The 144,179-nt window shown below is 49.2% G+C and overlaps 1 protein-coding gene, 1 long non-coding RNA gene and 1 pseudogene across 2 annotated transcripts; 1 reads left to right on the forward strand and 2 right to left on the reverse strand.

The window, feature by feature from the left end:
• Positions 1-9,250: 9,250 nt before the first annotated feature.
• LOC149332856 (uncharacterized) lies at positions 9,251-61,143 on the reverse strand. Its single transcript, XM_089557570.1, has 3 exons — positions 61,129-61,143; positions 59,190-59,393; positions 9,251-9,552 (listed from the first exon to the last, which is right to left on the reverse strand). Exons 1-3 carry the CDS (start codon positions 61,141-61,143, stop codon positions 9,346-9,348), a joined length of 426 nt encoding a protein of 141 aa, XP_089413696.1. The 3' UTR covers positions 9,251-9,345.
• Positions 61,144-97,949: 36,806 nt separating this feature from the next.
• On the reverse strand, positions 97,950-99,672 carry LOC149332857 (uncharacterized; annotated as a pseudogene).
• A 15,881-nt stretch (positions 99,673-115,553) lies between these two features.
• On the forward strand, positions 115,554-117,492 carry LOC149332858 (uncharacterized). The gene is made up of 3 exons (XR_016284908.1): positions 115,554-115,823; positions 116,825-116,918; positions 117,462-117,492. It is a non-coding gene; the product is annotated as an uncharacterized LOC149332858 (long non-coding RNA).
• Positions 117,493-144,179: the final 26,687 nt, after the last annotated feature.

The following is a 144,179-nucleotide window of genomic DNA, read 5'->3' on the forward strand; positions in this document are numbered from 1 at the left end:
GCCGGTGCTAGGGTTGGACGGACGTGGTCACGGCGGACGAAATAAGGGCTGCAGGAGTTCGCATGCTGGCTGACAAACACGGGCTGAGGGTGACGGTCAACCACGATGACAGGAGTAATGTGTCGAAATGTGTTGCGCAAGGAGGTTGATCGAAGCATCACGAATGAAAGGAGGGGACGAGGGCGACAATTCCCTAGGGAGGCGCTGGGGAACGCTGCAGATAAGCTCAGCAGAACAGCAATCCAGGCCAGCCTTCAGTGCTAAGCGCATGCCCAGAAGGACAAGGGGAAAGTTGTGCGACCAGCGTTCCGTTGGGTGATAAGTGGTAAGGCCGACTTTCAGTTGTCGATCAAGAAGTTCCACTAAGCTATTCGCCTGAGTATGGTAGGCGGTCGTATGTATGTTGCGGACGGCCAGTATGTTTGGAAGGGTGTGCGAAAATCTGGCGTCAGGAGGCCGAAATGTATATACGAAGTGGGTTGTGGTGCCCAATATTGCCTTACCAGTTGCGATGGGTAGTCATTGTAGCACACATCTTGGGATGCATTGGACAATATTGCCCCACCAGTAACGGCATAAGGAATATGTATATCCTGGCATATGTTGTTCTACATTGTCCTGCCTGTTGCGATGGGCCGCCAAAATTGCATGCATCCCGGCATACGTTGGTCAGTAATGTCTCTCCAATTTTGCGGCTCGTCGACACTGAACATGCCATTACTTAGCTTTTGCAGCTAATGACGCGCGAGCCATGTATTATAATACTGTACTTCATAAACCGTACAAAGTAGGTTCTGCTTAGGCCGCAGTGCCTATGGAAAGAGGAAAAACCGCTGAAAATGCATCTTTCAGTACTCTCGACATAGCTGTGAGAGCCATGCCCACTGTGAGGTCAGGAACTAAATAGCGCCGAGCGCGTCCGAATTATGTATATGCAATCTGGGCGCTTTATTGTATGTATAATCGGGGACAAAAGTCTGGACCAGGTGTTTCTCGAACGAAGCCGATAGCTCTAATATTGGGCGGCGTCTGGAGACCATACTTGTAGAGATGAAAGAACAAAAATCTGACTTTTACCTTCACAAGTGTGGTCTCCAGCCGCCGGCTAATAGCAGAAGTATCGATGTCGTTTGAGGAACACCTGGTCGAGAGACTTTTGTCCCCAACTGTACTGCGGTCTTTAATTATTCCGTCCTGCCTACAGTATTAGACACTTTCTTGCTTTGGCATTTCTCAACTACAGCTTTCGTCTCTTGAGATAGCTTGCTAGTATCCTGTCAAACCATCCTAGCGCCTATTTCTAGTGCGCACTCCGTAATGACATCTGCGAGATTACTGTTCATTGTCTCAACATGGATCGTCTTACTCATTTAAAGCCGGATATCTGCCCTGCAGCGATATCCCGAATTCCTCAACTTTCCCTCTACCGCAAACTCGTTAATGGCCTTCCGTTTCACTAGTGTTTTCCTTTTTCTCTTCAAGTCTGTGCTGATTCGAGATCTTACCATTCTGTGGTCGTTACAACAAAGCTTTCTGAGGGCCTCCGCATCCTACATAATGTCAGGGTGAGCGGATAGTATCATGTGTATTCGATTTTCATTATCTCCGATGAGACACTTTCAAGTCTACTTCTTCTGTTGTATCCGTAAGAAGGTATTCATGATGTGTAAATAATTCCTCTCTGCAAACTGTTCCAATAACTGCCTCCGGCTGTTTCTGGTAACTGTGCCATAGCCGCCTGCCACCTCGTCTCTGGTCCGCTTTTTGCCTACTTTTGCATCGAAGTCGCCATTAATTGTAATGTGTACACCTCATCTGTCCTAACTTTGGTAAGTTCTATAACATCGCATTTAATACCCGCTCGTTCCTCGAACAGCACTTCCAGGCTACCCTCACTGGATAAGGTTCTAGTGGTAAACGTTGCCAGGTTCAGTTTATAATGGCCGCCTGTCCGCAGCCAGAGATTCTTAGCACCCTCCGCTGCGTCACAAGTCTGACCGCCGTCTGGGTCAGTTACTCCCCAATGGCTGTGGACTGAGGGCCTAGTGTTAATTGGTTTGTTCAAAAAGGTTGTGGCCAAGCACTACACCTGGGTGGCCAAATCTTGCTCTGGTAAAGGAATGCGTTTTCGTTTTTTGTTATTGATCCTAGGCCGCACTGCAGGACTGGTTATGCAATTGCATCGGCACGAGGAGTTGTTTTTTTAAGACCAGGTAGAAAATTGCGTGGCACCTCGATTCGAACCCTAAACCCCTTGCATGCGAGGCTGAGGCTGTATCTCTGCGCCATCGCTGACATCCCTCATTTGAGTGTAATCCTTGAGGTGGTTTTGAGAAAAGGAAAGACGCATAATTCCGTTATTTATTTATTTATTTATTGATACCCTCAGGGTGGGAACATTACAGAGGGGAGTGGATTAATACAACGATATATACGAACACAGCAACAATTTCACAATATAAGTAACAAATACCGTGAATGTGTGGAATATAACTGGAACAGTGTCAAGTGTGCGGGCATACAACAGGATAAATGATTACAACCTAAGAGATAGTTTCTAATTGTAATGTCACATGTCAGTACAGAAAAAACAGCAAAAATACAAATGAAAGAAACTAGGAGAGTGATCTGTTATACAGTACAAAACATGTTAGTAGCTACATATTGTGTATGGCTGACTGAAATAATGAAGGTTGGGTGATCATTGCAACAGAGGAGGGAAGGCGATTCCAGTCTACTGATGTGCGGGGAAGGAATGAATCGGAAAAATGTTTTAGTATTGCATATAAATGTGCCAACTTTGTGAATGTCGTCTAAACGTGATGACACATATAAAGGTGGAATCAATAATTGACCATGCAGAATATTATGGTAAAAGATCTTATGAAACAAAGATAGCCGTGCAAGATTACGCCGGGATGCCAGTGATAAGAGGTTTAGGTTAGATTTCATTGTAGATATGCTGGATGTGCGATTATAGTTAAAACGATGAAGCGAGCTGCATTTTTTTGGATTATTTCGATCTGGTTAATCACGTTTTTAATACCTGGGTCCCATACTGACGATCCATACTCGAGTTGTGAACGAACAAGTGTTTTATAGAACAGAAGCTTAGTATTAGTAGGCGCTGCATGAAAGTTGCGTTTTAAGTACCCTAGCATACGATTAGATTTGTGAATGATGAATTGGACATGAGTTTTCCAGCTGAGGTTAGAAGTGATATGAATGCCCAGATATTTATATGTCGTGACAGATTTAAGAGAAATATTGTTGAGGTGATACGTAGATAAGTCGCAAGTTGTTCGAGATATGCGCATGAATTTACATTTCTTTACGTTAAGCGTCATTTTTCACGTCTCGCACCAAGAGCAAATGTTAATATCAGCTTGAATTGCCTGTATGTCGTCTTCGGTTATTATTTTGCGATAAAGAACACAGTCATCTGCAAATAAGTGAATGGATGAGGTAACGCAGTTAAGTAGATCGTTAATGAAGATTAAGAAAAGCAAAGGCCCGACAACGGTTCCTTGCGGAACGCCGGAAAGAACGGGATGTCGACACGAGTTAACGCTATTGGCAGTTACAAATTGTTCACGGCCGGTTAGAAAACTGTGGATATGGACGCCACTTCTACTCCCTGCACCATTCATGTGTTCACTGACCAGGTGGGCTAGATACACTTGCTACTCAAAGGCCTCGCACATGTACACAGATACACAGCGCTGAAACCAGGGGAGTTCGGTTAAGTGCTTTGGCTTCACAAGTTTCTTCTGTTCTCACATCAAGTCTATGCTTCATAAAACAATACTACTGAATATACATTCAGAGAGTAATGAAACACCTCAGTCGTCATGTGCCTGACATAAGCTTCGTGCGTTTAATAAATTTCGAATTGTGCTGAACGACGGATTCCGGCAGTTTTACTGTTTCGCCTGTGTGAAATGCAATATAGTGGACGAGGCTTCAACTACTGCCACTGTTTCTTAGCGAGATACGGCAACGAAGTGAGCTACGTTGTGCGCTATCAAGACGCGTGTGAACTCGGTCACTTGGTGAACTGTACAGTGCAAATTTAGGGCTCAAATTCGAAGCACAACAATGCAGTTCCTATTAAAAGCAGTTACACTACGTGTTCAGGCTAACCAAGCTCGACGAGCGCTCCTACGCCTAGTAGGCACAGTTGCGGATATCCGCGCATTAGCTGCTCAGTCCTCCCTAGAAAACAACACAGTAAGTATATGAGGGTGGATTCGATAGCGAAACATACGCTTAATGATGTTCTCGCAGGGAGACGACGAACGCGAGTATCCTACCTACGCCAAACGCCTTGCCTATTCCCCGATTGTGTTTTATGTGGACGCCGCAGCATACCCGGACCACGGCAGGTACGCAGTGGCAGTAGTGGACCACCGCTTCTCGACTCTACTCACTGCTTCTGTAGGAGCCGAAACCCCAGAGGCCGCGGAGGGCACCTCCTAGCCATTTCCAATAGGCATTACGAATCCCAAGGCAAAAGGGCTAATGTGATAACAGACCCACAACACGCGTGGAGAAACTTCCTGGTGCCGAGTTCTCCACTACGACAGCCGGCTTATGGCCACTGTATCCCTCACCAAGCGCTACCAAGTCACCTGGACCCCAGGCCACGAAGAACTGGAGGGAAACGAGAGGGCACCTACTCTAGTTCGAGGCATCATCAATCCAGCTGGGCTACAGACCGTGCCCGCTTTTACCCTCCTGCCTTGCAGGTATAACCAAAGCCTCGAGTTTCAGCGTACTCAAAAGAGGCACTTTCCGCCATCACAAAGAAAATTAGGCACGCCAGATGTCGTCTCTTGGCGGCAGATACAAACTAACACATTTCCAAACCTTCATTACATCTTATATAGCCAACATTATGCAGCGATACGTCACCCTGATGCGAAGCCCGCGCTACACTCTTCCACATTTCGTATGGATGTGGGGCCAAACCAAAGAATCTGCAGACGGAAGGTGCATCTTTCGAGCGGTGGGAGGCGCTGCTGACCAGCGATAACCTGGAGGACGAACAGGCCTTCATAGAGCAGGTCCGCAGTGGAGCTCAAGCCAGTGGAGCCATAGAGTTTCGTACTATTACCTAGAGAGAAAGCCGGCAGCCCGTCTATGGGAGTTTGCATAGATGCCCCTCGAGACCACTTCAGCCACCATCGGCGCTCAAAGCATCATGGGGCGGTGAGCTACCGACTGCAGAACTTCAACTTTTGACCAAAAAATAATAGAAAAATAGAGCTGTTCACAACTACGAATGTCGTAACATAAAATATCCTGTCTGTAATTTGCAACAAACGAGCAGAAAGCATGTAAATGCAAAGTTTGCCCAAAATAAGAGATGGCTAGCTTTCCTATTCGCCAAGTAATCAACACTACAAAAACTAATATGTCGTAAATAACAAGCGCATTTTTAACAGTAAATATGTTTTTAAAAAAATGTGGTTGCTTAGATACTGTAAGAGGTTTTTTAATGGCATTTCGGAAAAGTGAAACCTTTTATTGGCGTCGTGTGTCGTTGCGTTTTCACTACTATGGCTTTTGCACACTGCGTTCGCGCGAAAGTCGCCTGCGCACACACGAACAGCGTTTTCGGAATGAAATTGTTAGTAGTGCCACTCCGTGTTTCCGAAAAATTACGACTGTCCCGCGACAAGTAGCTCACCGTCCCATGATGCTTTCAGCGTCCATGGTGGCTGAAGAGCAGCGCCGCCAGCTTTCCCCCTAGGTAATAACTCTATGAGTGGAGCCCTGGAATCAGGGCAACACCCATAAGCTGGCACAACTCTCCCTCTTTTTAATAGAGTTTTCCTCCTTGTCTTCTCCTTTTTGCCCACTGAACTGAGCAGCCGTCATCAAGCAGTGCCAGGCACAGTTGAAAACCAGGCGTAAACGGAAAAGAAGTGCCGCCGCGTGCCTGCACGCGCAAAAGAAGAAAAAAAAACTGTAGTGGCGTGTGTTCAGAAAGGCAAGCCTCCTGCTGTCCAACTCAACGATAAAGAAAACAACCCAGCTGATTCCAGAAATTCGCCGAAAGAAGGAACAAGGGTTCTGTAGAAGCCGGCTCCCGAAGAAAGCAGAGGCAAAGCTACCGGGAGGAGACCTCCGTGTTCCTCTGCGAGGCATGGGTGCCTCTCGCTGTGGCCTGTCACTGTAATTTGACTCACTGTGACTGCGGGGTTCTTTGTGCCGTGTACATAGGGAGGAGGGCCTTATGCTTCTTTGTAGGGCTTGGGTGTCTCTCGTTGTGGTGCGGAGTCTTGCTTGATCGTGACAGTGACTGCAGTTTTTTCTTCGTGCCGTACTCACTGCGCTCTAGCTGCCTGGCTCTAATAGTGACCTTCCCTGTGCTCTGCCTGTGGTTTTCGTTTTTTTCTCTGTTCTCTACTTTTACTCTTTGTCTGTGCCTCTGACTGTTCTGTGACTGCTTTTTCACGTTTTTTTTTTGGTTTTCACTTCCTTGCTTTTCGCTTTAAATTAAGTTTTTTTAGCGTTTAGCTCCTTTTCTTTTTTGTATTGGCTTTAAGCCCGGTAAAGCGTCACTGGCCCGTGCTCTCCTCTCTCTCTCTCATTTATGCCGCCGCGGTGGCTCAGCGGTTATGGTGCTCGGCTGCTGACCCAAAAGACGCGGGTTCGATCCCGGCCGCGGCGGCTAGAATTTCTTTGGAGGAGAAATTCTAGAGGCCCGTGTACTGTGCGATGTCAGTGCACGTTAAAGAACCCCGGGTGGTCGAAATTTCCGGAGCCCTCCACTACGGCGTCTCTCATAGCCTTAGTCGCTTTGGGACCCCATAAACCAAACCAAACCTCTCATTTATGTTTTTGTGTTTTTTTTTCTGTGAGGTCCAATAAAAGGGTAATAGGGCAGCATTGGCTGCACCTGTCAGAGATGTGGATGGCCCTGCCTGAGAAGTGTCCTGAAGCTGGAGTATTGTATTACCATTCATACTAACATTGGTTTGCTCAGAGGATGTCAGTTGGACCGACACCGCAGTGGGGGACGGGGCACGCACACATCAACAGTGGTGTACTGTGTGCCCATTGCCACCGGACGCCGCTGCGCCCCCCCCCCCCCCCCCCTCCCCGTCCGGCCATGGCAAAAACGTAACACCGGGATGTATATTCATTGAACTTTTTTTTCTGCCTCAGTGTAGGATATATTTTCACATACTTTCAGACAGATTGTTTGATTTTATTTTTTTTGCAGATGTGGGATTTCGGCACATTTGCCACAGTTCTTCTTGCCTCTATATGTCTTGCTGCCATGACTGCCATATTGTGTTAGAACAATGTGAGTTATTTCTTCTCCTTGGCGCCTTACAGTGATGCGACAAATGGAGCTCGTTGCATCCTCCGTCATTAGCTTCCGCTCATAAATTACTCCCTTAACGCTGTTCAGGCTTCGGTCAGGTGTTACTGTAATGTCAAGTTAAGCATGTGTCTGTTGTGTGAGTAATGCATCACTCTGTTTCTTCGACTTCACCTGTACAAGCAGATACCCTGAGGAGAGCTTTTTTTTCCTTCATATTCTTCCCCTATACTACTTGCACTTTCACGCCGTTGCAATACTACTTGCACTTTCACGCTGTTGCGTGCCGCGGCCGGTGACCACCATCGTGCCGCGGCCGGTGGCCACCATCGCGTCGCGGCGGTGACCACCATTGACCTTCATTTGACCTTGATTGCATTACATTGGATTAGATTAGATAGATTGGATTGGATTGGATTGTATTGGATTGGAGTGGAGTGGATTTAATTGGATTGGGATGGATTGGATGGGATTGGATTGGTTTGGATTGGACTGCATTGGATTGCATAACCGATGCATCACCACAAGTCTAACCACAAGCACCACCACCAGCTACACTACGAGCTGTACCATGGCGTAGCTACGGATATTGCTTTCGCAATTACCGGGCTTAACCACGCTAAGCCGCACATTTTTTGTATCGCGAACACGATTGCGCTGCCACTGGAGCATGTTGCTCAATAGCGTGCACTATCGGGAACGGGGGGAAATTTTCAGGAGATTTCGGAGTTGAAACTCATTCTTTCAGTGCGGTACCGTTTCCGGTTCCAGCCATTGTGCTGAGGGGGGGGGGGGGGGGCGGGATTCAGAATTCATGCCGCGTGTATGGATTAAGGTTTACTATTCTGTCGCTTGTGCCTCACCCTTATAGAAACAAGAAGGTCCTGGAGCCTCCCTCCAGGTATACAAACGCGGAGCCCGTCGGCCGGGGCTTCACTATGTCCCCTACCGCCAACGTTCATGGTTTCTACCCTTCACCTTATAACCTCTGCCACGGTGCGGATTACTGCTTCGGTATGAGAGCTGAGGGTCCGTGGTGGCGCCAAGCACCATCACCTTGTGATGCAAGGTGCCCCTGTGGGAGTAGCCAGTGGGGGTAGCCATCACTGAATTAAGCTAGCGAGTTGTTCCGGCGCCGTGCGGGGGATTTGATGACGATTTTAATTTTTTGTTGCAGCGGAATTGTGATAAGTGAAGTACGCTCACCTGAAATCCATCATAAATATAAATCAACCCTTAACTCAGGGTGGTGAGCAAATCACCATAGCTGCCTCTTAAGTGAATGCCGCGCAGTCCTCAGAGTCAGGGCAAGAGGAATGCGTCAGTTTCATCCATGCTTCACTAAAGTGAAACTGCACTTCGGGCTAAGCCGAGAACACCGGATGGGGAGAAAGTAGTTGTCCAGTTAGGAAGGTATTACCCCATACCTGCGTCACGTGCCAGCGCGTTGTCGACTGCTTTCTCTGTGAAGTTATGACGTCGCACTTAACGAGACATGTCAATCGTGGGCCATGTGTGAAGTGACAAGTCACGAGACGTTTGGCGCGTTCGACAGCACGTACGCGCGTCTGTGCTTGCGGTCATCCGTGCCAATGTGAGACTACGCTGTTTAAGGCGTGAAATGTCCCGGAAACTATTATCGGTCGAATAAGATTAAGGAAAGCGATGAATCCATCGGTTCATCGACATTTTTTCAGGCAGAGTATTACTGAAGAGGAGAATGATTTAATGGCTGAAATAGAGAGGAAGGTGTCATACAAATATGCATAAAATAAAGAGAAAACCTTTCAAAACTAAAAACTTGGCGAGAAGTAACCACAAAAACTGTAAATTAATCGGCACATAACACGAAAAATTAAAAGCAACAGACATTTAGCTGGTTCATTATTTATTATTTCAGTGATACATGCGGCCTATAGCAATGCTGTAACGGTAGCACAGCTTGCTAACAAAGGCAAGAAAATATTACAGTAAAATCTCTCTGCAAAGCTTGAAGACTAAGTTTCAGTTCAGGAGACTGTGAGGCAGGTCGCGTGTTTGGACGAGTTCGTGTATTCGTCCGTCAGGAAGAGGCCGAGCTTCTTGATCATAGCCGTCCTCGAGTAGTTTCCCTCGAGCAGCGAAGTCGGGCACGCGGCAGCATCGCTATCGAAGTTCACGTGGTCTGCGGCGACGGTGAACACGGTGTCGGTCAGGTTAAACTTGGCGTCGCACAGCTGCGTTGGTGTCAGCGTGCGAGAAAAGGGGTGAGTGGTTCTGCCATAAGCATAAAGAAGGACCCGTAATATTACTAGATCAGGCTAGTTGCAATATAAGCGCACCAAAAACGCGCGCGCACAAACAACTACACAACACTTGCCTTCACAGCATTTATTGCTGGCATATGAAACGGGGCTGGATTGAAGCTTCCAAGAACTGATCGATTTGCTTTCATAAATGGCTCAAGTAAGGCACTGCACGGACAGAACGCTGATTTTTAAGCCGCTGGCAACAACTTAGCGACACACTCAGCGGCAAGTAATGCTCTCGCATTTACAAACAATACAAATTGCTCAGTAGCTGCAGAAGTTCTTTTCGCGTACAGCCGGATTTCATTCACTCCTGCTTTCATTAAGAAACACACACGGTACCATAAAGGTGGTATCTGGAACGGTTGCGTGAGCACACAGCGGAGAAACCACTGCCAGAAGTGTGCGCACTTTAAGGGCATAAATACATGCTGAAGGTAAAAATATTCAATGAAAATTCGTATTGCTCCTACCTTTCCTAAAATATGGCTCATCATAATTAAACCTGAAAAGAATAGCGTCCACTTTGACTCGATACTGAAATTAGAGTTGAAAACTAATACTCCGTTGGCTGCGATCGGCCATATGACGCAACACAGGGCGCAGCAGCTTCGGCGCAGCGAGATCTGCTGAGCTGGTTAGGTGCATATGTAGCATAGAGGGGAGGTAGACGAAAGGCTCTTTTCCCGAGAATTTATCCCGAGAAATGCTCAGCGACAAGCCTTGGGAAAAAAAGGGCCCGCAAAGCACTCTAGCGCCAAAGGCAGACTTCGGTCTCTCTACGACTGCTTATCCGTGCAGGCGGGAAGCTGAGGAAAGCCGAAAGTTGGGCAAGTTGGATGACGTTCATGATGTAACAATAGCGCACAAGGAACACAAGGGACGGAAAGGAAACGATGCAGACATGGGAACGTGGGGTTGATGAAAGATCATTTGCGAGAATTCTAACTGAAAAGAGACTAGGCCTCGGGTCTATTGTGCCCATAGTCAAATCCATTATACCCGCCGCTCTGGCGGCCACTCCAAGCCGCTCCCGATGCTGCCAGGAACGTCTTAATTGTGCAACTGCTTGTGATACTATTCAAAAAGCGACCCTTAAGGTATTTAGAAAGACAGAATATGTGTTAGAGTTCACCGCAAAGTTATATTAGAGGGCAGCGCTTTGGCGCCCGTTTCTGCGTTTCGCGGCGTCGCCGTCCCCGTTGTCCGTTGTAACTAGCAGTGACACCATTTTAAGCTAAGCCGGAGCTCGGAAAGCACAGGGTGAAATTGATAAATTAGTTTTTGAGGAAAGGAAACGCGCGGTTTCTGTCTCTCAAGGCCGCGAAACCAATGGAGCGGGAGCTTGGGAAGCAGAGGGTGAAGTTGATAAATTGGTTTTTGAGGAAAGGAAATGGGCAGTATCTGTCCCAACATCTCGGTGGGCACCTGAACCAGAGGGAAGGCGCATAACAGGCGCATAATTGCCGTCTTGGAACAGTGGACACCTCAATCGTGCTTAAAGCTACTGGCGGTAGTGAAAGATGAGCGTTGCATGCGTTGGCACTGATAACGTTGTGCCAGAAACGCGGCGCTGAAGCCATAGACCGTCGGCGTTCGTTGTGTCCATTGGCACTGGCATTGACAACAGTTTACGCTCCGATCATTTTAAGGAAAGGAAGTGCGCATAACTGGCTCTCTGGGTCAGTGGACGCGTGAAACGCGCTATTAGGTCCGTGAGATTAAGACAGAGGGGTGTGGGTGCAAGCGTGAGCGCTGACACGGTGAGCGAATTCTCGCCATCAGCCATTACCTGCCACCTTCCAGAGTGCGAGGGTGGGTGGAGACTTTAATGTAGATATAAAGAAAAACAGGAACTTCTCAACACTTATGCGGGAGAACGTCCCGTTCCTCTCGCTCGTAACCTCGTAACGCCTCCCACAGGGTTCGAGGGTGGGTGGAAACTTTAATGTAGATATAAAGGCAGACAGGAATTTCTCAACACTTATGCGGGAAAACGTCCCGTTCCTCTCGCTCGTAACCTCGTAACGCCTCCCACAGACTTGGTCCTATCCAGGGACAATTTTCCCCTGTTGTCCGGACTCACCCAGCCCAGCCCAACAAAAAAAAACAAGCCTGGACAGTGTTGTTGAAAAAGTCTTAGACACCTCTTCCTCTTCACACAGGCACATGACATCCGTGACAGCACATCCCAGTCTACAACAAGCCCTGGCAAAATCTCAGGAGGAGGCATCAGCGGCTAAAACAGAAGCTACAGCAGCCCGAGCCGATGCCGCCGCCCTTCGACAAAATATCGGCAAGCTGGAAGCCCAGATAAGGGCTCTTGCCGCTGGTTCTACCATTTCATTTGTCTCCACTCCTACCACATCACAAACTCCGCCTCCCAGCCCGCCTACCGCCCATACCTCGTCCACACACCCCGAACCTATTTCCTCTCCTGATTTGCTAGCAGCGGAGGCTGGCACTGATCCCTTTACAAATTCACTTCCGTGCACAACGCCCCCTCCCTCCGCATCTATCTCACTAAACAACATACCTACCCTCCTTGAAACATTTGCAGATCGCATTGAGGCCAAATTGCAGGATGCTATAAGTCGCATCAACGAGGAATGCACACCTCTCAAAGACGCAGTAATCCGCAAAACACAAGACAACGCTATTCTTAACCACCGATTCGACATGCTAACGCAAGGATTCTCTGATCGCTGTAACAATCTTGAGTCCCGGCTCCCAAAGCGTGACCCCACACCAAGCAGACGCAAGAGGCCCAAGGCACCGTAGGAACAAGCCAACTCTATCCCTGCCATAGTTCAGGGTTCCCAACCCCCCGTTACCTCCTCTATGGATTGTCATGATGGCAGTTCCAATCCGTAATCTTACGCTCTGGCAGTGGAACTGCCAGGGATTTGGTAAGAAACATCACGTGATCCCCCAAATGCTGCCTTGCGCTACAGGACCCGACATCCTTGCCCTGCAGGAACCTTAAACCCAATCACTCTACCCGGCTATGCCCCTGTTCTGATCACATCCCCCCCACACCCCCTCGGGTAGCATTTCTGGTTCGTTGTTCAATATCCACCATCTCCTATTGCATAGTGATTGAAGACATTGATCACCTAATTGAGCTTGTGCTGCGACACGCTCGAGCGAACAGTATCTTCATCCTAAACCTACATAGCCACCCTAAGAGCCTTCAAGGTAACATCGAACGCCTGTTTACCCTTGCGAAGCGTATAGCCAACAAGTGCCCCTTACTCGTCGTGGGAGACTTTAACGCCCGACATACAGCCTGGGGTTACCCACACGACACACCGAAAGGACGTCGGGTATGGTTAGCCGCGCAACAGGCTGGTCTCTCCCTGCTCACAGACCCTACTTTTCCTACACGCACGGGAAACAGTCTCTGTAAAGACACCACGCCAGACCTCACGTTCGCACATCGCCTCCCTCACGCCACATGGTGCAACAGACAAGAGAATCTAGGTAGCGACCATTTCATCATCGAGATTCTCTTACACATTCAACTACACCGCACGCCTCCAAGAGGCTCCACTCTCACCAAGTGGGACTCTTTCCGCTCATGCAGAACAGCGCGCACCTTCGCCCCCATCACGGACATCATCGAATAGACCGAGCAGCTAAAAAGCGATGTCCGATCCGTAACTCGTACTATACCCGAAGTCTGCCCAAGTGACATAATTGACTCCCTCCTCCTACATTTATGGGAGGCCAAAACAGGCCTAGAGCGACGCTGTGAAAGGCTGCGATGGAACCGGACACTTAAGCGTCGCCTAGCCCGCCTTAACAAAGAGATAGAAACACACGCAGCGAATATTTCACGCCAAAACTGGGAATCGATCTGCAACAAGCTTGATGGCAATGTGAGTCTGTCTCAGACCTGGAACCTCTTTAGGCACTTAATAGACTCCACTCAGTCTAAGACTACCCAGAGACACGCCCTCACCAAGCTCATGCATACTTCCGATATACCTCCACCAGACCTCCTCCAAGAACTTCGAAATTAATACATCACCACATACCCTCCTGCAAACCACCCTGATTATGGAGGCCCCACTAACGACCAGCTTGACCAACCCATTACAGAAGCAGAGGTCCAGGCTGAACTCCAGACACTTAACCAATCCACAGCCCCCACCCAGACGGGGTACATAACAAGGCTTTCAGGAATCTCGACGCACAATCCATTGCTGCACTTACAGAACACTTCAATGAGTGCTGGCAACTGGGCACCCTCCCACCACAATGGAAACAGGCGAAAGTCATCTTCATGCCCAAACATGGCAAACCTCTGCTCACTTCTTACCTCAGACCCATCACCCTCACATCTTCTGTTGGCAAACTCATGAAGCATGTACTCCAGAGCAGGCTTTGCCATTACCTAGAAAGCAACAATCTCATGCCCACTAGCATGTTTGCAATTCGACCAGAGCTTTCCGCAATGGACGTTTTCTTGCAGCTAAAACATCACATTTTCGACTCACCGACCTCCGACACTAAAACTATCTTAGGGATCTCACTAAGGCTTTTGATAATGTTACACACACAGCTATTCTAGAAAACCTTACGGCCCTGGTAGTCGGCGCCAGGATGTGCAACTACATTCGTGACTTCCTCAGCCAGCGCACAGCCACGCTTATCTTCGGCGACCAGAGCCTACCAGGGATCACGCTGGGAGCACGAGGTACGCCCCAGGGAGCCGTCCTCTCCCCTATTTTATTCAGCATAGCACTTCTTCACCTACCTCAACAGCTAGCTCAAATTCCCGACATCCATTTCAGCCTCTACGCTGACGACATCACTTTCTGGGCAAACCATGGCAGTGATGCCTAAATAGAAGAACACCTACAATTGGCACTAACCACCAGCGACGCATATGTACGGGAGAGTGGCCTGACCTGCTCCCCTTCAAAATCGGAGCTCTTTGTCTACCGGCCCAAACAACATGACTCAGTCAGTGCACCCATCTCCCTCACCCTAGGTACCCATCCCATCCCACTAGTGCACAAAATCCTCGTGCTAGGCCTAGTTCTGCAATCCCACGGTGCGCACGGAGAAGTATAAAGACACTTCAAGCACACGCTCAACACACCACTCGACTGATTCCCCACATAGCGAACCGCAGGGCTGGCCTACGCGAGCGAAACACGACTCGCCTCACCCAGGCTTACATCATAAGCCGCACCACATATGCCCTTCCAGGCCTACCTCTCAAACAGAAGGAGAGAGACCGGGTAAATGCGCTCCTACGTAGTTACACGAGAACAGCTCTACGTCTTCCCCCCGGCACATCCAACGACCGACACCTCAAACTCGGTGTACACAACACCTTTGAGGAGCTCAAAGAAGCTACCTTTACGGCACAAATATCCCGTTTATAAAACTCAGAGGCTGGTCGTACTTCATTGTCCCAGTTGAGCCTGACCACATTTACAGAGCCTACCGAGGGGGTCCCCCTTTCTGCTGCCCTCTGCTATAATCTCAACGTAACCCCCATCCCCAAGAATATGCACCCTGAGCGAGACAGGGAACGCAGAGTAGCAAGGGCTCGGACCCTCCACAAACAGTATAGCGAGGACCATGGGGTGGTCTATGTGGACGCAGTGGAATATACGACAGGCTCCCGTATGGCCCTGGAGGTAGCCGACAATAATGCAAAGCTTCTAACCTCCAGCTCAATCACTACCAATTTGACCGCAGAGGCAGAAGAGGCAGCCATCGCGCTTGCTCTCATTTCTACAATCTTTCACAGAAATTATCTCCGATTCCAAATCTGCCATTTTAAAATCTGCCAAGGGCTTTATATCCAGCACCGCTGCTCGTTTACTACGTTTCTGGCAGCCACGGCGCTTCATAACCCTCATCTGGACGCCAGCACATGCTGGACTCCCTGGCAACGAGGAGGCTCGTTTCCTAACCAGAGGTCTCACATTCCGGACAGGAGTCGAGCCCCCCCACCCCCTACGAGCCTCGGAGCGCCTGCTCTCCTTCCGTGACGTTCTCTCGTACTACCGAGACAAACGAAGGGAATACGCACCCCCAGCTCCATCCCCCACCATAGCGCAGGCTGCACATTTGCGACAACTACAAGCCCGGACTGCTCCATACCCAATACTGCTGCATGCCCCATACCCAGACCAATTCCTGTCATCATGCAAACTTTGCGGCAAACCAGGAAACTTCTTAATCACCCTCCTCACATTCCCCACTTTCCCTCATCCCCCCTCACCAACCGCGGCGGAGTCTTACTGGGAGTCTCTTCTGACCAGCTCGTCCGCTCAAGACCACGCCGGATCATCTCCAGCGCTCACAGAAGGATTGCGCTCCAGGGGCTATCCTTCGCGTTGTAAGGGTGCCTCCTCCTCACATTGAGGAGGCATATAAGTGCCATTTAGGGGGCTTCGCCCCCACGATTTACATCACTGGCAATAAACGTTTCCACCACCACCACCACAGCTGGCAACGTCCACGTAATACACAGGTTGTTGGTTGCCATAGTATTCCTAGTGTCTATAGCCTAGTACGCATACCCAGTACGCATAGTCATAGTGCAGGTATGTCTGGCTAATACTGGGGTATAGCTGCCGATGGGAAGATCCAACTTCACGTAACCTGATTTAGGCCCCCGGTCACCAGGGGCTCCAACGAAACGAACTGGCCGATTAGGCTGCCCGCGCAATCACTCCGCGCGCGATCTCCCTGTCCTTAGAAGCCTACTCCCAATCAGAAAATATGGCCCTTACATTCAAACGCATCACCGATTACTACAAAGAGGAGCACCGGCGCTACCCGACCCCTTGTAAGTGACTGGATCGCGCTGACGAGCGCCTCCTCATCAAAATTCTCGCTACCACTGTACTGTGCCCAGCGGTGCTTAAACTTTCAACCCATCCTTTGATGGCGCGTGCCAGTTCTATGGGGAGGTGGCTGACACCTTCTATCTCACTCATCTATCTCCCACAACCCCAACCCCACAAGAGAGGACTGGGAGGCTGCCCTGCTTGTCTGTCAAGACCTGAAGACCCAAAAGGCCTTGGTTGAACAGACGCGGGCGGCGCTGCTTGCCACTGGGTCCCCGGAATAGGGGCTCCACCTTGTTTTGTGAGGGGAATGGGCCAATAGGGCTCTACTCCAATATCTCTCTCTAAAAAAATTAATAGAAAAATATTTTTCACCACCACCATCCCACAGCTGTGACAACCTCGCGAAATACTTGCGCACACCTCGTTGTTGAGAACCAGGCATTGGTGCAGCAAGTCAAGCGTATATCCATCTATTTCTCCGACCACAAAGCTTCCTTCATTACAATCAAGAATTGTTACTGCAGTGTTTCCAGAAGAAGGAATGTGTGAGAAATAACAATTTCTCTGTAATTGAACACACATGTCTTGCTCGAATTCTTTGCCTCAAGCTATCGAAACGCTGAAGCCGCTCATGAGCTGCACTCAAATTTCGCACCAGAAGTAACGTAATCGTCTGCAATTTACTTTTTTTTACACATTTTTCTTTTTCAAGGAACACTACACTAAGTTCTTGATGGTCATGAAGGAACATTTGTGGTTGGAGAAATAGATGGGTATATGCTGCACTTGCTGCACCAATGCCTGGTTCTCGAAGACGAGCCCTATGCAGCTACTTCAGAGCTTGTAGCAGCCGTGGGAGGCGTTACGAGCGAGAGGAATGGGATGCTCTCCCGCATAAGTGGTAAGAATTTCCTGTTTGTCTTTATCTTGACGACTCTAAAAGGGCGGCCGTATAAGTACGGGCGAAATTTGGTCACTGCCCACACAATTGCCAGGCATTCCTTTTCAGTGGTGGAATAGTTTGCCTCCGAGCGTGACAAGGTGCGGCTTGCGTAGGCGATTACGCGTTCGATACCATCTTGCCACTGCACAAGGACCGCACCGAGGCCGATGTTGCTGGCGTCTGTGTGCAGTTCAGTGTCGGCTGACTCGTCGAAGTGGCCAAGGATGGGCGTACTTTGGAGACGAGTGCGGAGGTCTTCGAAGGCCTGTTGTTGCTCCTGGCCCCAGAAGAACGGTTCGGCATCTTTCGAGAGGCGGATGAGGGGCTCAGCAATCTGGGAGAAGTGCCGCACAAAACGCCGATAATAGGCGCAGATGCCCAGAAAGCGGCGCACACTTCGCTTATCGGTTGGCATGGGAAAAGCAGCGACGGCGGCTGTCTTATCGGGATCAGGGCTTACTCCCTTAGCGCTCACGATGTGGCCCAGAAACTTCAACTCCTGGAAAGCGAAGTGACACTTTTCGGGCTTGAGGGAAAGACCGGCCGAACGAATTGCGGCGAACACGGCACGCAGGCGCCTCACGTGCTCTTCGAACGTAGCGGAGAAGATGACAACGTCATCCAGGTAGACGAGGCAGGACTGGCATTTTAGGTCGGCAAGCACGGTGTCCATCATCCGCTGGAAGGTGGCAGGAGCCGAGCACAGTCCGAAAGGGAGCACCCGGAATTCGTACAGACTATCCGGTGTAATAAAGGCGGTCTTTTCCCGGTCGCGCTCATCCACCTCGATCTGCCAATAGCCACTACGTTAATCTAGTGACGAGAAATACGTGGCGTGGCGTAGCCGGTCCAGGGACTCATCAATCCGCGGCAGAGGATAAACGTCCTTTGGTAACTTTATTTAGACGCCTGTAATCAACACAGAACCGTAGGGTTGCATCATTCTTCGCCACAAGAACAACAGGCGATGCCCACGGGCTCGTCGACGGCTGTATCACGTCGTCCTGGAGCATTTCTTGAACTTGTCGGCGAATAGCGTCACGTTCCTTCGAAGAGACCCGATAAGGCGGCTGGTATAACGGTCGCTAGTTTGCGTCAACAATAATGCGATGCTTTGTGAGCGGAGTCTGCCTAACTTTAGAGGTCGATGCAAAACAGTCGCGGAAAGATTCGATAATGCTCTCCAGGCAGCGTTTCTGATGAGACGGGAGGTTCGGGTTCACGTCGGTCTTGATGGGAGTGGTCGGTGCCTCCACTGACGCCGGGATTTCGGACAACGCGTGCTGTCCTGCGAATTCACAAAGTTCTTCGAAATACGCAATAGCTGTTTTGCCAGGCAAACACTGAGGCGCAGAACCAAAATTGGTCGCCAGAAGTTCGGTTCGCCCACTGTTCAATTCAATAATTCCGCGAGCTACACAGACTTGCCGACCAAGGAGCAGTGAGATGTTGGTTTCAGCGATGCCACGAGTGCTGGGGCTGTTATCGCACTCTACGGTAACAAACATGCTGGCTCTTGACGGGATTACTACCTGGTCGTCACAGACGCACAGCGTAGCCCTGCGTGGCTCAGTATCGTCGTCGACAGGGCCTTGGGTGGAAAACGACACGATTAGCTCCTGCAGATTGATAACGGCACCGTACTCCCGAAGAAAATCCAAACCGAGTATGAGGTCCTTGGAGCACTCGGGTAACACAGCAAAGCAACCAGGGAAAGTAACTCCGCGGATCTGGATTCGTGAAGTGCAGACACCGATCGGAGTTACGACGTGGCCACCAGCTGTCCGGATCTGCGGCCCAGACCAAGGGGTCAGAACCTTCCTCAGGGCCATGGCTAACCGACTGCTCATTACAGGAAAATCGGCGCCGGTATCCACTAGGGCGGTAACGTCGTGGTTGTCGGCGGATACCGGAATTTCGGCAGAAACCAGTCGGTCGCAGCGCGTCGTTGAGGTCTTCGGGTCAGGTCGTCGTTGGTCGGAGCGTCGCGGCGAATCTTCGAATTGAGGCTCTTGATACGGTTCAGTAGCGGCGGCCCTACCCCCGGAGGACGCCGTCTTCAGTTTTCCCGATGTGGGGACGCACCTCTACCTCTGAACTGGCCAGAGGACGACGGGCTGCCGGGCGAAGAGAACCGCCTTGGGGATGGCGATCGGGACTGACGCCGCTGCGGGGTCGAGGACTGCACGTTATCAGCCAGGTACAGCTCGATATCCCGTGGTCTTTCACCGTAGCTCGGTCGAGGTGCGTCAGGTGAAAACCCCCTTAAACCCATTCTCCGGTAGGGGCAGTGACGGAGGATGTGGCCGGGCTCCCCGCAGTGGTAACAGAGCGGCCGATTGTTTGGCGTTCGCCACACGTGGGCTTTGCTCATGGGGGGGCCTGTACTCCGGCGGCACAAATGGTCCTGCTGCGCTCGGGTACTGCAGAGATGGCACTGGCATGGGAACGACGGGGGAAAAGGCTTGCCTCGCTGGCCCAGGAATTCGTAGTGCCTCGCTGTACGTCATAACAGAGGGCGCCGGGTGTGGAGCTGGGGGCGGCTGCACAGCTCGTCGGATTTCGTCACGGACCATGTCGGATACGGCAGCGACATTGGCCTGTGGAGCTTCAAAACGAAGTTTCGCCAATTCCTCGCGCACAACGCTTCTTACAAGCTCCCGAAGCTCCTCGGAGGGCAGCGACGTAGGCGTGTACTGGGAAGCGGCTGCTACGGTAGCCTCACGTCCGTAGTGCGCGCCCCGTTCCTGCAGAGAGCGCTCGATACTCGTTGCCTCCCTTGTGAAGTCGGCCACTGTTCTTGGCGGGTCACGGACCAGTCCGGCAAATAGCTGTTCTTTTACGCCGCGCATTCAGTGGCGCACCTTCTTCGCCTCTGGCATAGCAGGGTCGGCGCGATTGAACAGTCGCGTCATGTCCTCGATGAACATCGCGACGCTCTCGTTGGAGTGCTGGGACCTCGAGTGCAGAGCGATTTCAGCCTTTTCTTTTCTTTCGCTCGTAGTAAACGTCGCTAGGAGTTCTCGGCGAAAAGCCTCCCAGGTGGTAAAGGAACCTTCGTGGTTCTCGAACCATGTTTTGGCCGAGTCCTGCAGCGCAAAGTATACGTTGCGCAACTTGCGCTCGCCGTCCCATTCGTTGAAGCCCGCCACTCGGTCAAAACTGGCCAACCAGTCTTCTACGTCCTCGAACCTGTCCCCGTGGAACGGTGGCGGCGACCGAGGTGTGTGAAGGACGAATGGCGGGGCATTTCCGGAACGCTTTGTTGTCTGGCTAGCCACGGTTGATCTCATGGCTCTTACCGCTCTTACCGGCGCTGTCAGTTGGCCGAACTCTGGTTGTAGGCCTTGCAGGCGGCGGCTCGCTTTGTGGACGGGTGTTGTGTCCACGCGTGGAGAACAGGTGTCGAGAGAGTCCTCGCAGTCAGAGTACATGGGACGCTACCCAGCTGCTCCACCATATATGTCACCGACAAACGGTTCAAGAAACAGACCAGGTTCTAAGTCGACGAGGTGGGCGTGCCAGCCAGCAGGCAGCTCGAGCGAGGAAGAAGACGTTCTTCGAGCACCTCGAGTGCCCAAGGCTTGGCAAATCCAAGCTTAAACAGTTCGGCCGCGGTTCGGCGCCACTGAATGGTTCGTACGGTGGCAATATCTACAGCAATGTCCCCACCCACCCTGCCACCCTGGAAGGTGGCAGTTAATGGTTGATCGCGAGAGTTCTCTCACCGTTGTCAGCGCTAAAGCATTCAGCGCACATCTCTCCCATCACCCCTAGTAACTACAAGTGCGATTCAGGCGTCCACTGACCCAGGGAGCAAGTTATGCGCACTTCATTTTCTTAGAATCATCGGAGTGTAAAACGTTGTCAACGCCAAAGCCAATGAACGCCGACGACCTATGGCTTCAGTGGCGCGTTTCTGGAACAATGTTGTCAATGCCTGCAGCCCACATATCTCTCTCGCATCACCTCACGTATCTATAAGCGCGATTCAGGTGTTCACAGACCCAGGGAGCCACTTATGCGCACTTCATTTCCTTAAACTGGCACAACGTTGTCATTGCCAACGCATGCAGCGCATATCTGTCACTACCGCCACGTAGCTTAAAGCTCGACTGAGGTGTCCACTGTTACCAAGACGGCAGTTATGCGCCTTCCCTCTGCTTTCCATGATTCCGCTATATTGGTTTCGCAGCTGAAAGCATGGCTAGTGTGCCCACTGCTGGTTACAACGGCGATGGCGACGCCGCGAAACGAAGAAACGGGCGCCAGAGAGCTGCGCTCTAAAAGCATTCATAGCGTTTTCTTCGCTTGCTCGCCTGCAAATCTCAAAGACCTCGGTTCGATTTCAGATCGCTCTGCGTTCTCATCGTTTTTGCGTTTCTCGGCATGGCCGTCGCCATTGTCCATCGTGACCTGATTCGCAGCCGGGGCTGCACGCTGCTTTAAAGCGCAGCTCTTTGGCGCCCGTGCCCGCGTTTCGCGGCGTCGCCGTTGTTCCTCGTAACCAGCAGTGGACAGCTTAACCACGCTTTGACGTCGAAACTAATATAGCGGGAGCATGGAAAGCAGAGGGAAGGCGCATAACTGCCCTCTTGGAACAGGGGGCACCTCAGTCGTGCTTTAAGCTACGTGGCGGTAGTGACAGATGTGCTCTGTATGCGTTGGCATTGACAATTTTGCGCCAGAAACGCGGCGCTGAAGCCATAGGTCGTCAGCGTTTATTGGCGTTGGCGTTAACAACGTTTTACACTCCGACCATTCTAAGGAAAGGTTTGTTTGGTTTGGTTTATGGGTTTTAACGTCCCAAAGCGACTAAAACTATGAGAGACGCCGTAGTGGAGGGCTCCGGAAATTTCGACCACCTGGGGTTCTTTAACGAAAGCAAGTGCGCATAACTTGCTCCCTGGGTCAGTGGACGCCTGAATCGCGCTTATAGGTACGTGGGGTAATGAGAGAGAGAGATGTGGGCTGCATGCGTTAATGCTGATACCTGTGAGCGAAATCTCGTGATCAACCATTAACTGCCACCTGCTAGGGTGGCGGGGTGGGCGGGGACTTTATTGTAGGTATAAAGACGATCGGGAATTTCTTACCACATGCGGCAGAGCATTCCGTTCCCTTCGTTCGTAATGCCTGCCACGGCTGTGACAACCTCGCGAAATGCATAGACCTCGTCTTTGAGAACCAGGCATTGGTGCAGCATGTGAATGGAGAGTTTTGAAGGGGGAATATGTGCGAAATTAATAAGTTACCTATAAGTGTACATGCACTGGAGCAAAATGGTGGTTTGAGCTAGTTGGTACATCTTTAAAATTTCACCAGCGCTGCGACTAGGAACAAGAACAGAGAAGGAAGACAAGGAGAAGCGCTACTAACAACTGAAAGTTTATTTGAAAAAACACAGATTATATGCACACAACGGACGACCCAAAGAAATTTACTTTTGAATTACCGGAAGAAAATCAGCTACAATTCTTGGATATTAGATTGGAGAAAAAGGTGAATCATGTTTGTTGGTCCTTCCTACAGCGGTCGGAAAAGCCTTTGCTAAATTATCAGCCTGGGCATTCGAAAATAGTTAAATGCGGCGTAGCAGTGTCTTGTTTAGGATCTGCACTTACTAAATCATGTATTCATACTTTAGGCAGCTGTTTCGATAAGCAGGTTAAAAGGCTAAGGTCAGCGGGCTTCCCCAAAGATGTGATAGCGCTTGCTAGCAACAAGATCCTGAAGAAGATGAAGTCGTTTGGTAGACATCAAGCACAGGAAAATTCCGGTAATGATAGAACGAAGTATGCGGTAATACCCTACATTCATCTGTTATCCCATAGGCTTAAGCAGGTTGGCACTAGATATGGGGTTAAAGTGCTCTTTTCGGTCCCTAATAAACTAGGCAAGGTTTGTGCTATTGTTGACAAAAGAGCCCGGGAACATAAGCAAATAAGAGGCAAAAGAAAAAATGCATGCCAGGTGAATCATGAATCACCCTTTGTGCCATGTGCAGAGGGAGTGGTATATGACATACCTTTTAAATGCGGCAAGAATTACATTGGGCAAACCGGGAAATGCATAAATACACGCTTACGTCAGCATAAAACCTCTTTGAATGGTGCTCCTTCATCAAATCTGTCCCTTCATTTCAGAGATTGGCATCTGAACAAACCCGATGTGTCTAATAAAAAAGTATGCTTTCCACTGCTTAACAGGGCAAAGATTAAATTCAGACATCCAGATCAGCTGACTAGAGAGTTGTGTGAAGCCTATCACATTCACAAGAACAGCGACACGTGCGTTAGCACACCATCTGTAAACTTACATGAATGTGAAATTTTGTATCTAGATTCTTAACTTTCTTTTGCGTGCTTTTTGCGGAAAGCGCAGGCGCTTTGGGTTGTCAGTTGTGTGCATATAATCTGTGTTTTTTCAAATAAACTTTCAGTTGTTAGTAGCGCTTGTCCTTGTCTTCCTTCTCTGTTCTTGTTCCTAGTCGCAGCGCTGGTGAAATTTTAAAGTGTACATGCATGTCTTGGTCGGATTCTTTCGATCAACCCATCAAAGAGCTACAACAGCTGACGAGCTGTGCTTTAATTTCAATTTTGGGAGTAACGTAATCGTCGGCAATGTTTTCTACATTCGCTATCCCAGAACGTCTTTAAATTGCGCTTCTATTGTTGCCCACGCCACTACCTTATCATATACCACTAAGCTTTCGGCTACAAAAATGTGAAATGGTTACATTAGCTGTGTCGTTATACTTTGATTTGTGGCGATGCTGCACATTTTACAGACCGAAGTGATGAAGGAAAGTATGCAGCGACATTAAAATAGGCGTAGCAATCGAAATAAATACTACTGCCTGATATATTTCAGCAGAGGTGTAAAGGTGAAGTTGCGCTGCATGGTAGCCGAATGTTTGGCTCTTGTGATACCCAAAATAATTTTGGTCTGTAAATGGAATATATTTTCAGTGCAAAATGAGGAAGAGGAGATAAAAAAAGGTGCTCTTTCTAGAAGAACGGGCTAAATTATGAGCGATTGACATGTTGCGAAGAAATATATTGGCTGAATTTATAATCGGAGCCTCAGAAATTTTTTGAAAAGATTTACTTTCCACAAATTAAAGCACTGATTACAATTTTCTCTATACGCATTAAAATATTAAGTTCTTTTTAAACAGCTTCACTGCTTAAAAATTTCCTTACCGCCCAGAAAACTTCCAGCCATGTACGCGTTCACTGCATGAGGCTAGCACACAATCACTTAAGCGACTCTCAATATCCTCGTCCTGCGCACTCCCTAAGGAAAGTGGGTCAGTGCGCCCACAGCGCTTCGCATGAGACGTAGTGAAACATCACTGCCGACGCAAGTACCAACAAATAAGGGACTTTCCTTAAAGAAATCGACGTTTACGGAGAACCTAAAACGTAAACGTTATATATACCCCTGCACGCATGCAATGGCCTCGCATCGACAGGAGAGTGCAAAGTGCTGAAACTTTGACACCCACCTTCTGCCGGTATGTCTGACTGTTGTCGAACGTCAGCGTTGTTGCGAGACCGCCGCTCCTGTACGCCACCAAAGCTTGAGCTTCCTTGTCCAAACTAACATTGTAGGCGTCCTTTTTAGGATATGTGGTGCAAGCCTTTAGTTTGAAATGAAAATTTCGCAATTAAAAAACTAAATTTTGAAGAGACACTGTAATATCAAAAGCTGAGAGGAAAAAGAGTACATGCTGAATAAACATTCCAGCTATCGCGGATGATGGAAGCTAGTAGGCGGCGAGCTGAGGCAGCGGGTGGCCGCCGTTCCACCCACCAATCCTGCAATTTCTCATCTAGCTTCATACGTGAGCTGCAGCGAGATAAAACACAAGTATTCTTGGCGCACTTAAGAAAGTTATTTTGTAATAAACTTTAAGTGATTATCTTTGTTACAAAACCAGGAGCCTGTGCAGACCTCAGAAATATACATGTTTTGTAACCAAACCTACTACACTAGGCTAGCAGAAGCGCATTTCGCGGTGCGGTGCATCCAAAAGTCCACTACTGCGCATGTGTCGTTACCATAGCAACCAGTTGCGCCGCAGAAACAGGAAGAAGAACTGCGGCCGTGCTCAAAATGGAATCAGTTACTATGGCAACCAGTTGCGCCGGAGCCGCAGGAAGAAGAGCGGCCATACTCAAAATGGAAGCGGTAGAGTCAGGAGAAAATTAAGCCTCGCGGTACAGAATTCGTTCCGTATAAGCGGCGTACTTCGCGGTGCCTGGAAAAGGCCATTTCTACGCATGCGTCATTACCATGGAAACCATTTGCAACAGAGCCACAGGAAGAAGAAGAAGAGCGGCCGAGCTCGAATTGGAAGCAGTAGAGGTAGGAGAAAATTCCGACTTCCAATCCAAAAGTCGTTGCAACCAGTTGCTCCGGAGCCGCAAGAAGAAGCAGATCAAGAAGAAGAGCAGCCGTGCGCAAATTAGAACCTGTACAGGCAACAGAGAATTCAGTCTTCCGATCCAAAATTCGTTGCAACCAGCTGCTCCGAAGCCACAGGAAGAAGCAGATTAAGAAGATCAGCCGTGCGCAAATTGGAACCAGTACAGGAAGGAGAAAATTCAGCCTTCCGATCCAAAAGTCGTTGCAACCAGCTGCTCCGGAGCCACAGGAAGAAGCAGATCAAGAAGAAGAGCAGCCGTGTGCAAAATAGAACCAGTACAGGCAGGAGAAAATTCAGTCTTCCGATCCAAACGTTGTTGCAACCAGCTGCTCCGCAGCCACAGGAAGAAGCAGATCAAGAAGAGCAGCCGTGCGCAAAATAAAACCAGTACAGGCAGGAGAAAATTCAGTCTTCCGATCCAAAAGTCGTTGTAACCAACTGCTCCGGAGCCACAGGAAGAAGCACATCAAGAAGAAGAGCAGCCGTGCGCAAAATAGAACCAGTACAGGCAGGATAAAATTCAGTCTTCCGATCCAAAATTCGTTGCGTGGTATAAAGAGCGCATTTCGCGGTGCTTGCAAAAGGCCACTACAACGCTTGCGCCGTTACCATGGCAACCAGTTGCGCCGGAGCCACAGGTTTGCGCTGCGATTTCGCTATGTATATCCTGGCGTAACAGAGCAACGCCATGAGCAATTTTTCGACTCAATTATTACAGTGTGAGAAATACAAAAGTGAAATACATCACATTAGCCGTGTTTCTGGGTTCACTAGCAGTTCGTAACTTATGTATAAAGCGCAAAGAGGCAAACACAATTATTCAGTCATAAATACTCTCGCAATCATTTTTCTCTTTGGCTCGTAACAAGGAATTGCGCATGTATCACAAAGGTCATAGATTCGTTTAGATGTAGTCGTGTTCAGTTCAGTTCAGTTCAGTTCAGTTTTATTCCTGAAAGGCTCCCTTTTCAGGGGGTGTTACATAAGGGGTGGGAATACACTTGAAAATGTGAAAAACAGCAATGATTATTTAACATTAAAGATGATCTGTTACACGGGCTTGAAAAACAGATGGCGAAGCGATGGCGACGACGTCATAGGGAAGGCCGTTCCAGCCTGAAGCTGTTCGAGAAAAAAGCGAAGCAGAAAGAGTAGTAATGCGCGATGGTGGGCGTGCAACTTGCAATGGGTGACTGGCGCGGTGAGATATGCGTGCTGCGGCTGTGATGTACGGTGCTTGATTCTGAGAAGAGTAAAAAAACTTGTGAAAAAAAGCGAGGCTAGCGATGCGGCGACGAAATGAAAGGAGCGGCAATCCGGATTTCACTTTCACAGTTGAAACACTGGTGTCGTACGAGTATTAGGAATGAATGAACCGGACGGCACGAATTTGAACAGATTCCAAGGCAGTGATTAGATATGCTTGATGTCGGTTCCAGATGGCAGATGCATAATCTAATTTCGGACTTACCAATGATTTGTATGCGAGCAGCTTTACCTCAGGCGGGGCCGGACGGAGGTGACGCTTAAGGAAACCTTGTGTTTTATTTGATGCTGAAATGATGTTACTAATATGAGCGCGCCATGAGAGATCAGGAGAGGCGGTGGTTCCCAGATATTTGTACGATTCTGTTAGCTCAATCGGTGTATTAGAAACAGAGTAATGAAAGCGATAAGGGTTACGACGACGTGAAAAAGATATGAGTTCGGATTTAGTAGGATTAAGGGACAGCAACCAATTATTGCACCAGTTTAATACACTGTTGAGATCTGCCTGAAGAGTGTGTTGATCATCATGATTGTTAATGGTACGTTAAATGACAGAATCATCCGCGAACATTCTAATGATGGAGGAAACATGCATGGGAAAGTCGTTAATATATATTAATAGAAGGGGGCCAAGGACAGATCCTTGTGGGGCACCGGATATTACTGGGACGGACTTAGACAGGTGGCCGTTAACATTGACTGCGAACGATTAGTTAGAAATTCTTCAATCCATTTTAAAATATTAGCGTGTAGGTTGAGCTGCGAATGTTCTAGTAATAGTCGGCGTTGAGGGACCCTGTAAAAGGCTTTCGCAGAATCTAGAAAAATGCCATCGGTCTGCACGTTACGGTGGAGATTAGCATATAAGTCATGAAGGAAGAGTTAAGCAAACAAGTGAAGGGGTATGAGGGGCTCGTTATAAATATGAAACAAGCCAACAGCCACAGAAACCAAGGGGCACAGGGGATATTTAATTTATTTACTTATTTTGTGGTGTTGATCAATTTAGAATATTACTGAATATGCTATCGCTTAAAGCTAACTGATGAGAAAAGCAGAAGAAAAAACAACCACTGCCGCCGGTGGGATCCGAACCCACGACCTCAGACCTCGGAGGTCGTGGGTTCGGATCCCACCGGCGGCAGTGGTTGTTTTTTCTTCTGCTTTTCTCATCAGTTAGCTTTAAGCGATAGCATATTCAGTAATATTCTAAATTGATCAACACCACAAAATGAATAAATAAATTAAAAATCCCCTGTGCCCCTTGGTTTCTGTGGCTGTTGGCTTGTTTCATGAAGGAAGAGTGTTAGTTGGGTTTCGCGTGAGAGGCCCTACCGAAATGCGTGTTGTGAAGGATGGAAAAATTCGTTTGCTTCTAGAAAATTGATGCTTTGTGGGTATATGATGTGCTCCATTATTTTACACGGTACGTTAGTTAAGGAAATGGGGCCGTAATTCAAAGGTGAGTCTCTGTTGCCAGATTTCTAGACTGGAGCTACCTTGCCCATGTTTCCAGTCAGCTGGAATGATTCTTGAAGACAGTGACTGTGAAAAAAAGGAGACATAAATAGGCTGCACAAATAGTGTTCACATTCTTCAAAAGTTTTGAATTGATTAGGTCCGTACTAGCTGCAGAGGAAAATTTCATACTATGAATTATGTATCAGATGCCTTCTTCGCTGAAGGTGATAGCCGGCATGAAGGATTTCAAGTTAAAGGATGATAATTGTGCAGGCGCGTCAAACTCGGTGGTGAAAACAGATGCGAATGCACAGTTGAAAACATCTGCACAGTCGTTATCAGCAACAGGTTCATGCAAGCCATTAGTTAACGTAATATGGGAATGGTGCGTAGGATTTAAGACCTGCCAAAATTGCTTTTGGATGCTTATTAGTAGGTTTGGTACTTTGTGGTGATGAAATGAGTGCTTGGCATTAAGAACGGAAAGTAAGTAAACTTTTTCTATTTCGCAATATTTTCCCATGCGGCAGGCGTGGCAATGCGTTTGGCGGAGCGCAAAAATCGTTACGTTTTGTTTTCTAGGCGTTTTAAAGGCCGAGTAAGCCAGGGTTTATTGCGGTTAGTGCCAAAAGTAATCATCGGGACAAACGTATCAGTGAGATTGTTCAATTTGTTCTTGAAGATTCTCTGTTCTTGAACAGAGACTCGAATCGACTTAATTTGAAAAAATGTGCCTCGGCCTCAAGTAGACGCTAGAGGGTTGGAATAAGTTAACCTGAGTGCAGGAGGTTTTTTTGATCGGCGAAACCCCTTTTTAAACTGCATTTATTCGCCGCCACGCCTGAGAATAGGATTATGTGCGAGAATTAGCAGGAACTAGCTTGCTTTTTTTGAAACGTTGGCCAGTGCATGTTTCCTATTTCTGAAATGCGCGAACCGCATTGCTCTTAGCACTGCCACTCGGCTGAGCGCGGGGTGCGATTGTCTTCATTCGCTAGTACGATAAACACGTAAAAGCACACTTGTCGGCTCAGGGTGACTTGTTGGGCCAGCCGCCTAAGAAATACTGCCCTTAATCAACGGCTGAGCATTAACATGAACGTAAGACGACCGGAAGTTGCAAGTGCTCGTGCGCTCTCGGAGGCTTGCTATGGCACAAAAAGTAAACCGGTTCCAGCTGCGCTATCACGCATCAATATATTTCTGGCTCATTCCATGCCGAAAGTGGTTGATTTTACGCTCGACCCTCCTCAATTTTGTTTGCATATAATTTACGGCTATTCATCGCTATGTGAAACGTTGCCGCGCGAATGATAGTGCTTCGAGTGGGCAAAGCTTGCCACTTCAGTTTCCTCAGAACGAGGGCCACTTGCCGTGAGGCGCCCTATGTCACAATTAAGCAGGGTGATTTGGTCAAGGATCACGTAGCTTCCATTCAAGTCCCACAGCAGCCTCTGGAACTTACTCTCCGTTTTCTCACAGGCACCACATTGTGAACAAACTAACAGGGCGGCGGTGGGTATCACAGCGCGTTTTAGATGCATCTTTAATGCGAAGGGGCTCAATGCGCCAGGCTAATTTAAAGAGAAAGGGTATCGGCTAGTGTTGTACGTTTTATCAATTAGCATTTTATTCTCTTTGAAAATGGGTACGCAACTAAAAGCTAGAAAAGCTTTGCAGGGTCCCGACCCATTGTTAGTTAGCAAAACGGTAAGAAAATAACCAGATGCACGAAAGTTCGAAAAAATTGAGAAGTGTTAAAGCGTATTGAGTAAAACCAAAGTAAAGAAACTCTAACACACAAAACACGGCAATAAAATCATTTAACAACAACAGCGGCAGTGGTGCCGCCGCCATGGCACAGTGATTATGGTGCTCGGCTGTTGACCCGAAAGGCACTGGTTCGATCCCTGTGAAGGCGGCCGAATTTCGAAGGAGACGAAATTCTAGAGGCTGGTGTACTCTACAATGTCAGTGCACGTTCAATAACCCCAGGTGGTGGAAATTTCTCGAGCCCTCCGCTACGCACCCCTCATAGCCTAAGTCGCTTTGGGACGTTAAGCCCCCTGGAATGAAGAAGATGATTCAGCACCGCCACCAACGACGACGAAGCGCTAGCGCCGCCCGTAGCAGCAGGCTCGTGCTGGAGAACTGCCGCTTGTGTGCCGGTCCCTCGGCTCGCTCGTTCCTAGACTTCTTGCGCCAGGGTCTTCGTCGCCGGCGCTTGAAGGTGCCAATAAACCGCTCTACATTTGGTGGAGGTTGCTGCGGTCACCTTTCCCCATCACCGTGGACCTTCGCAGTCGCACCATCCTGATGTCCAAGGCCGGTCAGCAGCCCCCCAGTCAACAGCCAGCCCGTCATCTGCTCCGGTGCCGTTCGGCAGCGGAACCCCGCTGTTTTCAGCGGCCACAGCGATCAAGATGTGGAAGATTGGCTGGAGTCGTATGAACGGGTGAGTCGCCATAACAACTGGGACGACCGCGTCAAACTCACAAATGTGATATTCTACCTGAGCGACGACGCAAACCTGTGGTTCCGGAACCACAAGGCCGACATTCCCACCTGGGCCGTTCTAAAGACCACACTCGCGGAGGTTTTCGGTCGTCCCGCCGTGCGGAAACTGCGCGCTGAGCAAAGCCTGCGTGTCCGAGCTCTGCACACCAATGAGACTTTCACGAGCTACATTGAGGATGTAGTTGACCTTTGCAAGCGTGTTGACCCGGCTATGACCGAGGCTCACAAGATCAAGCACATCCTGAAAGGCATCGACGACGACGCCTTTCAGATGCTGTTGGCGAAGAGCCCCACCACCGTTGCCTCGGTGTACACCCTGTGCCAAGGTTTCGACGAGTTGCGCAAACAACGCCTTTGCGCTCGTCGCTCTCCCCCACCTGCCGACTCCATCTGAGGCCTGGGCATCAACAATGAATTGACTTCGTGCGGGACGAGGTCGCCAGGCAACTCTCGCTCCTATCGCACCAACACCCGTCACCTCCCGTCCTCAGTCCTGAGATCCGGCACGCCATCACGCAGGAGGTCGCCGATGCACTTCCTTGTCTTCGGCAACCTGCACCCTTGGCTCTCCAGGCCGGTCTTTTCCCAATCCAGCCCACTCCTGTTGCCGCCCCGTTGAGCTACGATCCTGCAGTAACCGTGCCCCCTGCGCCCGCACCCGTGCCTCTCACATATACCGACGTTGTCCGAAGACCACCGCCGCCGCAGGCCTATGCATACGCTCCTCCTGCGGTGTCTGCGCCTGCTGCTCCCCGGCACCGTTTCGCGCCCGTTGCCTACAATCCTTGGCGCACAACTGAAAACAAACCTATCTGCTACGCCTGCGGTCGTCCCGGCCACGTCGCGCGACTCTGTCGACGTACTCTGCCTGCGGCTTTGCACCCCATGCCGGATTACCCCGCTACGGATCGCTCCTTTCGCCCACCTTTCGAACCACCCCATCGGGGCACTTCACCTGATCGCGCGCCTGGTCGCCAGCCCTACGTTTCCCACCGATCGCCAGCCCCTCGCCGCCGCTCCTTGTCGCCCATGAGGCGTCGCACCGTCACCGCCGATTCGGAAAACTAGCAGCCGCAGTTCCTGGGGCACGAACTGCGCTCTCATCGCCCTGTTCAAGTCCTCGCCTTTCACTGCCAAACCTTCTTGACGTGTTTGTGGATGGCGTCCCGACACTTGCGCTTGTGGACACTGGGGCCACCGTTTCTGTGATTAACGAAAACTTCTGCCGTTCGCTTCGAAAAGTTACGACCCCATCTTCTGGACCCTCCCTCCGTACACCTAGCGCCGAGCCCGTTCATCCTTCTGCAGCTTGCACAGCCCGCGTCGTCATCGCCGATGTTTTATATGTTGTCGAATTTTAGTCCTCCGTGCAAGCTCCCATGACGTAATCCTTGGCTAGGACTTTCTGTCCCGCCATAGAGCCGTCATTCACTGTGCCCGTGCGCATGTCGTCTTTTCTCCGCACTGTGATGCACTCTTCGACGAACCTCCGATTCGCTGTGATGATAAGCTTGTTGTTGCCGAGGACACCGATATTCCCCCTGAGAGTGCTGTGCTCGTCCCTGTGTGCGCCGCCTGTTTCTGACGCCACCGTTCTCTTCACGCCTTCCCCCCTCCTTGCCTCTCGCCGACGTCTCTCTCTTCCCTTCGCCGTCATCGACATTCACCACGGTGCTGCCGCAATCCTAGTCTCCAACACCTCATTCTCTGCGTTTCCCCTGCTTCGTGGCGAGTGCCTTGGTCATTTTGAAACCGCTGACTTCATCTCTTCCTTGGACACCGACGCGCCCTCCTCCAGTCTCGACCTCGCTGCCCTCACCCCACGTGCCGCTCCTCCCGATCACCCACTACCTTCGGACATTTTCGACCGGTCTATTGATCCCGCCCTCGACACAGCTCAACACGCGCAGCTTCTTGTCCTGCTCAATCAGTTTCGCTCGTCGTTTGACCACCAGTCCTCTTCTTTGGGTCGTGCGACCACTGTCGAGCACCACATTGAAACCGGTACACATCCTCCTCTCCGCCAGCGCCCCTACCGTATGTCACTTCCCGAGCGCCGCCTCTTCGCTGAGCAAGTGGACGACATGCTGCAACGCGGCATTATTCAGCCATCTGCCAGTCCTTGGTCATCCCCAGTTGTCCTGGTGAAAAAGAAGTATGGCTCGATACGATTTTGCGTGGACTATCGCCGGCTCAACAAAATTACGCGCAAAGACGTCTACCCGCTACCCCGTATTGACGACGCCCTTGACTGCTTGCAAGGCGCCGAGTTCTTCTCATCTCTGGACCTTCGTTCAGGCTATTGGCAAGTCCTGATGTCTGCGTCCGACCGTCCTAAAACGGCATTCGTTACGCCTGACGGCCTATATGAATTCACCGTAATGCCATTCGGTCTGTGTAACGCTCCCGCCACGTTCGAACGAATGATGGACAAAATCTTGCTGGGCCTCAAGTGGAACATTTGTCTCTGCTATTTAGATGATGTGGTTGTGTTTTCGCCCGATTTTCCGACGCATCTCCAGCGCTTGCGCCCGATATTGAGCTTCCTCACCCGTGCTGGCCTTCAACTAAACCTCAAGAAATGTCACTTTGGCGCCCGGCAACTCACAATACTCGGCCACCTCGTATCCAAAGATGGCGTCCTATCTGATCCTGACAAACTCCGTGCTGTGGCTGACTTTCCTAAACCGACCTCTACGAAACAGGTGCGCCGATTTGTGGGCCTCTGCTCCTATTTTCGGCGCGTTGTCCCTAATTTCGCCTCTATCGTCGCACCCCTTACGAAACTCCTCAATGGTCCCGCCGACCTGTCTACGTGGGACTCTGCCTCCGATGAAGCTTTTGCTGCGCTCCGTCGGCTTCTTACTTCGCCCCCTATTCTTCGGCACTATGACCCCAGTGCTCCTACTGAGGTGCACACCGACGCAAGCGGAATCGGCCTCGGTGCTGTCCTGGCCCAGCGCAAACCCGAATTTTCTGAATACGTTGTTGCTTACGCCAGCCGTGCTCTCACCAAAGCATAGTCGAACTACACCATGACTGAAAAGGAGTGTCTGGCCGTAGTGTGGGCTCTCACGAAATTCCGCCCACACTTATTTGGCCGCCCGTTCACCGTCGTTACTGATCGCCACGCCTTGTGCTAGTTGGCCTCCCTCAAAGATCCCTAAGGACGCCTTGGCCGCTGGGCGCTCCGTCTTCAGGAATTTGATACTACCGTAGTCTTCCGGTCGGGCCGCAAGCACTCCGACGCCGACGCCTTGTCACGCTCGCCACTGCCCTCTCCTCCGCCCTCTTCCCCCTTATCTGATTCCCTACTCGCAGTGCTCACTACTATGGACATGCCCAATCAACAACGCCAGGATCCATGGATTTCGTCCTTGCTCGATGTCCTTCGTGCACACTCTACGTCGCCCTTCCCTCGAGCTCTTCGTCGCCAAGCTTCCCATTTTGCCATCCGGGACGATCTCCTGTACCGCCGCAACTATCGTCCGGATGGCCGAAAGTGGCTCCTCGTGATTCCCCGACACCTTCGGTCTGAGATCTGTGCGCACTACCATGCCGACCCTCAGAGCGCTCACGCTGGATCGCTAAAAACCTACGAGCGACTACGGCAGAGGTACTACTGGCGAGGCATGTACAACTTCGTTCGTCGCTAGGTTCGCTCCTGCACAGCCTGTCAGCAGCGGAAGTCTCCACCTCGACCCTCGACTGCCCCGTTACAGCCATTACCGTGCCCGGCTCGCCCTTTCGATCGTGTGGGCATCGACCTATATGGGCCGCTACCCTTCACGACCGCCGGGAATCAATGGATTATAGTTGCCGTGGACCACCTCACTCGGTATGCTGAGACCGCTGCCCTACCTGCGGCTACTGGTCGCGACGTCGCCCTCTTCCTTCTTCATCACTTCGTCCTGCGTCGCGGCGCTCCGCGGGAACTTCTCAGTGACCGCGGCCGTGTTTTCTTGTCTGAAGTTGTTCGCGAGCTTCTCGATGCGTGCCACTCAGTCCACCGTACCACTACTGCTTACCACCCTCTAACTAACGGCCTCAACGAACGATTCAACCGGACTCTTGGGGACATGATCGCCATGTACATTAGAAGGGATCAAGTCCTTCCGTTCGTGACCTATGCATATAACACCGCATCTCAGGCAACCACCGGCTTTTCCCCCTTCTTTCTTTTATTCGGGCGCGAGCCTTCCTGCCTCCTGGACACCATCCTTCCCTACAACCCGGACAGCTCAGAATATACTTCCCTTTCCGACATTACCCGCCATGCTGAGCAGTGCCGCCAGTTGGCTCGCTCCTTCACCGCCGAACGTCAAGGACTCCGCAAACATGAGTCCGATGAACACACGCTCGCTGCAGACTTCTCCACTGGATCATTGGTCTGGCTCTCCGTTCCGGCTGTGTCCAAATTTTCGGCCAAGGACATTGGTCCCTACCGTATCTTAGAGCGTACGTCACCTGTCAACTATATCATCGAACCGGTCACCCCTTCTTTGCACCATCGCCGCCGTAGTCGCGATGTCGTTCATGTCAGCCGCTTGAAGCCTTATTAAAGCCCTCTCGTCGTCTCCTCGCCTTGAGTCGTCAGGATGGCTCCTTCTTTCCGCCGGGGCAGTTGGAATGAAGATGATAATCCAGCACCGCCACCAACGACGACGAAGCGCTAGCGCCGCCCGTAGCATGCTCGTGCTGGAGAACTGCCGCTTGTGTGCGGGTCCCTCGCCTCGCTCGTTCTTAGACTTCTTGCGCCAGGGTCTTCATGTGCCAATAAACCGCTCTACACCCCATAAACCGAGCCAAACCAACAGCACTGGTCAGTAAGAAGAAGGAAAAAAATATAAGTGGTTATTATTCTTATGAATAAGCATGCTTGAAAAAGCGTTTAGTGAGATAACTTTTTTTATACGAAGGATAAAAAATTTTCTCGCTTTAGTAAGTTTAGCATTGAAGGTGCGTGTAAGGCATTGTTCAGCATAGAAAATTCTAGCGCTGGGTATGAACCATCTTTTTGTATGCCTAGTGTGACTAAACCTCGTATTTACTTGAAGTTTTTAATTTGAACATAGTCACCATCAGCCAGACTTCGCTTACGGCATTGCGAAGGCCACTCCCATGTCTCTCCAATTGACTCTCTCCTTTGTCAGCTGCAGCCACCGCGTTACTGCAAACTTCTTAACTTCTTCTCTAGGAATCCATTCCGTTACTTGTATGGCCCATCGGTTATTTTGCCATTGCCTTATACTCCCTGCCGACACACATCTCTTCTTTTTGATTGCGATTAGTATGACATTAAACCGCGTTTGCTCCCTGAACTACTCTTCCCTGTTTTCGTCTCATAACATTACACCTATCATTTTCCTTACCACACCACGCTGCGTGGTCCTCGATTTCACTTGAACGCTCCTCTACCATCTGTGCTCCTGCCCCAAAGGTGAGTGCCAGAATGATACAGCTGTTGCATGCTGTTCTCTGAAGGGATAACTGCAATTGGTTATCTCAGAGAACCTGCCAAATGCACTACATCCAATTTTTATTCTTCTAGTGATTGCCGTCCCATGATTCTGATCCACTGCCAGCGCCTCGCTACCAATTGTTAAACGATGTTGCCTTGCTAAACTGTTGAACGGTACTTTATTTTTCTGAATTTTCTGCCTATAATCCCACCATCGATGCCAGATTTAACGGATGTTTTATCAGACAGCATCAACCTATAATTCTACAAACAAAACAGAGGAGGAGTAGCACATTTAGAAGTAAGATGTTTGCTGAGTAAGTTCAACGTACTATGTAACGCACGGCTGGTTGCTGCAGTAAATATAGCTTGAATAAAATTTGTCTCACCATTTGTGCCCCAGACCACGCTAAAGCACTGCATAAGGCATGCACTAAAGCAATGTAATTCACAACATTTACCTAAGTGTGTAGGTTGCGTCACATACGTGCGATGACACCATTGGCAGATGGAGCTTGGATTGGATATATTCAACATGCTCATTCCAGGAAAGGTGGTTCAAAGGTGGTTCATGTACTTCAAGGGTAACGAACGAATCCACCAGTTCAAAGTGTTGGGTGCTCAGAAGTAGATCATCTGCTTTGTCAACTCTTTGCATCGAAGGGTATACAAAATTGATTGTTGTTCTTAGTGTCGATTTTTAAACGATCACCGTGATCCTTAATTAAAAATCAAAATGTCTTATTAGCCTTCACTTTTATATCTTATTTAATCTTGCCTGTGAGAAAGACTGCCGTGTGAACAGCATACACAACTAATGCAGTGTTATCAGTATAGTTCTGCAGCTTTAAAAGAGCAGCCCTAAAATGCTTGCTTGCAGTACAACGGCGACAACTGACTGCCTTGCAGATGTCCAAGTGTTGGTATCTACGAATTGCGCCCTGTTAGAGAAAGTTTAGAGACGCGTGGGCGGCTCCGCGCAAAAAAATTATTTTTTATGATTTGTTAAGGCAGGTAGAGTGATTTATTAGATCAACAGAGTTTAATACATTCATATGCCTAATGACATATGTTTGTCACTTCCCGCATCTGCAATAACTTTTTTTTAGTCAGGAGCTAGAACTCTGCTTTCTAAAACGATGCTGGTTACCCTGATACAAGTTACGGCTGATAAGCAATGATAGCAGTCTAACATTGGTTCCTCAATACCTTTGAAAATTGCTTGAATTATTGGAATAGCCGGCAATCACTTAGTGTAGTTTTATCATCGCTCCTAAATACATGAGCAACGCGGGTAATTTGCAGTTCCTTGAGAAACATATTTGTAGAAATTATTATATGAACGTTGCAGCACCATGAAAGCAATAATCTAATGCAGGTCTGTGTTCTTTATGCACTTTTGGGCGCTTTACCGGCACCTACCAGACCGGCTCTGTGTCGGTCTCTCCTGCGATAGCTTCATCACAGACTGGGTCTTTATTACATTCTGCAACAGCTCTAATGCCCCAGCATTTCCTTCGTTGACTCCCATTGGCATCAACAGCTGCGATAATGTAGTGGCTCAAAACAACTTCAGCTTAAGACATCCGAAGTAACATCGGCAATACTGAGCATGGCGCTGACGTCAGCAGCAAAGCTGCGCATCTCGAGTTTTTTCGTCAGTGGGCGTGGGAGCAGGGGGGGGGGGGGGGGGGGGGCAGTGGAGCCATGCAGGTCGCTGCTCTTTGTTCAGGTTAGACAACTTGCTCGTGATGTTTAAATCTGATGACCAGTGTATAAATGTGCTTTCACGCCCAGAAGCATTGCTCCAGCCCTTCAGTCTTTTGCTGATATGTGGCAAAATTTAGAGCAATCCCGGTCCGTGGAAAGGAACGCTCTGCGATGTGTTTAGAATGCTACTAGACACTCGTTAAAGGCCAATTCGCTTTGAAGCAGCCCAGGTAGCGATGTCTAACGGCTTATCTGAGTTGAAGCGAGAACAGCAGATGGCAACAGGAGACACTGCTGACATCAAAGAGCGTTTTGTAGCCGTGGAAACTGATATGGTTACTACCAGTGACCGGCTACAAATCTCTAATTGCTACGAGTTACCTAGCTGTGATAGTTCAAAAGTTACTCAACAGAAATTAGTTAACAATTTACTATTTAAGACAAATCACCGGCTTTCCGGTGTCCGCCAACATTGATAACACTATGCAGCAAACGCAATATTTTTACCCCAAATAATCTATTCTAAAAATTTTTTAGTCTTCCCTGAAACACCCGGTATATATATCGACACGTAGTGGTGGCCAATCCGGAAACCATAAAGATAGCGAAAATGGCGTCTAAATAAAACTCTTTATTTGGGCTGACTTGCGCCAACAATCGACTGAATCACTCGGCGGCAGCTAGCAGCAAGCCTGTTGGGCGGTCGTCGAACAGAATTCCCGCCGCTCTCGGCCGTGCGCGATTTAAAGGCGATAGTGAACTTTCGAGATAAAGTGTGCAAAGTTACTACAACATAATGGAACAGCGTAGAATCGGCTCCGCGTGGATGCGATCAATCGAGATAAATGTGGTCGCGCGTTGCATCGCAAACGAAGCGGTAAATCGGCGTAGGGGCGTTATTTCGGCGTAGCCCACATGATGCAGGGCACTCCTCAGTTGTCTACCAGTTAGCCTCGGCCTTGGACAGGGACCGGCTATGTGATTACTTTCTCTGGTCTCTTTCTTTTCTGAACGAGGACGGTGCCTAGGCCCACGCCCTTTGCGTCGGCATGAAATTTACTATCGGAGTCTATCAAAATGCGTGAGGATCGGTGAGGGCTAAGCGACACTGAAGTTTTTTGAAGGCTTCTGCTTGCGGCGCTTCCCATTTAAATAGCACGTCTGCCTTTGCCAGTTGGATCAGACGCTCGGCGATGCGTGAACATTTCTTGACAAATCGTCGGTAATACGCGCAAAGTCGGAGGAATCTGCTCACAGCTTTCTTATAAGCCGCCGTTGGAAACTGCGATGGCAGCTGCTTTCTGCGGGTCTGACCGTACTCCTTCCTTGCTAACGATAGCGATGTCGCCTAGGAACAGCAGCTCTTCATAGGCAAAGTGGCATTTCACTGCTTTCAAGGTGAGGCTGGAGGACTTGTTCGCCTCTGGTACTGTTCGAAGCCTTTTTAGATGGTCTTGAAAGTTCGAGGCGAAGCCAAAGCGTCATCTACATATACTACAGAAATTTGCCATTGGAGGCATAGCAGCACCCTATACATTACTCGCTGGAACGTCGCTGGTGCGGAACAGAGACCGAATGCACAACCTTGACCACGAAGAGGCCATCCGGAGTGAAAAATGCGGTCTCTTCACGATCTTTTTCATCGACCTCAATTTTACACTTGCCGCTCTTGAGGTCCATCGATGAGAAATACTTGGCGTTGCAGAGCTGGTCCAGTGTATCGTCAATGACGGGGAGGAGGCAGGCGTCAGCCTTCGTTATGCCGTTTAAGAGGTGGTTATCGACGCAGTATTGAAGTGTGCCCTCTTTCTTCACTAGAAAAACCGGTGCCGACCAGGGACTCTTCGATAGCTCAAACACATTTTCGCCAAGCATTTCTTCCACTTGGTCCCGGATGGCTTGCCTTTCTCGCATTGGCACACGGTAGGAGCTCTGGCAGAAGGGGCGGGCATGGTTCTCGGTTATAATGCGATGCTTGGTAATTGGCGTTTCTCGGGCCTTCTGCCATTTTGAGAAGCACTCGCTGTAGCTGCGAAGTAGATTGCGGATCTGGTCTTGTCTGTCGCGGGTCAGGCTAGGTTTATGTTGAAAAACGTTCTCGCGATCCCCCTTAGGTGAATCTTCTAAGACTCAATCGGAGAGAGTGAAGTCGTCTGGACCGTCGGATAGTTCGTCGAGGAAAGCAATCGTCGTTCCTTTGTTAACGTGCCGTTATTCGTCGCTGAAGTTCGTCAGCAGTGCTTCAGTTTGTCCATTGCGCAATTTGAGCAATGCCTCTTGCGAAGCCGATCCCTCAGTCTAGAAGCAACGCTGTGTTTTCTTCGATAAGTAGCATGCTCTTCGAATCCCTGGCACTACAGTGACCATGACATTTGATCAAGGTGAGACGCTCACTTGTTCATGCAGGATACTCAGGGCAACATGCTGCTCCATGGTCTTCATAGAAGGTATGGCTTCGTCTGCCGAAAGCGTGATGAGCTTGGAACACAGGTCGATGATCGCCTTATGCTCATTAAGGAAATCAATGCCGAGTATCATGTCGCGGAAAAATTGCTGTAGTACTATGAAGGTCGCACGATATGTATGTCACTTAACGTTCATGCGCGCTGTGCATCGCCCCACTGGCGTTTCCACGCCCACCACACAGCCGACATCTCATACAACCCACTTTCTTCTCCTTTCTTCCTTGGCAACAAGGGCACCCCCAAGGTTCTGTCTGTACCCTCTTCTTTTCAGCATAGCCCTCTTCCCGCTGGCACGTGCTCTGCGCACTACACCAGCTCTGTCTCATGCTTTCTATGCCGATGACACCACCTTCTAGGTGACCACCGGCAATCTTGGCGATATGGAGACCATCCTCCAGGCGGGTGTGGACGTGGTAGTGACTAACGCCCGGGCTATCGAGTTTAGCTGCTCCCCGACCAAACCGGAGTTTTTTTCTCCTTCTGCTCGGGGGGTGGCCTCCTTGTTGCCCTCTCCCCTCACCGTCCACCTGGACGGCACACCCATTCCTCTCGTCTCTACCCTCCGTATCACTGGACAATTTCTTCAGTTCAATAGAAAGCACGTACCCTCATCACTGCACTCACAAACTCGGTGCAACACGCCATCCGCCTCATACACCGCATCGCCAATCGCCACAGCGTCATGCGAGAACATTACCTCCGCCGCCTGGTCCAGGCCCTTGTTCTACGCTGCTTCATTTATTCTCTTGCGTATCTCTTCCATTCTCGCACCGAGGAGGACAAAGTCAACAGCATCGTTCGCCAGGCATATAAGTCGGCCCTATCCCTTCCCACATCTACATCGACGGCTCGGCTACTGTCCATGTACGTCCACAACTCCCTTATGGAGCTGACGGAGGCCCATCGCATGGCCCAGTTCCTCCGTTTCTCCCGCACCCGTCTGGGTCGCGCACTTCCAACTCTTCAGCTCTCCCCTCTTATTCCTCTTACGACCTCACTGCCAATTGCTTCCCACGTCTTCTGCCTCCTAACCGTTCATCCCCTCCGTAAGATATATGCATCCTGAGGGCCACCCCTCCCGCAGGGCAACGCGAGCCTCCGCGTTCTGGCTTGAGTACGGACGGAAACCTACCGTTGCTTACGTGGTTGCCGCCCCGTGCCACCGCTACTAAGCCCACACCCATGCAGTCACTGCGACCCACTCTTACTGCCTCAGTCAAAATTTCGACCTCCGTAGATGCCGAGGAGGCAGCTATTGCACTTGCCACCACGCAAACCTCCGCGGAATACATTTTCAGTGACTCCAAGCGTGCGATCTACAACTACGCGGTTGGACGGGTGGCACCCCCGGCCATTGGCATCTTACTTTCTGGCACCGTCCCCTCCGCCTCATCAAAATCATCTTCGTTCCTGCTCACGCGGCCCATCCTGGCAACAAGGGGGCTAATTTCTTCGCTCGCGAATCGACTGACCAAGCAAGGCTTCCCCCGCCGGAAGCGAGTACACGCGACACGCTCCTCACGTACCTTGGTATTGACTTGCAATACCGCCTCTCTCGGCTCAATTCGAACACTTCGCGCAGATCTCTTTCCCAATGCTATCAACGCTTGTGGCGCCACCTTCAAGCCAACACCTTTCTCACTCCCGCCTGTCTTGGCCACCTCCAGCCTGGAACGTACTTTCGGCCTGCCACTGTGTGGCAGCCAAAGAGCCGACTACGCTCATATCCTATTCTCCTGCCCACCTCACTTGCCCCCTGACCCTTGGCACCTAACCACTCCGCAGCAGTGGGAGGCTGCTTTTTCCAGCACCGAGCCAGGTCTCCAACTTCGGCTGGTGACCTGGGAGAGGACGTCGCGACTAGGCACCGCCTGCACGCTACAACCGGCAGCCTGAAGGCCGCGTGAAGTGCTGCTGCGTAATTTTCCTTGCTTTAGGCCTTCACTTTAAACGTTTATTACCACCACCCTCACTCCTTTCTCCCCGTGTAGGGTAGCAAACCGATTAGTCTTTCGGTTAACCTCCCTGCCTTTCCTCTTCTATCTCCTCCTCCCCCGGCGATGCGAATTTGTGGGCCATCCCAGGCGGTCGAGACTTTTCGCAATTTCACGGTGAATGCTCCATTCTTCATCGAGTGATCGGCGCCGGTGTAGAATAGAGCAGTGACTTTCCTGCCGTCGATAGTCACTTCTAATTCGGATGTCCTGGCTTTTGCGTTGCAAGTCGTCTTCGGCGTCGGGTTACACCATCGTCGCTTCTGAGAATCGTGGGTAGCCCGTGTCGTCGAAGCTTTTCTGGGTGGCAGCGTAGTTTTGAAGGCGGTTCACGTCGTGGTCGAGGTTGTGCGTCGTCGGGGTAGCGGGTGTAACGTCTTCATGCGGCGTAGCGGGCCAAGCGTTTTCATACGTCATGGGTGGTGGAGGATCCTCGTCGTTTCGATAGTGAGCAACCTCACCTCCAAAGGTTGCTTCCTTTAGATTCCGCTGAGGGGGCTGGGGGACCTTCCCCCAAGAACCGTGCGTTGCTGCGGCGCGGTGACTCAAAATGTGGCGTGGACGGTATTGTTAAGCGGGAGCGGCTGGATGACACGTGCTCCTCTCGACGCAGGTACTCGTCGATATCCCGTGTTCTTTGGCCGGGACGGGGTGATGGGACATCAACTGAGAAGCCACGGAAGCACATTCGTCTGTAGGGGCAGTTTCGAAAGATGTGGCCGGGTTTTCTGCATTACAAGCAGATAGGGCGGCGCTGGGGTCCTCCAGAGGATGGCTTCTCTTGGGCGAGCCTGCAACTGAGTTGGGCAGGCGAGAGATTGGGATCATTGGGACGGTCTATACAACTCCTGGCGCTGTGTGGGAGGACACCGTTGGCGGCACAGCGCGGCGTAAGTCATGACCTGGGGTTGGGTGGCCGTCGATGTCGCGTTGCAAAGGGCCTGCTCCAGTTATTTTCGCCCGACATTCATGAGGGTGGCTGCTTGAGGCTGTGGGAAAGTTGGCAGCAGTCGTCGTAGCTCCTCACGTATTTTTTCGCGGAAAACGTCCCGCATGCTGTAGCTGGCAGTGACCGTCGTGTCCGAACAAATTGCACATACAAAAATAGGGTGGCAGTACTGCCGAGCCCGGACGTCGAGGGTCTTGTCGATCGTGGAGGCTTCTATGAATCCCTCGACGGTTCTTGGTGGCTGCCGGTCGAGGTTGGCAAAGAATTATTCTTTAACGCCGCCCATTTATAACCAAACTTTCTTTACCTCGATCATCGCGGCGTCGGAGCGGCGAAAAATGCGCTTCATCTCTTCGACACAACCGAGGTTAGGCTCGTTCGGAAGCTGGATCCTGGACTCGAGGAGACGTTTCGCTATTTCTTTCTTCACGACGCTGGCGAATACTTTCAAAAGTTTCTTCTTGAATAGCTCCCATGTTGTTAGGGACGACTCTTGGTTTTCGTAACACGTACGAGGTGAGCCGTCCAGTGAGAAAAATACGTGTCCGAGTTTTGCCGCATCATTCCAATTGTTTTATGATGCCTCGCGTTCAAATTGGTCCAACCGTTCTTCGGGGTCTTAGGGAGCTACAGAAAGTTAGCTGCTCCTGCATCCGTGGCTGCTGCAGTATGATCGGACCGACACTTTGAAGAGGTTTCGGTGCTCATAGCAGCGCTTTTTTTTCTCTCCGGTGTGGTCCGGCAAGGTCCCGAACTCAGGATGCTCTCCCTCTACCACGACCTCCACCAGAAGTCAAGTAGTTGTGACTGCAATCCAGGAGAGTAGAAAGAAAGGGAAAATGGCGTCTACATACAATGTTTTAGGCTGTCTTGCGCCCACAATAAACCGAATCATTCGGCGATGGCGTAGCAGGAAGCGTGCTCGGCGGTCGTCAAACAGAATTCCCGCCGTTCTCGGCTCTGTGTGACGTATTGCAAGTCATGCACACGCGCCTAGCCGGACAGAAGCCGCCCCCATTTCTGCTATCTAACCGCTTGCCTATATAACCGCTCGCCTTCTTGAATAAAGCGTCATTCATGCACCATCCCATTCCAGCCAAAACGGAATTGGCGCTGTGATAATGCAGGATGGACACCCCTTAGCTTACTCATCTCGCTCGCTGACAGAAGCACAGCAAAGGTACGCGCATATAGAGAAAGAGATGCTAGCAATCGTCCACGGCTGTGAAAAATTCAAGGACTACATTTTCGGGAAGCCAGAAGTCATTGTAGAATCTGATCACAAGCCGCTCGAAATGATTTTCAAGAAGCCATTATGCCAGTACCCTCTCCGCCTGCAGCGTATGCGTCTAAACCTACAAAAATACCATATAAATGTCAAGTACCCTCCGGGAAAACAACTGTTCATCGCTGACGCGTTATCACGTTTTCCTAATGAAGCACAGTTCGTAGAACATTGCGCGCATTTCCACGTTAACACTATCGCTTGTCTTCAAGCTTCAGACAGGCGCCTGGAGCAAGTTCTGCGGGAAACGGAGCGTCACCCAAGCATGGTGAAACTTCGCCAGTATGCAAGCACAGCATGGCCCATTGACAAGGCTGACGTCACTCCCGAGCTACGCAGCTACTGGAGCTTCCGCGTCGAGCTGCATACTGAATCCGGCCTTGTGTTCCGGAGCAATCGCCTTTTCATTCCTGCCAGACTGCGCAGTGAGGTACTGGCTTCTCTTCATGCTGCGCACACAGGAGCAGAAAAAATGAAGGCACGCGCCCGAACCGTTGTCTTCTGGCCAAGTATAAACAGCGATATTGAGGAAGTCGCTCAACGCTGTCAAACATGCCAAAAGTACAAATCAAGAAATGCGCGACTACCGCTGTTAGGTCACGAGATACCAACTCTGCCCTGGGAGTCAGTAGGAGCTGATATTTGTCATCACAACGGTGCCGAGTACTTAGTTGTTGACTTCTACTCTTTCTTTTTTGAAATCAGGCTTGTGCAAGCGCCGTCAGCCAACAAGGTTATTGCAGCATGCAATGACATCTTCGCAACACATGGCTTCCCAAGGCGACTTTGCACAGACAACGGACCACCCTTCAGTAGCCAACAGTTCAAGGATTACGCCGATAAGATTGGCCTGCAACACTTCCGGTCTGGTCCGTACTATCCCCGCTCGAATGGAATGGGAGAAAGAGCAGTACAGGAAGCTAAGAAGCTGTTAAGGCGGTTCCGTTTCGGCAGCACTGAGTTTTGTGCCGCATTGCTTGAGTGTCGAAATTCACCTCGGGACTCTTCTCTGAAGTCCCCTGTGGAGAGGCTCATGGGCCGACAGACAAGAACGCTGCTTCCTGTACCAACCAGCCACCTACAGCCACACACAGTGCCACCCAAGACCGTGCGAAGAAGGCTAGAAGACATCAGGAGCAAGCAAGGCTGCTTCTACAACAGAGCTACACGGCCTCTTCCAGAGCTTCGCAATGGCTCGACCGCAACTATGTACAACGTGCCCTCAAGATCATGGTCCCCTGTCACGGTCGTACAGCGGGCTGATACTCCTCGTGCCTACATCGTCAAAACGGAAGAGGGTCAACAGTTTCAGCGCACAAGAGAACACCTCAATCCGGCTCCTCCTCCCTCGTCTCCAGACCACGAGACTCCCGCGCCGCTGCCAGCTGTGGGAGCCCCAGACACTACAGGGACATCCGAATCTACACAACTTCGCAGGAGTGAACGGAAGCGCCAACCACCACGAAGATACCCGGCGCCTGAGTTCTGAAACTCTGCTTGTTTCGACGATAAAATAAGAAAGAGCGGAGATGTGACGTAGTGCAAGTCATGCACACGCGCCTAGCCGGACAGAAGCCGCCCCCATTTCTGTTATCTAACCGCTTGCCTATATAACCGCTCGCCTTCTTGAATAAAGCGTCATTCATGCACCATGCTTCGTCGTGTCCACACTCTGCTTAATATAAGGCCTACAGAACTTTCGAGATAAAGCATGCAAAGTTACAACATTGTGGAACAACGTAGAACCGGCTCCGCCTGGATGCGATCGATCTATATAAATCTCGTCGGGTGTTGCATTGCAAAGTGATAAAGCAGCGTGCCAGGAGCTTTGAATAAACAAACACTACAAAGATTCCCGGCAATAGGCTATTAAATCTATATATGCGTCATTCAATTAGATTTTACAGTAGCTTTCTTTGCGCCTCTTTGGACTTCTAGTTGGCAAAGAATTCTCCACTCTGGGGTGGAGTATGTGCCTTATATATATTACATATATATTGTAAAGACGAAGACGAAGATTCTATGCAGCGGCGGCAGTTCTATCGCTGCGCGTGCTTTGGGCTCGCTTTGGCTGACCGCAGACTGTCGCCGCCCTGCTTCTTTAATAAGCTCCCAGTGCCTTTAATAAACCCCCGTCTTACATTTGGTGGAGGTGCGGGGTGACGATATCGCCTCTCGAGCTCCGTAACCGCACTCTTCCGGCCGCTGCTATGCCTGTGGACAGCAAAAATTAAGCCGTGCAAGCAGACCCACCGACTGTCAGCTGTGCCGGCTCCCTTCGCCAGCGGGACACGGCTATTTTCAGCGGAACAGAAGAACATGACGTGGAAGATTGGATCGCGTCCTACCAACGTGTGAGCCTCTATAACAAATGGGACGACGAGACTAAGCTCAACAATGTCATTCTTTATCATACCGGTGTCGCCAATTTAGGATACCGCAATCATGAAGGGGACGTTGGAACTTGGTCGGCCTTCAAGACGAAGTTCTCCGAAGTTTTTGGTCGCCCAGCTGTCAGACAACTCCGCGCCGAACAGCGCTTGCGTGAACGGTCGCAGCAGGCTGGCGAAAGCTTCACTAGCTATATAGAAGATGTAATCGCCCTTTGCAGCCGAGTGAACGTCAGCATGCCGGAAGCTGACAAGATAAAGCAGATCCTGAAAGGTATTGATGATGACGCCTTTTAAATGCTGCTAGCCCGGGACTTGCGCAACGTTTCAGAATTCATCATGCTGTGCCAGAGCTTCGAGGAGCTGCGTAAGCAGCGGGTCCTGACTCGTCAGCACTGAGCTCATGTAGAGTCACTTGCTGGACTGACACCCGCAGCTGATAACTCCTCTCTGCTGCATCAAGTCAAAGACTTTGTGCATGAGGAGGTGGCCCGTCAGTTTTCTCTTTTGCCTAGCCCTGAGGGGTCGCCACCATATTTGGCCCCGGCTCTCCAACATGCTATTCGAGAGCAGGTTGCTGAGGCGCTTCCGTCCGCCCATTCACCATCACATGTCGCTGCTCCGCTGACGTATGCTGACGCCGCTCCCAGACCTGTCGCCACCCCTCTGAGTTATGTCAACGCCGTCCCAAGACGTGTCGCCCGTCCACTGACTTACGCCGAAGTCGTTGCTTAAGCTCAGCCGCCTACGTACCCTACATTGTCAGTGCCCGTAGCAGCGCCGGCACCTTATATGCGACCCTTTCCACGAGTCCGAGATCCATGGCGCACGACGGATAACCGGCCTCTTTGCTACACCTGCGGTTTGCCTGGGCACGTAGCCCGCCATTGTCGTCGCCGTCTCCCAGTTTCGGCCCCGCCTTTCGGGTACTAGCCTCCAGCGCGTCAGTACTCCGCGTCTGCTGAGCGCCGTCCGTTTTCCCGTACTTCCCCCCCCCCCCCCCCCCGTTCAGCGTTTACCGACCGCCGTTCCCCTTCACCGCGACGCCGCTCCATTTCTCCGATGCGTCGCCGCCCAATTAATTCTCAAGAGGAAAACTAGATGCCGCAGTTCCTCAGGCAAGAACTGCGTCCCCATCGAACTACCTAAGACCTCAGCTGTCACCCTGCGAACCTTATTGACGGTTCGGTGGAGGGAATTTCTGTCATTGACCTTGTCGACACTGGCGCCGCAATTTACGTAATAGACGCACAACTTTGTCGCCGCTTGAAGAAAGTTAAGACGACAATTGCCGGTCTCTCGCTGCGCACGGCCAGCCCTCAGCCCATCAAGCCGTCAGCAGCTTGCACCGCTCGAGTCTTAATTCAGGACGTCCTATGTACGATCGAATTCGACGTCTTCCCGTTTTGTTCACACGATGTTATTTTGGGCTGGGATTTCCTGTCTCGTCATGCTGCGGTCATAGATTGCGCTCGCGCTGAAGTCTGCCTTGCCCCAATCGCTGCCGGACGCTGCTCTCTCGTTGCCACGTTTTAAAGCCCTCGTCGCCGAAGACATCGACCTGCCTCCGTGCTCTTCCGTCCTTGTGCGCCTCTCTTGTGACCCTCTCCGTAATGACACTGTACTTTTCACGCCCGCTCATACTTTTCTCCCACGGAAGTGTCTTCCCCTGCCTTACACCGTATTGACTATTTCTGCTGGCCTATCCGTACTTTCCGTAGGGAGACACGATCTCGCCAATGCTCTTCACCGCCTGCTTACAGGAGGTATTCCGGGGACTGGAATGGGAACAGTTGGGGATAAGAGTTAATGGAGAATACCTGAGTTATTTGCGATTCGCTGATGACATTGCCTTGCTAAGCCACTCAGGACAAGAACTGCAAAGCATGATCAATCAGTTAGACAGGCAGAGCAGAACGGTGGGGCTAAGAATTAACATGCAGAAAACCAAAGTAATGTTCAACAGCCTAGCAAGGGAACAGCAGTTCGCCATTGGTAGCGAGGTACTGGAAGTAGTAAGAGAATATGTCTACTTAGGGCAGGTAGTGACCGCAGATCCGGATCATGAGAGGGAAATAACTAGAAGAATAAGAATGGGGTGGAGCGCATATGCCAGGTTCTCTCAGATCATGAATGGTAGCTTACCAATATCACTGAAGAGAAAAGTATACAACAGCTGTATCCTACCGGTACTCACCTATGGGGCAGAAACGTGGAGGCTAACAAAGAGGGTTCAGCTTAAGTTAAGAACAACGCAGCGAGCTATGGAAAGGAAAATGATAGGTGTAACGTTAAGAGATCGAAAGCGGGCGGAGTGGGTGAGGGAACAAACGCGGGTTAATGACATCTTAGTTGAAATCAAGAGGAAGAAATGGGCTTGGGCAGGGCATGTAATGCGAAGGCAGGATAACCGCTGGTCCTTAAGGGTAACGGAGTGGATTCCAAGAGAAAGCAAACGTAGCAGGGGACGGCAGAAAGTTAGGTGGGCGGATGAGATTAAGAAGTTTGCGGGGATACAGTGGCGGCAACTGACAAAGGACAGGGTTAATTGGAGAGACATGGGAGAGGCCTTTGCCCTGCAGTGGGTGTAGTCGGGCTGATGATGATGATGATGATGATGATCCGTACTGTGGGTCTGTAACCCGTTCTCCTGCCCTAGTGCTTTGCGCCGTGGCGAATGTGTCAGCAGTGTCCAGCCCATCGCGTCTATTATAACCCGAGAGGAGACTGACGATGCATCGCACATTAATCTCACTGCGCTCTGCCCAACATCTTCTACGCCCACTCCTTCCTCTACAAAACTGTTTCTCCGCTCCATCGACGCAGATCTTCCTCCGCCGCAGCGCACGCAGCTTCTCCACTTGCTCCACCAGTTCAGCGCCTCCTTGGACTGCCATCACAGCTCCCTGGGCCAAACCTCGACTGTCACACATCGCATCGACACAGGTGTCCACGCTCCTCTACGGCAGCGCCCCTATCGTGTGTCGATAAGCGAGCGCCACGTCATTGAAGATCAAGTCGACCAAAGGCTCAAGAGCGGCGTCATCCAGCCCTCAAGCAGTCCTTGGGCTTTGCCAGTTCTGCTTGCCAAAAAGAAAGACGGCTCCATCCGTTTCTGTGTAGACTTCCGCCGCCTTAACAAGATCACGCACAAGGACGTATATCCCCTGCCACGCATCGATGATGCGCTAGACTGCTTGCAAGGTGCCGAAATATTTTCTTCTTTAGATTTACGTTCCGGGTACTGGCAGGTACCCATGGAAGAGGCCGATCGCCCCAAAACAGCCTTTGTAACCCCTGACGGCCTATATGAATTTACTCTGATGCCTTTCGGCCTTTGTAATGCTCCTGCCACCTTTGAGCGGATGATGGATACCATTCTGCATGGGCTGAAGTGGAAGACCTGCCTCTGTTACCTCGACGACATCGTCATGTTTTCGCCTGATTTTGACACTCACCTCTGCCGACTGAAGCACAGTTGACCTGCCTCTCTGACGCTGGCCTTCAACTCAACTTAAAGTAGGGTCATTCTGCCGGCCGCCAACTTACCATTTTAGGCCATGTTGTTGCTCAGGACGGTGTCCGTCCGGACCCGGCTAAACTTCGTGCTTTGGCTGCGTTTCCTCGACCTACTTCTATCAAAGATCTGCGCAGCTTCTTGGGTCTGTGCTCCTACTTCCGTAGTTTTATACGCCACTTTGCCTCAATTGCTGCACCTTTGACACAACTTCTGTCCGGCAGTTCCGATGTTTCTCAGTGGTCCCAATTTTGTGACGACGCCTTCGATTCTTCGCGCCGTATCCTCACCGCACCGCCGATACTGCGCCATTTCGACCCAAACGCACCTACCGAGGTCCATACTAACGCCAGTGGGGTAGGCATCGGCGCCGTACTCGCACAACGCAAATCTGGCTCCATCGAATACGTCGTTGCCTATGCCAGCCGCACGATAACAAAGGCTGAATCTAACTACTCGGTCACTGAAAAAGAGTGTCTGGCGATAGTTTGGGCCCTTAGCAAGTTCCGCCCTTACCTCTACCGCCGCCCGTTTGAAGTCGTGACCGACCACCATGTGCTATACTGGCTTTCCTCTCTGAAAGATCCATCCGGTTGCCTCGCGAGGTGGGTCCCTCGCCTCCAGGAGTACGATATCCGCGTCGTGTATTGTACTGGCCTCAAACATCAAGACGCCGATGCTCTATCCCGCTGCCCACTTCCAGCCAATATTTCCAGCCTTTCCGCCTTCGGCGCCTCCTCACCGATGCTTCACATCAGCACCATGCCTTCCTCGCAGCGTGCCGACCCATGTATCTCTTCTCTTATTGACTTCCTCACCAACCCTACGGCTGCTTCGCCTTCGCGAGCTCTTCTCCGCCATGCTTCGCATTTCTCAATTCGTGATAACCTCCTTTATCGCCGTAACTACACCTCAGACGGCCGCAAGTGGTTGCTAGTTATTCCCCGTCACCTTCGCTCGGAAGTCTGCGGCCATTTTCATGCTGACCCGGAGTGTGGTCATGTCGGAGTATTCAGGACCTACGATGGCATCCGACTACGATATTATTGGCGTGACATGTACCTATACATCCGCAAATATGTGCGGTCATGCCTTGCCTGTCAACGTCGCAAGCAACCTCCTCATCGTTCTGCTGGAGAATTGCAGCCGCTATACCTTGCCCGCCAAGCCCATTTGACCGCGTCGGCATTGCTTATACGGTCCCCTCCCGTACACTTCGGCCGGCAACCGTTGGGCTATCGTAGGGGTTGACCATTTGACAAGGTATGCCGAAACCGCAGCCCTTCCAGCCGCCACAGCCTCAGAGGTGGCCTCGTTTATTTTAAACCGATTCATCCTTCCTCACGGCGCCCCTCGCGAACTGCTGAGCGACAGAGGCCCCATCTTTCTGTAGGATGTTGTGAAAGCACTGCTCACCAAGTGCAATATAATTCATCGAACCACCTCCGCATATCATCCGCAAACCAACGGTCTCACCGAACGCTTTAATCGTACCCTCGGTGACATGTTGTCTATGTATGTCTCTTCAGACCAGTCAAACTGGGATCTTGTCCTTCCGTATGTAACCTACACGTACAATACCGTAACGCAGTCCACTACCGGCTTTTCTTATTTATTTCTCCTTTACGGCCGTCACCCTTCTGCTACCATCGACACCATTCTCCCGTACCAACCCGATGCTTCCGAGTATACACCTCTTTCTGAAGCCGCCCGGCACGCCGAAGACTGTCGCCGCATCGCACGTGCTCTGACGACTGACACCCAGTGCAGAGAGAAATCCCGCCACCTCCGCAGTCAAACAGCACCACACTTTTCATTGTGTGGCTCTGGATTCCGACGAATACTGCGGGATTGTCATCAAAATTACTAAATTTCTTGCCAAGTACCATGGCCCATACCGCGTACTGGAGCGCACATCTCCAGTTAATTACACCTTAGAACCTCTCAACCCATCTTCTGATCGCCATCTATATATATATATATATAGACGACCACCCAGCAAAACTATAGCACCCAGATTATATATATATATATATATATATATATATATATATATACACAGAGAATTCCGTTTTTATGTGCGGGAATTTAAAAAATTCCTGTGAGCAAACTACTGGCCTAATCGGGAGCCAACTTCGCTCACGGGGTAGCATATTATAGTCTACGTTATTTGAGATGTAATTAAACGTCGGTACTTGCCTGCATTTCCTGAAATTAAGAAGAAACTGCTGTCAACTGCGAGGAAAGCTGTCGCAGACGAGAGCTATACGCGAGCCGAACAGCTGGTTTGACAGGGCACGCCATCTGCTATATATATATATATATATATATATATATATATATATATATATATATTCGAAATTGAGAAACGGTTCATTTAGGTAAACATTTATTTATAGTCGACGTATCGGACACAGCCTGTCCTTTTTCAAGAGTTGAAAAAGGAGAGGCTCTGTCCGAAACGTCGACTAGCAATAAATGTTTACCTAAATGAAGCGTTTCTTACTTTCGCATTCGACCTCTAGCAACTAAGTGCGCATACCTATTGCGCTATATATACGTAGCAGCGCGGACGCTATATATACTGTGGGGTTTACTTGGGGAGGTAAATAGGTTCTCCCCGTTTAACCGCGGCTGAAACAGTTCAAAACCGCGCGGACCCCATCACGTGATCGCTTACGCTACCGAGCGCACGCCGACCACTGTGGGCCTTGCTCTCAGGGAACAAAGGAACGACACACTGGCTGGCACAAACAAGACATTTATTGCTATAACAACAATAACGCCAGCTAGCAACAAAATACTCTGAGGAATCGAGGACGTCCGACTCACCAGCACGGTTACGAGCGAATGTTCGCCCATGCTAGGGCAAGGGAAAACTCCGAGGCTGGACGGGACGGACTGGCGGGAACATCTTCCCACCACGAGGTCGCCCACCGACGAAGAGCGGAGTGGCGCGCGACACGTCGTTTTCCCGGTGCCGAGCAAAAAAGGACCGTCTCTTCCTCGCGCGCGCGCAGCAATCACGCCATCCGTGGCGTTCGTGTTGCTGCAATGTCAGCGCCCTCCGCTGTTAGTTAAAGTAACAGAACTAAGGGGTGTGCATTGCGGGGAAGCTAACCACAGGGAACGAGTTGAGGGTGCATTTCGGGAAAGCGAACCACAGGGGACGAGTGGGTCCCCACATCCCCCCAGCCTTAAATAGGCCCACGTGCCTGCAAGGACATGCTGTGGAGCAGTCTCCTGATCTTCATGCACTTGAGGCAGGTCGTGCAGCGGAGGTCACGCCGACAGCGTCCACGCAGATTTCCACGGTATTCTGAAGGCAGCGTGAAGTTCGCCGCTGGGACGACTCGCAAGGCCCGCGGACAACGTGTCTGCAGGCCCGCGAAGAGAAGGCCGGTTTACCACTGCAGGCCAGGATTCTGCAGTAGTCGCGAGGATAACAGCAGCCGCAGGTGACTACTGATTGGTCCTGGCACGGCTGCCCCGGATGGATGCGCCAAACAGGATACAGGCGGCTCCGTCGCAGCAGGCGGCAGCGACACGATGTGCACAGGACAGCAAGTCTAAGTGTCTCCGCTAGATCTGCAAGATTTCCGAAACACACTCCGCATGCCTTTAACGTAGGTCACGGGAGGGGAAACGGAGTCCGAGGGCCTCTTGGCTCAATGCTCAACTCGCTAGCAAAACATGTCGCGCGGCTGTGCAACGCAAAGTTCGATTGAACAAAGCCCTTTCTTGAGTTGAACGAGACTGCTCAGTTCATGCGAGGTTAAAAAATGGACCGGCAGCAAAGTGCGCCCCCTCTCAACACGGCGGCCCGGTGGTCGTGTCTCTTTCGACTTGGTGCAGGCAGCTCTGAAACGCATTAGGCCTCACTGCCATCTTGACAGCGACCCTAAACAAAAGAAAGACCCGAAACGGTTTTCGTGTGTGCATCCGCGAGGAGACATCAGCTTTGTGGGGTGATCCCACCCCGCTCACTGCACGAAGCAGCTTCTGAGCGGTCGGCGCTCACCGTATCGCACGGTGTCGGAGCGCCCGGTGCCGAGCTGCAATAGGAACCACCTCGCAGCGGCAACCGTGGCCCCAGGCCACCCGGCTCCAGGAGCCGCGACTCCCAGAGTCGTAACAGAGACAGCCAGAAAATATATACAGAAAACTTGGACCACCCACGTGGTTTCTGAACCCACGCGCTTCGGGCTCAGCAACTTCACGGGCGCTAGGCCTCACGCTCCCTCGATGCGGACCAAGTGGTTTCGGGAAGAAACTCCAGGAAGAAAAACTTGACAAAAACATACTGATCATGTCGATAAGTTCAAACATGCTGCAGCGCAATACACCTCGCACTCAAACAAGCCAGCCGCAGGTACTAGCGATCAAAATTCACACTAGGCTTAACACTTCTCAAATCCGGACAAAGAGCGTTCCTCGAAACGAACACACAGTCGTCGAATGTTCCGAGAGCAGGACCCACGTTGGGCTGCCAGATGTGGGGTTTACTTGGGGAGATAAATACTTTCTCCCCATTTAACCGCGGCTGACACAGTTCAAAACCGCGCTGACCCCAACCCGTGATCGCGTATGCTACCGAGCACATGCCGACCACGGTGGGCCTTGCTCTGAGGGAACAAAGGAACGACACTGGCTGACACAAACAAGGCATTTATTGCTATAACAACAATAACACCAACAAAATACACTGAGGAATCGAGGACGTCCGACTCGCCAGCACGGTTACGAGCGAAAGTTCGCCCGCGCTAGAGCAAGGGAAATCTCCGAAGCTGGACGGGACGAGCTGGCAGGAACATCTTCCCACCACGAGGTCGCCCACCGACGAAGAGCGGAGCGGCGCGCGAGACGTCCGCGCGCTTTCCCGGTGCCGAGCAAAAGAGGACCGTCTCTTCCTCGCGCGCGCGCAGCAATCACGGCATCCGTGCCGCTCGTGTCGCTGCGATGTCAGCGCCCTCCTCTGTTAGTTAAAGTAACACTACTAAGGGGGGTGCATTGCGGGGAAGCTAACCACAGGGAACGAGTTGAGGGTGCATTGGACAAAAGCGGACCACAGGGGACGAGTGTGTCCCCACAATATATATATACATGTATATCCCTCGACCCTCACGTAAGCAGCTACACGCTTCCACCATCCAGGACGTCTCGTAGTTGTGATGGTTCTGGATGGTGGAGGCGCGTCCGGTGCATTACCGCTGAGCTACGGCGACGGCTGTCAAATCTTCTGCTTTACATCTTCTGCTACATAAATACCCCCGAAAGCAGAAGATTTGACAGCCGTCGCCGTAGCTCAGAGGTAGAGCACCGGACGCGTAATTCGGAGGTCGTGGTTTCGGATCCCTCCGGTGGCATGTGGTTGTTTTTTCTTCGGTTTTTCTAATCAATTAGCTATAAGCGATAACATATTTAGTAATATTCTAAATCGAAGAACAACACAAAATGAATAAATAAAATTAAAAATCTCCTCTGTCAATTGGTTTCTGTGGCTGTTGGCTTCTCTCATATTTGTAACGAGCCCCTCATTCCCCTTCCCTTGTTTGCTTAATTGCTTAGCGAGGGCCTCGGTTCTGGCAGCCTTGACGCCATAGGAAGCATAAGAGAGTTCTCACACAGCTTCCACCCTCGCCGTTCGGTGATGTTCTGCGTCACATCAGCGGTATCTCAGGACGTGCTACGTCCGCCGCTTAAGAACGTGGGTGGCGCTGATGAACACTCTCAAGGTTAGGTTATTTGTAAACATAAATACCCCTCAAAGCCGAAGATTTGACAGCCGTCGCCGTAGCTCAGCGGTAGAGCACCGGACGCGTAATTCGGAGGTTTGGGTTCGGATCCCTCCGGCGGCATGTGGTTGTTTTTCTTCTGCTTGTTTTTCTTCTGCTTTACTAATCAATTAGCTTTAAGCGATAACATATTTAGTAATATTCTAAATCGAAGAACAGCACAAAATGACTAAATAAAATTAAAAATCCCCTCGGTCCCTTAGTTTCTGTGGCTGTTGGCTTCTCTTATATTTGTAACGAGCCCCTCATTCCCCTTCCCTTGTTTGCTTAATATATATATATATACTGTATACATATATATATATATATATATATATATATATATATATATATATATATATATACACACCTCCCCCGTCCAGTAAGCAGCTAAGCGCCTCCACCATCCAGAATTGTTGACCAAACACAAGGCCAAGCGCACGCTGAAAGCGACGGCAAAATCAAAGTGAATGGCGCACACATACAAATATATATATATATGTGTGTGTGCAGACGACTACCCGACACCTCCACCAGACGTCACGTAGTTGTGATGTATATATGTGTGTGGGTTTGTGTGCATGCGCCATTCACTGATTTTAGCGTCACTTTCAGCGTCCGCTTGGCCTTCTGGTTGGTGAACAATTCTAGATGGCGGAGGCGCGTAGCTGCTTACTAGAGGGTGGAGGTCAGTAGAGTATGAAAGTGGATGTTTGTGTGCGCAGTGGGCTCCTTTGATAGCATTCTGTATGGCGGAGGTTGCAGGCGGGTACCATTTCGAAGGAGAGAGAGAGAGGTAAATAGATTTATCTTCCGACCGTGGTCCGGGCGGCCGTCTCATGTCTGACCGTCTGAGCCAAGAAAAGAAAGCTTATATATTTACTCCCTCACGTGGACGCAAAATCTGGAATGATTTGGAGGGTAGATTTGGGTGTGTAGGTATTTGGTGGGCTCTTCTCATGGGCCTCGGTTGGGTGCTGGCTTCTATGACTGGCGGTGGGTGGGAGAGGGATTCCTGGCTATTCTCAACGACGGAGCTATCAGTTCGTTCCTGCCATGCGGCGACACCGCTATTTTGCTGAATTTCACTACTGCATCAGCTATATGAGTAAAAAGTAAACTGATAAATCAATCATTTCAGCCAAATTTAGCATTATCTTTGTGCGTCTGTACAAAAGGAGAGTGCAGGCCAAAGCTACAATTTCAAATAAAAACGCATGTAAACTTTCATGCATCATTGAAGAACCTTTCTTTGAAGTTTCGTCACAACTTCTACAGCATATATGGAGAAAATATGTGTTTTTGCCCGTGACTGCAGCGCCTGAGGTTTCAGCAACAGTTCCCGAAACCGTATTATTCTACAATTACGGAGGCTAAGAAAAGTATAGCAATTGGTGCTTGGATATTTTCGAATGCCCAGGCTTTCAGTCAACACCCCACCAAAAACGTAGGAAAACGCCACCAGGAACAATGTACTTTTAGAACTGGGCTCCGTAATGAGAGACAAAACTATGACTGGTTTTCTTCGTGAAGTTTAACTAGACCACGCCATTATAATTCGTTGCCTTCCCTGGGCATGCCGAGCGCTCCTTCTTTTTTTGATAGCGGCGACATATGAGATGAAATTCGTCGACTACCATAGAGCAGGGTGCAATCAAACAGGGGGGTTTTATCTGTTTTGCAGGGCCTTTGTATTGCGAGAAAAACGTCATGAAATCAAATCAAGTTCCCAAGACATTTATTGTTCATTGTCAATTGGTATTTCAGCCAAACTGTGCACTTAGAAACCATATTTTTCTTACAATGAAAAGCTCAAATTTACTTTCAATGTGTTTTTCTTACGAGATAGATGGGGACAAAGGTAATGCAATAATGTTGAAACAATAAATTTTAGAGGTGAGCCCATTTTAAATAGGGCTGACGACCGGAAGTTCGAAATGGGATTACACTTGAAGTCAAAAATGAGGCTACCATAAAGAAAATTTGTTTCCGTAAACATGCATGAGGGCCTCCCTGGTGCCATATACCCCAAGAAAAACTGAGCGAGTACCGATATATTTAAATACCTGTATTTAACCCAAACCCACTGCGGCTCATTGCGACACGAAAAAGCGCATGGCTACTATTATGCAACACGGACAATTTGCTAATGTGCTAATATCACTAAGGAGCACAAGGCGTGAAATGTTCGTCACATTTAGCGCATCGTGTCAAGTTGTCCCTTCCCCCGCAACATCTTTCACTTAAGAAATTGTGAATTAGGTGGGCCGGACTGGCATGCCTGCAAGAGAAAAAGCCTAATGTTACCAAAAGCCTCGAATGGAGGTACCTTCCCATATTCTTATTAACGTGTTTTCTAAGTGCTTTGCGAGATCGCCAGCTTGGAATCACAGACGTGCAGCTGTGCGTGGGCTCATTAGAAGAGGGTATTTAAAAAGCTTTATAACAAGTCTTGCGGGTGTAATGATGGCTTTGGATTTGCAGGATTTAAGTTCAGAAGTATTCCCCTTTGCTAAATTTACACCATCCTGCAGCTGAGACGATTGCTTGTCAGAAACAAGAGCTCCACACTCACCAAAACGGCATATGTTGAGAGTGCACTGAGCAGCTTAATCTCTGAGAAAAGCGTGGTGCGTTGGCTGGTGGGAACTGGAAACCTGTCATTCATCCCAAACTCGTCCCACCGGTACTCGTATGCCCAGAGAGTAAATGCCACAGCTATAGGTCCTTGAAAGTTGAGCTCTTTCCGCAGGCACTGGGCAAGCTTGCAGCCGTCGTACTGCGTAAAATACAAGACATTAACCAAGCTCGATTCCCCCAGAACAAAAGGCACCATGGCTGGATTAAGTGAAAAAAGGTGACAAATATATAGTAAGAGGTGATTATTCACTTTTAGGTTGTCTGTTTTACAGAAATTCATGTAAAATCTTTAATTCATGTAAAGTAAAGGCCGCAAGGGTGAGGTAATAGTTATCAAGAATATACTTTATGGTGACGACAATAGGATTAAACAAGAACTATATTGCTTAGTAGGCGCAGCACCTTTCAGGAAGGCTCAGATGATAGGGTCCTGATTGATAATCGAAAGTAGTTTCACAATTTTTTGCTCTCCTGCTTTAGGTTAGGATGGCAGCAAAGCGAAAAGTTCGGCGGCAAACACTTAGCTTCGCATTCGGGGCCTCAGTCTCTATAGCGGTCCTCGACGCTCTTTGAGAATCACTACGCAGACACGGACACTGACAAGGCACACAAAGTTTCTCTTCAAGTCGAACCAACGTACCTCGCTGCACAATAAATAGCACGTCTAAGCCAGGATGCAAGGGTCATAGGTAACTTCTGCATTGTTAGCACTCCAATTACCTACAAACTTCGCGGACCCAACACGCCTGTACAAGACACTTAAAGCTCCTGTGCAGCGATCTCGAGGCGCCTCGCATGATACTCCACGTGGTTCGCGCGGTGGGGTCAGAGCCGAATAGCACATGGGGGTTGACCTCTAGCCACGCTGACTGGTAATCCGCTGTACATTCATTCTGAAGCCTGTAGTAACAAACACTCGCGGCCAAGGATATTTGATGCTTCGGCACATAAACTACGCATTCACGAGAGGTGCCCAATCCGCTCCCGCATTCAGAATCTAAACTCCCTAAGGCTCGGCACCACGCAGGAAACGGGCGACAACATACGGAAAAAAAAACATGCGCTGACAGCCGGGCTGTAGAGAAGCCCAACCATCCAGCTAAGCCAATTTCCCCATTCGATACAGAAGACGGGGAGACGCCGACGCAACGAGATGCATCAGTGAAGTCCCGCACGCTTTGCAGATCTTCTGAACCTCCATAAGAATTATTTACCCAGTCTGTTCTGTTCGTATAAACCAGCCCATTGGTGTAAACCGTGTAGTAAACCATTTTGTTACAATAAACAATCCAGCCACATCACTGCGCCTCACCGCGGTGGTTACGGTGCTCGACTGCTGACCCTAAAGACGCGGGTTCGATCCCGAACGCAGCGGCCAAATTTTGATGCAGGAGAAATTCTTGAAGCCCGTGTGCTGTGCGATGTCAGTGCACGTTAAAGAACTCTAGGTGATCAAAAATCCGGAGCCCTCCACTACGGCGTCCCTCATAGCCTAAGTTGCTTAAACCATTAAACCTCATAGACCATACACAAAACCAATAATTGCTGACATGGCGCAGTCGACAGAATTTGTAGCGACGTCACCCGTGAACGAAGAACGAGTCGACATTATATAGCCCCGCAAAACGGCGACGGTGAGCTCAAAGTCCACGCTGATTCGGTCCAAGCTGGCATCGGCAGCACGCAACGTATTGCCCCCCGTGAATGAAGGGCTACGTATGGAACGATTGTTAAGCGAAGAAATTCCAAGCAGCAGCCGAAAAGACGACATCGCGGCGCGAATCACGGATGACAACGCTCTCCGCCAAGCCCCACAGGCGGAATTCCAGGCAGAGCTGGCCGAGTGAGACAATCTCGGCTGGCTTCTTGCTCACCGACGAGCGTTCCATGATATGAGTGACAGCACGGAGCAGCCACCACTGTCAACCACAGGGGGCCGCAAAACGGGCTCCCTACGACCCAAGGGGCCCCTCGTCCCTGCTTTGGACATCCCGGTACAGCAGCAGATGTCCGCACTAGCGGGCTGCAAAAGTACCCAGAAGGACACGACGGGCACCACGCCTCTGCCACGGACACTGCACTCCAGAAGCCGGTGTCGCCAGTTTCGGGCCAAGAAACGGGCTTCGAACGACAAGATTGACACCACACCACTGCCACGGTCTACGAAACAGCCGCAGCTTTTGCCGCGAGTAGGCCACAAAACGGTCTCCCAAAATACAGTTGTTGCTGCGAGCGGGCCAGGAAACGGCCGCCGAAAACACGAGAGACCCCACGCCCCATCCGTCGGAAACTACGCAGCAGCAGGCGGTGTGATAGCGACCGAGTCACAAAACGGGCACCCAACGACACTAAAGGCCTCGCGCACCGCCGTCGGCACCTATGGTGCAGCAGGCGGTGCAACAGCGTGCAATCCATCAAACGGGCTCCTAGACAACGCCCCCCCCCCCACTCCCGTTGGAAACTATAGTGGAGGAATTTGTCTCCTTGCGAGCCCAAAAAATGGGCTCCGAACAGCACGACAGACCTCGCGCAACTACGGTGGAGCTACATTTATTGTATTTGCGACCGCTACATTTATTTTATTTCCTTATTTTGTGTGTATATATGCTGAATGCAATTTGCTTCCCCCAGGGAGGAAGGCCCTCGTCAGGCACCACGTCTTCTGGCCTCCTTTCTGAAGGGTATCACTTGAAATAAATACTTTTCAAACTTTTCAAGCTGCCGGTGTAACAGCAAGCGAGCCACAAAACGGGCTCCGAGCTAAACGACAGACATAGGATCCGTCAGTTGAAAACTACGGGGCAGGCTCCGATGTCACGGCGAGCGAGCCACGAAACTTGCTCCATATAATAATAATTACGTCGCGCCCCTCCGTCGAAAACTACGGTGCAAAAGCCGGTGTCACAGCCAGCGAGTCCTGGAACGGGCTCCCATACCACACGCCCGTCTGTCAGAAGACATGTTGGAGCAACCGATGTCCTTGCGAGCGGGCCACAAAACGGGCTAGGAAGGACACAACAGACTTCGCGTCCATCAGTCGAAAATTACTGTGCAGCAGCCGGTGTCACAGCCAACCAGCCTTGGAACGGGCTCCCATACCCCACACCCGTCCGCCAGAAGGCATGGTGCAGCAACCGGTGTCCTTGCGAGCGGGCGAGAAAACGGGCTCCGAAGGACACAACAGACCTCGCGCCCATCAGTCGAAAACTACGGTGCAGCAGCCGGTGTCACAGTCAGCGAGCCTCCCATACCCCACGCCCTTCCGCCAGAAGACATGGTGCAGTAACCGGTGTCCTTGCGAGCGGGCGATAAAACGGGCTCCGAAGGACACAACAGACATCGCGCCCATCAGCCGAAAACTACGATGGAGCAGCCGGTGTTACAGCCAGCGAGCCATGGAACGGGCTCCCATACCCCACGCCTGTCCGCCAGAAGACATGGTGCAGCGACCGGTGTCCTTGCGAGAGGGATATAAATTGGGCTCCGAAGGACACAACAGACCTCACGCCCATCAAGTCGAAAACTACGGTGCAGCAGCTGGTGTCACAGCCAGCGGGCCTTGTAACGGGCTCCTATACCCCACGCCCATCCGCCACAAGACATGACGCAGCAACCGGTGTCCTTGCGAGAGGGATATAAAACGGGCTCCGAAGGACACAACAGACCTCGTGTGCATCTGTCGAAAACTACGGTGCAGCAGGCGATGTCACAGCCGTGAGCCCTGGCACGGGCTCCCATACCCCACGCCCGTCCGTCAGAGGACATGGTGCAGAAACTGGTGTCCTTGCGAGAGCGCGATAAAACCATCTCCGAAGGACACAACAGACCTCGCGCCCATTAGTCGAAAACTATGGTGCAGCAGAAGGTGTCAAGTGAGCGAGCTAGGAAACGGGGTCACAACGACATAACACACTTTGTGACCATTCGTCGGAAACTGCGGTGGAGGAGCTGGTGTCTCAGCGAGAGACCCACGAAACTGGCTCCTAGACCAGGCGGTCCTCAGTTGGTACATACGGTGCAGCGGATGGTGTCGCAACGGGCGAGCCACGAAACGGGCTCCGAACGACACGACATGGCTAGAGGTCCTGCTTCGCGCACTACGGAGACGCCACAGCTGTAACCGCGAGCAGGGCATAAAACGGGTCCGAGTAAACAGATGTTACCGCGAACTGCGCAAGAAACAGCCCCCGAGGACACCACAGATCCCCCACCCTTCTGTCGGAAACTATGGTGCAGCAGGCGGTGCCACAGCGACCGGGTCATGATACAGGATCCCAATGACACGATAGAATTTGCGCCTCTCCATCGGACTCTACGGTGCAATAGGCGGTGTCACAGCGAGCGAGTCACGGAACGGGCACCCAACGACTCAATAGACCCCACGCCCCTCCGTGGGAAACTACGGTGCAGCAGCAGCGAACTAGCCACGAAACGGGCTCACAACTGCACGACGGAACTCGCACTCTTATCACGGACACTACGGTGCAGCAGCCACTGCCAACGCGAGCTGGCCGATCCATAAATCCAATGCTTCGACGAAAGCGCGTTATGATGCGGCACGATTCAAACAATCCCAGCATCTCGCTGCTGGAAGCGTTCCATCGTATCCAAGCATCGGGACTTGCACGGACGTTATCGGCTCCCCACATGGATTCGCCGACACATTAGTATAAGCAATCAGCAAGGTATAATAAGCCTGATGCCCCATAGCATGAAACGCACTGAACGAGACAAAGACGGGACTCTACGCGCGTCGCATTGTCGCTGCAGCCTGAAGCCTAGGCGAATTCGCACGGGCGGGAACCAAGCTCCAAACTTCGAAGCAGAGAGCGCAAAGCACGCCAAAGATGACTATTGAGAGCTTGCTCCTGAGGAGAGGCATGCCATTTTCGATGGACCAAGTTAGCCCTGCCATTACTTACAAGCCCCGCGGACACACACGCCAGCCCAAGGCACTTAAGGGTCCTGTGCAGCGATTGTGAGGTGCCTCGCATCAAGCTCTTTCCTCGGTTTGCGCGGTTGGCGCCGGGCGGAATATAACATGGGGCTGTTTTCTAGCCATGTTGACTGAGGTCCGCTGCACATTCCCTCTGAAGCCTGTCATGACAGCGAACCCGCTGCCCCAGGATATTCGACGCTCCAGCAAATGAACTATGCGTTCATGAGGCGAACCCGCTCCCGCATTTGGATTCTAAACTCCTCAATCCTCGGCGCCTCGCGGGCAGCGAGCGAGATTTTCCAAGAAGAACGTGACCCGCCCAGTCGCGCTGCGGAGAACACCAGCCTTCGATCGAGACTCATTGGGCCATTCAACAGGAAAGATACGCGTCAGCAAGGTCCTCTGACGCTCTGCAGAGGCTCTTAACCTCCTTAATATCAATGACCAATTTTGTTCTATTCCTCCGTTCGGGCAAGTCCTAATAACCCAGTTTCTTTTATTCAAGAATCTGGCCACTTCATTCCTGACAGCATGTGATCACTCCAAGTGACTTTTTAAGCGTAAATATGTTTCCTTACATTCCTACACGTGAATATTATGTTCGATTCATGTTTTGAGGGTGTGGTTCTAACTAGCGCAGTATTTCATTAAGTTTTCAATTGCGCAGTTCTACGTGTGAGTCAGAACCCTCTTGGCCAAGCCGCATTTTGTTCATGCGCCAAAAAGGACATGGAGGTCTCAGTCTAACGGAACATTTACTGCGTTGAAAAAGGCCTCTTAAGCTCCGCTTTGAAGGTGTGATGCGATGGCGTGAATAGGTCGCTTCAGCAGCCTCGAATTCTCTTTGAAACTCACTTCTCAAACTCATCAAAATATAATCAACTTGCCTTTACAATCGCTTGAATCTTGACTACTGCCTCCGCGCAGTCCTTCACCTGCTTTTATAGTTGTAACACATCCACTTCGCTGCCTCGTCCGGTTGTAACTGTTCCTTGCCCACGTCTCTGCGCGATATTTCTTTTCGGCTAAATGTGCATTCATAGATATTGCTGGGACAAACCATATGCTCAAAGAAGACCACGCTAGCTACGCGAAAGGGTACGTGTGGTTAGGTCTGACACAATCTTTCCGTATAAAGAAATGCAAAATCATCTTCTTTCCACGGTTGAGTATTTGCAGAGGGCAAAAAGCCCTCCTGCCCTATCCTGCTAATCCATAGCTTCCTTGTGTTGGGGTTATCGTAACAAAAGTGGTGGTCTAATGGTCTGAGCATCCACTTCGCATTGCGGTAGATGCGGGGTTCGACCCGAGTGGTGTCGGATATCCACCGGTGATACAATGGGTACAAGCTTTACCCTGGTCTGGGGCTCGGCTTATTTAGGATGAAATGGTTGGGAAATAGGTCTTTGGCCCCGCCTTGAGCAGAAAAAGATATCTTGTGCCATATTGCTCTTTGGCCACGGATGCCCTTGCGCTATAAATATTTGTCATCATCATCATTACCAGTGAAACCTGGAAAATCACTTCTCCTGTCTGCCGTGCGGCTGCGGAAGCCAAATGCACAGCTGCCCGGCATAGCACAGGGTATCGCATTACAAAGGCTAAATTTTCGTCAAACAATTCATGCATTTGTTTCAGACTAGTTTGATAGATACTTCTAACTTACAACAAAAATGCCACAGAGGCGCGTGAAATATTTTAATGCTTACTTAATCGCAAAACTTTATGCTTAAAAACGCATACCTTGGTGCATATCACCGGTAGAGCAATCGCTGCCTGACCCTTAGTGTTTAACGCGAAGGCGAAACGGTCACGTGTCGCGAACCGGCCTATCACAGTGCACGGCAGCCTGATCAAAGCCATTCACTACCTTTAACACTAGAGGAGGATTAGATAAAGCTCAAGTTCCGCGTCCCCTTTTTGTTGTCTTCACTTTGCAGTGCACTCTGCGTCCTTTCCTCCTCGCATTCGCGACTTTTTCTAACGTACAACAGACTGACTTACCATATGCAGCACTTAGCGCTAAAAGTAGCTTTCTTTACTGATTACGGCAGATACGCAGTTCGGCGGTGGAACGGCGATCGTGATGAGTACCCTTCTCGCTTTGCCCAAGGAACACAGATAGCACATAGCAGCGAGATTTCTCTATTTCTTGAACATGCTATTATCACTGCTGGCACATGTCCTTCTTCCTTTTGTGTTACCACGCAAACCGCGTTGTTACGTTCATCCTCACTTGACACGATCAGTTTTCCCAGGAGTAGCATGATCAAAGGTGAGAGTTCCAAAGATGAGTGGGACTGCTTGAATTATTATCGGCTTCCTGTCCGAAAACTTCCCGACCATTAGTTTAGTGTGACTATACGAAGAAACGGGTTTTCTGCATTCATTGGTAGGTGACTGCAGCGGCAGGTACTGCCACTAACGAGTTTTATGTTTGTGCACGCATGTGCTTCATTAAACGGTTTGAATGCCACGACAGCTTGCCTGTCTGTTCTAGGCGCAGGTGTCCTTGCATGCCGGCACGGCTAGTGGTTGTATTTTCCTGCCTCTGAAAAAAACTCGTAGAGCAATTTTTGTTGATTCGGCTTGCTTGTAATATTGCACACAGCCATCGCTTAATGTCTCAATAAATGGTATATCCGTGTAGAGGCAACAATTTCGTTTATGAGGCGCTGTCGTCGAGATCTTGAGATTTGTCCACTTGGATGTATTTAACGTCCATTTACTCGTATCAGCGGTCATTTATGCGTGTATCTCTATGAAAGTGCGGCTGCCGAGGCCAGGACAGCACTAGTTACTGGCCTTGCGAACTCCGTGCCTGAAACACCAACGCGAGAGGTGGCGGAGCAAATTAGGAAGATAAAAAACTCAATAAATAGTAGCAACTCATGACTAAGCGCAGCAAGTAAATTATCGACACCAAACTAAATCATCTGCATTTCCCATACGCGCTGAAAAAGCCTAATAGGGTTAGTATAGGTATTGCCACTGCACTTAGTGCACCTGCGCGCAAATAAAGCACGGTTTTATGATCCTTTTTTTTTGTCACGAATACCGGCCTGTTGTGCACTTGAACTTTGCAGTCGAAGAAGAGAGGCAGCTCGGCACTTGAGCATACAAAATGGAACTGTTCATTTATTAGACGAGTGCATCAACGTGCTTGTTGGGTATTATGAAAAAAGAGTGAGACTAGGCATTAGAGCTGCTTTTATATGGCTTAGTAGATACCACAGTAGGCGGGCACAGTTGCACGACGGCTATATTAGAATACGGTCGATACAGCTGAACATGACTCCTTATGCTCCATTTTGTGGAGAGAACAGCAGTCGCTTCACCTAGTCGGAAGGCTACCTCTTCTTAGGCCGAATAGTTTGTTGCGGATAGCATCGCATTTCTGGCAGCATGCTTGGTTGCAGTGCTGCAGTGCACGGACTAAGAGAATCAGGAGCGCCGACTCTGCCCTTTGTCCCTCCACAATGCATTCGGAAGGCGCGATTTTGCTACAGGAATGTCCAGCGTGCGCCCAGCGCGCAATATTGCGCAGTACTCTCTCCCTCTACTCCTCTTCGATCGCCGACACGGCTTTGTGCACTCTGTCTCCTCACCCAATCCTCCTTGCAGTTATAGCCTCTTTGACGCGCCACCTGTCGAAACTGTTACGAAACGAAATGCTGTTGTGACGAGCGGGCGAAAAGCAGACGGCATGCCGCCTATCGGCATAGTCTGCGAGCCTGGATACGAATAAAAAAAGTGGCGTTTATCACTAAGCTTACGGCAGCATTTCACCTCAAGTAACACTTTTCCTTCTATGAATAGGCCGACGCACCCATCAGCAACAAATTAAATGGGAACAAGACAGTGAAATCGGAAACAACAAAACCAGACGACGTTAGCGGTGCGAACCACAATGGAAGCGCAGGTAAATTTCAATTTGAAGGCGCATTGAGTGCCCGTCAGATGTGTTAGTACACCTTGCTTTTATTCCGCCTCCAGGACCTAAGAAATTTTATATTTTAGAGCACAGCTCTTAGGCACCCGTTTCTGCGTTTCGCGGCGTCGCCGTCGCCGTTTTCGTTGTCCGTTGTAACCAGGAGAAGGTAAAAGCGCAACCTCCTTCCCTCCTTAGCAAGAAACAAAAAAAAAACAGCGACGCACGGAAGGCTATCGCCGGCGCGCGTCGTAAAACGAGGAGGGGGAAGGAACCCGTGGAAGGCGACTAGCCTTGTGGGTGTGGCTGCCCCCTCTCCCACCGCTCGCCGACGCGGCGCGCAGGGGGATTGCCGTCGATTGTCCTAGACTGTCCGAGTCGCTTCTACGCGATGTTGACGGAGAGGGCGTAGCTTTGCGTGCGCTATGAGCTGCCCTCCACCTTTTCACTCGCGCGACGTAGGCGGCGCGACGACAGAAAGTTCCAGATCCTCCTCGAAGCCACTCCCGGCCTTTGACCAGCGAGGACGCGCGCCCAGCGCGAGAAAGAGGAGGAGACTGCACAGCCGACCCTGTGTGTATGTGGACGCCGGCCTTGGCGCGAAGAACAGACAGACATGGAGCGAGCCTATATAAGAAGGGCGTTGATCACCCGAGCCGCCGTTTAAGCTTCGGTGAACAAATTATGTTTTGTTTGTTTGTCTCTGTCTCTCTTGTGGTAGTGCACTTTAAGTACCATAATTCTATTGTATTGTAATCTCTCTCAAGTGTACCTTCACTCTTAGTGGAATGTTTCTTGAAGAACGAACACGTCTGAGAATAAAATCTGTCTGTAAATCAGCATACATGTCTTGCTCACATTCTTTGCCTCAATCTACCGAAAAGCTGAAACAGCTGATGAGCTCCGCTCATATTTTGCATTAGGAAATAACGTAATCATCGGCAAATTTTTACACTCGCATTTAAGCTCGCTCGTTCGCATTGCATTTGTTACTGATATTACGAACCTTAGAGGCAGCTCCTCAAAATACATGTTCAAATTTCAATTAAAGCAGCCTGCTAATCTCGGTTTAGTCGCCTGAGCACCGGCTGCGTTGTTTCGGTGTGTCCTCTGCGTGTACCCGTGAACATTACTGCGGATGCTGAGATACGGAAATTTTTCTAAATATGCATATTAGGTGGTAGCAGTGCGACGTCATTGCGCATTCAAGAACCACAGGGCGACAAAAATAATCCAGAGCCATCAACAACGCTCTTTGTTGGCTCTACAGATGACTGACGCTCAACCTGGCATACCGTACCCTTTTCCTAAGGAAGTAACTCACTACAAGTACGTCCATGTAACGCAAGAGAGAAGCAAAGTACAGATACAAAAGACGTCTGCATGGGGACAGCGCCTGTATAGGAGCCAGTGTAGCACATCAGGTGAGCTGCATGAAGCAGACAACGAACGCGGCGACTCAGGCGACGGCGGCAGTGCAGCTGCACAAAGCAGGCAACCATTTCAGTGTATGCCATGACGCATGCGCTTGTTTGCAAATACAGGGGTGCAGCCGTACCAACCACGCGCAGCGGCATCGCCGGTGCCTAGGCGTGGCGGAAGTTCCTTACTAGCATCGATGCCAAATCCGAGAACCATCCATCAGATGCCCAACCAAGCGTAGCTAAACTGAACAGCTCTTATAGGCGAAGTATGGGCTCCTGGTTATATTACCCTTGGGCAGGTGTAATTAAGGTTTGTGATGAATCTGCTTCTGCTTGTGTCACAGCCAGCGGTCAGAGCCTCTCCCGAATTATTGTAGTAAAGTTTCACAGGTTCTTCTTCTTCTTCTTTGCACCGGAGGTGCCCCGTCAGAGACGGTCTCGTGATGAGTTGAGACGCAGGGGAAAGGCGAATACTTGACGATTTATATACAGATATTTACATTGCATATACAAGTTTAGACACTCGAGACAAATTAAAACAGCAAAGGACAAACAACAAAAAGGTGGATCTGGCTAATACTAGGGGAGGCCCCTACTCGGCGTTGCCGAAGATGCGTTGCATCTGACCTTAGCGCAGAACCCTGCTTCCAGCTCCGGGGCCCGGTTTTAAAGCCCTAAAGGCCCGGCCCACATTTCGTAGCTTCCAATCATATTGTGCTCTCAACATGATTGGTTCTTCAAGAGCCTGGCCAGCCCTCCAGCTGCCGTAAACTAGAGCACTCTCTCCACCACAAAATAAAAACAAACACAAATAGACATCCGTGCCAGCACGTGTGCAAATCAGTACCGCGGGTGGGGGGACACCCGTATACCTGCCGGTGCGTTCGCGAGCGGCCGCGTTCCAAGAAAGGAGACGCTTCGCTTTGAGCACCCCCAGCCGCGTTCCGATGACCCCCGCGAACGCTACCGAACCCTTACACGCCCTTCCCAAGATTCTACAAAGGGCTCAAATGCCACTTTTAGAATTATAACAAAGGGATCGGTACGGGTCACAAAACCACCCTGTGGGTGACATACCGCAGCTACACAAACACTGGCACGAACAAAACCAAAAACAAAAAAATGCACACGGGCACCAACACAACACAAGCAAATTGCACACTCAAATACACGCGGTGACACGCTTGCTGTGCGCCGTAAAACGGAGTCCAAGTTGACAGGCTACTCAGTTCACTTGCATGCACACCCGCGTCCTGCTCGCGAACAAGCACACACACATACACAGACGCTCGCAAGTGGAGCGTTAAGTAGCACTCGCACGACGTCCGTAAGTGGCCACGTGAGCCTCCTTAGTCGCACCGAGCGTCCCTGTGTGCGTTCGAGCCACCACGCGTCTCAACACTAAGGACGCCTAATGGCCACTATACTCATTAGGTTGGTGCCACAGCGGGGCAAGAACTCGAAAGCCGGTGCCCTCCAGGATCAAAAACATCCCGGTTCTCGATGGGTCTAAACCCCTGACCACACAACGCACCTAAGGGCACGCTCTCTCCGGCGCGCCGGTACGAACCGTGTGCTGCACAAGGAGCATAGCCCCTGGGCCGTCCAAATATATCAGTACGGTCAGTCTTGCTACATTTGATGTTGCGACCTGTAGCACGGAGCGTACTATTCCTCGCACCGACTTTCAATTTGACAGCCTTGCCCTTGCCTCCTGGTACTTTGCTTCGCTTCGTGCGATTTGCCTCGTTCCTACAACGGCAAACCTTTAAATTGCCGCTCCCTACTTTATAGGAGCTTGTCGGCTCCGTAGCATTGTTTAACTCTGGGGCTGCATGAGCCCCCTCACAGTCATTCGGCCTTACTTTGCCTTGTGGCAAGTCGCCACGCATCTCGTCCACGAAAGACCTGGTGGGACACACGTCGGGTGCGTTCAACAACTGCGCGTTGCTCTGCCCGGTCGGCCCAGCAAGCCCGCCTCCGTTCTCTGGCTCGCATGGAACGCTCTTTCCATCAATGACGCTACGGGGCCCTTCATGCCCTATGACCGACACAGTGTGCGGTTCCAGCAACGCTAGACTTTCTCCTGTCACTAGCTCCGCGATCTGACATCTGTCGTCGCTGGCCGTTCCCTGCTGAGCTAAATGCTCTTTTCCGCAGCTTGCTTGATACCGCGTTTTTGGAATTGTGAGACTCACTTCCAACAATCCTGAGCACGCGTCCGCGTCCCTGGTGTCATTTGGGATTGAGCTAACCTGGGCGGCCGTGTCGTCGGCGTGCGCGTTCACCGCCTCTGATACCGCGACGCTGCGTTCCGTCAGGCTGCTTTCTTGAACTGCGACTCCAGCTTCGCAGAAATCGGGCTCACTTTTTACTTCTGCTAGGCTGTTTTTTTGACCTGTGCTTGACAAGCATAAGGCTTTACCTTCCAGCACAGGTGGCCTCTCCTCTCGGAAATCGGAGTAGTTGTCCCTCGCTAGTCCACTAGCTTTCCTACACTCCTTGAGCTCAGCGAGCTCCAGCGCTAGCTGCTGGCGCTTTGCTTCTAATTCCTCCAAGACGCATTTAACATCCTGAGGTTTCTCCTCGCACAGCGGCGCCTTTCCTCCATTCACTTTTGCAAGCTCAGATTGATAGTAAGCTAGGCGCGCCCTCGCTAATTCCACTTGGTACCTCACATCGAGTGAGGGCCGGCATGGATAGCTCTCCATACCGTCGTCTATACCTCTCAACTGTCCTACCGGCTCGAACACAGGGACGTGAACAATGCGACCAAGGAAACTCACGGTTTCGATGCGTCGATCCGCATTGCCAGCTCCTTGGCGTCGGAGTCCACCTCCACTTTCACCGCACGCTGCGATGAGCTGTCGGACGCCGCTGGTCCTGTGTCCGCTGCTGTCGCCTTGCTTCGCGACGCCGGTGACTGTCGAGTTATCGACGCGCTCCTTTTCTGGACCGTATGCAGTCCCGCTTCGCTGGACTACTGCCGTGGTCCTTGCATCCTTGCCGCCGTCTCTCCGCAGGTCCCTTCTCGAACGCTGCTGTCGCCTGACCGTCGCCTTTCTCCCTGCCGTCAGCCTTCTTCCTGCGCCGTCTTCCGATGGCCGCAGGATCCTGTCGACTGCGCCAGTAAAGATCAGGTTCTTCTTCTTCTTCTTTGCACCACAGTCTTCCTGCGTTCAATTTTCTTCCTGCGCCGTCTTCCGATGGCCGCAGGATCCTGTCGACTGCGCCAGTAAAGTTTCACAGGTTCTTCTTCTTCTTCTTTGCACCGGAGGTGCCCCGTCAGAGACGGTCTCGTGATGAGTTGAGACGCAGGGGAAAGGCGAATACTTGACGATTTATATACAGATATTTACATTGCATATACAAGTTTAGACACTCGAGACAAATTAAAACAGCAAAGGACAAACAACAAAAAGGTGGATCTGGCTAATACTAGGGGAGGCCCCTACTCGGCGTTGCCGAAGATGCGTTGCATCTGACCTTAGCGCAGAACCCTGCTTCCAGCTCCGGGGCCCGGTTTTAAAGCCCTAAAGGCCCGGCCCACATTTCGTAGCTTCCAATCATATTGTGCTCTCAACATGATTGGTTCTTCAAGAGCCTGGCCAGCCCTCCAGCTGCCGTAAAGTAGAGCACTCTCTCCACCACAAAATAAAAACAAACACAAATAGACATCCGTGCCAGCACGTGTGCAAATCAGTACCGCGGGTGGGGGGACACCCGTATACCTGCCGGTGCGTTCGCGAGCGGCCGCGTTCCAAGAAAGGAGACGCTTCGCTTTGAGCACCCCCAGCCGCGTTCCGATGACCCCCGCGAACGCTACCGAACCCTTACAATTGTCATTGAAACAACCGATTCACCAGGATGGATAACTACTTCCACATCGATGTTGGATGGTTGGTTTATGGGGTTTAACGTTCCGAAGCGACACAGGCTATGAGGGACGCCGTCGTGAAGGAGTCCGGAAATTTCGACCACCTGGCGTTCCTTAACGCGCACTGACATCGCACTGTACACGGACGTCTAGAATTTCGCCCCCATCGAAATTCGGCCACCGCGGCCGGGGTCGGACCCGCGTCTTTCGGGTCAGCAGCCGAGCACCATAACCACTGAGCCACCGGAGTGGACACATCTATGTTGGATTCACGAGAGGGGTATTGACTGCGGTTTCTTCGCCAGGGTAGTTGAGGTGAGGTGACATCCACGCTTTATGAAACAGATCCTGTTCTTCTTGCTATTACACCTCGGACCCAACGTGGCGAGCTTCGGTAATTAAGCTCAAGAACTAGGTCACCAACCACAAGCGTGTGAGAGTGACTTGTCCAACAAGCCATTTCTTTGAACTGTTCTTGCCGAACCCTACCATCCACCGAAGCCTTGACCGCATCTAGCCACTGTTGGCATTGCATCTAGCCGTGTACGGAGGTTTCTTGCAAGAAGCAATGTTGCTGGTGTTTCCATCATTTTTGCGTGATGAGTATATCGGTGTAGGAACAGCAAACTTTGCAATGTGGCCTCGGGGCGCTCGTGTGGTTGTCCTTTTTTAACCCTGACTTCAAGGACTGAACAAACAGTTATTCTAGACCATTCATAATGGGGTTGTAAAGGGCGCAGGTGACATGCGTTTTTCCGAGATGCTTGAGGAATGCCAGAAAGTTGCTGCTGACGAATTGACGGCTGTTGTCAGTAACAACCGTTTGAGGCACTCCGAAACGAGTGAACAATTCTCCCAAACACGTAAGTGCTTTCGCTGATGTAGATTCGTTCATTATTAAGACTTGTGGCTATTTCGAATGAGCGTCAACTGCTACTAAAACATCTTGTTGCGCATAGGTCTAGCGAAATCGAAGTGTTCTCCTCCGAAGCAGTCTTGGCCACAACTGGGGTGCAACGGTGCCGCAATGGGAGTATAACGTTGCTCCTGACAAGCTTGACAGCCTTTGACGCGTTTATCAAGGTCAGCATCGATTGTTGGCCACCAAACTTTTGTTTGCTTCTCACAATTCCTAGGTGCCTTTCATGGATCTCTTCTAATATGAGCAGAGGTAGGTAAATGCCCTCATTTTTACATCTGCTCCCCCAACCTCGATTTTGAATCCATGGCTTTTCCTCACCCTCGCCCTCACGATGCAGCCGCATCTAAACTTCCTGGTCATCTCTGTGCAGGTCCTTGCAAAACAAATTTTCCCGGTTTCATATGAAGATGCTGGCGGATACTCACGCTGCGACAACACAGCGTTTGTGACAACACAAACGCCTACACGGAAGCCCAACGACATTGGCAGTGAAAGTTACAACGGCAGCAGCGGAAACGCTTTTGAACTTTTCCCGCCCTTACGTGTTCTCCGCTCAACAACACTGACAGTCACGGATCCTTCGAGCACCGCCCACCAAAATTTCTGTGCCAGTGGGCAAGGCAGCAGCCAGGCGATGCAGCCGCATCTAAACTTCCTGGTCATCTCTGTGCAGGTTAGTGCTAAACGTGCAGTGTGTGAATTCAAGAGTGATTCATTGTTCCTTATTGTGCTGCCTTGCCCACCAGTGTTGTGTGAATGCGTTGCGGGGTGCTTTGAGTCTTTGTGCCTAATTCGTCTCCTCTTGAGTGGAGATGTAGAATTGAATGCTGGCCCCTCGACGCAAGATCAACTGGCCGCTATTCTTAAGAACCAGATAGCTTCAGCAAAAGAGATCAAAGCAATTGGAAAAAAACTTGATGCCCACATTTTGGACACCAACAAAAGATTGAGCACAATTGAAGCCAGTATTGAGTCGCTAGTGCAAACAGCCCAAAAAGTGGAAGAGTGTGAACAGTCAGTTGGTTTGCTTCGTGGAGAAATTGCTGCGATGACACGTAGAATAGATTACCTTGACAGTTACAGCCGTCGGAATATTTTGATTGTATACGGCGTGAAGGAGCAAGAAACAGAGACAACAGAATCTCTTATGGAGGCAGTATTAAAGGGAATCTTCCAAAAAACGCTGCGAGTCAATGTGACCAGTCTCGAGCGAATTCACCGAATTGGGCAGAAAACAGCGGGCAAAACAAGGCCAGTGATTTTGAGGCTACATGACTTTTCTGAAAAAATCCTGCCGTTTAGTAATGCGAAGAAGTTAAAAGGCAAAAACGTGTCCTTGTCCGATGACTACACGCCTCGAATCCGGACAATAAGGAAGTTGCTATGGTCGACAGTTGATAGTACTATAGAAACAGCTCATCTCAGGCGCGATAGGCTCGTTATCGGGAACGATGTTTACGTGTGGGACGAAGAAAAGAATGAGCGTCGAAAACTCGCCAACATTGAGGACCAAATCGCAGATGCGTCAAGTGACATCGATGCCGATGTTCCAAAAGCGAATAAACATAGAGGCCGTAAGCAGAAAAAAATCGCCGACATGGCACCGAGGTGACAGCCCAGGGAAAAAAAGTCTATGCAATTGGTGTCTTTGAACGCGCGCAGTGTCATTAGCAAAACAACCGATATTGAAGGTTTACTTTACGATCTTGATCCCCATGTTATGTTGTTAACTGAAACATGGTTACGTACGATGTACCGGACAGTGATGTTGTACCACCTTCGTACAAAATAGTACGGCGTGACCGGCCGTCTCGTGGGGGAGGAGTGGCTATTGTTGTAAAGAACTTCATAAATCTGACACCACTCGATGGCATCCCTGGACATGGAAGCTTCTTCTCCAAGGTAGAAGTTTTTGGTAATACTGTTGTTATCGGTATTGTCTATCGCCCACCTAACGCGGACATTCTTTTTCTTGAGAAGTTTTGTGACTATGTGCAGCGTTTCAGGGGAGTTCATACAAACTTGATTATAGGCGGTGATTTTAACTTGCCTCATTTTGACTGGCCAAATATGACAGTATCGTGTGGCGATTTAAAACATTCCAACTTGCTTCTAAGGGTTGCTGTTTCATGTGATCTCACCCAGGTTGTTCACGTGCCTACACGAATCACACCTTCATCGCGGTACACTTTAGATTTGTTGTTCGTTAGTCCTGCTATTTCCTGTACTCATGTTGATGTTATGAGTGGTGTGTCTGACCATGAGCTAGTATCAGCAACTTTTCATCTCCAAAGTAGGTCTGAAACCAATAATTCACCTGTTATTGTTAAAGACTTCAATAGAGCAGATGATGTGAGTATTCGTGACTACCTAGAAACACATTACCAGGGCTTTGAGACCCACGAGGACGCAAATATGTTATGGTCCAGGTTTAAAACATAATGCTTCGAATGTCTGGAATGGTTTGTTCCGAACAAGCTCAAAAAGAAAAGGCATAATCCATGGATTACAAGAGATATTTTATACATATGAAGCGGAAGCTAAAACGACTTCGGCGACTGCCTTCTCAGCCACTAGCTGTCATTAGAAGCTTACGAAATGAGCTCAGGAATAGGATAAAGCAAGCTAAAGACAACTTTTTTTCCGTTACCCTCGGAAACTTTTTCCAACAGGCACCGGCAAAATTTTGGAGATTTATAAATGAGAACAGGTCAAATGAAATTTCTTTATGCGTTAATGGCATGCAAGTTACAGATTCTACATACGTAGCCAATGAATTTAACAAGCATTTCCACTCAGTGTTCGCGCCTAAAGACCAGAGCATTGGTTTTGCACCAGAGGAGTTCCAGTCGACAATGCGCGACGTAGTTGTGACTCGAGAAGGTATTTTTAATTTACTGTTAACTTGGACGTGAAAAAAGCAGTGGGGCCAGACAATATTCCTACAGCATTTCTGCACCGTTACGCAGAGTGGATATCGCACTACTTGCACGCAATCTTTACTGCTTCGTTGACGAGCTCAGCACTGCCTGCCGACTGGAAAAACGCGCGTGTTGTCCCTATTTTCAAATCCAGTGATCGTACAACGGTATCCAATTACCGCCCCATTTCCTTAACTGCAGTTAGTTCGAAGCTATTGGAACACATAATTTGGAGAGAACTAGTTCAATAATTCGAAGAAAACCGCTTATTGTCAGATGCCCAGCATGGGTTTCGGCGTGGGCTCTCCACCGTCACACAGTTAATTACTACCTGCCATGACTTTTTTCTTGCAATTAATGACAGAGGCCAAATCGATGCAGTGTTCCTGGACATTGCCAAGGCTTTTGATAAGGTGCCACACAGTGAACTGACACAAAAGCTTTATAACTTTGGAATAAACAGAATACTTACTGACTTTATAAAAGCCTATCTTGACAACCGTGCACAGTATGTTAACGTAAATAATAGTTCTTCAGATAGCCTTCCAGTGACATCAGGTGTACCTCAGGGGTATGTCCTGTACCCGATCTTGTTCCTTATTTATATCAATGATATTGTTACCGAGATAGACCCTGGAACAGTAGTTAAACTTTTTGCGGACGATTGTGTTCTGTACACAACGGTCAGGTCACCACACGATCAAGAACTCCTTAACGCGAATCTTGGCAATATTCACACCTTGTGCAAAAAGTGGGGAATGGCTCTGAACATAAAAAAATGCTCTGTTCTTCGTATCTCAAACAAGAAGCAAACATTAGCTCACACATACAATATTGGCGGGTATGTAATTAACGAAGTATCAGCTGTAAAATATCTAGGAGTCAGAATAACATCAACTTTAACCTGGAACAAACATATTGATAACATATGTTGTACCGCACGTAAGGCTTTATGGGGGATTCGAAGAAAATTGGCGACAGCCCCAACGCAGGTGAAGCTCACTGCATACAAATCCCTGGTTAGACCGATTTTGGAGTATGCGTCATGAATATGGACCCCTACAACAAAACAAATGTAGATAAGTTGGAAAAGGTACAGAGAATGGCCGTCCGTTTAATTTGCAACCGTTACAGACGAACAGATAGCGTAAACCCGGCCGATTAATCTCTTGGATCTTCAGACCCTCCAATCCAGATGCACAGAATACAGGCTTTTAAGTTCTTGTACCTCCTGTACAATAAGAAGACGCAGATAAACAAGACTCTCTACCTTACCCCTGCCCCTCGAGCTAACACACGCTTTAACCACGGGAAAATCTTAAAAGAATACCCGGCTTGGATCGATTCATTTAAATATTCCTATTTTTCTACGACTGTGTCCGACTGGAATAGGCTGCCTCAGAATGTTATTGATTTTCCTGACGAAGTGGAATTCCTTGCTGCTTTGAAAAGTTTGAATGTATGACTTTCTTCTTTGACTTTGTTTTGTAATTTTGGTATTATTCATGTGCTTCCCACTCCTGCTTGGACTCCAGAAGGAGTCTGCAGTATTCCTAAATAAATAAATAAATAACTTTTGAAAAACTATCCGGCCTTCCTCACTCTCACTATCAGCTGTTTTAAAACTCGAGCTATTTTTTGTAGTCGGCTCCTCCTCCCGATATTACTGAGTAATGAACCTGTAAGACAAGCCCTCAAGGCACTATTTGACGAGAGGCTAGTGGTTATATTGTGTGTGCGCGTGTACGCCTGTGCGTGTGTATGTTTTGAGCTAATACGTGAGACAAAACCGAGGCAGTTACGACTTGAACCACAAAATATCAGTGTGCCTTGACTTCTGGCACGCACTGCATGCATAAATGTGCCCTCTACTTCTAACAGTTCATTGTTTTCGATATGCGCTGCTAAAATGAGCCAACAGGTTTTCTTTGTGCGTGTGCAAAAGCTAATATGCGCCAAGAATATTAAGAAAACAATCCAGCGCTTACCGCTACAGTTACAATAAGTGCTAGCACAATAATGGTCTCAGAAGAAGGAAAGTTTTTGGCCGCCGAACTTCCATTCCCCATTGACATTGCGATAGAGTTGGGTCTTCGGAATTTCACTGCTTCTGATCTCCCGTCATTTCATGCGGTTCGCTGCATGCTCGTCTGATTACTCTTTCACGCGCATAAAAGGAAGATCAAGACGACCACGTTTCCAAACTACAGCGTGGGAGACAGTGGATACATGCGTTCTCTGACTGAACGCTGAACGCTGAACGACTGAACGCGTGAACGCGGGTATGTGATGAAGGCCACGACATTGCATGCACAGCTCGAGAGCCTGATAGTTCGTTAAGATAGGATGTTAAGGATGTTAACAAAGCATAGGATGTTAAGATTTCTTCCAAATGATTGTTAATCTGAGGGAAGTGTACAAACCGACCGACTTGACTTTAAACGGGAGTGGCACTCCCTTTCGGTAGTGTGCTCTGTATTTTGTGATGTCTTTCGTGGCGTTTCCTAAAAGCTTCGTAAATATTTTAGTTAATGTGAATGGAATATATTTTCAATGTAATAAATACCATGCTTTGATACGAAAGCTGTGGCGATGGTACACTGGTCTGAAGCAGCGGCTAGCGGAACTTGTCTGATCGCGCCGCCGCGGGTTTGAATCCCGCTCCGCCATCTGTTAAGTATTTTTTATTAGTTTAGTGTCTTTCCCCCCTGATATGCCGGCTTTCTGCTGCAGTGAGGCTCGTATGTGTTCGCTTGAAATAAAATATTATTCAGACCATTTGAAAATCAAACGGCTGGCTAAATTGCAACATTTAGGCTGGATGGTTCATCTTGTTCACGGGACGTTGTGTTGTCATAACAACCTCCGAAGCTGATTTTCAGACAGCCGCCCACCTGGCAGTTCAATTAGTGATTAGTCACGACAGGATCCTCAGGAACAACAGCCTGCGTCTGACACGCCCACCCATGGCAGCACCTACCATCGCTTTGGCAGTGGCACGTAGCTTAACCGCTACACCACGGCGCCGGGAGTAGCATCAGGACTCCCAGGGATCTGTGGATGTAGAGAATGACGAATTATACCGCAGTAAAAACCTAAAATGATGGAATAGCACGCAAACTGACTTTATATGGTATATCAACCAAAGTAAGCCAGTTCAGGTCAATCAAAGGCATGACAAGTGAAGATAAAACCAGAAAAAAATAGCGGTAATGGTGCTAGCGCCCAAAAATTTTTGGTTAACTCTAAGCTAAACCACCCATGATTTTTTTTTTACTTGCATGTCTACGTATTACTCAAACACTGAGTCTCTATTCCCCGCCATGCCTGCAAGCAATCTGGTTCGTAAAATTAGGCGCCCGTTTACGTGGTCACACGTCTCACCGGGGGCATAAATGAACCAAAATATGTTCTGGTTATTTAAACAGCAGCGCAACTTTTTGTTTTTTAGCGCCCTGTACAATGCAAGGTGGAGCAAGAGATGATTGAGACCAAGGTGGTTAAGCTGCTGCATTATTTGCACGGTAAGACTACACTGGTTGGCTTTATCCACCAGACTTTGGGACACCGCTTTCCTATACCGGAATTCTATCGAAAATAGAAATTAGAACATATGAGTGCGCTGAGCTACTCACAGTGTGAATAAAAAACAAATTCTCCACAAACTCCGCGAACAAGCTGATCCCTACTTTGATTTTAAAGTGAAATTTCGTGGCAGAATTTTCCGCGCTTTTTCGCACTTTGTTCCGAGAGACAAGATTTTGAAGATGTAAATTGAAAACCTTTTCAAGGTATAATTTTCACATCTTTTATTTTGTCAGACTTGCGTCTCATAATGAAAATTTTCACTGCGGGACCACGGTTCTCGTAGAACCAGTGGCCGCCCGCATGGCCCGGCCATTTTGCCCTTGGTAGCGCGCTATACCTGTGTCCTTGTGGGGCGGCGCTGGCGCAATAGAGCTAATGCACTGACTCCAGAAGGAAAGCTGCGCATTGAGCCCATGCATGCCACTGGGCAAATCAACAACTCCGCCCTGACTCCGCGGTTTACGTATTGCCAGCTGTTTAAGGCACTTGATAAATCTGCGGAAAGAGCGGAGTTTAAGCCTGACAACGTATATCGTGCACTATAAGAAAAAAAGGTGTGATCTTAGTCCTTTAAGGGGGTAAATCCACTGACGCTGTGGCGAGCCCCTTTTGGTGCAAATTTGAACCCTCGTCGGGGGACTAAGTGCGTATGGTGTAATGTTTAGGCTGCAATAGGACTAATGTTATTGCGTTTGGACAAGTGTAAGTATAAGCCCTTGATGACTAACGTTACCCTTCCTAAGAAAGACTAACGCTTAGGCCATGAAAATACAAACATATGCTTTACTTTCTGGTGCATGTTTGCACCCACTCGGAATAAGCTTATGCTCTATCCCAAAGCGTAAACTTATCCTCGCAAGGGCTACAATTAAGCCTATCAAATGAGCTTACTACAACGCTTCTGAAGTGCAACTTTACACCTTATCAATGGGCGTAACATAGCTCTGCAAGAGCATATGGTTTTGATCTTTTCAGGTGCACATTTACACCGTGTTAGAAAGGGTAATGATAAGCGTACACTCTTAGAAAAAAAGGACTAACAGGGGGCAAAGGGTGTAACTGTTGGTCCCCTGGAAAGGGTGCAACAGTTAGTTCTCGGGAGCAGACGTTTAATGAAACTACACGTGATTTCCAGCGTAATTAAGAGGGGGAGAGTTTCCGACAGAGCTTAACACACATAACAAAGATAAAGGAAACAGAAATAAACATACATGAAAATACCAGGATTCGAACCGACAACCTTTGGATTACGAGCCGAGCGCGGATACGACCACACCACCACAACAGACGGTCTGAAGCAGAAAATAAAAGCCTTATATGCGAAACACACACATTGTCTGTCTACCGCCTTTTTGGGAGAGCTCATCCTATGTTTGATAGTTGAGGTCATTAAGACGTCACAGTTTTAGGCCGGGGCAGCAGAAAGCTACGCCGTCGGCTCAGGGTAGATATCCTTCCTTGCTGGGGTCTTTTTTTTCTTTTCGCTTCCCGCTTCATTTCATGCTTTTTTTTTTCTATTCCCGACACATTTCTTTGGAAGCGTGGCGGATGTCATGGTGCCTGCAGCGCTGGTCGACACCTGGCCGCGCCTGACTGATCTTTTGTGCAAGTGCTTCCGCGTCGGGGAACGCAAGAGCACCCTCACGGGAATATCCAGGGGGCTTGGAGAGGGGAGGAAGAGTAGGGGGCAAGGGTGGACAGGATGCAGCATTTCAAACCTCCAGGACACTGCATGAGTAAAAAAAAAAAATCGAGACCAAAGAAGCAAGCAGCCTCTTCGATAGTGGTTTAGGCAATGGGAGATGGACGAAGTGATCTTAAAAGAGCTTGTGGTCCAGACCCTTTGTTCGTAATTAAGTTGGAGAGAACGCCAACCAAAAAATTAAAAAAAAACAGATTTCGGAACATACTCGGTTTTTTCACCACGTGCGACTGTGGGCGAGTAGTAGCTTGCATTTTTAAGCATTCTGCTAGTCATCCGCCGGGTCACTGAACGTAAACCGTGGATGTAACAGGGGGGAAGAGTTTCTAGGGAGTGGTTTACATTGCGCCACGTGTGGCTGATGACTCAAGTAAGAGCCTTCTGCGGCGGCGCGATCAGCATCGTACATCGGCGTGATTACAGTCATGGCGAGACCAAAAACCTCGCTGAACAAAAAGATGTCAAACAAATGAACAGGGAACGAAGCACAGTGGCGGACACCGTGAGTGAGGCTTGTGACCACAACATTGACTTCGAGGGAACTATTGCACTGGACAGCGAGCCACGCCCATGCAGAAGGCTCTTATCATGAAATATTCAGCAGACACGGAAACCAGGTTAAGTGACGAATGCGCGCCCTTCCGCGAGCTTCATCGGTTTTCGAGCGAAGCGCTCTTGCCCCCTTTGGTCGTTTATAAATGCGGAGTAGTGGACTCGCGACAAAAAACTATTCGGACTACTTGCTGCAGTCATACGTGGCCGAAGGCGCCTTCCTTTCCCTCTTTCGTACACAGCCCTTTCTACAGAAATTTGTTTCGAGTGTGCCATGAGAAATATGACATGTAACAAAGTTTGAGCATTCATTCATTGATCACATGATAATTAATGACAAGCAGTATTTCTGCTCTCTGTTGTTCTCCTGGCGCATAGTATTCAAAAGAACTTTTCAGATTTAGTGGAGAAACAAACAAAAAACTTGCAGTGCTAGCGAGGAGGATAAAGTGGCCGAGGACTCAACTTGCTTCCCAAAAATCATTAGTTTTTCTTCTGTTCCTATGTAAAATATTACTGTAGGCTCACCCCCGCCCCCGTCCTCCTAACAGCAAAGTTGTTAAGTGCAAACTGCGTTTATGTTATTTAAGCACTCGCAACATCGACTGATGCAATACGGAAACCAGGAATGTCCAACAGACAAACGTGAGCTTATGATGTAAGTGTAATTATCACACTAAATCAAGGCCCGCCGATCTTGTTGTTACGTGCAGCTGAGCAAGAGGTGTAAATATTGCATTTTCTTGATAATGGACACATATTAAATGCGCATAGAACGTGAACGTAGGAGTTTATGGTCGTATCATGTCATATTAAAGCATCGAATATTTTTGTCGTACTAGAAATAGCCTATAAGAAAAAGAGCTCTAAGGATTTGCATTCCGTTTTCAGCATAGACTGCTCAGCTTAATCTTTACTTGATGTATTTGCCACACAATAAAAATCGACCATTATATACGTTCTTCGCCGTCCCTCTATGAAGTAGAACGTTCTTGTGGCTTAGTTGGTTCATTGCAGAAAAGCACGAATGGGACAAGACAGGAGCACGAGGAACACAAACGGCAACTCTATGAAGACGGCGCGAGTTAAGGCACTCCACACAAAATGCTGCACGAGCGCCCCGTCGTGGCACACGAGCAAACTATAGTCTTCCCGCTGTTTTAGGGGCAGGAACGGACGCGTAGTTATCAACACTGGTAGAGAGTGTAAGTAGGGTGCAAGTTTTCTGAAAGGGGGTAAGTGATCGGGAGTGTGTTTTTAACGGGTGTAAAGTTATTCCTAGGGCCCTCTAAAGGGTGTAAAAGTCCATGCTATGCCCTTTTTACCCCTTTCTCACACCCTTTTTTCTAAGAGTGTGGGAAGATGGCATTAGGTAGTTTAGCTTGTTGAAGGTTTGCGGGGTCGCAGCGGAGCACCAGAGAGAGACGACCAGCGTGGCAGGGTTCTAGTTCCGAACTGCCCGTGCCGGGCGTGCGCGCCCCGCACGCGCTGTCCATCTTTATTTTCCTCTAGCGCGAGAACGCCGATCTCAGCGCCAGCGCGTTATAGCGTCGCCGGGCGCTACAGGGCCCCCCGCCTAGACGGAACGTCGAGATGTGCGCTCGGTAAAAGAAAGGAGAGTATGAGGTTCCAGTAAGTTCATGTCAGGGGCCGGAGGCGCTGGACTGGAGTGGCGGCGAGGCGGCGAGGGGCTGCTGAGGCGGGCCGGATTCCGATGAAGGCTGCGTGGACGCGAGCGAGGCCGGTGCAGGGCCAGAGGCTGGCGGCGGCGAAAACGGGTCCGCTGCGTCGTAGAGCGGCGGCGGAACGTAGTAGGCGCCGAAGTCCGCCAAGACGGCCGCACGCAGCTCATCGTATGGCTGGCCGCCGAAAGCAGAGTAGGTGAGCCGACACAGGAGGTCGGCCGGGAGGATGTCGCAAAGGACTGCGTGTTTGAACGGCTGGATGGTGATGCCGTTCAGGTACATCGCAGCCTCCAGTTGGGCGAACCACCCGCCGACGCCTGCAGGCCGGAACGCCGGGAGCGGCGGGTCGAAACTTGGGTGCTGCCAGTACGCCATGCTAGGACGCCGCTGGGACAGAAGGCACGGTTCGCCGGGTCACCACTGTTGAGGATTTTCGGGGTCGCAGCGGAGCACCAGAGAGAGACGACCAGCGTGGCAGGCTTCTAGTTCCGAACTGCCCGTGCCGGGCGTGCGCGCCCCGCACGCGCTGTCCATCTTTATTTTCCTCTAGCGCGGGTACGCCGATCTCAGCGCCAGCGCGTTATAGCGTCGCCGGGCGCTACAAGTTCTCCAAAATGGTGTATACAGCGGCAAAATCGTCTCGTTTCGAACATTTGTGATGGTACACATGCAGAGTCGTATACCTACTGTAACTTCATGCGGGCGTTTTGTTTCATCTGAATTGTTATTTGAAGGTGCCTACCGGGATTGTGGCGTGCTTGGAGCGTATTTCTACTGTCGAGCACATGGGATTATGCATGTCCTTTACTCCCGAATTCAAATACACATGGGAAATTTGCTTTGGCTTAGGAGGACGAACACAATACCCAAAGTAAATGGCACCGATGCCAACATTGCCGTTTGCTTTAGCTTAGGAGGACGAACACAATACCAAAGTAAATGACACCGATGTCCACATTGCCATTTGCTTTGGCTTAGGAGGACGAACAGAATACCCAAAGTAAATGGCACCGATGTCCACATTGCCTATTGCTTTGGCTTAGGAGGATGAACACAATACCCAAAGTAAATGGCACTGATGTCCACATTGCCATTTGCTTTGGCTTAGGAGGACGAACACAATACTCAAAGTAAATGGCACCGATGTCCACATTGCCATTTGCTTAGGCTTAGGAGGACGAACACAATACCCAAAGTAAATGGCACCGATGTCCACATTGCCATTTGCTTTGGCTTAGTAGGATGAACACAATACCCAAAGTAAATGGCACCGATGTCCAGATTGCCATTTGCTTTGGCTTAGGAGGAGGAACACAATACCCAAAGTAAATGGCACCAATGTCCACATTGCCATTTGCTTTGCCTCAGGAGAATGAACACAATACCTAAAGTAAATGGCTCTGATGTCCACTTTGTCATGGCGCCCAGAGTAACTCGATTCCGGGCTCCATTTGGTAGCCCTTCTGAGTCTTCGGGCTGAGGAAAAACTGTAGCTTGAGGTTTGGGAAAACGAAAAGAAGCGGCTTTTATGACACTTTTACGAAACTCATTTACACAATGAAGAATCAGAAAGGAGTAAAAAAATAAGAAGTCATACGTCGAGCGACAGGATGAGCTTCGTCGCCAGGGCCCAGAGTGTTCTTTCTCACTCAGCACGCTCCTTTGCGTTATCTCTCTTTGCGGGATCTCTGAAACTGGAGCCACATCCCCATCCAACTCCCCTCCAAGTAAGCCAGTTCAAAACAGGGATTGCTACAATCTTGTTGCTATAGCTGTTGGAGAAAAGTCTGCACTGAGAACGCTTAGGAACCACGTAAGGAGAGAAAACCAGACATGCTACGATACACATTCACACATATAAACCCACGATATAAATACTTAAGTAGCAATATTGGATACATGAAGAGCACTGCGGACTGCTTAGAATAAACGGCTATATGCGCCCGTGTTTCCATTTAATATGACCTTCTTGTACTTCACGTCAAAATGAAACTGCTGTAGAATCAGGCTCAACCGCAGAAGGCGATTGTTATTGGATGCCGTGGTTTGCAGCTAGTGAAGGCGACAATGCTCCGTCTCTACGAGAATTTGGCGCCTCCGAGATAGGACTGTAATTTCTGGATAGCCCAAGCAATGCAAGCGCACTCTTTTTCCGACGAGCAGTATGCCTTCTTTCGAGAGCTCAGTTTTCTGCTCAGGTAGAGCACGGGATGTTCGTTGCCGTCGTCATCCCTCTTGCAGAGAACGGCATATAGCCCTCGATCTCTCGCATCACACTGGACCTTGCATTCTCGGTCGTAATCAAGAGCTCGCAATATCTGGCTGCTAATCAGTCCCGCCTTCAGGTTTAAGAAGGACATTTCCTTTTTTTTCCCGCGACTACATTTGTCGGCTCTGTCCTGCGGAGTGCATCTGTCAGCAGGGTTGCCAAAGCTGAATGATTACCGATGTAGTGACTGTAATATCCCGTGAGCCCTACGAATGCACCAATCTGCGCCTTTGTTTTTTGGCGTGGGTAGTCTGCTACCGCCAAGTTCATTTTTTTGGCGTGGGTAGTCTGCTACCGCCAAGTTCTTCACCTCAATGGGTTTCCTGAAACCTTGGCCTACACTGTGAGCCAAATAGTCCACGGTTGCCCTCGTAAGGCAACCCTTCTCGGGCTTTCGCAGTGAGCACAGCTTGACGCAAACGCTTAGCACTGTTCTCAGATGCAATAGATGGCCCGCCCATGAATCTGTAAAGACTACAATGGTCGTCCAAGTCAGACACCACAATTGCTTCACAGCCCTTTAGAACCCTATCCATCAGACGGGAGCAACAAAAGGGAGCATTTTTCAGCCCGAAGCTTATCATTCTTGGTTGAGAGCTTGCCGTTGCAATGACGAAAGATGCGCACCTCCGGGCGCGCTCACTGAGTGGCTCTTGTCAGTACCACAAGTAAGGCCTAACGTAGTTGCATAAGCTGCTCGGCTGGCCTGTTCAACTCTCTCCTCGATATTACGGATAGGGCACACTTGATCCTTAGTGAGTGCATTTAACTTCCGGTAGGCTACTACACCCTTTGGTTCTTTACCCGGAACTTCCAGCAAAATCATAGGCGATTTCGCCTTCGAGAACATTTGGAAGCTTCGCGGCAGAGCATAATAACATGGTGAGGATATGACGACACCCCGACTCTGTAACGGGAAGTAGCTCACATGTATCTACCACCAACCGGTGAAACGGCTCAGTAATGATCGGCGCAAGTAGCATCGGGGCTTTGCACTTATATTGCGCCTTTCCGATCGCTGGCATGTGTCGCACAACCTTACAAAGCGCTCCATGTCCTTAAAACATACAAGCCAATAGTACTCTTGCAAAAGCCTCTGCTTTGTTTTCCTGATTCCGAGGTCGCGTGACCACGAGTTGCTTAGGAAAGTCGCAGTAAGTTTTGTTGGTACTTTTTGGCAACGACAAGTTGGTCTCGCACCACTTCAGGCTTATCCTTGTATAAGCGACAAAGCACACCGCCTCTCATCTGGAAAGCAATACTCTCGTTTTCGCCTTTAGTCATTCTGCGGAGCTCTCCGATCTCCTCTATCATCGAGTCATTTGCTTGTTCCATACCTAGCTCTCCTCGGTTCGAAGTTAACAACATTGTTAAGCTGCTTGGCACTGGCCGCAAAAGAACACACTTTACGATTTTCTCGTTCCGCGGTTCGTCATGCTTACTCCTAGGCGGACCGGTCTCAGGTGCCTCGTTAGTGCGATTTTCTGAGCCTTTTTCATCCATGCTTACGGTGGCTAGCAGGACAAAGGACAGGTACAAGTTACACTCAGCAGGACAGGCACTGACTCGCAAATGAAAGTTTGTTAGGTGAAAAGGGATCGGAGAAATCCCATGAATATCCCATGCCCATGCGTCATACACTCACACTCATACGAGAACACATACCGACACATGGGAATGACAACTCAAGTGATATGCCGGCGCAGATTCCTAATTGTGTTCACATGCAGCAAAATAGAAGACTTACTCACACATTCGTAGTCTAGCTTCGATATTTGAAAGGGTTTCACAATTTCACGAGGCAACTTTTCGCGGTGCTTGAAAGCAATACGCGTGTCTTGCAGTCTTGGTGAGCAGTCCCTCTTCACTTCACATCTTCGACAATGCTCTATCAGTTTTGACCCATACCCATTTTTCATGCGCCTTTCGTCTCCTTGTAACCATATATTTAAGCAGCGACAAGTTTGGCCTACGTACACCCTGTTGCAAGACACCGGAATGATCCACACAACGCCAACCATACACTCGACAAACTTGTGTTTGTGCCGTACACAGAAACAAGATTGTAGAGCTCCCGAAGTGCCTCTCGTGACGATAATTCGCACTTCTACTGAAATTACGCGGACTATCAACTCAAGTTTTGTCGCTAAAGTGCCGGTGCGAAGCGTACTCCTCAATGAGCTCGGCAACTTTTGTCGCCGACGTTACGTTGTCCCGGTCCTGTAGCCAATTTCTTTCCTCTTTGGGGAGGCAGTTGTGAAACTGCTCCACCCAAAATCTCTCAACTACAGCGTCCCGATCACTGTAGACTCGGTACTGTTTAGCCACTTGACCAAGTTCGCTTACCAATTGTATAAGAACTCGGGATAGCACTCGTTCTTTGACTTCTTAGCTCAACAAAAACGTTGCCTGAACGCTTCGGCGCTAGATTTGTGCTTTTATAGAAGGCAATCCTTGACCTTACCGCAGTTGTCCGCGTCCTCCCTGCTGAGTCGCGCGACAATCTGCCTCGCAGGGAAGAACCAATCTGCCGCTGCCTCGCAGGGAAGAACCACCTGTAGAGGCCAAGTGCCTCGACTGAAGGGTAGTTCCTCGTACGTTCGGTCAAAATTTGCAAGGTACAGGCCGATATCCCCTGATACCACATATGGTTGCATGTAGTTTGATATCTTGAACTCTGGCTCCTTGTTCACAAGAGGTACCACTTGCAGGGAAGAGCTGCCCGAACACTGATTAACTCGAGTTCCAATTTACGGAGCTCATTCTCTCGCTCCAAACTTTTGCTTTATTCGCACTCTCAAGCTCATGGCTCTTTTCCTATTTTTCCCGCTCTTTATGCTGCCTAAGCTGCTCGTCCTTTTTTTTTCTTCAATGACGCTCAATGTTTCACTGACCTCCTCAGCTACCTCAAATCAGTGATTGCCTGAATGATTGCGAATTTTCGTGCCGAACCACTTCTATCAATTCCCAGTTCCTCATAGAACAGCAACACGTCCGGCTTCTGTAGGTCGATGAAAGTTCTGAGTCTGGGCTATTTCCAAAACAATTGAAAATTACTTAACTTCTTGGAGGTAAAGAGAGATCTCCACTAGTTCTAAAATTTAACCCTCGTTTAGAATCTAGTCCGCATCAGAGGAAAGCCAAGGACACACAAAGAAATGTGATCATGTTCCGGGACAGCTGCTCTCTCGTAGCCGATCGCTGTTGCTGCTTGTGGCATTAGATTACACCGCTGATCAACAATTGTCGCGGCGCACACGCTAACTCTAACCGGGCTCCATTTGGTAGCGTGTTTGAGGCTTCGGGCTGAGCGAAGAGTGAAGCTTGAAGTTTAGGAAAACGAAAACAAGCGGGTTTAATGGCACTTTGAGGAAACTTTTTACATATTGAAGAACGCGAAAGGAGTTAAAAAAAGACTTCATACATCTAGGGACTGAGTGCACATTGTCGCCAAGATCCAGAGCGTTGTTTCTCACTCAGCACGCTCCTTAGACCCCCTAAGGTTCCGCCCCTTCATCAGGTGGTGGCCATTCCAACTCGAGGCACATTTCTCCGGGATGGGCACTGCACTGTAGTAAGCAGAGTCACTCGTTGCAGAGTGCACCCTTGGGAACGGGCGAGGAGAAATCGCTAGTCCGTTGCTATTTCTTACAGTGTAGCAACAGTGGTGCAAGCGTCTCCGTGTCCCCGGAAACACATGTGGTTCTTGCGGGGCCGCGGGCCACAAATGCGGTGAGCTCTCTACCGTGTGGCCGGATTCTGACACACATTGCCAATTACTTGATGGCGCCGTTCCTTTATTCCCCCAACGGGCGCCCTTGCTTTTGGCTGTCGTCTGTGGTTTCCCCAGGCGTCCTTCTCCACGAACTAGTCAAGGAAAAGATGATTCCTACCTATCGAAACGTGAGAAAATTCCGCAGGTTCTTTCTCAGCGAGGCACCCTTCTTTTGCGGGGTCGTCGGCTGGTCAAACGTTGTGTCGCCAGCTGAGTAATGATGAGATCAACTGCTCTGCCTGGTTTATTTTGGGTGTTCTGCCTATTTATGTAGACCATGTGGAAGGTTTCTTGAATTGCCGCGGGCCTTAAGTACTTTTCTATTACCATTTCGCAGAGAACGACTGTGACGTGTATTTTCGGGTGCGACACGAGCTTGATATGGAATTATTTGACCACAGCGACGCTCACAGTATCGTCACGAAAGCTTGCAACCGCACTTTTCTGGTATGTATGGGTAGCAGCTAAGTCGAAGCTGTAGTGTAAACTTTACTACCGCATGCGTGAGAGCTATAATACATAATCCAAAAAGCATTTAGTCGACCTCCGTCAAGCAGACTGAGGAATTGACCATAACAAAGCCAAATGAGTGAAAAGGTGAACAACAGCAATATTGATTCGCTTGGTGTCATCCGTGTTTAGAAAGAGTTCAAAGTGAGCAATAACTTTGATCAATGTCCGGCAGGCTTTAGCGCGACCGGGCCTATGTCTTCCATGTGAGGTTCTTCCTGGGATCCTGACATCTTCCACGTGAGATCCTGCCCCGTCGCCGCCTCGAGGGCCTGCTACAAAGCCCAGAGTTGGTGGTTGAGGCTGGAGCTGCGAAGAGCGGTAGACCACCTTGAAAAGATTGTTTCAGGATAAACACCGGTTAGTTCTTCCTTACATTTCCAGAGTATGTGTTTAAGTGGGGATACGTCTGTGTTGTAGACCTTGCACGAGTTTGAGCTATATGTTTCGGGTAGATCCCATTGTGTTATAGTGGGTTCATACGTGTTTTTTTGTAATTGCCTCCAGGCGACTGCCTGAACTAGGCATAGTGTGTTGCTAGGCGGAGGGAAGGTCCGGTGGGCCAGGTAGAAGGCTTTGGTTAAGTCATTGAGGCTCGTCAGCCTGTCTCTCCCTGTCTTCACCATGTCTCTCTCCGCGGCAGTTTCTGAGACCTCATGCGACGGAGTGAGCGACGTCATTGAGTTTGGTGAGGTGCGGAGAGACGCCCCCTGTGTGTGCGGGGAACGCACACCCCTCTTAGCGTCTGGGAGATTTTATTCACGCGCCTTGCAATACACCGTTGGTGTAGCTTTCGTTGTGGAAGGTAAAACATGTTGTGAAAAGAGCAGATGTATCATTTGGCACGTTCACTCACAGGTGATGCCACATGTCCTGTCGTTTTGGAGCTTTTGCCTTGCGTACATTGCATGAAGGTGGGACCTCGGTGCATAAGAGCGTGAGAGGCTTTTTGTCGTATGCGGCTCCTTGGTTTAAGTGCCTTGGTCCCATAGCTTAATCCCTTTAAACAATCCGAAACCATGCTCAAATGCTAATGTTTCAGACTGAAACTCCAAGAGCGTTAACTCATAAACGTTATTCATAATGCTCCGATATTAAATGAACTCCCACAAATCAGTAAGACAAACTTGATAGAACATTTTTAAAAACAACAAAAATGCGCACTTTCATGTAATCTTTTTCATTAGTGCAGTTTTTGGAGTTCAAGATAAAACTTTACCTATCCTTAATACAGCAAGAAAACACTCTGCTGGCCACGAAATGTTCCGTAAGATGGCCACCTACTGGTGCAGACCGCTTCGCTGGCTCAGCTTTACCCCCTGGCCGGCAGCTGCCGGCGGCAGGCGGGCCACTTGATGTCCCTACCTCCTTGGCTTTAGTTATTACGACAGTGGGACTTCTCTTTTATCACTGCACCGGATCGTAACAAACGAATCACCCACACCATGAGAGAAAGCGTGTTTAAACAAGTGGCCCCAAAATACACGGAAATCCAGTGGTTTCTGGTGATTTTAGATGCCACAATTTGCTACTACTTTTTTTACCACTCTGGTAACACTGTCCGGGATACGCAGTTTAAAGACTTAAAAAAAAATTGGTTTTTGGGGAAAGGAAATCGCGCATTATTTGTCTGACATATCGGCGGAAACCTCAACCGCGCCGTAAGATTGCGTCATGCATAGAGTGAGTGAAAGCGCCTCACGCTCTCATGGTACCATGAAGAGATTTTTGGTAAATTTCTAATGGCATACTACATTGAATTAAGGTACTGAGTACTAGCGTCAGTTTTAGTTGAAATATTCAGAATAGAGTTGTTGGGCTCGACGCGCCGTCTGCAGCGACGACAGTTGGCGCCAGCGGGACTGGGATACGTGAATAACGGCCGGTTTCAGCACGCTGAGTGTTTGTGTATTTGTGTACGCGTTTGCTTGCGGTGTCCCGTTCTGGGAAGTGTTTTGGTCGCGCAAATGTGCGCCCGCCGGTGGCTCCTTACCCTCTCCTTCGAGGTCGAGAAACGGCCGTCGCCCCCTCCTTCACGGCCGAGAGACACTGCTGGCTAACCTTTCAGCAGCTGTTATCGGCGGCTGCTGCGGGGGGAAGCGTGGCGGCGAAACCAGGGGACGGAGGCCCCTGAATCGGCTGTCGGCGGAAACGCGTCTGTTTGGATTCTCAAGTTCGCTCAAAACCGACAGCGGACCGACAACGAAAGGGAGTCCATCACGGTGCGGAACGGCTCCGACTTGACAGCGAGAATGTATTTATCACCTTAGTTGCCGCCAAAGGACTCCTAATTCCACGGAACGATGGGTGAACAAAATGCACAAATCGACCATCTGTGCGTGGGAGGACCGGCGAGAGTGTGAATGTCCCGCCTTTTTGTCGCAGTGGGAGGATCGGCGAGAGGGTGATGTTCAGCCCTTTTGTGGGCGGTTTTTGTCAAGGAATGTGATTGGCGGTCTTCGAACAACCAAGTTTCCCCAGATAGGTACCTGGGGAATTGAGAATGTATAAATGTGGCTTCAGTGTGCTTCTGGAGGGTGGACTCCTTATAACCTGCTATGTAAATAAAATCGTCTATCCTTTCGGGCAGTAACCGGCTGCATCTTATTCCGCACTTTGCTGGAGAAAAGAACAACTTCGGAGACCATCCCAAGGTACGAACTACATCGCTCTAACCTATCTAGAGGTACGAAAATGGGAAGTCCATGGCAATTTCAATGGGAAATAAGATGGTTTCAATGGCCCGCATTTTATTGCCTTTCGGGTCCCGCGATTACACTGCTCAGGAGGACGCCCTCATTGCGTATGAAATCGAAGCCCTTAGAGATAGCTACTGGCGCCCGCATGCTGGGAACTCGAGTCTCCGAGCCCGGCCGAAAAACAAGTTGAGCTACGGTGCTCAAACCCTGGAGGACTCGAGGCGTCACGCATGAGCGCGGATCTCTGTATCTTAACATCGCTTGGCGAAAATGGAGCTTGACTAGTGGTGATTTTGTCTTGTTTCTGTACTCAATTTTTTCGGGACAGAGCAGGAAGACCAGCGATCAGTTCAAACCAGGGTGTCGAACCGGAATTTTTTCGGGCTCGGTTCAGGTTCGGGTTCACACCTTTCGGGTTCAGTTCCGGGTTCGGCTCCAGAGTGACATTCCGTTCCGGTTCGAACCGGTTCGGACCATACTGAACCGGTTCAAACGGGTTCAGGACAAAAAAAATTAGAACGTAGATGGGTTTTAATCAACCTTTTTATGCTGTTTATTTTTTTCTGGCGCATCGATACATAAAATAAAAAAATGCAAAAATTCGTGTAATGCGAGATGTTCTCATTCTACCCACTTTGTTTACTGTCCACACAAAAAGACGTATTTACGGCAAGAGCGCAAAATGAAATTTATTTATTTATTTATTTTATTTATTTTCAATACTGCAGGCCCCTTTACGGGGCCCTAGCAGGTGGGCATACACAACAGTTACACTGAGGCAAGAACTACATCACACAACACAAGGAAATTTCAAAATGCGGCAAGAACACATGCAAAGATAAATCTGGTAGAACAGTGGTTCATTTGTCTACCTGCGGACAAACTATGTGCAATAAGCTCCAGACAAGGCTACCATATCAAGTGATCAAACACGGCTAACAGTGAACAACATGCACGTAGAAGCGAAAACAAAAAATGAAAGAAAAAACCTTGGCGCTCAATACAAGATACGTATATGATGGAGACAATAATAATGCTGAATGATAGCGGACAATCGAACCCAGGAAGACAAACTATGACTACGCAAGGGGTGATGCACTGATTAAGACGACAAGAAGGAACGGAAGTGAAACGGATTATCAATACCCAGAGGCCCATGTGCATCACTGAGATCGTTACTCTGCGGCAATACTGGCCTCGAGCCTTGTAGCGAACGTTGTTAAGGTCGGCGCATGAGTAATCGAGGCATCCAGTTTGTTCCATTCTCGGATGGCTACAGGAAAAAATGAATTTTTAAGTGCATCTGTGCGATAGGAATAATCAGTTAGAGTGAGTGCATGTTTGTGTCGTGTCGGTCGAGTCTGGGACGGGCAAATATATTTTGACACATTGATGTTATAATCGTTATGCAACAGTTGGTATAAAAATTTTAAACGCGCGTGCTTTGCTCTCATTGATAGCGTCGGGAGTCCTGAAATAGCTGCAAGGTTCGATGGGGAGTCAGTACGCTTATATTTATTATGGATGAACCGTAGTGCCTTTCTTTGTATTTTTTCTAGTTTTGCTTTGTTAGTGGTTGATTCCGGAAACCAAACAGTGTGGGCGTACTCTAAAATAGGTCTTATGAAAGTTTTGTATGCTAGGAGTTTAGTAGATGCTGGTGCGAGTCGGATACATCTTCTCAAAAAAAACAGTTTTCGTAATGCTGCCGATGTTACATTAGCGATGTGTACGTCCCATCTAAAGTCAACGGTTAGTGTAATACCAAGATACTTATGCTGGGAGACTTTCATGAGTGGCGTACCGTGAATGCTGTAAGGGAAAGATGAGGATATTTTTTTCCTGGTTACTGACATGCACACTGATTTTTTAGAATTAACGGTCATCTGCCATCTGTCACACCAATCCACCACAGCGTCAAGTGACTGGGAAAGCGCAATGTGGTCTTCCGGACTTTCTATTTTCCTGTAGATGATGCAGTCGTCTGCAAATAGCTTAATGTTACACTTAATCTGAGCGGTTATATCGTTTATATAGATAAGGAAGAGAAGTGGGCCAAGAACGGAGCCTTGCGGAACTCCCGAAGTGACCGCGGTTATTTTAGAAGGCATATTTTGAAAGATTACAAATTGAGAACGGTTAGATAGAAACTCTTTGATCCAACCCAGAACTTCCCCCCGCCCGATCATGCATTGCAGCTTTGCGATTAGTTTGTTATGGCACACGCAATCAAACGCTTTGGAAAAATCTAGTAGTAATATATCAGTTTGACTGCAGGTATCGATGCTGAGGGCCAAGTCATGAACGACTTCGATTAACTGAGTGATAGTCGACAGCCCTCGGCGGAAACCATGCTGGTCAGGTGATATCAACTTATTGTGCTCTAGAAAATCTGTTAGATGTTTTGAGATTATGTGTTCGAAAACTTTACATGCTGTGCTAGTCAGTGAAATGGGCCTGAAGTTTGATGCACTACTGATATCTCCTCCTTTATGGATCGGAATGATTTTCGCCAGCTTCCAGTCATCCGGTAGTTTTGACACAGCAAGTGATTTGCGGAATATTATGCCGAGATATTTGCTGCACCATTCGGCGTATCTTTTCAAAAATGCATTGGGTATGTTATCTGGCCCGCTGGCTTTCTTCGGGTCGATGTTCAAGAGAAGATTGAAAATTCCGTCATCAGTTATGTTTATTTCTCTTATATCTGAAGTTCGGGTTGTTGCCATCTGGGGAATAACGCCATTATCGGTGGTAAATACGGACTGAAAAAAGTCATTAAAGTAATTAGCCTTCGCACTGTTTTCCTCTGGTGTCTGTTGGTGTCCTGCTGTGTTTCTATTGCGGAAGTGGTTCCAGAACCTGTGTGGGCTACAAGTAAGGAAGTCAGGCAGCGTAACACTAAAGTAGTATTCCTTTGATTTCATCATTTTATCCTTGAAGATTTCAACTGCACTGGCTAATGTTTGTGTTCTGTCGGGGTTAGTACCTTTGGACTTAATAGAGCGACGCAGCCTTTTCACTTTGCGTTTTGCATGAATGACCTCTCGCGTGATCCACGGGTTCTTGGTTTTAACGCGCTTGTTTTTTGAGGGGACATATCTGCATATACAGAAAAAAATGATTTCCTTGAACTGAAGCCAGAGGGAGTTTACATCTGAGCTTGCTTCAGATGCTGCTTCGGCAAACATCTGAAACTCGTGTGCAAGATGGGTTGATATACTAGCGTCGTCGGCTCTATTAAAATTACTTACAGTCGATTGGGAGGAGCGGGTTGTTATTAGAATATTGAGTGGTAGCTCGCAGACTGGTATACTGTGATCAGAAATTCCGTCGATTATGTCAAGCTTAGTCTAGTGTGTTGGGAAGTTCTCGCTTACAAGTATTAGGTCGAGAATGCTTTTTGCTGTGCCTAGTATGCGAGTTGGACGGGAGACTGTTTGATGTAGATTAAAATTCAGCATTAAATCAATGAGTGCATCTGAGGCCGGATCAGTATGGTGCAAGGTATCCCAGTCAATATCCGGAAGGTTAAAATCGCCCATGATGATTAGTCTAGAGTTCCGTACGTGCACCTGCATATAATCGTGCACAGCACTCAAGCAATCATGTCCAGAAGAGGGGCTCCGATAAACACATCCCACGACAATGCTGACGCCATCACACAGAATCTTGCAAAACACTGCCTCTGCTCCCGGGATGTCCGGCAGAGGGATAAAGGAAAAGTGGTTCTTTATCAATAATGCAACGCCGCCACCCCGGGAAAGCCGATCTTTGCGCATCACTGAGTAGTTCGGAGGGAAGATTTCTTGACTACCAATATCACTCGAGAGCCACGTTTCTGTGACAGCCACAATATCTGGATCTTGGTCAATGAGGACAATTTCGAGCTGCTCTACTTTATTCACTACACTTCTGGCATTTATGTTCAATAATTTTATTTTTTTGATTCTGCTCTTTGACGTGTCATTCGGGGGCTGGAGACGTTGTCGTTTTGGCTTTCTGGGGTAGTTGCTTTGTCGTTTTTTTTCCCAAACGGCACTTTCACTGCATTTTCACTGTCCCAGACAAATGCTTGACCATTAATGTACAATTTATTAAAGGAAAGGGACACTTTGTCGCCATTGTCCCGGTTAGGCTTCGCGCTGTCCCACAACTTTTTCCGAATATCTCTAATTTTCCGCGAGAAATCTTCGCCAATGGACAGATCGGAATTTTTAAGCTTGAACCCTCGTTTCAGTATTGATTCTTTCTCTCTGTAGTCTAAAAGCTTCATAATAACAGGTCTAGTTTTGTTTTCAGCAGGCTGCCCCAAACGGTGGATACGCTCGATGGCCACTGCGTCGAGATCCAGTTTATCCTGAACAATATCTTTATTTACCCTTTCTCTAAGTGTTTCCTTTACATCTTCTGCTTCGGTTATCCAATTCGTCTATTCTTTCCTCTAACCTTTCTATGACTTCGCTCATCTGAGCGACCTGCTCCTGGCAGGAAGTGACCTGTTTCTCTAGTCTAGCAAGAGCATCGAGTTTATTGTCTATGTCCGCCAGCCGCTTCTCCTTTATTTCTTTTATGTCTGAGGCAATTTCTTGAAGCTGCGTAAGTATCTGAGCTGTGTTCGGTCCAGGATTGGCTTCGATATCACCCCCCAACAATAGCAGTTTACGCAAGCTTACAGTAACATCAAACAACAGCCGCGGGCACGGCAGCACCAACAAGAATGGGTTGTTAGAGTGAATACAAACGCCGTAGCGTTTTCTCACCTGCAGAAGAAACAAGAACGGATTGTCGGTGAACCGCATCCTGGTAGCGCTGCCGTGCCCAGTGGCCGCCGCGCGCGTGGGGTGGCAATATATAGTCCAGTCTGGTGGTGTCGCCACTTGTCCCGGATGCATGTAGTGGTCTGCGCATGTGGTCGCTGATTGTAGAATCCATCGGTGATCCCATGTGGGCGCGTGTAGTTGGTCTGGTGGGCGTACGTCGGCAGTGTCTGATCCGTGAGTCATTCTTGAAGGCAGCTTCATGATTCTGTCACCGGCATGATCTAGCAGGGCCAAGAAAAGCTGCAGAAGAAACAAGAACGGATTGTCGGTGAACCGCATCCTGGTAGCGCTGCCGTGCCCAGTGGCCGCCGCGCGCGTGGGGTGGCAATATATAGTCCAGTCTGGTGGTGTCGCCACTTGTCCCGGATGCATGTAGTGGTCTGCGCATGTGGTCGCTGATTGTAGAATCCATCGGTGATCCCATGTGGGCGCGTGTAGTTGGTCTGGTGGGCGTACGTCGGCAGTGTCTGATCCGTGAGTCATTCTTGAAGGCAGCTTCATGATTCTGTCACCGGCATGATCTAGCAGGGCCAAGAAAAGCTGCAGAAGAAACAAGAACGGATTGTCGGTGAACCGCATCCTGGTAGCGCTGCCGTGCCCAGTGGCCGCCGCGCGCGTGGGGTGGCAATATATAGTCCAGTCTGGTGGTGTCGCCACTTGTCCCGGATGCATGTAGTGGTCTGCGCATGTGGTCGCTGATTGTAGAATCCATCGGTGATCCCATGTGGGCGCGTGTAGTTGGTGTGGTGGGCGTACGTCGGCAGTGTCTGATCCGTGAGTACTTCTTGAAGGCAGCTTCATGATTCTGTCACCGGCATGATCTAGCAGGGCCAAGAAAAGCTGCAGAAGAAACAAGAACGGATTGTCGGTGAACCGCATCCTGGTAGCGCTGCCGTATTATTGTATATCGGTTGTGTAAGATATAATTCGTCTGATTAGCTATAAGGCGAAAAACGGATGGATTTTGCATATACAAAACCCTCCAGCTTGAGCAGTTTCGTAGATCCCGTGGCGCGAGTAATTGGTTATCCTGAAGCTATTGAGAAACGAAGCTGTCATTTGTTGGCACCTGTATACAGACAGACACCTTTCCGTCGCCCCGAAACCGAGTTGCAGTCACCTTTCAGTGATTTAAATCACCTTTTCGATATCGCCTTTGTGTCTCGCGTTATATATCTCGAGCCCCTACAGCTCATTATCTTCAAAAACATAGACAATCGTGGCTTCTCGCTAGTACAGGGCAAATTACACGTTTAGCTTATTATGATGACGTCGACCTCTTTTGTTCTGATAAAAAGAGTGTGATAAGAAAAAAAAACACGCTTGGATGGGTTGAGAACGCTTCTGTTCTGCACGGATGCAAATTGGTAACATCTTCGTTGGGATGTTGCGTTGCATCCTTCTTGTAAATTCAGCATTCTGCTTGGAAGAAGGTATACTTGCGCTACATAGAATTTTTGTAACTTTTTCGGAGGCGCTATCAAAGAGAGTCTGTGCGTCTACAGATTTTTTGGGCCCTTGATAGAGTCTGATGAATCAGCTGTGCACCATTTGTCCACCAACTTGTTTCAGGGCATTTATTTTCAAAACTACAAAACAACCCCTTTTTGACCTCTGTGTTTAATATGAGTCTAAGTGCTAGTCTCTCTTTTCTGGACGTGGTCGTGAGAGAACTTTATGCTGATATATTTTGTTTGCTCACTATTCGCTTTTCCTTCGGACACCTGTACGACCTCTCCACAAGGCAAATGACTAGGGTTGTGATCGGTCATTGCTTCCTCTACCCACATATCTGCAGCCTTATTTGGCCATTTTGATACCACTGTGTTCAAGCGAATTCAGCGGATGCAGTCATGCCCACTTATAACGGCCGCAGATATACGCTCGCTTATTACGAACGAGTACGGCGCTACCGTCAAAGTATGCATAAGGGCAATGGCAATTCGTCGCAGATGCAACCAAAAACTTTGGCCGCACCACTCGGTTATAGCGAACGAGGAGCGCCGTAAGCTACCCCCGGAGTTGAAAAGGTTGGGCTTCCAGTAAGCGCGGAGATGAGAGAGCGCCTCTTAACCTTCACGACACCACCCGGGAAGGAACATGTCGACCCAAAAATGCAATAAAAGGCGGCACTGCAGTGCGCAGCACTAACTGGAAAGTCCGGCGTCTGGTAACGCTGTAAACGGTAATGTAAACACGGTAACGGTATGCTATAACTGTTTTGAAACAGTAAGTAACCGCCGGCCAAGCCTCCGTCGGTGGCCTACGAGGGCAATCATTGCCTGCGTGTTCGCTGGCTGCGCAAAGCGTCCCAACTGGAAGAAGAACCGCGGTGGGCGCGAGACAAAGGCATCGCCGAAAGTGAAGCTACTGCTATGCATGGTCGTGCATCAACTAACAGCAGCGATTTGAGAAGTTTGAATGCTTTGCTGGCTAATCTGGTCACGTGGTATGCATTGCCTGTCCAGTCAGCTCTGTTTTTTTTTTTGCGCTCCTACCATGTGCTGGTAGCGTCAGAGAGCGGACAGTGTCAATGATAAATTCCGTGCCACGAGAGCTCGCTGCTTTCGTGGCTGCATGAGCTCAGGAATGAAACAAGAAGCTCGAAACACACGTGATCAGACGCATGCTGATTAGTGAAAACGCTTCGTTGATCCATAGCTGGCCAGATGTTGCCTCGGATAACTAAGTTCCTTGGACGACAAAATCGCAGAGGCGCGTGCTCTGACGAAGACGTTGAACACGTGTTTTCTTCTTTTTCTATTTGATTGCGCGTTTTCTTCTTTCAAATGATGCACTAGATAATAGAATGCGTGGATCACCGTGTGGTATTCGCCTACAGCTGCTGAATAATTTTGAAAAGAATTTATTCTCCAGCGCTGTTTCGGTCTCGGTTTCATCAACCGAACGATGATGTAACCTGTAGTTGAACCGGTCACGTGAGGCACAGAAAAACTGTGATATAAACTCTGGTAGGTTGTTTTGAGTCACTGCTGCACTTAAACCAGCGTGCTTCATAGGCTAGAATTACAACCAACATGTTAGCAGTTATACTGCCGTTTTTTTTCGTGCCTCATGTAACCTGAATTCAACTACACGTCAGAGCCATCGCTCTGTTGATAAAACCAAAACTGCGTCAAGAAGAAATTCAAATATAATTTATTTGTTGGTCGTAGGCGAATACCTCGGGGTGCTCCATGTGCACGAATGTCGAAAGCATCGTTTGAAAGAAGAAAAAATGCAAGCAAAAAAATGGTGTCTATAGACCTTTATTGATTTAGATCAGTGCTAACAATTTGATTAAAAGAATATGCACACATGTAAAGGGGGGAGTAATTACTCAATATTTCATATAAACCTGACGTACAATGTCTGCTTATGTCTATGTCTGTTTATGTTTAAGCCTTTCACAAAATCTTCTGTTATAACCCTCATCTCAGAGTCTCGCTACTTCTGCCGCCATCAGTTCAATGTTGAAGTGCCAAGCAGTAGCGCCAACTTTCATTTTGCCTCATTCATCCTCAAGACAGCTAAGGAATGGAACCACCCTCCCACTTCCATTGCGTACGTTACAAACTCCCGACTTACTTAAGAATGTTGATAGCGATTAATTCTGGCGTACCAGTATTGTTCTTGTATATTTCTTAATGCTGCTCACTCCTCTCTGTAATGCTTTGGCCTGCGAATAAAGAAATAGATAGATAAATAAATAAATTAATTAATAAATAAGTGCTTTAAATTTGGTGCCAGTACATTACAGAAGCGTCAATTAGATTCCTTCCCAGACACCAGATATCATTTAATTTTGTTGTCGCATATACTGGGTGTCATTTTCGCACTTTCTAGCGCAGACAGCTTCGGATGGGTAAACATACGCGCTAAACTATCCCATTTTGTCTGTAAAAAAAGTGTGCCGGGTTGCAAAAAAAGTGCGGCTGAACCGAGTCCCGAACCGGTTCGGAGCGGTTCCTTTGAATCGTTCCGGTTCGGGTTCAGTTCCAAGATGGCGAAAAAAATATGGGTTCGGTTCAGCTCCAGTTCCGGGTGAAAATTCGGGTTCGGTTCCGGTTTCGGGTTCAGGTTTGGTTCCGGTTCGACACCCTGGTTCAAACTGAGAAATTGGGGCGTATTGGACGGAATGCACGCCCCAGAGAGAGTTAGGGCAGTTGCGTTGGGTTGATCGAACTAGACGGCCCAATCCGGTCGTGACTGAGAGGCTGACGGAGATCTGGCTTGTTGCAGATTCCGGCCTCATTGATAACGGGAGGCAGGCACCCTGCCTGGTGGCGAGTTCTGGCCCGGTTTCAAAGTGTTAAGGTTTTGGTTAGTGCGTCTCACTCTTGAATATTCGGAGGCTGACGGTGATCTCGCCTGGTGGAGACTCCGGCTTGCTTGAGAATTGAATTTGTAGCTTTTACTGGGTGTATCTGCCGAAGATTTTGTAACATAATGCTATGGACGCTGGGAGGACGACGAAGTGGTTTGTGACGATGACGACGCTTAGGTGCGCGCTTGTGTGCTGTGAGACTACTCCAAGCCGTCGGTCCCTTGCGTAGCAGATTACATCTGCTGTTTCTAGCCGCCACGTAACATTTGGTGGAGGTTGCTAAATTCGATCCCCGACCCTAAGCATGCTCTCCGCCGTGGACGCCGTCTCGCCACCATGTCTACCGAGTCCGAGCCGTCTCCCTCTCCGTCAACAACGCGAGCTGTCTTCGTGGCCCACCACCGCGAACCGGGCACGTTCTGCGGTATAGACGATGTTGATGTTGACGACTGGCTTGCCCTTTGCGAACGCGCCAGCACGCACAACAGGTGGGATGCAACACTGATGCTCGCTAATGTGATATTTCACCTGACCGGCACCGCGAGAGTGTGGTTCGAAACCCACGAAGATGACTTGACCGCATGGGACATCTGTAAGCAGAAGCTCCGCGACCTCTTCGGGAAACCCATCGGCCGCCAACTCGCCGCCAAGAAGGCTCTCGCGTAGCGCACCCAAACTTCTTCAGAACCATACATAGCCTACATACAACACGTCCTCGCCTTGTGCCGTAAAGTTGATAAAGACATGTCCGAGGTAGATAGAGTCGGCCACATACTGAAAGGCATTGTCGACGATGCCTTTGATCTGCTTCCCTGCAAAGACTGTTCCACGGTCACTTCTGTTATTGAGGTGTGCTGGCGTTTGGAGCAAGCCAAACACCGGAGCATTTTTCACCATTTTGAATGGCTGCTGCTAGCTCCACCTGTGAAGATCTGCCAACAATGCGGCAGCCTTCCGACCCGGCTAACTTAACCCGCATCGTGCGCCGCGAACTGGGGCGATGACACCCGCTGTTTCATCCTTGAAACTGCAGGACAAAACCTTGGCCCTCATCCAAGCCGTCGTTCACCAGGAGGTTGCGAACATGGCCGTCCCTTCTTCTCGCGTCGTGGACAATGTTCATGTCAGCCCGGACCCTCCAGTGATCGCGGCTGCCACTTACAGTCACAGCTTCTCGCCTCGGTACCGATATCGCTATCCTGCCGAATGGCGTACCTCTGATGATAGGCCGATCTGTTTTACCTGCTCTCGCGTCGGACACATCTCACGTCACTGCCGCAGCCGTTGGCCCCCGCCATCTCGCCCCTACCCCTTCGTTGACCGCCGCAACGACTACGGCCCGTCGCTTCACGCCACGTTCTGATCCACTACGTGACGAGCCCGCTCCGCAAGCTCGTGGGTCCAGCCGCTCACCTTCCGCATTAGGCCACAGCTCCCGTTCTCCTACCACACGCCGCAGGCCTTCTCCTTCAACCTCCCGCCACAACTAGCAAAACTAGCCGATGCAGCCCCCGGAGGTGAAGCTGCATCATTGATCCGGCCTACAAATCCTCTCTTGACCCCCGCTGCCCAACGTAATCTCTTGAATGTTCTCGTGGATGGTGTACCGGTCCTTGCCCTCAGTGATACTGCCGCCCAAGTGTCTGTCCTGAACTCTTCTTTGCGCCGCCGTCTCAAGAAACTTTTAACGCCCGCCGCCATGTCCACCGTTAGTATTGCCGATGGCAGCCCCGCTGCCGTGATTGGAATGTGCACTGCGAGAGTCAGCATTGCCGGATGTCATATACCCGTTCTGTTCACCGACCTGACCAGGTGCACTCAGGACGTGATCCTTGGCCTTGACTTTCTAACCACATATTCAGCTCTTATTGGCTGTTTCTCAGACTTTTTCCGAGTGGATCTGCCCCTGTGATATGACAACTCCACCAGCTCAAGTCGCCTTCAATCCACCGAGTTTTTTCGTCTCCTGCCACAAGCTGCTGTCTACATCCCTATGACGTCTTCTCCTCCCGTCCCTGATGGAGACTACGTCGCCTGCCCTATCACCGCTGTGATTCCGAATCATGGTGAATACAAGGGGGGTACTGCGCACAAAAAGACAAGGACAAGAAGATAACACAACAAGCGCAGTCTGCGCTTGTTGTGTCTGCGCTTGTTGTGTTATCTTCTTGTCCTTGTCTTTTTGTGCGCAGTACCCCCCTTGTATTCACCATGATTGACCGACTAGCCCAACAACGTACGCTCTTATTCCGAATCATAACGTCCTCTTTCCGTACACCATTCTCCATATCACCAACAAGTGCACCTGCCTCCCTGTCCTGAACTTCAGCCTGTCCCCTCAGGTACTTCCCACCGGCATTTCACTTGATGATCAGTCCCCATAGACCGATTGGACAGTTTCTGCCCTGGCTTCTGACCCAACGAGTGCCATCTCCAACGTCCCTACATCGCAGCCCTCTCGTGCGGTTCCTATTTCCAGCATGATCGCGGCCGATCTGCCCTCTGCTGATTCCACAGCTCTTCACAGCCTCTTGTCCTCCTACAGTGATATTTTTTGACATTGTGGACCGTCCCTTGGGTCAAACCTCTGTCGTCGCGCACCGCATTGACACCGGCGAGGCCCACCCTATTTACAGACGGCCCTGTAGGGTCTCTCTCTCTGAGCGCCGTGTTATTCAGGCAGAGGTGGGCAGGGTGTTGGCCCGCAACATCATCGAGCCTTCGAGTAGTCCTTGGGCGTCCCCTGTCGTGCTTGTTAAAAAGAAAGATGAAACCTGGCGATTCTACGTCGATTAACGCCATCTGAATGCCGTCACAAAGAAAGACGTCTACCCTCTGCCTCGAATTGACGACGCTCTCGACTGCTTGCACGGCGCCAGCCACTTTTCCTCCATTGATCTGTGCTTAGGGTACTGGCAGATCGCTGCCGATGAACGGGATCGTGAGAAAACCGCCTTTGTCACCCCGGACGGCCTGTACCAATTTAAAGTCATGCCTTTCGGCCTGTGCAATGCGCCTGCGACCTTCGAGCGCATGATGGACTCCCTCCTGCGCGGATTTAAATGGACGACATGCCTCTGCTACTTAGATGATCTGATCGTTTTTTCGTCCACATTCCAAAGCCACCTGCATCGCCTTTCAGCCGTCCTTGCCGTCTTCCGCCACGCTGGTCTTCAGCTGAACTCGCAGAAATGTACCTTCGGCCGCCGTCAGCTCAAGGACCTTGGCCACTTGGTCGATTCTGCTGGGATACAACCCGACCCCGACAAACTCCGCGGCGTTCGTTCGTTTCCTACTCTGCGCTCCTACGGTGATGTGCGCAGCTTCCTCGGGCTCTGTTCCTATTTCCGACTGTTCATCCAGAACTTTGTGGAGATAGCCCGCCCTCTTACCACGCTCCTCAAGAAGGACATCCCGTTCTCTTGGGGCCCCCGCAAGCGGACGCCTTCAGAGCCCTTATCAGTGCCCTGACTGCTCCACCTGTGTTGCGCACTTTGATCCTTCAACCCCTACGGAACTTCGGACCGATGCGAGCGGCCATGGCATTGGTGCCCTACTTGCTCAACGGCAACGCAACCAGCTTCGCATCATTGCGTACGCCAGCCGTTTCCTTTCTTTATCAGAGCGCAACTATTCTATCACCGAGCGGGAATGTCTAGCCCTGGTTTGGGCTATTGCAAAATCCGCCCTTACTTCTTTGGGCACCCTTCCTCTGTTATAACTGATCACCACGCCTTACCCTGTCTTTCTTCGCTTAAAGACGTTACTGGCCGGCTGGGGCGCTGGGCTCTTCGCCTTCAAGAGTACACATTTTGTGTCGCCCGCAAGCCCGGCCACTTGCACCAGGACGCGGATTGCTTGTCCGGTTAACCTGTCAGTGCGGCTTCCTCCAACGAATGCGAGGCTGACGCCTGTGTTTTATCTATCTCGGCCTTCCGCAACATTGCACAAGAAAAGCGCTTTTATTCTTCGCTAAGTTCCCTCATCGACCGCCTCACTGCCAGCCGCTGTGATGCTTCCCTCGCCCCGTTTGTGCTCCATGAGAACGTCCACTACCGGCGCAATATGCGGCCTGACAGCGCTGACTTCTTGCTCGTGGTCCCTCAACACCTGCGCAGCAGCGTCCTTGAGCAGCGGCGGCAGCGAGTGCCTCCGCTTCTTTTGGCCCGGTCTATACCGTTTTGTCCGCGGTTATGTGGCCGCTTGAGAGCTCTGCCAACGACGGAAGACGCCCTCGGTTCTCCCTCCCGGACACCTTCAGCCGATTCCCATCCCAGTAGACCTATTCTCCAGTGTCGGCCTTGACCTGCTCGGCCCTTTTCCGGTGTCTGCTATGGGAAACAAATGGATCGCGGTCGCGACGGACTACTCGACGCGCTACGCTATTACTCGAGCGATCCCAACCAGCTGCGCTACTGATGTCCCTGACTTTCTCCTACACGACGTCATGCTCCACCATGGTGCTCCCCGTCACCTGCTCACCGATCGCGGCCACTGCTTTCTTTTCAAAGTGGTCGCCGAACTGCTCCGCTCCTGCTCCGTTCGTCATCAATTCGCCACGGCCTACCATCCGCAGACGAACGGTCTCACTGAACGTCTGAACCGTACCCTCACCACCATGATTTCCGTGTACGTCTCCGAATATCACCGGGACTGGGATATTAGCCTCCCATTTGTTACATTCGCCTACAATTCTACGCGTCACGATACAGCCGGTTTCTCCTCTTTTGCCTTCTCTTTGGCCGCGATCTTTTGCTGCCCTTCGACAGTGTACTGCCCGTTACCGCCTCCACGAGTCCTTACGCTCGGGACGCCATCGCTCGCTCCGACGCTGCTCGTCTTGCTGCCCGCCAGCGGCTGTCGGCCTCCCAATTCCCTCAGAAACACCGTCATGACTGTCGCAGTCGTGAAGTCAACTACTCTCCTGACTCCCTTGTGTTGCTCTGGGTCCCGTCCCGCTGTATGGGCCTGTGTGAAAAACTGCTCCCGCGACATGCGGGCCCTTATCGGGACGTACGCCCCGTGACCACGGTGATGTACGAGATCATCACCCTGCTACATCCACCGTCCCCGGCCGCGCCACCCCGCACCGACATCGTACATGTGTCCCGCCTCAAACCTTACAAATCGCCGTCTAGCTGGCCTGTGTAGTGCGCACCGGGACGGTGCTTTTGCCGTGAGGGGGGGGGGGGGGGCGGGGGGGGGTCATGCTACCGACGCTGGGAGGACGACGAAGTGGTTTGTTGCCAAGACGACGCTGAGGTGCGCGCTTGTGCGCTGTGAGACTACTCCAAGCCATTGGTTCCTTGCGTAGCAGGTTACCTCTGCTGTTTCTAGCCACCACGTAACAATATCTGTAAATAATGGGCCCAGTTGAAGAAAATGATGTCTCCGCCCACTGCAACGTGTCGCCGGGTCAGCAAACAAGCACAAATATTCAACCTCACTACCTGTTACGACGAATTTCTTCGAACAAGAGATGCGTCCAGTAACACTGGTACGAGCTTTGTAGTCGCAGCACACTTATCTCCCATTCAAGACACCGAATCGTGAGAAGCATTGCATAACCAGCGGCGTTGCCGCCGTGACGCAAACATGACAGCAACGCGAGACGCCCAACCCCGCCGCGGTGGGTCGAACTCGAGACTGCCATCCCCACATCCAATTTCATCTTCAGCGCGTCGGTTGAGCAGACATAGGCAAATTTATTATCACGACGTTGCAATGATTGGTGCCCGTGGCACACATTTCCTGACCAAAGCGTAATTCTTCACTCAATGCCACGCAGTCCGATCGGTGGGTTGTTCCTGACTCCGTAAGCCTTCGTTGACTAAGTGTGACGATTGTTTTATGACTTTTGTTTCTGCTGCTTCGCAGTTTCGTGCGTTCTTCCTTTCCCTTCGAAGCTTAGCTGTGGATGTCCGTGCGCGCATCATTTGTTTTATTTGCAACACGGGCGCGGCGACGCAGAAGGCGTGAGGCTCCTCTCCTTTCGTGTTCGCCCCGTGTACCTCAAGGCTGAAAAAACTACATATTCCCCAGGAACCTTCACTCTAAGAACTAGTGTTCGAAAACGGGAATTCATTATGGGCTGCACACACAAAAAAGTTAGCCCGGAGTACGGTTTGGGCCACCACCCTCACGCTCAGACAGAGCATCTTGCCCTCCCTCGCTCTCACCTCGTCACGTCTTCCCTCCCTCGCCCTCACTGCATCATGTCTTTCCTCCCTCACCATCGTCCTAATGAATATTCATCCACCATCCTCTCTCACCTCACCGAATGAAATCCTCACGAGGTCAGGGTGAGGACGCCCTCATGAGGATGCCCACCTCTGACAATGAGTGCTTGCTGCCGCTTAGGAACGACACGCATGCCATATAGCAAAAAGCCCTGGTAGGCTGTCAGTTCTGCCTCTCTGTCGAAATAGGGCTTCCAATGCGCATGCGGCACAGATGACGGTTTTCGGTCGACGCTAAGGCTTTGCTCATTGTCGTATCCTGACGTGTAGCACGTGCGATATCGGCAATTGTTGCGAGGAGCGATTCCAATCGAGAGAAATGGAATTGTTCAATATTTTCTCCTGACTATCTTTGTGGCGTTCTAATCAGCAATCTAGAGAGACAGTCTGCCTCAGCGTTATCCCTATTGTTCTGAACAGCAGGGGGGGCGCTGCAAGCGTTCGTCACGAGCGGACGTGCGATTCATGGGCTCCGTTGACAATCTTCGATTGCGGCGGATTAGAATATTGGATCACCATATATTTACCATCCACGGGTTGCCTTCAACGCCTGACTTCGCCTGGTACCACCAGTGAGCCTGTGAGTGCCTCATTTTCGGCGCTAAAGCCTGTCTGACTTCTCGTCACCCCGTGAAGAACGCTAACCCTAACGGCCAAGGGGTTGGGGTGCCTTACCGCCGCGGAGACGCCGGTGCGCCCGCGGATGCGCGGCATAGCGTTCGCGCAACGCGGGTCTAACGACGCTCGCCAGTGAGTGCTCCCGCTTCATTCATGACTACCACGACCACGATGAATTCTCTAAGAGGCTAGGACCCGACGGAGATGGACTTCAGTCATGTACCAACATCCCAGCAGCAGCTGATGCCCCCGCAGGATCTCCCGAAGGAAGACAGCAGCCATGGCTGGAACATATGGTCCCGGCGCAACAACGACAGAGCGGCGCAAGCTAAATCCACGCCTCCCAAGGAAGAGCCGGAGAAGAAAGAACGCCGACAGCCTCCTGCACCGAGACCTCCGCGTCTACCGAGTCTCAAGAATTTTCCATACAAAGTCATCATCCGACCTAAAACCACGGTGGATCTGCAATCTGTGGCTCCACGCTCCTACGATCTCGAATTAGAGATCCAAGCAGCCCTCAACGCCCCTCTACAAGAAAAGCCAACGCTGCGCGTTGTTAGCCAGCAGAACATTATAATGGTGTGTACTCACTGTGAGGAAGACGCGTTCCGCCTCGCCAAGCTTAATTGTCTGCACCTCGACGGCAAGAGTATAACGGTGACCGCCTATGTTGCCTTGCCAGAGGATGTTTGCAGGGGTGTAATACATAATATCAAGCCTGAAGTGAGTGATGACTCTATCTTCCAAGACGTCTCCTCACCCAGCCATACTATCCTGGGAGCGCACCGACTGGGCAAGACTACGTCGGCAGTCATCGTCTTCGCCGGGCAGAAGGTTCCCTTCACGGTCAACTACGGGTGCTCAGAGCGCCGCTGCTACATCTACCGGAAAACGAGGGCGGCTTGTATCAACTGTGGAACGCCAGGTCACCGAGCAGACGTCTGCCCGAAACCCAAGGGGGCTGCTTGCCAAACCTGTGGAACGCCGAGTCCAGATGAGGCGCACGAGTGCACGCCCGTTTGCGCGCTGTGCAAGGGCCCGCACAAGACTTATGCAAGAGACTGCAAGGAGAAATTCCAGAGACCGCTGAACAAGAACGCCAGTACCGCGTCATCAAACGCGGCATCAACAACGAAACTTGAAGATGAAGAAGGTAGGAGCAGGCCGAGGCAGAAAAGGCAGCCTGCACAGCGACACAGAGGAGCGTCGTCATCAGTCTCCCACTCTCGTTCCGCCTCTCGCGGCGGTTCCAGCTCAAGACGCCGGGCAACAGGCTCCACCCAGAACGTCAGTCACGTGGAGGCGGGTAAAGAACAAGGGAAGGAGACCTCATCAAGACCACCGGGGCGCTGAAGAAGACGTCCTCGGGTCAGCTTTCAGATTCGAAGGTGAGCTTCGCAGAGTGGCCTCCCCTCCCCTCGTCCTCCCCTCAGAATAACACGGAGTTGGCAGCACTCAAAAAAGAGATAGAAAGTCTGAAAAAACAAGTCAGTGCTTTAACAATCCAAAACCAAGAGCTTAAGCGAGCAACTACTAACGCAATAACGCCGGTAACCCAGCCGACTCCTGAAAACCAAAAACAGCAGGTAGTACCTAGCTCCCAGCCCGCCTTAGGCGAGGTCTATCAACAAATTATCCAAGAACTGAGGTCCTCCAAGGAGGAGTTTCAAGCTTTTCCAATTTACGTAAATGCTCAATTCCAAGTAATTCGAGAGCAGATTGCAAACAACCGACGATACACGGAGACGGCAATTTCTGCACTTCGGAAGGAACATGCGTATAAAAGACATAAGTCGAAATTCGCTCGTACAATGCACGTGGACGAGCCATCCGATACGGATTCAAGATGCCAGCCAAACCTAGAGTAAAGATCTGGCAGTGGAACTGCCGGGGATAGAGGAGAAAGCAGGCTGCTCTAAATCTCCTTATATCTCAAGAATCTGACCCACCGGCAGCTATCCTAATTCAAGAACCCCACCTAATACCTATTAAACTCCAAGACTATGTGACTTACCAGCACGACCAGTTAACTGCCACGTTAGTGCTCAAATTATACACTGCCATATTGCACGACCCTTTCGAGCCGAATATTGCGCACTGCTATATAACTATTCTTCCTCTCCAAAGAGGAGCGGCAAGCACGCACGTATTGAATGTAAACAGCCCTCCTAAAGACAGGCACGCAAAATTGGGTTCCCTCATAAAGAAATTTCTGACCTTAGCGGGCCATTCCCCCTGCGTGATTGGGGGTGACTTCAACGCACCACACCATTAATGGGGCTACCCGGCAGCGACACCAAAAGGCAGAAAACTGGAAGAAGTAGTGACGCAAGAGGGTTATCGACCCTCACCGATCCCACTTACCCTATGAGGCTGGGAAACAGTGTCAGTAGAGATACGTGTCCTGACCTGACGTTCACCAAGAACATGCAAAGCGCCATTTGGAAGAATACCGAACAGCACCTGGGAAGCGATCACTTCATACTCTCTCTGGAGATAAACACAAACGCGTGCAAGCGCAAAATAGGTATCGCTAGAGTTACGAACTGGGACAGGTGGAGAAAGGCCCAGACATCTACTGCAAACCCTATTACCGACCTAGAGGAATGGGTTAAAGATGAGGTCAAGGAGAGGGCTGAGTCGGGCTGGTTGGTTCATGTTGAATGGTACGGCAAAACAGCGCTGACGGACGGGACGGAAGAAGATGAGACAAACACATGCGCTGACTAACAACCAAATGGTTTATTGCGAAAGAGGGGTGCAATATAAAGCATAGAAGGGAAAACTGCGGTGTAAACATGACAAGGCATACATTCGGGATATCATCAATGATTAAGAAAAGCGATCTCCTGTGGGAATAGAGCCACCGATGGTTGGCTTACACATGAGTTGCCTAATGTGTGAATGTGAAAGGCCTCCGATATCAGGCGTGAGGTGTGATCTCTATACTTGGCGATGATAGTGGTTTGGTCTAAAAACGCCTCACATTTGTCGCAATCTGCGAAATGAATGACCATGTTATTTCGGCGTGACTTGTTTTCTGTGTCTTTCGCGTGTTCGCGTAGCCGATCATTGACGCACCGTCCGGTCTCCCCGATGTAAAATCGGCCGCATGACAGTGTTTAGATCTGTTTAGATCATGTGCGCATAAAACCCAAGCCAGCTTTGACGCGCAGGTTACTAGGCTTACCGCTGCAGGCTACCCGACGAAGGTCTTATCTGGCATAGCAGAGTCGATAGTAAAAGAATGCAGAATTCACAAGGAGAAGCGCAAACTGGACAACAAGAACATAACATGTATTCCGTATGTTCATCAAGTATCGCACAACCTGAAAAAGATTGTGAACAAAGCCGGCGTGAAGCTCCTTTTCTCTGCCAGGAACAAGTTGGGAGGCCTGTGCAAGAGAGTGAATCAGGAAAATGGAAAGAAGGCATGTCAGAAGAAACACAGAAACAAATTTGTCAACTGTTGCTGTGGTGTGATCTACAAGGTTCCACTGTCATGCGGCCGATTTTACATCGGGGAGACCGGACGGTGCATCAATGATCGGCTACGCGAACACGCGAAAGACATACACTCTAAGAACTGCTACTCCTGCATTAAGAGTAAAAGAGCCTCGCTACTCCTGCAGGTCTCAATCTACTCTCTCTACAAACGAGAAAGAGTGAAAGGTCCTGTTCACTCCTCTTGACAAAAGAGTAAAATGGCATTTCCACTCCTGCATACCCCAAGGGAGTTCAGTGCTTGTTTTACTCCTCCGCCCTTACGGCCATACAATCGTAAGGGCGCGCTAGCTTCTCGGGGCCGGCCTGCCAGCCTGGATGCCGGCGTCAGAAAAATGCACTGGTATTGTTTGTTCACGACCAAAGCTCTGGGATAGAGTATCATTAGCCAATGTCGAGTTGTTGGTAAAAGCGATAACAGCCATACAAATTTCCTCCCATAGCCGCTTTGCTGCTGCTCTGGAGTTCGCCTGGCCTCTGCTATAGCTCCGCTCCTGAAGGGGTCGCGGAAACCGAGCATATATTTATTTCCCTATGACGCGGGGTTCAGAGTAAAACGGTGCCGAGGGTAGCACCTAAGTGCTGGCCAGTTTCGAAGCGCATTCAGCTACAGCATCTATGTGAAATCGGCTAGGTTTAGCGACGACAAGGGCAGCCAGCGAGCAGCGCACAGTTCGTCGCCCGGCGCGATCGCGGGCGCCGTCGTTGCCGAAAGCTCGGCTCGCTCAATGATTCGCTCCGTAGCTTGCGAATCGCGCACGCAAGGCTGGAAAATCGAGCAGCGACTGGCCTGCGATTGAGCGAGCCTTTATGCCCACGTTTGCAGCACAGGTGAACAAATTTAGCACACATGTATGCATGGAATATCGGCGGCGTTGCGGCGATTCTTAAGCTCGTCCTCGACGCCATCATCACCGTTCGGGTGGACCCGAACATATCTTTATTTCACTACGAGACATAGTTCACAATAAAACGTACTTACAATGCAAAGAGTAGCACCTCAGCGCTAGCCAGTTTCAAAGCGCTCTCAGCTCTGGCATCGAAGTGAAACCTCCTAGGCTTAGCTACGAATACGGCAGCCAGGGAGTAGGCCGAAGCTCGTCGCGCGGCGCGCTCGCGAGCAGCGTCATAGCTGAAAGCTCGGCTCGCTCAAAGATTGGCTCAGAAACTTGCGAATTGTACTCGCAAGGCTGGCAAATCGAGCAGCTAGCGGCTGGCCTGCGACTGAGCGCACGTTCGCAGTACAGGTGAACAACAATTAGCGCACGAATGCTTGGGATACCGGCTGCGTTGCGGCCACGTTAAGGCGATTCTTAAGCTCGTCCTCGATTCCATCGTCACCGTACGGGACACACAGGCTAAGAATTTGAATTCGAGTACGTGCTAAAGTAAGCTGCTCGTATTTCTCGGAACAATCTGAACTCGAAAAGACAGTTGCTTCTGTCGGCTTCCATGCATGTGGGCTCTTGCTAGTGAAAGTACACTCGAACAGGATGCGGCGAGTGCGGGCCGCTGTTGCATATAAGCTAAAGTGTGAAGCAAGTATCGTCGTAGTTCCGTAACGCAGTTGATATCACAGTAATCCGCTTGTACGGGTCACATTTAAGCTCTGTTTCATGTAGATCTCCGTCGACCATGCCAGTGTCGCGTAGAGTAATGCATCGCAGCTGCTCTTTGTCCTACCGCTCGCGTCGAACATATCCTTGATATGGACCAGTTTGCGATACGTTGCGTTTCTTTGCCTTTTTTGTCGCATTTAAGGGATTTTCGCTGCCGTCAATCGAAATTGCATTCCGTCAACAGCGTCGTCTGCGCCGTCGTCTGCTAGGACACCCGGGGATGGGATCACAGGATCGCAGCTTCTACAAACGACATGTCAGCAAAAGTATCTAAAAGCGCTTTGGTATTCGCATTTAATAAAGAAATAAAATGAAAAAATATAATTTGTTTTTGATGCGAACACAATTCAAATATTAGTAATAAAAAAAGCGCATTTGTAGGTTTTTTCAACGAAGCAAAACTGCAGCCGTCGTCACGTTTTGTGTTATTTGGGTTTTCGTAGCATTGTTTGAGTGCTCGTGCGGTGGACGTGTATGAAGAACACAAGTGTGTTTTGGAAACCAACGACGAGAATTACGCCCTGTCAACACTGGTGATTTTGAACGGGTAAAGCCCTGAAGAAAGGTAGCGCTACGACTTCTTGTCATCTGGAGAGGCAACGAAGAATGTGCGGTTTTGCTAAGCCTTGATGAGCCGTCTGAACGGTGAGTCCCGTGTACGTTTCTTTACTTCTGATCTCTATTCGCACGCGTTATTAGTGTGCGCCTATATAGGGATGGCAGTGCAGGCAGTCTGCGTGCGGTTGCCTCAGCTATAATGCGTTAACGCCGATTCACACGACGGTCCGTTCGCCCGCGGCCCGCGCACTACGTATTCATGCGTCACCACATTGAGAGGCGCGCTGTCGGCCGCGGCAGCGGGCGAACGGAAAATCGTGTGAATCGGCCTTTACCAGAAAAGAACGGGCGTATAGGCCGCATGGCAACTGTTGCTCCATAGTCTCTATCTGCGTTTAGTACTCGGGTGCCGCGGTAAATAAAAATGCCACCAGTTATCACAACAGAGTTATGCGGTCGCTTGCTAGCGCTGCGAAAAACAACAGGTGCTACATAGGAGAGGATGATGAGCGTGCAGTGCCACGTTAGAGAGCGCTCTTGCTAGGCCAGCTGCGGACAGACAAGGGAACTGACAACGGTCGAGTTGCCTCGCGGCTGGTGCCCGTCGGATTGATTTGTGCTACTTAGAAGATGACGATGAGCGGCAGTGCCGCGCGACAGAGCACTCGCGCTAGGCCAGCTGCCAACAGACAGTGCTCAGTGTGTGTACTCGTGGGATTAGTGCTTACGCCTTAATATTTGTCATACAATTTTTTCGGGGACAATGATCGCGTGTAAAAGGCTGGGGCATATCCCTTGCCTAGTCATTTGTAAATTTTTATCTGTGCTTCCCCATGGAACAGAATTTGACACAGTATTATGTCAAAGTTAGATCGTTCTTGCGTCTGCCCTGAGGTGTAGGTGTCGATGCTTCCTCGCCTTCAGATTTTGAGAACTGTTTGGGATGCAACTGCGCACTTATTTAGGATTTCAAGCTTTTTGCTATATCCCTCGTTTGTGCGGCCCGCTTTCAAGTCGTTCGCTATATCGGTGATGGTTTGTTATTGATTTTCACTTTCTCTTATTTATTCTTGGTTGACTGCCACCAGCTGTGCTGCCGGCGATTCTCCGCGCTCGGAACTATTCCCAGGCACGAGACCCTACCCACAGACCTCCCTGCACCACACTCACCAGTTTTCTTCGGTATTTTTTTCCCTTGCTCTTACTTGCATTGCCACTAGGCAGTTTTTATTTCTGTGCAGATTTGTTAAATGCAATACCAATTTTCGTTTCATGCTGTGATGTGAGATATCGTGCTTCTTGCTAATGAATGCATGCCTTTTCCATCCTCTCATCATTTGTGCAAAGCAGACGGGTCTACTGGTCGCTACGTTCAATTTAAAAATACCTTCGGTGCTGCTGCAAAGCACCCTAGTAGTAATAAAATCCTGTGCATGCTATATTCGAATAGTTACGCTCTTTTCATCATGCATAAAAATAGTGGTATTCCAGCCTGCTCATCTTTCTATGCGGGTGTGACAGTCATGTAAATCTACTGAAAAAATGTATATCGGTGCATCACATACAATCTGTTCATTTCTTTTGTCATGGGCCCTCTCATTGCTTTTTGTGTTCCTATGTTACTACCTTATTCTAATTTATGAAGCAGTAGACAATTTATTCTCTTGTCATTCATGACATTGTTACGGCCACTGACAACAGTTGCTCTGACATATTTATTTGCAGTTGCCAGCTGCCAGTATCTACTGGGCCATTCGTGCTTCCAGCTTTTGGCTGTGCTATCTCTCCTTAGCTGTTTGTGGTAGGTATTGTTTTCCAGTGATGCATACCTTACCTGCCTATTTAGAAAAATTTCGTAGACATAGGCTCACAGCCGGGTTTAGAAATGCATGCAGAGCTCTACGTGCACTTAGCAGCAGTACCTCCCTGTATAATCACATGAATCTGATCCTGAATTACATGAATGTAATTACATGATCTGTATGAAATAGTCGCTCATGAAGCTTTTGACTGCTGCTGTTAACATAATGGAATTTACACTGCTTCAGGTGCAGAGACTATTTCACACATGTTGCCTCTTATGCATATGTGCCCTCTGAAAGGGCGAACATATTCCTTTATCCCTTTAAAAAATATTGTGTTCTATCATGATGCTTTACCGGTATTTCTGGTGTATAGACCAAAATGTCACTCAGTATTGTAACATGAAGCGGGAACTCAGTTTGTCCAATGTTTTAGAGGTAACATGAAGCGGGAACTGAGTTTGTCCAATGTTTTAGGGGTCCTAAAACATTGGACCAACACAGTTCCCACTCGAGTTATTGATCACTTCGCTCTCGCCCTACCATAAGCTTGCCGTCCAGGTTGGACAAATTGATAGAGCGACTGCTCCAGTGAAGTGGTGGTTCTGAGTTCGAACACCGGACCAGGACGAATCTTTCTTTAACTACGAAGTTTCTGTAAAAGCTGTATAGCTTTCCTTTGTAGCCATTTGGCTGTGCTCGAGTGGATGTCAATGAGTAATTACTCCTTATTACAGATCTTTTGTCAACGCCAAACTGATTCAGTAGCAACAAATAGTAGAAGGGTAAAAGCATGCTGCTCCCAAAAATTCGTTAAGCATGTTATAAAATGTATGCTGTATTGTTTTAACTGCAGCTGCAAAGAAATAATGGTGATGTTAGATGCCCAGCCCCTATTAGGTAAACATAGCTCGCAATTAACACAGTGGATGGAAAAGAAATATGGACTTCAACCCTCACGACGACCCTCACCCCAGTGGATGGATGATAATGGCTTTACCCTTTGTACCGGGTGGTAGCTTTCGCCACCTAGCCTATACTTCCCCCATTGTTAATTTAATTTTCTTTTCCCTTTCGCTCTTACAATATCTAATCTGTCTATCCTTTTACCCTCGAAATTCACGCCTCCCTTGATTTCCGCCACCAATCCTCCAACCTCCCCTTCGTCAATGTCACGCTTTTCCCATCCACTCGCCCGTCCTCCCCAGTAAATCCCAGCGCTATCTCTATGGTCGTTGCTGTCCCCTCTGGGAGGGCTGGGCGGAGTTCTGCGCACCTCAGAACCAAGTGTTCTATGGTCTCCGTTTCCGTTTTACATGCAGAGCACAAAATATCCACTTCTTCAAATTTGCACCTATATGTTTTTGTTCTCAGAGTCCCTGTCCTAGCCTCAAAAAGCAGTGAACTGCCCCGCGAATTATCGAATAATCGCTCTTTTTTGATGTCCTGTTTTCGTGTCCTATATATGCCTAGTGCCGATTTTTCCTGCATTCTGTCTTTCCACATCTTTCTTTCCGACTCCTTTACCTCCACTTTCACGTTAGTCTTTTGTTGCGTCCCATCCCTCACCCGTAAATACTTCGTTCTTAGCTTTCGGGTTCTATTAGTCCATTTTGTGTTAATACTTTTCATGTACAGATACTTGTACACCTTTTTTGCCCACCTTGTTTCCTCCATTTGAGTTAGTCTCTGATCATATTTCAGTTTGCTGATGGCCTCCCGAACCTCGAACGACGCCCAACCCATATCTCCCTGGACTCCCTCATTCGGAGTGTTCCCATGGGCTCCCAAGGCTAGCCTTCCTACACTTCTTTGTCTGACCTCTAGCCCTGACTGTACTTCTGATTTCATGCACAGGACTGCATTTCCAAATGTGAGGCCCGGTACCATGATTCCCTTCCATACCCCTCTAACCACCTCATACCTATTATAGTTCCATAGTGCTCTATGCTTCATAATGTCTGAATTCCTTTTTCCTTTATCCTTCAGAATCCTCTCATGCTCTTCCAGATATTTTTTTCCTTCACTTAGCCATACACCTAGATACTTATACGTACTCACATGGTCTATCATAGTGTCTTGTATTTCTAGTGGGTCTCCCTTCTCATCATTATAGACCATTATCCCTGACTTCTCTCTACTGAACTGGAGTCCTAGCTTGTTGCCCTCCTCACCACAGATTTTAACTAGTTCCTGCAGCTTATCTCGCTTGTCTGCTAGTAGAACAATGTCATCCGCATACATTAGTCCAGCCAACACTTGGTTTACCCTCTGACCATCCTGCATATAACTCACGTCAACTCCTCTTCCAACCTCTTTTCCATTTGGCTCACATATACCATGAAAAGTAGAGGTGACAGTGGGCAGCCCTGCCTTAACCCTCTCTTAATTTTAGCTGGTTTTGTGGTTTCTCCCTCCCAGGTTACCACGACCTCATTGTCTGAATATATACGTTGTAGATATTCAACCAGATTTCTATCAGCGCCATATCCCTTCAATTGGTCCCAAAGTTTTTCCTGATTCACATTGTCATATGCCCCCTTAATGTCTAAAAATGCCATCCATAGAGGCCTCCGACTTGCCTCAGCTAACTCTATACACTGCGTTATGACAAATAGATTGTCCTCCAACCGTCTGTCCCTTCGGAAACCGTTCTGCAACTCTCCCAAGATCTCCTCACGCTCTGCCCATTCTTCCATTCTCATTTTCACCATCTGCATTGCTAGCCTGTAAATAACTGATGTGACCGTAATTGGTCGGTAGGATTTAATGTTGTCCCTGTTTCCCTTGCCTTTGTATATTAGTCTCATCCTGCTCACTTTCCAGTCTTTTGGAACGTCTCCTCCCTCTACCACTTTTTCAATGATCTGTCGTAATTTCAGTTTGCTTTTTTTGCCTAGTATGGTAATTAATCTCATAGGTATGCCGTCTGGTCCTGTCGCTGTTCCGATGGGAACCTTGCCTTCTATTCTGTCCCAGTCCCCTGCTGTTCTCTCCCTAGGCTCTTCCTCCTCTGCCCCATTGCTGTCCCTGCTCTCCCCTAGACCATCCGCCACAGGCTCTGCAAATGCTGCTTCAATTGTTTGTCTGATAAATTCCTGTGCTTCCTCTCCCTCTACCCTTTTTCCATCCTGTGTGGTCAGAGTGTGTTGATGCCCTCTGTTCTCTTCCCTTGTAACCTTATGTGCTCCCAAAACCTCTTTGCAGCATTCCTATCTTTCTTATTTACCTCCATCATCCACTGGACTCCTGCCTTTCCTATTTTCCTGATTTCCTATTTTCAGTAAAACAAAAAGTGCCAGTGTTGCCATACTTGAGAGCTTCGCTCTTTAAAATTGCAGTAGACTGCTACTCAAAGTTGACAAAAAAATGCATCTCGTTTTCTGCATGTGCATTCCACAGTGCTGGTGCCATTTTCACTGGCCATTGACATTCAGTCGCATGATGTGCACCCCGCTCCTCGAGTTGATTTTGTTTCTCTTGTGAACCTGCCGTCAAAATCAGTGCAGGATAATGCTTCCCCAGTTGATCTGCAGTTAACCTTGTCCTTTGCCAGCTGCTGTCACCCTTTCTCCACAGAGAAGGGCGGTGGGAGTCCAAGCCAGATGGAGTTGAAATAATTGACTAGTAGTGGACAGGGATCCTGCGGTTTGTTGAGTACACAGGCAAACTGGAGACTTATAGAATTTTTTTACCAGCCAAGGAAGACGCATACACAAGATTCGTTGTCTGTGTTTCACAACTGAAAGTTCTAAATGCGTGCAAAAGTGTATCGTGCATTCGCACGTATTTTGAAAACTCAATTTTTGCAGCATTAGGTTTTCGGAATTGGAGCTGTAGCATTGCCGCCACAGAATCCCGCTCGTTAACAAAGCGCACACTTATTTGCTAGGTATATATTCGGTATACCGCAACCAGTACACGTCACTGTTTGGAAGGTTCTGTCGTGAAATTTCTGATTGTGCAAGGTAGCTTTTCTTTTAAATTCAAGCGCTCTCTATTTGCTTTTTCCTGTGCATATTCATCGGTCGTTTCAATTCGGAAGCGTTGGTGCTGCAAGACGTGCATACGGAAGCTACGTTTGTGCACAAAGCTCCTGAATTTTTGAAAGCGCAGCTCTGACAGTTCTTGTTGTCATAAATAAGTACAAAGCAGCCTAATCTTTTTGGACACACCATTTCATGCTCTTAGCTGTTTCTGAGAAACAGGCTGCCTTTTTTTCTGTTTTTGGTGTGAAACATTCCTAACAACTTCTTTCTTTCTCGATGCACAGATAGCCTATGCATACACGGGCAGCTTGATTGCAATATTTAGGGCAATATTTATAACAGGTGCAGTGAGCCTTGGTGCATGTGGACAGAAATTAAGCTAGGGTGGGGTGGGGTATTTTCGCACAGGGTAATGTTATGCGGAGGGTTTGGCGTATTGAAACCGAGTCTTTCTGAGCTCTTATTAGACGTCCCAGCACCAGGACAGTAGTTGAGGCTTTTCTTCTTTGTTGTCTAGTCAATGGTTTCCATCACATAAAATAGCCTTAATTCTAGCTATCCCGTGGCCGTCTAACAGAACGATGCAGATATACTGAAGTGATCAGTGTTGCATAAAAGTAGTCAGAACATTGCAAATGCAAGACAACTTCATTGGTTTGCAGTGCACTAACGTGGCAGTCCTAGAGAATTACACATTACATTTGCAAATCTAAATTGTGCATAATAGTATGGACTGGCACGTAATGTGCAAAGTAATCACAGTTATCTCGTTCATGCCAAATGCTAGTGTCAAACATTGTCAGTATTGCATATTTATAAAGAGCAGGCATGCTACGCCTAACTTGTCGTTGGATAGATTTTATTACTATGAAAGCAAAAAGTTTACACATGGCTGTCGTGTTCTTGCGTGGGAAGTAGTATTACCTTAAATGAGTATAAACACCAAATTTTTGGTTATGTGTGTTCTTTGTAGTGACGTGCTGGGCATTCGTATACATAGAATTGTTGCATAGTATTCGTCTCCGATCGCTAAATAATTACTACCAGATTTCTTTTCTTCCCTGTTTCAATAGCATAGCAATTGCTATGACATCAATGTTCAGTATAGGTTATGGAAGGCACAAAAAAGCTACGATATCGCTACTTCATCGTTTTAATTAGTTACAATGCTAAAGCCAGCCTGCCTTAAGAGTCGGAATCACAATGAATGACGAAGCCGCAATTATATTGCAGTTTTCCTCATGCCTCCCCTGGCTTATACTGACCTTTGATGCCATTGCCATTGCTCAGTTTTTAAAAGTGAAGCAGGAGAGAGAAGATATTTAATTACAAATTATTTAGCAGTCATAGGCGAATACTGTGTGGTTATCCGTGCATAGTAATGCCTTATGCATCATTAAAAACAAAAAAAAAATGTGCAACTGAAATTTGCTCGGCTGCTGACCCAAAAGACGCGGGTTCGATCCCGGCCACGGCGGCTGGAATTTCTTTGGAGGAGAAATTCTAGAGGCCCGTGTACTGTGCGATGTCAGTGCACGTTAAAGAACCCCAGGTGGTCGGAATTTCCGGAGCCCTTCACTACGGCGTCTCTCATAGCCTGGGTCGCTTTGGGACGTTAAACCCCAAAAACCAACCCAAACCAAACTGAAATTTGTTGTCTGCCTCTTTGAGATGAAAAATTTTGAATTTTTCCTTCACTATTTTAGAGCATGAAATTCGGTTAATGGTATCTGAGAAACAGGAATTGCAACAGCCATTTCTCTTCAGCAAGAAAACTGTCATTGGTTTAAGTGTTTTCCCGATTCAAGGTTACCCTATATTTTAAACTGCACAATGTATTATGTGACAAGAAATCGTCAAACACAATAGGTGTGGTTTTAGAAATGACTGAAAGTGATAAGGGAATACATTTACTTAGAGCAGGTAGTGACCGCTGATCCGGATCATGAAGAGTAATAACTAGAGGAATATGAATGGGGTGGAGTGCATATGGCAGGTTCTCTCAGATCATGAATGGCAGTTTTTCAATACCCCTCAAGAGAAAAGTATACAACAGCTGTATCCTACCGGTATTCACCTATGGGGCAGAAACGTGGAGGCTAAAGAAGAGGGTTCAGCTTAAGTTAAGGACAACGCAACGAGCTATGGAAATAGAAATGATAGGCGTAACGTTAAGAGATCGGAAGCGGGCGGAGTGGGTGAGGGAACAAACGCGGGTTGAAGACATCCTAGTCGAAATCAGGAGAAAGAAGGGTGCTTGGGCAGGGCATGTGAGACGAAGGCAAGATAATCGCTGGTCCTTAAGGGTAACGGAGTGGATTCCAAGAGAAGGCAGGCGTAGCAGGAAGCAGCAAAATGTTCCATGGGCGAAGGTTTGCAGGAACACGGTGGACATAGCTGGCGAAGGACAGGGTTAATTGGAGAACATGGGAGAGGCCTTTGCCTTGCAGTGGGTGTAGTCAGGCTGATCATGATACTTGCAGAAGAGCTTGCTCATGTTAAAATTTTCATTTGGTAAATATGTGCTTGTTTTACATGCACACAGCTTTTTAAAGGACTAGCATAGTGATAATTGTATTGGGCTTCATAAAATTGTAGCTCTGAATGAAGGTTTGCAATGAAAGGTGTCTGCACTTGGTCACAATATAGGTACACACTAGTGGCTACATGACACACACGATCAGTACATTCTAGTTGTATTCTTTCTTTTTTTTCATGGGGTTATATGCAGGATAGTATGAAAAGGGCATTGGAATTGACTCTTACTTGCATTATTTTCATTCATGTTTGCAGGCACCCGGTGAAATGCACTCATAGCCAAAGCTCCTTCACTCAGCCGAGCAAGCTACGGCATCATCCAGCATCTTAGTTTCTTTTGAGCGCTTACAGCTCACTGCGGTGGATTTGGTAGATGGGTTTACTTTGCTTTTGGCAGTGTTCTTGGCATTTAATGTCAAGTACACCCCAAAAACAAAGCGGGCTTGTCTGCTGCTTGAGACACTAATGGGGCTTGATCCTAGCGAGCGCCTCCCGAGCGTGTTTTGGGCAGCCACAGCAATCACAGCAATGACTTGAGAAATAAAAGTTATCAGTGTTGTACATTTGTCATTATTTCTTGAACCATTGTTATTCCCAACGCAGACAGAGCACCATACTAATGTGCAAACTGTAGTGTAGCCATAAAGTAGTTGTATGAGCAAAAATTATTCTACTCAAAGATTATAATTCCTTTTGCTCATTACTCTTTTGTAGATGTAGCGCAGGTGGATCCTGCAAAACATATGACCAACTTGCTCTGAAGAATATGTGAAATAAGAAAATTAGTACGATACATTGAAAACACGTGAAACTCCTTTTGAAGGAGTAAAATAAGATCTGGGCTGATACTCCTTGAAGGAGTATAGTCACTCTAACAAACGGAGTCCTGGAACTCTACCTGAAAGAGTAGTAGGATGCTGTTTCAATGTGGTAGCTTTACTCCCTCGGAGGAGTGCCTGTACTCTATTGCAGGAGTAGTACAGTACTCCATGAGTAGGTGTTGGATCACTCTTTGTCCAGAGGGAGTAATTTTATTCTGGAAAAAGGAGTGGAATATGGGACAAGCGAATACTCCTTCAAAGTGTGTTCTGGGCACTCCTCTGCACTCCTTTAGTTCTAAGAGTGTAGAAAACAAGTCACGCCGAAATAACATGGTCATTCATTTCGCAGATTGCGACAAATGTGAGGCGTTTTTAGACCAAACCACTATCATCGCCAAGTATAGAGATCACACCTCACGCCTGATATCGGGGGCCTTTCACATTCACACATTAGGCAACTCATGTGTAAGCCAACCATCGGTGGCTCTATTCCCACAGGAGATCGCTTTTCTTAATCATTGATGATATCCCGAATGTATGCCTTGTCATGTTTACACCGCAGTTTTCCCTTCTATGCTTTATATTGCACCCCTCTTTCGCAATAAACCATTTGGTTGTTAGTCAGCGCATGTGTTTGTCTCATCTTCTTCCGTCCCGTCCGTCAGCGCTGTTTTGCCGTACCATTCAAAGATGAGGTGCACACTTTGAAAGCCTTTACAAAAGAAATCTGCACGACAGAGGACTGCCCAGCGGTCAATCCGCACCTTCTACATTTATGGGAAGCGAGGCATTCATTGACAAAGAGATGGCGCAGACAACGGCTTAACCGCAAACTCAAGAAAAAAATAGAGGAGATAAACAAAAAGGCAGAATCCTATGCCATATCCTTAACCAGACAGAACTGGAATTCGCTCTGTGATGGTATTCAGGGGAAGCTAGGGGTGTCAAAGACTTGGAAGCTCCTACGTGTCCTAATCGACCCCAGTAGCAGCAAGTCGGCCACTAAAGACAGGCTCACGAAGATCGTACACGCCACCCCGGGTACGGACACAGAGCTGATGGAAAAGCTCAAGACCAGGTATCTGTGCACGGACCAAGTCGTGGAACAGCCGGAGTATTCTGGGCTGCCGAATCCCGAGCTGGACATCCCACTCACGAAAGAAGAAATCAAAGCAGAAATCGCGGCCATGAGAAAAAATGCAGCTCCAGGTCCAGATCAGACAACAGCGAAGCTCTTATTTAACCTCAGCGATGACACCATCACCTCGCTGGTGGAATGCTTCAACGAGCAGCATTGGGCTACAGGAACGTTACCAATATCCTGGAAGACAGCCGAGGTTCGGTTCATTCCGAAGCCGAACAAACCCCTTAAACTGGACAATCTAAGACCGATATCGCTGACCTCGTGTTTGGGAAAACTCATAGAGAGGGTCATCAACACGAGACTAAGTAGATACTTAGAAGATAACAACCTCCTACCTAACACTCAATTAGGCTTTCGCCCTCACCTATCAACACAGGACGCCCTGTTGTACTTGTACAAAGACCTCCTTGAGACACCTCCCAAGTCACAGACAAGGGCCATCCTGGCACTGGATTTGAAAGGAGCGTTCAATAACGTTCTACATAAAAATATCCTGCAAAGCCTCGCCGATACCAACTGTGGCGCAAGAACCTACAACTATATCAAAAACTTCTTATCAGCCAGGCAAGCCACTATAAACTTCGGTGGAATAAAATCAGATCCCATCACTCTAGGCCCGAGGGGAACTCCGCAAGGGGCGGTACTGTCACCCCTCTTGTTCAACTTGGCTATGAAAGATCTACCAGGCCTTCTTTCCGAAATTCCCGGCATCAAACACACATTGTATGCGGATGATATCACTGTCTGGTGCAACTCGGGGAGTGACGCCGAGATCGAGGAGCGTCTTCAAGCAGCAGCGGACACGGTGGCCCGGTACGCCAGGGAGAGAGGCCTCCAGTGTGCGCCGGAAAAGTCCGAGTTGCTAATTCTGAAGAATCCGAGGACACCCCTAGTGCAGAACATCTCGATGTATATAGAGAGCCACCCAGTACAGAAAACCACGGAGATCAAGATCCTAGGGCAGTATATCCCGCATGGGCGACAGAACACCACCACAATGAAGAAGCTTACAACATCCACCGAGCAAATCCTCCGGATGATACATCGTATCCGAAATAAACACCATGGCATGAAGGAAAGGGACACCATCCGCTTAGTGCAAGCTTTCGTGATCTCGCGGATAATGTACGGGACGGCATTCCTTAACCTCTCCAGATCGGAAACTGAAAAGTTGGAGACACTCATCAGGAAAGCCTACAAGACGGCACTGGGGCTACCGAACTCCACGCCAACGGCCAAGCTCATGGCTCTAGGAGTACATAATACCCTCAAAGAGATGTGGGAAGCACAATGGCTCTCACAACTCAATAGGCTCGCACTTACAACACCCGGCAGAGAACTGCTCGAGAAGATCCATGTAACTCAGCCCTATACAATTGACCAAAAGGAAGAGGTCCCACGCGATGTGAGAAGACGCATCAACGTGCACACAATTCCGCGGAATATGCATCCCGCATATAACATCGAGAGGAGGAAAGCAAGAGGGGAAGCCCTGCAGAAGAAATGGGACAAGCAGACTAACACCCTTTACGTGGACGCAGCAGGACCACAGAATGGAGTCACGACTATTGTAGTCTCAACGCCTTCAGGGTCGATGGTGAACTGCGCCTCGGTGAAAACATCTAACCCCACTCACGCAGAGGAGGCAGCTATTGCATTAGCTGTAGCATCTAACCCCCACGCCGTTGTGCTCACTGATTCCCAGAACGCCTGTCGCAACTTCAATTACGGATTAATTCATAAGTTAGGGTTGTCATTGGTGACTAAGCATCCACCCAACCAAGCCTCAATCATCTGGTTTCCCGGTCACCTGGAACTACCAGGAGGAAATGAAGCCGCTCACAGGCATGCCCGAGCTCTTCTATACCAGGCGTCTCCCCCTGATGACCATGAAGGGTGCCGTGACCTGATAGGTTTAGCAGTGTATGCTGACAATCTCGTTCCATACAGAACAGCCAGAAAGGAGTACCGAACACCACACAAATCCCTCAATAAGTTAGAAGAGAACACCCTTAGGAGACTACAAACCAACACATACCCAACACCAGCTAAATTACACCTGTGGTACCCTACACTATACTCTCCGCAGTGCCCACACTGTGGAGAGGTAGCTAACCTCTACCATATGGTGTGGGCATGCCAATTTAATCCCTTAGTTGACCCCATTCCCAACCCCTCGGAGGAGCAGTGGGAGGCTATTCTGCTCAGCGATGATCCTGACCGTCAGCACTGGCTGGTGGGGAGGGCCAACGCAGCAGCAGCAGCCAATGGACTACCGGACTAGGCGGCCCACCCACATGTTCTGACAATACTGAATAAATAAAGATGTTTACAATCAATCAATCAATCAATCTGAACAGCAGCGTGTATTGGTAAGCGGACAATGTAACTGTCCATCTTTGTAGACGAGCTGCTGCGATCGGTGAAATTCCCGTCTTAGGTCTGAAATTTGTTTGCAGCGGTTTGTGATTTGTCACGAGCGTCAAGCCTTGCCCATAAATGTACGTGTGAAACTTTTTATACCAAAGACGTGGTCAACACTTTTTTTCTAAAGTTGGCTGTAGTTTTTTTCAGCCGCCGAGAACATGCGGGAAGCATACGCCACTAGCTTTAAAGTTCTCTCTTCAAAAACATGACAAAAGAGAGCACCTATCCTGTATCTTTACACGTCGTCGGCGAGTTGCAACAGCTTTTCCTGGTCGCACTGCACCAGGCTTGTCGAAGTTGCCATGGCAGATTTCTTCGCACGAAAAGACATTCGACAGTCTTCGTTCCAGTTCACAGGCATTCTTTACTTTAGCGACTTGTAAAAAGGGAGCACAAATGTACGTAGGCTTGGCACAAACTTTCGATAATAGTTGACCATTCCCAAGAAGGCCTGCAGCTGCTGCTTCTCTTTTGGCTCGGGTGCAGCATCAGCGCGGATGTTTTTTCAGGTGAAGTTTGAATGCCCTCAGTAGAGATAATATAGCCATGATAATGGAGCTTTTCCTGAGAGAAAGAACATATTTCACGTGGCACTCGCCCACCACGCTTCAGCGGGCGCGTCAGGACGGCTTCGAAATTTCTGAAGTTTGGTCCTTTTTCTTGCCGGTGAAACACATATCATCCAGACGTACTCCTCCAAGCCCTTTAGCATCGTAGCCGGAATCCGCAGTAAAAGTCCCTTGTGGCTGTTGAGCGTGAGGAATTTTTTGGAGTCGTCTGCCAAGAAAACCTGCTGGCAAAGTCTGTTGAGGTCAAATTTGGAAAATTGCACTACTCCGGTAAGGAGCGACAAGTACATCAATCCTGGTTATCGGATCAAGGCAAGTATTGCCTTTGTTTTTTGGTCATCACACAAACTGACGCGGCCGTCCTTCTTGACTACTGGTAACACCGGAGTTGTCGTTTTGCTTGTAATTAGAGGCGTTATAATGCCAAGTCTTTCGACCTTTTGTAGCTCTGCTACGGGAGCTGGTTGAATGGAGGAAGGAACACTTTTTGCATTTAGAAACTTCGGGCGCACGCCTTCTCATGGGAGCACTTCAACGCTTTCGCCTTAACTGGTTCCAAGGCCATCCTTAAAGAGGGCTTCATATTTTTGCAGCAGCGCCCCCCCCCCCTCCCCAGCGGTTCTCGCTTGTACCTTGAGAGCAGTACGCAAGTGAAAATTTGTTCAACGCCAAGTGCTGGTTCAGTTTAGACGGATGGTTCGAAGCCCGTCGCGGCCGAGCAGTAAAGGCGACATCCGTCTAAGAAGTACTCTGGGAGGGTCTCTACTTCATCGTCATGTCAGACCTCGGCGTCAACCACTTCTTCTGGATCGACGAGAGCTCCATTGTATGTTGGGAGCTTCAACGAAGTCAGCGCAACGTCGATGCGTCTTAAACAGCTGCAACGAAATGACGGACACGGCTGCACTGGTGTCTATTTACATCGAATGTAGCTTTTTCTTCACCTTTACTTGTAAGTTAAATGGTTCATGGCCACGAATATTCACAGCATTCATGCCTACAAGGTCGTCGTCGTCTGTACTCGCCAGCAATTGCACTTTTTCCGGCATTTTTTTGTTCTGTGCTCGTCGAAAACATCCAGTCGTCGGTGCGCTGCCTGCCGCACGGCGCTCGCTGAAATCCGAAACCCGAGCTGGCGCCGACGCCGCTTCGTCTGCGTGGACCTTGTACACATCCATTTCCGCTCCCTCTGATGCGTGGGCCAGGGCAGTGTTCTTAGTTGCTGGTTGCCTAGTGAGCGCTTTTTCCACGGTACTTAGGAACAACAGCTTCTTTCCGTCTGCAAATAGACGCGCTTCAGGCCGCAGGCGCAACGTTTTCGTAGCGCTTGGTCGACGAAAGTTTCTAAAACACATCGCTGAGACAAACTGCGCAGTTATGGAACGAATTCCGCGATGATTTCCTCTCGTTCAGGTCACTTTTAGAATTTCACCTTTCTGTACTGAGGGACGTGTGATGTGCGAGGTGTCCTGTCAACAAGCTTTTCAGTGTCTCGAACGTTAGGGACGACGGCAGCTCCGGTGTGGACAGCGACTTCAACAGGGTGTATGTGTTCGAACTGATAAGGCCTAGAAATGCGTACACCTTATCATCCTCGGCGACTCGGTTGATTTGCAAGTTAGAGGTAAGTCTTCCTTCGTACGGCGACCTGTCGCTTGTGGACTCCATGTGTCCCAGACGACTCATGCTCACTTTGCTCGGCGCGACGTTCACTCTGTTACTTGATGCCTCCCGCTCGGGCCCCGTTAATGCTTTGTCGGATTCGATGCTTCACCAATCCCACCCTCGTTGCCATTGTTGTGTACTTGAACCTTGCAGTCGAAAAGAGGCAACCGAGGACATGAGCGAAAGCGAACTTAAAAAGTTTATTAGAGGAGTTCGTCTACGTGCTTGCTGGGTATTACGTGAGACAGCGAGGCTAGGCCTCATTGCTGCTTTTTAGGTCTGTGTTGCTGGCGCAGTAAGCGCTCAGTGTTGCCCGAGGGCTATATGAAAAAATCTCTGCCTCTCCCGTAACCGAGAGTAGAGTAAGCATGAAATGTTTACGGGCCTAACACAGCGCGCTCAGCGTCTTCATGGCGTTGTCGGCAGGGGCGAGCATTCTTCTGCTGTGGCATATCAGTCGCAAAGCGATCGCTTTCCGCAAGGCGCTTCGTACCTCTTCTTTCATCAGGCTCCATTGCTCGGCGTAAGCAAGTAGCTGTGACGGTGGTGGCATTGAAATCCAGGACGATGCAGAAGCGTACGCGCGCACGACGAGACGCAGGCCTGACAAGAATGTACAGGGTGGTCCACTCTAAGTGCGAACACAGCTCCGCGCGGCCGCGCTCAGTGGAGCGCCAGCGGATCCGGCGCGTTCGCGCATCGAAACAAAGCCGCGCAGGCGCACAGGGGCCCGGGGCAGGAGCTTCGTGTCAACTGCTACAGCGCTGCGCGCACCTCAAGCGAGGTGCACGCGAGGTGCGCGCCAGCGCTGTAGCAGTTGACACGAAGCTCCTGCCCCGGGCCCCTCTGCGCCTGCGCGGCTTTGCTTCGATGCGCGAAGCCCCTAAGAGATCACGTATGACAACGAAGTGTATCGTGGCATTTATGTGCTTTTCGCACGCATTATTAGAAATCGGAAATTATAATTCCGTGCATTATCAAATGCACAGCTCGAGTGATATCTTGATGAACATTGAGAAGACACTTGCAGCAGTTATTTTTAGAGCGCAGCTCTTTGGCGTCCGTTCCTGGGTTTCGCGTCGTCGTCGGCGTTGTCGTCGGCGTCGGCCTCGTAACCAGCTCCGCCCCCCTTTCATCCGCAGCTGGGGTTGACTCACTATCGGCGTCAGCGGCATCAGTCAGTCGCTGCTATCTCTTCCCTCCTCCCTTTATCGTGTTGGCCGCTTGCTGCGCGCGCTTCTGCCCCCATCGTTTGCCGCTGGGTGTACACGCCGCCCCCCTCCCCCCTCTTCCTGCGAGTCTCCGGTTGTCAAAGCGCCGGCTCGAACTTAATTCCTTTCTTCGCTCCTCCTCCAATGCAACCCCTGTGCGGTGGCAATCAGAGAGCCAGATCGGTGGCGGCGGATCTGTATATGTGCACCGCCCGAGCCGAAATTGCCGCTGCCGTTCGCTACTGCGAAATTATCTGCCAGTTCTTTCTGAGCCATGAGCGAGACGACCGATGGAAGTCCTCCGTCTGCTAAAAAAAAAATTCTGTGATAGCGCATACATGTGTTGCTCGATTTCTTTGCCTCAATCTATCGAAAAGGTGAAACAGCTTATTTGCTGCGCTCAAATTTCGCATTAGGAAGTAACGTAATCGTCGGTAATTTTTTGTGACTCGTTTGGAGAGCAACCGGCGCTTGTATGCCGGTCCCGTAGGAGGGCTTAGAGTGTCTCGTTTAAACTCGTTAAATCTCGTACGGTGCCCGGATGTTCTCGTTTCAGAGCCCGGATGAGTAGAATTCAGTGCCCGGATGTTGGCTCTGGGTCTCGGCGTGACGTCACCACACTGCCGACAACGGGAGCTAAAAGCATTTCATGTTTAAAAACGCTAGATGCAACGGAACGTTACAAAAGCGTCGCACTTCATCATTTTGTGCGCATTCGACCATAAAAACTGGTTTATAGGAGTTTAACGTCCAAAACCACTCAGGCTGTGAGGGACGCCGTAGTGAAAGGAGTCTGCATATTTCGACCACCTGGGGTTCCTTGACGTGCACTGACATCGCACCCCTGCTGAAAAAAGTTGTCTGCTGCAATCAACTCATGCAAATACTATAGAATTCTCATTCACCCCAAAAAATTGTCACGCAAATGACATTCATTTCTCATACCGATATCACCCAATATCATACAAATTGCACGAATTTTTTATGACAAAACCTGTACTAGGTTATTGCATTACACAGCTTTTTTCAGCAGAGACAGCACACATGCTTCTAGAATTTCGCCTCCATCGAAATTCAGCCAGGGCGGCCAGGATCGAAACTGCTTCTTTCGGGTCAGCAGTCGAGAGCCATAACCACAGGGCCACCACGGCGGCCGAGGACACTAGTATTGGAGGCGATATTCACCACCAATTTCACCATAATACTTTTCAATGGTTCTCTTCATTATATCCATTATAGTCATAATCAACAGCAGGAGTCGCAGCCTGTTTACACTCAGAGCAGAGCAAAGATTTCACCCTTTGAGCTCCGAGCTCCAGTCCCGCGGCAGTTGCGGCCATCGGACTTCCTGCTGGCTATAAAGAGTTGCTGCTAGTTATTTTATCAATTGGATGTATGGTACGAGAAGCTGTATAATTTCAAATGATTTCGAATATGTTTGTCGTGCTGATATTTAAGCAATTGTGGTGTGCCATACATATTGAACAAATAAAGTTTGCAGACTAAATTAGTGTGTTGTCATTCCTTAAAAACAAGCAACATTGCGCTAGAGGACTGCTGAAAATAGGCACCATATTTTCGTCATCATGCGCGTCGTTTGCTCACCAGTACGCTGTATGCAATGCATAGTTTGGAGTGTTAAGCAAATCCGATGGCCTGAAGTGACCGCTTAACACGAAAATTTCACTTCGTTAAGTCCGCGTAACAAAGCACTCATTCGTAAGAGAATGCGTTCAGTAATGCTTCCTAGGAAAGTTATTTTACGCTGGCCTTGTAAGATGTGAAGCGTGATCGGCCGTTATGAAGATTTTCAGGAAAAACAGAGTAGGCATGCATTGAAGCGAGAACAAAAAATAGGAAACCTAAAAAAGTATAGCGAGAGAGACGCCGCGCCACCATGAAGATTAATCTACACAGTGAACGCGACGATTTTCAACGAGTTGAATAGAATACAGCTGTCCCTTTATTCCGTTATCTTCAGCTGTTAGCTTTGTTCACCGGCGCAATATCCACCAAGTGATTACTTTAATAGAATAAATGTGTGGAGCGCCGAACAAATCTGCGTTGTCTAGGAAATGGCACAACGTGTACCCACTGAAGACCTAACATTCATGGTGTTTTGTGACAGGTGTAGCACAGAGAAGCTGAAGAACTAGCAGGCCGAAGACACAGGTGAGTAGAAATTTCCGTGCCCGTCGATGTGAGGGAACACTTGTGGAAGTGAAGTGGACCGACTGCTCAAGGGTCACGAAGCTTGAGGATATCATATTGATTGTTGCCGCAGCTGTACTGACCGATTTGTGAGCACTAATGAAGTCCGCGATGAGTTCTCAGTGGATATTTTTACTTCGACACTGCGCCGACTCTCGAACGCAGCTGGGATTTCAAAGGGCGCTCCCGTAAAGAAGCTTTCCCTCACATGATCATCAACATTAGAGCGATGAAGAATACCAGATTATAATTTTTTTTTGAGGAGCCCACTATTTGCATATGGTTAGAGCTAGAGCGGCAGGGGTCGCTACAATTGAATTTCCAGGTAACCGCTGTCTTGATTTCTTGGGGAAAGTGAGAGATTCAGCCGCTTTGGATACGGCGAAAGCACTTTTTGAATAATTCCTGCAAATAGAATCATGTGATGATCTCAGTTAGGAACTGAATACACTGCAAGTAAGAAAAATGAGCATAAATACCTCTTCAATAGCATAAGCTCGAATACACGTGTTTAACTAAAGCAGTTTGACGTTAAGGTATTCACTGCATATTGTAAACCCTTATCCATAGTTGCGCAGATCACGTTTACAATTATTTTACCTCTTTATTCTATTTCTCTTAAAATGGCATATGCCACACGGGCAATACTCAAAGAACTCTTTCCAGTGGCCGGTGTGCAGTCTTCGAGTGGGGTACCGTGTGCAAGGATGGTCGGGGGCTTCTTTTCCGCATTGATAGAAAGTTCACGGCGTCTTGTCACAGATTTATGTTAGAAGACTCCGTGCTCCCGTATGTGCCGGATGCGCCCTTCTCCGACGGCTGCTTTCTCTTCCTTAGGGATAAAACCCCGGGACAATGGCATGACAGGTCACCGCCTTGCCTGAGTAACTAGGCTTTGGCACATTGCTGTGAGCTGGTAGTGACGCGGGCGCGAATCCCACGGAAGCACTACTTCATGGGTGCGCATAGAGTACTGGGGCCATTCCAGACGAAACTAGTTCAGGGCAACAGGCGATGCGTTCTAGACTGCCATTCGTGAAGGGTGGGAAGTCCTTCGAGCTGACCGCGAATATGTCGTGCTTTCTTTCACACAGCGAAAGGACGAACAAGGACAAAAGGGGAGACACCACAAAGTGCCGACTTCATCAACGCTTAATGCTACCCGCAGTGTATATACAGTACAGTGCGAACGCGCAGCAACGAAAAAGAAATCCACGCTCAGACTGGTAGTAGCGCCGAACCGCATGAGGACATGCTTTCGTTGATACAAGAAAGAAAACAAAGCTAAAACCTAGAAATCACGATGCAAACAACAACAACAATAACTTGACACTCTAGTTTGAAATTCCGAAGACACGACTCTCCTGACCACTTAACCACACCGATGGAGTGCTGACACTGTCATCTCCTTTTTCCGCGATCTTACCAGCCCCAGCTATCTCTCAGGCTGATTTCCTGACGAACTTATGAGGGACTGTGGTTCTTCCCAAAAAGGAACCACGTTCCTTGCACTATTCACAATCATGGCAGAGTATGCCGAGGTGACGAGATGCCCCAATGACGCTGTTGTTATGCTTCATGAGCCTCTGGGCGAGGCATTTGCCCGTATATCCAATGTAGGCTCGGCCACAGGGCAAAGGAATTGAGTACACCACGTTTTCTACACTCTGTAAAATAGGTTGCCGGTGCCTAACAGTGCAGTTATTGCTAACAGTGACGGTGGAATTCACCTTCTTACGCAGTTTCGATAGCTTCACTGGTGGTGAAAATACAATATGCACCCTTTCTCCTTCTGCTCTTTCTCCTATTTTCCTCAGATGGTGGGCTGTGGGGTGCATGTATGGTAATACCGTCACATTTTTGAAGCGACAAGCTTCACTAGGCCAGTCAACACCGCGCTTCGCGTGAGCCGGAGGCTAGATTTGCCACTTCTGCGCATGCGCCGCCGCCGCCTCTGACTCCGTCGCCTGACCTTTCGCCGCCGCCGCGCGCTACTGCGCATGTGCGCCACCGCTTCTCGTCCTCGCCACCGTTTGACCTTTCGCCGCAGCCGTGCGCAGTGCGCATTCGAAAGGAGGGGTATATAAGGCACCCTTGCCGATAGAACTGGCGCAGACACTCGCCATGGAAGGAGAAGAAGCAACAGTCGGACGGCGCAGAAACACCGATCCAGAAGTGGTAGCTTGAGAGTAGGCTGAAAAATCAGCGAGAGGTTTTCGCTTCGAGATATCCAGGCTTAACCTTGGCGAAGCCACAGCCATTTTTTTTTCTCCAGCCTGTGTCGGCCCCACCCCTGTTTGGAATCACTTTCCTGCTTTCTCTGAGCATGCACTCGGCAACCGACATCGGATCTTTGGCCAAACGGGCAGATGTCTCAACGAGAGGCTCATGGAGCATAAAAACAACGTTATAGGGGCATCTCGTCATCTCGGCATACACCGCCTTGACTACCAACAGTGCAAGTAACGTGGTCTCTTTTCGGGAAGGACTACAGTCATTCATAAGCATGGCAGCAAATAAGCATGGCAGCAGAGAAATAGCCTAGGCTAGTGAGATCGCGGAAAAAGGATATGACGGTGTCAGCACACCATCGGTGTTGTTAAATGTTAAGGAGCGTCGTGTCTGGAGAATTTCAAACTAGTGTGTCGTGTTATTGCTGTTTGAATCTTGATTTGTAGGTTTTAGCTTTGTTTTCTTTCATGTAACGACAAAAGTGTGTCCTCGTGCTGTTCGGCGCTGCTACCAGTCTTAGCGTAACTGTCCTTTTCGTTGCTGCACATGCACACTGTACTGTATATGTATACGATGCGCGCAGCATTAAAGGTTGTTGAAGCCGGCGCTTTGTAGTGCCTCTCCTGTTGTCGGTGTTCGTCTTTGCCTTGTGTGAAAGCAAGCATGAAATGGGAAGGCGCCCAGCAACGGACTTTGAATATATCGTCTCGTTTAACGTTTCTATCAAAGAAGCATGACAGATAACATTTCCGCGGGTGGTTACTTCACCCACTAATTAATGTGCGTATTGAGGTGGGGACACAGGGCACATATTTCGCCGGTATTAAAGTTTTCATAGCACTAAACTCTGCTTTGAGTTTTCTTCATTCACTCCTAATCTATGACTCGGCGATATTCATTCGCGTTATTTTTTCCTCCTCTATTTGCTTATTTTGTGGCAATTTGACCTGTATGCCACGTGTAATTTGGTGGCAATTAACCATTTAGCGGCTCAACGCCTCTGCGTTTTCAGCTGAAATCTTTCAACCAAAACGAAAATGTAGGGAAGCGAACAAATTGCGTATGCGACGCCGGTATGTGATTGATATAAGATATGTTACATCTCTAGTAAGGGCAAAGCGAGTACTGCACGCTCCACCGATGCAATGCCGCCGCCGAAACTGCGCGCATGACATATTAAATATTCAAACTGCGGAAGGAAACCAAGTTCTGGCACCAAAAATGTAATCAGTGAGACGTAATCAATAAAATAAATTCATGGCTACGAGCTCGCCAGAGGTGCACGACCACTGCAATTTCTGGTCACTAAATTGCATCAGATGGCGCGGTAATGCAGTGTTATGCGATTCTTACCGACTGACGCGTCTCCCGATGCATTTTGCAGCCGGTTGCATCCGACCTCTAGTGTCGACTAACTGTGTATCAGCGCTTGCGTTTTTGCATTTCACTACTGTCGTTGTTTGAAAATTTAGGACATACTTCCCATGCGCTCCATTTCCAGCGTCACCCTTTCGTAAGTAGCCTTAGCTGAGGCAGTATTCTTGAATCGTTGAATCGCTATGACCACTTATCAGAAGAAGTTTGATTGGAGATTGTTAGACGAACAGACAGAAATCGATCATGGGAAACACTGACTTTCTATGAACTTGAGTCTTCTAAATATCGGTGGCCAATTGTCGGAAGACAGTTGATAAGTTGTTACCGCGAGTTATAATAACGCTAGGATTTTTCAAATCCGTTTCTAATACTTTCAGTTAAAAACTTTGACTTTTTATAGAATCAACAAAGTATTTCTGACAGCACTCCTATGTTTGCAAGCGTCGTTGCCGTGATAGTGAAACTGATAGTTTTGAAATCAGAGCAGCAATGGACAATGGAGAATAATTAACTCATAACACTGGAATCATTATCTGTTATGTGGACTGTAGCAACTTCTACACCCCTTCGAGAGAAACTTTGTACAATACCATTTTAAACTTGCAGACGGAGACTCAACGTGAAATCCGCACTTTGTTGGCCTCTTTTCGAGACGGTGTTCTCAAAGGAAGACCTACTTCTCAGCTCCGGTAAGAAAACAAATAGCACAGGTGCACTACTTACAAATGTGTGCGAAGAAGGCGACATGGAGCGCATGTTTTCGGGTATTTTGTAGATATTTGGGGGCACTAAAAAGCAGGGCTTAGAGTCATACATGCCCGGGCAGTACGGGCTGTGGCCACGAACAACGATGACGTCTGGCAAGAACGTGGACCTGCGTGCAGGAGCGTTCGGTGCAGTAAATCATTCCAGGTTTGAAGAAATGGCCCAGCGTGCTAAGCTGGATTGGCTGAGCGTGCTAAGCTCTTTGGTACACCTCATGGGAATACAAAAATAGGGGATAGACTATGAGCGTAGTCCGTAATGCGAAGTCTGAGCACACCTCTTCACACCCTATCCGCCACCTCTGGCATGTGGCGCGCAACTCTGCTAACTACCCTTCGGTATCTTCCCGCGGCACCCGCTTGTAGGTGTCGTGTTACGCTGCTACTCTCCAGTATCTTCCAGTGACTTTTTTTCAGGATTAATTTCATCTCTACTAGGAGTGTCTGCAGTTGTAAATTCGTCCAGAATAATATTTTTTCAAAGATATGGCACTGCTGGAGGATCTCTTTTATTGTTTCGTTTTTGGATAAGTTGTGTCAGCGCACATCTTGCATGTCATGCATGTCTTACATTTCTCAGTCCTTGACCCTTGGAGAACTACAAAAGCACCCTTGAGGTGCCGAGGAATGCCATGCCTCTTAGTTTATACCCTTCATGCTGCACACGTATGCATATAGAAAACGAGGGTGCCAGAGAGCCTGTTAGAAGAATATTCAAATTCAGCGAATGATGACTGGCCATATAGTGAGAACACTTAAAGCAGTTATTGCAACTAGTCCGAAAGTAAAGTGAGCAAAGCAAAGCTGGTTCATGCATGCCTGGAAGTAGACACTTGAGGTAACCTAGTAAGAACTCAATGGTTCTATAGAACACAGTTTGAGAATACGTTAATGCTGTGTATCTGCAAAAATTCGCAGTTCTTCTGATGTCCCACCAGACAGTAGCGTCTGTGGAAACAAATATAAATTGCACTTCCTGTGCACCAACCTATGCAACTTTCTGCTGTGCATGGTCACCCACTTCCAACTTGAACACAAGAGCGTGCTCTCTGATTACAGTTAAGCTCTGTAAAGTGCGACACGGGACGACGTCCACGTTATTTTACGTATGTGCGAAGCGTAGCTATTGTGGCAGCTCCCTGCACCTGCTCAAGCTTGCATTTATCCATAATATGCCAGACATATGTTCAAGTTAGGAGGTAAAGACCCTCTTAGTGCATGTCCCAAGGCACACCCCTGGGTAATAATGCCTCCTAAGAAATGGCATACTCATTCTGTGTCAGAAATTATCCTTTCTCAGATGTTCGTGTATGATGGTGACTCCTGATCATTTACATGCTTATTCCATTCATCCTAAGAATACAGCTGGTATACTGAGTGGTGTGGGCCGAGGCAGTTATTGTTTTACAAGCGTTACAGTACTGACTAGTCCAAAGATAGCTGAATCTTTCATTGCTTTTTTTGGCCACCTCTCAAGGTATTACGCCCGCTTAAAGCACCATACGCAAGATAAATGCAAAGCCTGTTGAATAATAGAATGCCACAGGCGGAGGACAGATAAAGCTGACCAACAAGAATTTCAGCAAAGCAGAAAACCTGTTGAACCAAACGAACAGCCACTTGGACAGTGCCACCACAAACGGAAACTTCGATCAGCCTAAGACAAACACAACTATGTTCAGTCAACAATAGCATCAACAATTACTGCCTTGAATAAGCAATGGGATGAACTCCAAGGAATTAGCAAGGTTAAGGAGGAGACTAAAGAACGATTTTCAAGATTCGTGGTGGTTGAAGCATGCAAACTCCGATCCTTGGCAGTCGTGCGGTCCTCGTCATTGAATATGTTATTAATGCACTTACTTTATACCCTCTATCTCCTTGTAAACGAAAACAAACGGGTCACTGAGGCAATGGCGCGAGGTAGAGAGCACGAAGTAGCCGAAGTGGCCTGAGCGGCTGACAACGCAAACGGTCATTTACAAGCCAAGCGCGAACAGTGGCGTCCCAATGTTGTCATGGCAACGCCGGATGTGACGTTGCAGACAATCAGCGCAAGTAGCGGGTGAATGCGTCTACGTGCGCTCAACTGGAAATACGCTCCCGGGACAGCACCACTCTCTTAGCCAAGGACCAGCGAGGCAGCGTGCGCCAGCCTGCGAGACTGCACCGTTGTGTTCCTCACGTAATTCGACTATCACAGTGCCTGCTGAACAAATTGTGTTTTATTTGCCTATCCCTCTCCTATGTCGGTGCACTTTTGGTGCAAAGTTTTTGTTCTAATGTGATCTCTTTTCTCTCTCTTTTAATCTCCTCCAGTGTTCCTTTAGACAATTTGAATTCTATATTAAGCATGAAATGCTTTTAGCTCCCCTTGTCGGTAGTGTGGTGGCTTCACACCGAGACTGAGAGCCAACATTCGGGCACTGAATTCCACTCATCCGGGCACTGAAACGAGAGCATCCGGGCACCGTATGAGATTTAACTAGACTCTCTAAGCCCTCCTACAGGACGGGCATACAAGCGCCGGTAGCTTCGCGCCCAACGGGTGGTGGCGTTCCTCCCTTCCTCTACGGTGCGTTTCGGGTGTCCACCGAGATGACAGAGAATTACTGCGCCATTTGCTTTCCTCAAAATCCTTGTGTTCAAAGGGCAAGACATCGCGCCGAACGGGTGGTGGCGTTCCGTGGACTGCCTGGCAGCGCTACAACACGCTGTCGCGTTCCAGTTCCTAAAGGCGAAGCTGAAGCGTCATTAATTAGCAGTTAATTTTTAATTAGCAGTATTTAGTCATTAATCGGTAATTAGTAACTAATTAGTAATTTATCTTTACTTCGTCATCAATTATGTGTCACGTAATCCAGTGGTGACGTCACCAGGGTATGTCGGTTTCTGTTCTGAAAAGCACAAGAAGCACCGGTGTTTTCAGCAGAAGTGAATTGTTTACCGATCAAGAACTTACTGGAGAGATGAGCTTTGTGTATTTCTTGGACGGTTCCGCTCGACGGTTACATGAAGCCAGAGTGCACGTGAAGACTCTATGTTTCATCGGAGAAGTGCCAGTGCTATGCATGGAGCGCCTGCTGTATGACATCGTCCTGGGTAACATCAAGCGCGCGAGATTGCTGAACGACCCAGAAATATAGGCCACCGAGGTTGCTGACGAGACCGTCACTCTCAGTGCTGAAGAAAAGTCAGTAGGCTAGCGGTCTACAGTAGAGGCGATGGCAGAAGCACAAGCGAAGTCTGAGAAAACGGAGTCTCATTTGTTAACCTGTAGCGAGAACATGTCCAGTAATAACGAGACTGTTTGCTTGGCAGCCACTGAAGAGGTAACAAGCTACACAGACCAGAGTTTGGTTGCGAAGCAGCCAGTAGCTACAACTATATTACAGAGAGTGCAGGAGAGTGCTACACTTGCACTTTCCTCAGGAAAGCGCAAGTGTAGCTACTACCGAGGTAGTAGGCACTGAGAAGATGATAATTCTTATACCGTATTTTCCGGTGTACAAGACGAACCCTTGTATAAGACGCACCCGCCATATATGCAGGATGTCATTGAAAAATTTGGTATATAAGACGCACCCGTGTATAAGACGCACCCCCATTTACCCAGTTAGGCTAGTGAGGCTTAATTAAACGTGCTTATGGGACCATCGCAAAATGCACCGTACGTGTGAGAAGTTCTTAAGCAACGCTAAGTGATCGATAAATGCAACACTCACGCCATACCAGCCCATGTTTTAGCACAAAAGAAAAAAAAGCGAAAGAACTCCATGTCCATAACAATTTATTTTTACATAAAACCTTCAAAGTCTTCATCTTCGGATGCGCTATCGAAAAGGCAACGCGCCTGAAGCATTCTCTTCGCACTACGTACTTGCAAAGGGTGACTAAAAAAAACATCGGCTTCTCTTGGCTTGTCTTGACAATGGCGAGAAGCGCGACTGTCGCCATCTTTTGTCATTTCACATTATATTTGCTTGGGGCCTCCGAAACGGCCGCGTGTTCCCGGAAGTGGTCAACCCCGCCGTTTCATGATAAAGTTCACCTAAAAAAGTTGCGCACGGCGGTCCCCGTATTGAAGTATTAACCATGTTACAACCGCGTTATTGGTAGTAATATTTTTTCGGTGAAAAAAGCTTGAACATGAATCTGAGTAATTTCTGAACTCACAAAAAAAAGGAAAATTCGCATACAAGACGCACCTTTGTATAGGACGCACCAGCCAGATTTTTGAAAAAAAAAACCGCGTCTTATACACCGGAAAATACGGTACTTGAGTCACAGTATACATTACGGTAGTCGCCTGAAGACGACGAAAGAAGATGGAGCTCTAACGACAAATCAGAATGCTCGACGTTTGAAGGTTGCAGTAGTGACCGTGAGAAAGACCGGCCAAACGCCAAAGAGTGCGATAGCTTCGGCGTAGTTGCAGCTGAAGACAACACACTCAGTGAAGAACCGGAAACTGTTCCGAGTGAACCCTCCAGCAACGAGGAGGTCTCTCCTGACGAGGAAGGCGAGAAAATTTTGGCTCGTGAAGAAGGAAAATGTGCAGTGGAAAGCAAAAAGCAGGCTGAAGAAAAACAGTTCATGACTGCACTGAAAGTGAACAACTCACAGAAGGAACGGACGAAGGAGTAGTGACGACAACTCGGGAAAATGAGCACGGGGCACGAGGAAAAGTCACCAAGGAAAAGAGAAAATATGAAAAGAAATAGGAAGTTCCGCCCAGAAAGAAAACAATAGAACTGAACTATTGGCTTCGTTTCAAGAACACATCTCGTATGATGCATGTGGAAACAAGGCGAGCTTGCCCCGGAGAACAGGTTGGAAGAATGTAAAAAGAAAGAGGAGCGAGTCGAACTCCACCGATGCACCGGACGGCCCACGGATAAGGGTCAGGAAGAGAATGGAAAGAAATAAATAACAAATGGTACTGCACACGTACAAACAAGGACGGGAAGGTGAACGCAAGTACTTGCTGCGTTCCCTTTATCGTCCTTGCTTCTACGTGCGCAGTACCTTTTGTTGCATTTTCTGACCGACTGGCCCAACAACGCTCTCTCTTAAAGGGAACTAAGGTGCAGCCAGCCAAGTCCAGTGCTAAATGCTGCTGTAACGACGCAGCAAAATGAGAAGGAAGCTTCTCCGATCGAGAACAACTTTCGGTGCGGACTCAGTCTGGAGGCGCAAGCGCAAACAGAATAGCACATGCCGAGAAGAAGGAAGAAACGAGAAGTGGCGATGTCATGAGCCAAATGGCATTAAATTTCTTCAAAACAGATGCGCTACCCACAGGAAAAGAGAAGGGTTCGGAGTCTGCGCATAATACCCGACAGGAGTACGAGTAGGAAGCAGAGCTAGAATCGCGTGGAGAAGCCTCAGTAGAGCTCGCGACAGGACAAGAGGCCTGAGTCGCGCGCGAAAGATAATCAAAACTGTGACCGCGAGCAATAATGTTCCGCAAATACTCTGTAAGCTGAATGTGGAAATAAAGGCACAAGCATGCCTAGACTTAGTGGGCGCCCTGTTCAGAACATTGTGTTGCTGCATTGCCGAGTTTCGGTGTGCATTGAAGTGCATTGTGATTATTGCGAAGTGTCGTGTATTGATGGGTGTTCATGACATTGGCCAATTGAGTGTGTGAGCGCCTGCACGTGAGCTCGAATTTTGTTTTTTGTGAATAT

Source organism: Amblyomma mixtum, chromosome 8, assembly GCF_055824585.1.
Source record: "Amblyomma mixtum isolate Tamu chromosome 8, ASM5582458v1, whole genome shotgun sequence".
NCBI classification, from domain to species: domain Eukaryota; kingdom Metazoa; phylum Arthropoda; class Arachnida; order Ixodida; family Ixodidae; genus Amblyomma; species Amblyomma mixtum.

What these genes read in the sequence shown, in the direction of transcription:
- LOC149332856 (XM_089557570.1), bottom strand. An exon ending in TCTCAACATATGCCGTTTTG is followed by an intron (nt 9,553 to 59,189) that starts GTGAGTGTGGAG and finishes ACACCAACGCAG; the next exon opens with CTGTGCGACGCCAAGTTTAA.